Here is a 144179-nt window from a genome sequence, read left to right as displayed (position 1 = left end):
GTAATACGTGCTTGTTCCTGAATAATATAAGCACGTCGGCGTCGATCAGAAATAGAATTTGGGTCTTGTATCATGATTTTGATCTCCATATCTTTCTTTCTGAGCTCCATGTCTTCCGCTTTCATTTCCAAGCGACGACGTGCAATTTCCAGCTGTTGTTGTTGAGCTTCTAACTGTGTTTGCTTTTGATCGTTGCTCTGTTTCAATAACTCTTTTAGTTCGTCATCGCGTTCTCTTTTTAATTTTTCACTAGCTGAAGCCTCTTGGTGCAATTTTCTCTTAAGTTTTGCCTTTTTCACCCCAATTGGCCGAGTTGACGAACCACCAGATGTGTTGTCATCTAAATTAATTGAAAAAGAGGAAATTCCCGGACTTGCTGTTGCAGAGGGAGTATCAGACTGTGATGACTCACTAACATTAGGGGTTGGGTTATCAGACTGGAATGACTCTTTTAAATTAACATTTTGCCTACGTGCATTTGGAGTTCTTCAATCACGGTTTGCTATTATTGCGGGACCGGTACGTTTTTGGCGCAAAGAAATATTGCATGACATAATGACAACCTGCATCATTTTGCATAATATGATAATCGAAGACGAGCGTGATTTAAGTGCTCCAATCGAAGAAGAGACTGCACCGCCTCCAGAAGTTGAAATGGTGGTTGATGAAGATGTTCGGTTTCAACAATTTATGAGTAGATACAGCCAAATCAGAGACAAAGATGCCCATTTTGCCCTACGTAATGCATTAATAGATCATCTGTGGGAGAGATATTCAAATTCTTAAGTCTATATTTATGTTTTTGTTAATCAATTAATAGCTTGTGGTGTGTTTTATTTATTTTTATTAATGTACTGCATTTACTTATGTTGTGGTGTGTTTTTTTTTTATTATGAGATGTAATATTTTAATTTATGTACTCTATTTTCAATTAATATATTATCATATTTGTGCAATTAATGAATTTTTTTTAATTTTCGGATAGATTATTAATAATATCTATGTATTTGGACTAATATGAACAAAATTAATGGTGTTGGTCAAATTTACAATTTATAAAAATAATAATGGGTTAAAACTCAATTATAAAAAAATATAGTGGGAGAGGATATATTTAGAATATTCTTTAAAGAAGATGTAAAATAGAGATGGAGTGTAGATAAAATATACTGTTGACTGATGTAAATATGTAAAATAGAGATGAAAAGTAGAGATGGATTGTGGATGGTCTTAGCAATGTCAAATGTTTAAGTTGACTATTTTTCTAATGGACCCTTAGATATATAGTCATATTTACAGTTTTAATTTGCTATTTAATCAATTTTTAATAAGTTTTCGGTAAATAGCCATGAAAAATGAAACAATGTGCTTAACTAATAATTGTTCAATTTATTGAATGTACGCAGTAGCCAGTCTTGCACGGTTAAAGTATATATTTCTTGCGTTCATAACGCGTTTAGTCTGAGGCATGGATTTCAAGCAAAATCGTGACTTCTAGACGATATCTAATTGTTTCTTCGTCTACATGCTTTCTACCTTTGAAAAGAAACTTGATAAACTAAACATTAAAAAACCAAAATTATTTTTACTAATTATATTAACACACCCATAATACAAGCCCACATGTATCATTAAAAAACTAAAATGATTATTAATACACATGCCCCACTCGCCCTTTTGGGGCGGGCATGGTCTAGACTCACTCATAATACAAGCCCACATGTATCATTAAGCCCAACCCTTATGTGCTGAATTATGCCTTTTGACACAACTCTTATTATAGTCTAGAGATATTCTTGATTTGCTTTGTTAGTTTGATAAAGTATAACTGAAATATATAAATAATCTTAAGTTAAATTTTTTTTTTCTTCCTTTAACTCAACTTTAAAGAAATTGATTAGGTTAGCTTTAAGCTGATTTTAATACTTCTATAATTATATATCAATTCGCATTTCTTCATTGTTGTTTCTTTCGCCACTATTGTTTTTCAAGGGTTCGTCCAATATGCATCGATTTCATTTTTAACTATATAATTAATACACTAGGAATCTAGGATGTTTGGCGTGCGACGTTTCAATGCACGATGTTGCATGCTTAATTAAATTGTTAATTAAGATATGCTCTCCCTATCAATATCATACCAAAAAAAAAAAAAAAAATTAAGCTATCAGTAGTGTGTGTAGACTATTCTTTTATAAAATTTAGAGACGTAGTAACATGTTTTGTAGAAAGAATAGATTGACCGGGTTTTTAGGTCTTAGATTAGAATATTTACGTAACTAAAACTATAATGTCAGATGAAAGAAAAACAGATCAAACGGACTGGAATCAGACCGATCCACTGCAAATGACAGAAAAATAAAATAAAATTGAAAACAAATTCAGACCAATCTTTATGCTGGTCGTGTTCATTCCATTTTATCGGCCATGATAACTGGCCTTATCATATTAAATTTGTATGCCATTTGTCGCATCTAAGGAGAACTTCCCATCCCACATGCCTGAAAAAGAAAAGAAAAAGGAGAACTTGCTCATGTTTTATAATATTTTTTGGTGGTTACATGTTGAAATTCGGAAAGCTACGTTATTGGTGGTGGTGGCTACCCAATCAAAGATAGAATTATTTGGTTATTCTAGGTCGTGAGAGAAGCTTCACACGTGTCCACAAGGTGCTATTATGTATGGATTATGCACACACACGCATATATACACACACACACACACACACACATATATATATTTTATATATTATGTGTGTGTGTGTTTGGGAGAGTAAAGTGTCTCTTCGATAGGCATATTAGCCATTTGATTATATAGAGCAACCTATTGTTCATGAGTAATACATTCAATAATTAGGACATTTGGAGTCTAAGGCCAAGTTCTAGATTTTTTAGTGCAAGGCTGAGTCTTACTCAAAGAGAATTTTTGAACGTCGTTAAACAATAAATTAGAGAACATTTTAGTAGTTATAGACTTTGGTTGAGCGTCGTTCTACTTTAATCTGCAGCTCAGAGTAGTCGTCATATCCACTTACAACCTCTTGTCCGTCATGCGAATCACCGTCTATCACCTCCATTTCCAATTTTTTTTCTCTGGTTGTTTTATGTATCAATAATTCAGATTTAAATATATTTTCAATACCACTACTAGATCTTTGATCAAAACATTTTATCGGTTTTATTATTTAGATATAAACTTTTGATTCATTAACAATTTTGTTCTTATATATGGAGGTGAATCAGTTACCTCACGTCTACCAGAAAGCATTAAGCAACATGCGTAGGCCATATTATTTGTTTGTGGAACGTGTTATCTGAAAAGACTAATAACATACATTTTTTTTTTTTTTTTTTTTTTTTTTTGTATTTATGATGTTCTATTCATCTCTTTTTATGGCGTTTTTACCTTTTTAATATATTTTAATTTAATTTGATTTTTTTAACTTTTATTACTATATTCTGGTTGAAAAGTATTTTTAAGAAAGATATGATTTTATATATCATATAATGCAAAAAAAAATACTAATATAAAATTTCTTACTCCATTTCGATCTCTATCTCTCTCCATTATTCATGAAATCTAGAAGAAATATTTATAAAGAGTATGAAAAAAGCGAGCACAAATAATAACTTTAAAAATGTATAAGTTTTATCCAATATTAAATAATATATCACAAAAAAATCTTTAGCACAACAATTGACGTATTTATACCATGTGTTTTACAATCATAAAAAAAAAATCCTTAACTTTTCAACTTATAATGCCATAATTCTCTTTTGTTTTTTAAATTCTATAACAGAAAAACTTTAGTTTTTGTATTTGTGATTTTAGATGCCCTTACATTCATATTTTTTAGAACGTCATTATTAAATCAAAGTTTTATTGATAATTATGCATGTTTGGCCAAAAAAAAATCTTATAAGGTGTTTGATTATGAATTTTGGGATTATATAACCAGAATATCGCTGGTGTTGTCCAATTTATAAAGTTTATAATATTATTTATGAATCACCGTCAGAAAAAATTGAGATTAGAGATTGTTGACCTGTAAAATTAGTACAACAATATCTCACGAAAATACACTGACTCCGAGTACAAAGCCTCCGAGTACAGAGGTGATTTAGGCAAGACTTTCTCTTTATACAGACGAATCAAATACAAGAGAGCAATGTTTTCTAGAGATTTCAAGTGAAAGAAAGTGTGTAAAAAAGTCCGTGTCTCGTTCTGTGCTGCTGCCTCTATTTATACTCATCTGGTCGTGTCTTTGACGGTTATTTTGAGGAACGTGGGGTGATCAATCCCACGTTCTGGACGGTTATGGGTAACTGCCTTTCGCCTTTCTCTGAGGTGGGCGGTTAATGCTCATCGTGTGGTTCCTGAACCGTCGAGGTGTGCGTTTTAGAGCTTGAAACATGTTTTCTATTAGTTTTGACTAGTCTTTGACCCACGTTCTTCTCTTCTCTTCGAAGTTCTGATCGGTGGGTTTCGTTCTTAACTTATGAACGGTTCGTTCCTTTTCAATGGATGGCCCTTGGGTTTACTTAACCTGAGCTCGGTGCTGGATTCTTATTGCTGCTCGGTAGTCCGACTAGCCAGATCGGAGTCTGACTAATTTATCCCGTAACAGCTGCCCTCCAGTTTCTTAGTTTTTTCTTTAGCAAAAATGGTAAGGAACTATTTCGGTTTGCTTCGTGACCGTGTTCATCTTTGCTTACTCGTCTCGGGATGATCCGAGTAGAATTCTTCATTCTTTTGTTCTTATTCTTTTCTTTTTACAGGACGACGTCGTTTGTCATCTGGCCTTTCTGAACCGTAGCGTCTTTTGCTTCGACGGTCAGATGTGTTTGGCTTCCTGGACAAGCTTAATCCTCACCGTTCATGAAGTCTTTATATAAGGCCTTTCCTCAACTTTTGACTTCATTTCGCTTTTTCTTCTAAATTCTGGTCTCAGAGCGTTCTCGGCTTGATCTGCTTATTCAGATTGTGCTTTTGGCTTTTTCGTTTTTGCTCGGATCTTCCGATCTTCAATCTCGCGGGTAAGGTCTGTTCTTTTTTCATTGTTTTGATACCTTCCTTTTGTTTTGAGACCGTTGTTCGGCGATCGATATCTTCTTTATTTATTGTATTCGGACCCTTCGGACTTTAGGAATCTTAGTTTCTCAACTTCATTAGGGCTATGGGTGGACTTGCGCGTCCTGATCTAAGCTTCGATCCTCGCGTCGTTCGGCGATCGGAACCTGATCCCGATAGTGTTACCTTGTTGGATGGGTCCAAGTTTCCTTTCCTCAGAAGTCCCGTGTGGTATCATGTCCCAGAGATCGGATGGGACCGTCCTGTAATGGCATATGATGAATCATGCGTGCCTCCCAATCCTGAGTCCGAGGGGGTTGATAACGAGAAAAAGGTTTTTGACTCGTCTTCCCTGTCGTGTAGGGACACTATGGTCGTGGAGATATCGTCCTCGTCCGATTCTTCGAGGGAGAGCGGGTCGGAATCTCGTGATACGACGAGCCTTTCTCTTTCGCAAGACCGAGGAGAGGGCTGCTCTCAAGGCATTCCGGGTCCAAGTGGGAGGACCTTTGGGGTTGATCTTCCAGAGGAAGAGGAAGAGGCCCTGGTTTTTGAACGAAAAGAGGGCCAGTTTTCGGCCAAGGTTTGGACTTCTCGGGTTACCGAGAAATATCTACAAGGGTTGAGGGAGGAATTTGAGATAGCTGATGGAATTATCCTCTCGGCACCTTTGGAACACGAGAGAGCCGATCAGCCTCCTGTTGGAAAGATTGCGTTCAATAGGGCCATTTTGAACGTGATCGGAGGGTTGCCAATGCATCCTCTCATTTCCCAGTTCGTTTCCGACCTGGGCTGTTCTCCTACCCAGCTCGTTCCCAACCTGTATAAAATCTTCGTCGGGATGGCCGTGCTGTGGGCGAAAATTTATGATCGCCCTGTCACTTTGCAAGATTTCTCACAATACTACTCGTTTAAGTCGGCCCCAGGGCAGCATGGTTACTATTATGCTCGGGCTAATGACGATCATTCTAAGGTGGTTACTCGCCTGCCGACCAGCCAGAAAAATTGGAAAGATCATTTCTTTTGGGTTGAAGGGAACGCTTCTTATGAAAGGTGCCCCATAAGGGCTCCGTTCTCGGAATTGGGTGTGATTTTGGTCCAGAATTCTTGTTTGATAATCTGAGCCGGGCTTTTGTTCTGGGTTCTTATATGTTTTATGTTTGGTTCCAGGTTCCCTTCCGCAATATTCCGAGGAGGAGCGACCACTTCACTCGGAAATTTTTGATCTTTCAGAGGCTGATCGGTCGACGTTTTTGTTATCGGACCCGGACCTGCTCGACCAATATTATTATTACCCTTATTCAAGTAAGTATTTTACCTGTCCTTTCTCAGCTTACATATGTTCTTTTCTCATTTTCTTTTTCGTTTCTTAACAGAGATCGCCCAGATGGCAAAAAAGAAATCCGCTCCCGAGCTGATCCCTCCCAATCCGAAACGCCTCAAGGCTTCTAAGGCTTCGACGGCTGGCAAGCGGGCGTCCTCGTCGATTTCGAAGGTCTCGGAGCCTTTGAGCTCTTCTCCCGTTAAGGGTCTGGCCGAGCCTTCCTCTGCCTCCGATCATTTGGCTCCGGTCGTTACTTTCTTCCGCGAGCGTTTCCCTGCCGAGAAGGCTCAGGAGGTTCTCAGGCTCGAGCCTTTGGAGAGGCTTAACCAGGCCACTGACTCGGCGATTTCGGTAAGTTTTGACTCGTCTAGTCGGTACCTCTTCCCTTTTGATGACTCATTGTGGCTGATCATTTGATCGTTGCAGAGTTTTGTCAGTATGACCGGTCTTGTCGGACTGCTAGGCTCCGAGCTCACCTCCTTGAGACAAAGGAATGATCGATTCCTCAAGGAGAGAGATGTTGCCAGGGATGAGACAGCCAAGGTTAGGTCTGAGTTAACTCGAAAATTCCGAGAAGACCTTGAGGCTGCTCGTTTAGCGGCGGTGGAAGAATACAAAGCTTCCGACGATTATCGTGATATGCGCGATGATCTCTATACCGCTGGGATGACCGAGGCTGTTCGGCTTCTTGGTCCGAAGAATCCTACTCTGGATGCGACGGATCTCGATCTCGACTCGGAGTCAAGGGCTAGCGAAGAAGGCGACCAGGAGTAGAATTTGTCTTTGTTGTTGTTTTATTTTGATTTTTGCTAACCCGCTTGGGTTTTGAACAAATGATCCGAGGTCCGATTTTTATTGTGTAATTTTCGTTTTTCCCTTTCGGGATGTGAACAAATGATCCTTGGTTGGATCTATATTTTGTGTAAATTTAGTTTCAAAATTTTGGTAAAGTAAAGTATTACTATTACTAGGTATATTTTCTAAAAACTGTTCGTTAGTTATCTAGCCGCCCAGTTTACTTTATCGAAATTTTTGAAAGATAATTTATACATAGCGTGATAAGTAATACATAATGCGATACATAAGTAATTCCGAGCAGAGGAAAGAAAGATGAACAATTACTTGAAATTATAAGCACGTGATTACTCGAAACTCCGAGTAGAAAATTGAAAGATAGAAAATTACTTGAAATCATAAGTACGTGCGACCAAGCCGCTTTTCGAAAATTTAACAAGTAAACATAATTCATGCGACCAAGCCGCTTTTTGAAAATGTAAACGCGATACATGCGACCAAGCCGCTTTTTGAAAGATTAACAAGTAAACAAGTCAAACGTAAAATTGGCGAAGGTGCTCAGCGTTCCAGGGGTTTTTCTCCATATCGCCGCTCAACTGTTGTAGTCGGTAGGCCCCGTTTCCGAAGTCTTCTCGGATGATGTAGGGTCCCTCCCAGTTTGCGTTGAAGGCTCCTTCCTGGTGGATTTTGGTGTGGAGAAAAACTCTTCTGAGGACTTTGTCGCCGACTTTGAATGGTCTTGGTCGGACTCTCCTGTTGAAATACCGAGAAACCTTTTGCTGGTTAGCTAGATTTCTCAATCTGGCGTTTTCTCTTTTTTCTTCTAACAGGTCTAGACTAATTTCAAGCATGTCGTTGTTTACCTTTGTTGAGTAATTTTCTCTTCTCATTGTTGGTATTAAGACGTCGGTCGGTATGGCCGCGTCGGAACCGTATGCGAGGGAGAAAGGTGTTTCGCCAGTTGCGGAGTTCTCGGTGGTCCTGTATGACCAGAGGACTTCTTGAAGCATATCCACCCACTCTGACTTTTGCTCGTCTAACTTTGTTTTCAGGCCGTTTTTTATTGTTTTGTTGACGGCCTCCACCAATCCATTGGATTGTGGTCTGACTGGTGTAGAAAAAACTTTGTTAATGCCATATTTTTCACAAAAGCTTTTGAAGGAATCGCAGTCGAATTGAGTTCCGTGGTCGGATACAATTTTGACTGGTATTCCAAAACGAGTAATGATATTTTTCCATACGAATTTCTCAATTGCATGGGCCGTTATTTTATTTAAGGGTTCGGCTTCAACCCATTTTGAAAAATAGTCGATGGCTACAATCGCATACCTGCATCCTCCTCGGCCTGTTGGCAAAGCTCCGATTAGGTCTATTCCCCATTCTGCGAATGGGATCGGGCATGAGAGGGTGATGAGCGGATTAGGCGGAAGCCTCGGGATGTTTGAGAACTTTTGACACTTGACGCATCTTTGCGTCATGTGCCGTGCATCGGCCTTTAATGTCGGCCAGTAGAGTCCTTGTCGGATGATCTTTTGCGCCAATGCTTCGCATCCGATGTGACTTCCGCATATCCCTTCATGGATTTCTTTGAGAGCGTATTCGGCTTCGTCTTCATCTAGGCACTTGAGTAGAGCTTGGGAAAATCCCCTTTTGTAGAGATTCTGACCTTCGAGGAAATATCGGGCGGCTCTGAACTTCAAACTCCTAGCCTCGTTTTTGTCGTTGGGTAGAGTTCCCTGCTGCAAGTATTTCCTGATCGGAGTTTGCCAAGACTTTCGTTGCTTGATATGAAGCACGTGGGTGGCCTGCTCGATGCTGGGCTGCCCAATTTTGATCACTGGGATTGATTCCGAGTTTGATCCTTGAGTGGCGTGTTTTGCTAATGCGTCGGCCTCTTCGTTCATGGCCCTTGGGACTTGGGTGATCTCGCAAAGTTCGAATTTGCTTGCTAGGTTTCTAGCTTTCTCGGCATATAGCGACATCTTTTCGCCTTTTGCCTGAAATTCATATTTCATTTGATTAACAATTAACTGAGAATCCGAATACACTTTGAGCTTTTTGATTTCTAAATCTTTTGCTATTTGAAGCCCATGTATCATAGCTTCGTATTCAGCTTCATTGTTCGAAGTATTAAAATCGAATTTTAAAGCGAATTTTACCTTGTCTCCTTCTGGACTGGATAACGCAATTCCGACCCCGGACCCTTTTTCGTTGACTGCTCCGTCTACATACATGTCCCAAATCGGGAATTCAACTGGCCTGTATGTGAACTCTGCAATGAAGTCAGCGACTGCCTGCCCTTTAATTGCTGGTCGGGGGCTGAAGTGTATGTCGTACTGTGTCAATTCAATTGACCATTTCATTAACCTTCCGGATACGTCTGGCTTTTGCAGCACCTGGCGTAGTGGAAAATTGGTGAGGACCGTAATCGGATGTGCGAGGAAGTAGTGTTTTAGCTTCCGAGAAGCAGTAATGAGGGCGAAGGCTAGCTTTTCAAGTTCCGGGTATCTTCCTTCCGCCTCATTAAGGCGTCGCGAAGTGTAATAAACCGGGACCTGGTGTTTTCCCTCATTCTTGATCAGCGCTGAACTTACTGCATGTTCCGAGACGGCTAGGTAGATCTCTAAGGGCTCTCCCTCCCGTACTTTTCTCAAAGTCGGAGGCCATGCCAAGTGTTCCTTTAGAGATTCGAAGCTCTCGTCGCACTGCTTGGTCCATTCAAATTCCTTGGAGCCTCTGAGTATATTGAAGAAATGAATACTTCGGTCGGTAGACCGAGAGATAAAGCGACTTAGTGCAGCTATGCATCCCGTCAATTTTTGCACCTCTTTGATGTTTCGTGGTGGTCTCATGTTCCATAGGGCTGTGATCTTCTCTGGATTCACTTCAATGCCTCGTTCATGAACGATGAAACCCAAGAATTTTCCTGCGGAGACACCAAATGTACATTTTAGAGGATTTAATTTCATGCGATATTGCCTTAAAAGTTCGAATGATCTTCTAAGATCATTCGTATGTTCAACTATTTTTCGGCTCTTAACTAACAAGTCATCAATGTATGCTTCCATTGTGATCCCGAGTAATTCGGCGAACATTCGATTTACTAATCTTTGATATGTTGCTCCAGCATTTTTTAACCCGAAAGGCATTACCGTATAACAGTATAGCCCCCGATCAGTTATGAATGCCGTGTGGTCCTGGTCGGGACCATACATAGGGATTTGATTGTAGCCAGAGTAGGCATCCATAAAACTTAGGATTTCATGACCTGCCGTGGCGTCTACTAACTGATCAATTCTCGGCATAGGAAAACTATCCTTTGGGCAAGCCTTGTTCAGATCTGTAAAATCCACACAAGTTCTCCATTTCCCGTTGGGTTTCTTGACCAAGACGGGGTTGGCCACCCACTTAGGATATTTAGTTTCTTTTATTGATCCGTTAGAAATCAGTTTGTCTACTTCTTCCTTCAGAGCAGTATACCTTTCGGAGTTTAAAGCTCTTCTTTTCTGTCTGATAGGTTTTTCTTTAGGATCTATATTTAACCTATGACATGCTATTTGAGGATCTATCCCTGTCATGTCGGACTGCGACCAGGCAAATATATCTAAACTATTAGATAAGAGAGTAATTAAGTTACTTTTGGTACTTGATTCAAGATATTTTCCAATCTTGAGCTTCTTCTCAGGTTGCTTTGGATCTGGGGCGACTTCCTCGACTTCGTCTCCTGGGCCAATTTCTTCTCGGCTCGGGAGGCGTGGGTCAAAATCTGGATCGATCATCATAACCTTGTGAACATCTTTGTCCTGACTCTCTTTGAGATAATTCGCATAGCAGCTCCTTGCGATAGCCTGAGTTCCGACTACTTCACCTATCCCGTGCTCGGTAGGGAACTTCATCTTCAAATATTCCACCGACGCAACGGCCCCGAGGGACTGCAAGGTTGGCCTGCCAATGATCGCATTGAATGAAGATTTTCCGGGGACCACTATCCATGTTGTGTTGATGGTTTTACTCCTCGGGTTTTCTCCCACAGTTATTGGGAGTGAGACTAATCCCTTGGGCTGGATTGAATCTCCCGTGAAGCCATAGAGGTTCTCAGGGGAAGGAGCCAACGTGTCTTGCTTAAGACCCATCTTGTTGAACGTGTCTTCATAGAGTACGTCAACAGCGCTTCCAGTGTCCACCAAAATCCGGTGTACGTTCCTGTTGCCAATTAAGGCCGAAATGACCAATGGATCGTTGTGAGGATACATCACCCACCGAGCATCTTCTGCTGTAAAGGTAATAGGCTCCGAGCTAGACTTGGCTATCTTGTTAGGCCTCTGCTCGGCTGTAAACAAGATCTGCCGGGGTCCTGCGTAGGCTTCCCTTACATAGCTTTTTTGAGCGCTCCTTGAAGTTCCTCCCACATGTGGTCCTCCGACTATGAGTGAGATTTCGGCATATGCCTCACCTCTCTGCTCCTCTTGCTCCCCTTGCTCGGCCTTGAATTTCTTCAACGCTCCTCTTCGGATTAGAGCTTCTATGGCCTCTTTGAGGTTGAAACAGTCGGCAGTACGGTGACCGATGTCCGCGTGGAAAGCGCAATATTTTGTTTTGTCTCTCTTTGAGATATCTTTCTTGATTGGCTTTGGCTTAGGGAAATTTTCCTTGTCCTGTGTAAGACTAAATATCTCCTCTATTGGGGCATTGAGCTTATGATATTTATCGAACTTACTGGAAAAAGGTTTCAGAGGTCCTGCTCCTGACCGGCTCTTCTTCGGTGGGCGGTGGTCCTCAGAATGTCGTTCCCTATGCTCTTCTCGGTAGCTCTTCGGCGGTTTTGCTTTTCTTGCCGCCAGCCTTGCTTCCTCCGCGTTGATATATTTCTGAGCTCTCTTCAAGAAATCGTTGTAGTCCCTTGGACTAGTCTTCTGAAGAGACCACCAGAATTCTGATTCTGTTCGGACGCCGGAAGAGATCCCGAAGAGCTTAAAGTCTTCGTTCAGATCGTCAACCTGAAGTGCTTGTTCCGAGTAGCGATTAATAAAATCTTTTAGAGACTCGTCATGGGCTTGTCTTACCGCCAGCAGTCTTTCTTTGGGAGTTTTCCCTGAACTGGAGCCGACAAACTGTTCCAAGAATTTTCTAGACAGCTGTTTCCAGGATCCTATGGAGTTTGGCTTTAGTTTTCTGTACCATCTTTTGGCTGAGCCAGTTAGAGTGATAGAGAAGGCTCTGCACATAACTTCTGGTCCGGCTCCTTGCAGCAGCATCCAAGAGGAAAAGGTGTCTATATGGTCTCCTGGGTCGGTCTTTCCGTCGTATACTGGGATGCTTGGCATCCTAAACCGATCAGGCAACGGGTGTTCTAACACGCGGGCCGTGAACGGGGAGATAGCTTCTCCGACTTTCGGAACAGACTCCTTCTGACCTAGGGCTACCTCTTCAATCCGACGTTCCAACCTTCTAAGATTTGTTTTGTTGGTGCTTGCACTGTCTTCGGTCTCCGAGCTTTCTAAGCTGTGCCTGAAAGTGCTTGAATGTCCTTTGTCCATGCTGGGCTGGTACCGATCAGGAATCTTTTCCTGACTGTACTGCTCCTTCTCGGACTCAGAAACATCTTCCATCCTCTCATACCGATCTCTGGCATGTTTCCGAGGTTTCTTAACCTGCGGATCTTGTCCGATGGATTCCTTCCCTGATCGGTGCGAGGGCTCTTCATCTGGGATCACTATCGCGCTTCGCAGTGTGACCCTCTTTGCCTGTAACCTTCTCTTCAAATCCCTGTTATTTGCCTCTAAGACCGAGAGGCGCTCTTGCATCTGTCTGAATTGTTCTTCGAGGCTGGGTTCCGGAAGGAGTTCAGCTATTTCTTCCGAGGTGAGAGGCAGGGTGCGGTTATGGTGCTCTATCTCCATCTCCTGGTTAGAGATAGCGTTCATGGGTGCGGACGAACTAGCCATATTCTTCAGCTGGTCCCCCTCCTTCTAGCGCCAACTGTTGACCTGTAAAATTAGTACAACAATATCTCACGAAAATACACTGACTCCGAGTACAAAGCCTCCGAGTACAGAGGTGATTTAGGCAAGACTTTCTCTTTATACAGACGAATCAAATACAAGAGAGCAATGTTTTCTAGAGATTTCAAGTGAAAGAAAGTGTGTAAAAAAGTCCGTGTCTCGTTCTGTGCTGCTGCCTCTATTTATACTCATCTGGTCGTGTCTTTGACGGTTATTTTGAGGAACGTGGGGTGATCAATCCCACGTTCTGGACGGTTATGGGTAACTGCCTTTCGCCTTTCTCTGAGGTGGGCGGTTAATGCTCATCGTGTGGTTCCTGAACCGTCGAGGTGTGCGTTTTAGAGCTTGAAACATGTTTTCTATTAGTTTTGACTAGTCTTTGACCCACGTTCTTCTCTTCTCTTCGAAGTTCTGATCGGTGGGTTTCGTTCTTAACTTATGAACGGTTCGTTCCTTTTCAATGGATGGCCCTTGGGTTTACTTAACCTGAGCTCGGTGCTGGATTCTTATTGCTGCTCGATAGTCCGACTAGCCAGATCGGAGTCTGACTAATTTATCCCGTAACAGAGATAAATATTGTCTATTTTGGATATTTAAAAAATGTGTATAATAATTAGCAAAACTTAGTGTTAGGTGTTTATAATATAAGAGATTTTGAATTACAAGCATAAGAAATGAGTGTTTTTGTGACAGAATATAAACGCACGGGACAGTTACGTTAGAAAGTTAAAAATAGAAAATTTTAAAATGTATTTTAAATATAAGGTATTATTTAGCCATTCGGTAAAAATGAAAGATTCTTTTATGATATATTTCCATATCATAAACCGAAACTATGAAAATGATAAATTTTAAAACGACTTAAATGTGGGAGGCCTTTCATCCTTTCAAAGCCAACTAAGAACGGTTCAGATATAGTCATAATGAATCATCGCCTCATTGTTCAATGCAAAAAAAAAAAAAAAAAAAAAACCCATGGATATGAAGTTGGAATCAAGGTCATTTTACACTATCCAACTAAACATTGGTATTACACTTTTTGACAGCCACTTTGGTTTGGTTTACTATTGAAAGAGAAGTCATGATCATGACATACCCACAATATAAAGGTTCGCCACAAAACATATGTATATATTTATTTTAAAAAACTTTTTTTTCCCTACTTTGCGATGATAATATTCTCGAGAGCGGTTTCTGTTTTTTCATTACTTTATTTATTGGGAGGACACCAATTTAGAATATATTCCAAAATACCTCTTTTTTCCTTGGTGTTATATATTATACCTACCAATATAATTGACTCACAAGAATAATAAAACATATATAACATTGACTCGTTCGCAAGAGACACACCTTGCCACATGTCCCCTTTTGATACGCCGCTTTCTAGTAACCCCACATCGATATATATATTATTTCAAAGTTCTAACTAAGACTGTCAAATAGTAAGTTCAAGAATATTATCATATGACGAGCCATCGATCTAATCTATGCACATATTAAGGAACACGTGTCTTCGCCTGGTGCTAAAGGAATCTTGGCGAGCACAAGGAGGGAAATAAGCCACTGAATTGCAGATCTGATTCAAAGAAAGAAACTGATTATATCTCTTCTCAGTGGTCATTGCATGCGTGTATGGTTTTCATGGTCTATTTCTTTCTGGTATATATTATAAAATCAACGAGTAGAAAAAAATAAAGAAAAAAATAAAAAACAAAAACATAAATATTATATTTGCTGAAGACAGCGATCGCTAGCGGCTCGAGTCGGTGAAGAACGCGATTTTGAGAACAAAATTGCAGTCATACGAAACTTACAAGACTCAAACGAGTATAGTAATTCAATTTTTTAAAATTAGTTTTCACATATGACGAGTTTTATAATAGAAAAAAATGACACATATATTATATATTTTGTATTTGAATAAAATGTCGAGTTTAACCATTGATTCTCAAAAATATCGTGTTTGTGCCTTCTGTTTAATTAAAATGACGAAATCATATCCTAATATAGATGACAGTGCCACGAATCTTCTTTATATTGACTTTTCATTATATGTTAACTCTATTTTATCCTTATTCATTCGCCCCGCCCCTTATATGTAATTTATTTAAGAGAAAATGGCGGCATAAATACCTGATGTTTGCGGGTTGTTGCACTTATATACCTATTGTCTAAAAGTCGCGGGATAAATACTTAATGTTGACTTTTTGTATCTCCGTCACTACCAAGCCGTTAACTTTGGATGTCAATGCCACATGTCAAAATCTGGTAATTTTGATAATTAAAAAATACATAATTAATCTATATTATTATTTTAATATATTAAAAAATTCAAAAAATCTATTCTCAAAACACACAAACAGATTAATTTTTTACTCAAGCGAAAGACATTACTAAAATAAAGTTTTTTTTTAAAATATTATTTTGGTTTTTAGTTCGGAATGATTAGCATTAATTGACTGTCAAATATCTTTAACATAATTTTAAATTTTTCAAATTTTGTAATTAACTATACATATATTGACTTAAATTTGTGCTCAAATCTCTGGATCCGTCACTGCTCATGGACCAATAGAAATTTTTTGAAAATAATGTATTTTAAAGAAAATTAGATTAATTCTAAAATATTTAGTAATGTCTTTCGTTTGAGTAAAAAATTAATCAGTTTGTGTGTGTAGAGAGAGAATGGATTTTTATTTTTATTTTTTTATACATTAAAATAATAATATAGATTAGTTATTTATTTTTTAATTATCTAAATTACCAGATTTTGACATGTGGAATTGACATCCAAAGTTAACAGTTTGGTAGTGACGGAGATACAAAATGTCAACATTGAGTATTTATCCCGCGACTTTTAGACAATAGGTATATAAGTGCAACAACCCGCAAACATCAGGTATTTATGCCGCCATTTTCTCATTATTTAAAAAAGAAAGAAATGAAGAACAATATCTGAATCGTGACGAACACATACATAGAAAATGGGTAAAATTCGATAGTTAATAGTCATCATAATCATTGTTTCGAGTGTGAGATCAAGAACTTAGATGAACACAGACAGATTCGAATTTTTGAAAACCGAAGATGAAACTTGATATTTCACTGAAACATATGCTGCATGTGTATCATTTTTTCTTTATAATAGCCCGGCTAACCTGGGTCCGCTGCAACTGCATGGATGTTACATGTATAGTCATAAAAATCTAATCTCGTTGTTGCTTTATAGCAGACAAGCAGTATGTCCAGCGCGTTACAGCGGAATAATTATTATATTTTAATTTGGGGGAAAAAAATATCTGGAGATATATCCAGAAATATTTAAGTTTGAAAAAATTAACGTAAAGTGGTTTAGAGACACTTTTTTCTTTATGATTAAAAAAAAACCACTGTATATTGAACAATGATTTTGTGTCTAAAGATCAAACCTTTAATAATAATAATAATAATAATAATACTGAGCTTTTTCATACATCAATCTTGGCGTATTATATACATCAAATTTATGAGATTTAACATTTTTTTTTCTTCCGGCATTATTTGTAGCTAGAGGTGAACGCATATTATTACATTATAATAAAATTTGCAAATCAGCAGTCAAAACTTTCTTTTACCGCCATTATTATTATTATTACTATTAATTGCTGCTAATCCTGGCCTAACGGTAGCGGGACGGGACGGAATCCCCGCTACCGTTAGGCACAGTAACGGGAGCGGTAGTCCCGTTATCGCTGACGGACGGGACTCCCGTCCCGTTACTTTGGCTAACGGGATCCGGTGATCCCGTTAGTCCTGCTTTTTTTTTTTTTTTTTTTTTTTTTTTTTTAATCTCGGCCGTTGGATCTTTGGCCCAAAAAAAAGAGCCGTTTTTTTTTACCGTTTAAATATAGCCGTTTAAAGAGTTTCGGCCGAATTTTTTATTTTATTTTTTTACCCACTTATTTCTAAAATCTATAAATACCCCCCCATTTCATTCATTTTCTTCACACCTTTCCTTCAAACTCTCTCAAACTCTCTCAAATTCTCTCAATCTCAATCTCAAATTCTCTCACACTCTCTCGATTTTAATCTCAAATTCTCTCTAACGCTTTCATTTTTTCATGGCCTCCTCATCCCGAAGGGGAAGAGCTTCCCGAGGTCAACAAATGCACCGTTTTGAAGAAAATTGGTTGCACTTATCTCAAAACGCCCCCGACCCAAACACCCAATACTCATTCGATCCAAATTATGTTGCTCCTACTTTCAACCATTCGGAATTCACCGAAATTCCAAACACCCAAGTGCCATACTACCCTCAAATGGATCCCGAGCAAACCTATCAAGCTCAAATTCCGCCATCCGAAGTGGCTTTTCAAGAATTTCAAGTATTCGAGCAACATTATCGTGAATCCCAAAATCCAAATGAAGAAGAAGATGACGATGAAACCCAAAATCCAAATGAAGAAGAGGAGGAGGAGGAGGAAGAAGAAGAAGACCTACCACCACCACCACCACCACCACCACCTCAACCTCGAAGTCAAGTTCCACGACTTCGACAACGTGAACAACAAGAGGAGACCCGACAACGACGACAACGACAACAACAACAACAACAACGTGAAGCACCTCAACAACAACAACAACTACCTCAACAACAACAACCACCACGACGTCGTGCTAGGTCCGTTGTGTGGACCTTCTTTGAAGAGGTGATTGCGAACGGCGAAAAAGCCGGAAAATGTCACAGTTGTGGCAAAATCTTCAGCGCTCACAACACAAGAGTCGGGACGTCGCTATTGTGGAGTCATCACAGGCACTGCCAGGGGACTCAATCTGGAGCCTCGTCAAGCCAGGTAAGTCACATCGATCCTGTAAGCTTTAGGCGTGAGTTAGTAGAATATTTTGTTTCCACCGATCAATCTTTTAGTCATATCGAATCTCAAGGCTTCGTTAGATTCATTAGTTCTATAATTCCAAATGTTCAAATAATGTCTAGGAAAGCCTTGAGATCCGATATCCTAAAATGGTTTTTAGGAGAAAAGGAACAAATGAAAGACACCATATCATCTGGTAGATATAGCGTTGCCTTAACCTCGGATATATGGACTGGTCAATCTAAGATGGATTTCATGAGCGTTGTAGTGCACAATATAGACGACGATTGGAACCTAAACAAACGTATCATTGCCTTTAGGAGGATAGAAGGTTCTCACACTAGTGAAAACATCTTAGACATCATAGTTAGTGTTATAGGTGAGTGGGGTTTGACCAATAGGGTTATATCTGTAACCTTAGATAATGCCACAAGCAACAACGCCATGATTAGGGAGTTAAAGGAGAAACTTAACGTTGACGATACCCTTTTGCATCAACGTTGTGCTACCCATATCATAAACCTCATAGTTCAAGCCGGAGCCGCTAGTTATGACCCTTCGATCAACAAGATTAGGAATTACATTAGTTGGATAAATAGTTCAACCTCTAGAGTAGATGAGCTTAAGAGACGCCTTAGACTAAACGGTCTTCAAGAACGCACCTTTCACCTAGATAACAAAATTAGGTGGAATTCTACCTTTCTCATGTTGACCAACTTCTTATCCGAGCATTACGTCAATGTTATTGTTTCTTACATTAACAGCGAACATGGGGAAAACGCTATATCCGAATATGATATTAGGATGGCTGAATCATTTGTTTCTTTTCTCGACATTTTTTTACAAAGAAACTTGTTATCTCTCTGCTGTTTACACTCCTACTTCTTTTCTCGGTCTTCATACTATGACCGCAATTGCTGTGCATCTTGATAAATATAAAAACGAAACAATTTTTCAAGATTCTATTCAAGCAATGACAGCCAAGTTTTTAAAATATTGGGGGGCTGGAAAGGTTCCATTATTATACGGTTTTGGAGCCATTCTAGACGTCCGATGTAAAATTGGTGGTTTAAAAAAATTTCTGAAGTACATTAGAAACCATTTCGTGGACCAAGATTATGTTGCACTTGATCTCCCGGTCTTGTCATCTATGGCACAAGACATCCTCACCATCCCTGTTTCAACCGTGTCATCTGAGGCGGCTTTTAGTAGCGCGGGCCGCATCATCGACGATAGAAGATGTAGCTTGAAACCGGAGATGGTCGAAACATTGACGTACGGTAAGGATTGGATTCAACATAGAAATCGAGCACAAGAAACATTCATGTGCTTCGATATTCTTGACGATTTTGAAGTTGATTTCGCAAATGTAAACATAAATGGTTAGATTAACTTGTATAACTAAGGGATATCCCGGCCCTTGTCCGGGATAAATTTTCAAATAATTAACGAGGAAAGGGGTGCTCTTTTTCCTCGCCGTCGCACCTTTTTAGGGGTCGGTGATGTTTTTTAGGAGGCCCATTTATAATTTCACATTTTTTTTTATTAATTTTTCTACCCATTTACTTCACAATCTTTTCAATTAAGTCTTTGTATATAATTATTTAACTTCATTTAAATCTTCATTTCTACCCACTTAATTTAAATTCCTTACAATTACATCCTTCTATTTAATTATTTAAATTCTTTTAAAAAGTTATTTTTTTATATTTTTTTTATGCCTAACGGGGTCCCGGATTCCCGTTAGGCCGAATCCCGCTCCCGTCCCACTACATAACGGGACGGGACTCTCGTTTGGCCAATTAACGGGAGGGGACAGATAACGGTAGCGGGAGACGCGGGAGATCCGCTAGACCAGGTTTAATTGCTGCACATACAATCGATAGGAAAACTCAGACCACTGTTTAGGAAACTTTCTTTTGCACCGCCGTTCAACATTGTGCATAATCATCATATTCATCACACAATGGTCGAGAAATATCTGTCCGAACTGGCCGTATATAACAGATGATAGTATTAATTTCCACTTCTTCGGAGATTGAATAGCATAATAAGATGAATGAGAACACATAAACAAATGCCGAGTCAATTTCGTTTGAAATAAAGTTTTTATCCAGCAAATATTAAGCGAATGATTCCATCTTTCCACATGGGCAACATTTATTACCGCTTACTTAGATAAAGGGGGCGTATAAACAAATAAAAATAGAAGGATGGTTTAGCTAAATAGCATATTAAATAGTGAAAGTTTGCTTAAAATTAGAAGAATAGACAAAATGTGCAGTAATCGGATTTTAAAAATAAAACTATTCTTAAAATTAATATTTTGAAAATAATAAATTATTTGTAATAATGATCAAAAGTTTTAATTTTTGTGTCAAAAAATATTTGACAACGTAACTTTCAATTTTTTTGTTGAAAATATAAAACTTTAACTATTTAGCTAATCAATTAGAATCAAATAACTATTTTATACCATTTTTCCATAAAAATATGAAAGCCACCAATTATACAAGGAAGGCATTTTTCTTTATCCACGTAATAATTGATGCTGATGTAACTCAAAATCTTGAGAGGGAATATCAGTCCTTGTGTTGCTAAACAGTGGAACACTAGGTTAAAAAAAAACAGTGGAATACTTTCCTTTTTCCACTAGGACAAATATAGTCATCCGGTTCGACGATTGTCGCACCAAATACCTCAAAAGTCGCACCTAAAAGTCCGTCGCTAAAGATATTAGGTGCGACATGTCGCACCTAATATGTATACCTTTAGGTGCGACACTTTTAGGCCCAAGCGGATCATTTCATATCAGGCGACTTTGTCGCACCTAATAGGTTATTTTAATTAAAAAAATGAGAGAGAGAGAGAGAGAGAGAGAGAGAGAGAGAGAGAGATGTAGGCGGCGAGGCGGGGGAGGCTGGTCACGGCCCGCGGGGCGGTGGACTGGCTGAGAGAGAGAGAGAGAGAGAGAGAGAGAGAGAGAGTTTGTGAAATTTGAGAGACGGTGAGACGGAGAGAGAGAGAGGGGGGGACGTACCGGAGCGGGCTGGTCCAGGCGGCGGGGCGGGGGAGACTAGTCACGGCCGGCGGGGCGCGGGGCGGGGGGCTGACTGAGAGAGAGAGAGAGAGCGCGGGGCGGGGCTGGCTGAGAGAGATAGAGCGAATGAGTGAAAGAGAAGAAGAGGCTCGGGGTTAAAACCCCTAAAACTATTGGGTGCGACATTGTCGCACCTAATAATCATATTGGGTGCGACATTGTCGCACCTAATAATCATATTGGGTGCGACTAAGTCGCACCCAATATGAAATCCCAAATCCGAAAAATTTCGGAGGGATTCGGCGGGGAAGTTTAAATTTGAAACCCATTGGGTGCGACATTTGTCGCACCTAAAGGTATTAGGTGCGACAAATTCATATTAGGTGCGACATTCTCGCACCGAAGAACACTAAACATTAGCGAAATTTTTAGTCATCCGGATGAGTATCCGGTGCGACATGTCACACCTAATATGGGCTTAGGTGCGACTATTAGGTGCGACATGTCGTACCTAATACCCTTTCGCACCCAATATGTTAATTTGTAGTAGTGTTCGTGTATCAAATTAGTTTATAAATTTTAATATATTACGTCATCAATTAACGTCAGTTTCCTTATATATTTATTTCTCTTTCTTCTGAAGTTCCCAGAGATATGGTTGTAGCAAAAAAAAAAAAAAAAAAAAAAGAAAGTGTTTTCATTGATCTGTTTTTATTTATTTATTTTAACAGTGTGTTCTCATTGATCATGTCAATGAGTCAACAATCCACACCACCAGCACTTGGGTTCTCCGCTATGATAGTTATTATTATTTTTTTTTATTTGCAAGAATTCTAGAAAGAAACAATTATAATTATTTTTAGTGATCAATAGAACTAAATGTTAGATATATTACAATAATAATATTTATAGAGCGGAAAATAAAAAAGTATGCACGGAAATAATATAAACAAAAAAGAAATACAAATTAATATTTTATTGTAGAAACCGGTGAGAAAAGAACGACAAATAAAAATAATAAACATAACCTTAAACCAGAAAAAAGAAGACGTTGAGGACCGACGGTTTCTTTAAAGCTTATATCGCTCTCCCATGAGTGTTGTAGTTGCTGAACGATAAGCATCTCGAGATACAACAATATTAAGAAGAATTTTATACCAACGATACTTCTTCGGTGAATCAAACCCGTGACGAAAATTATCACCGACTACAAGAAAAATTGACAAAGCAATTTCGGGAGAGAAAGTTGAGAGAGGAGATGCGTTTTCGAGTTGTGTTCGAATGAGAGCACCATGACACTTTTTATAGCCACAGTCTTAGAGTGGTTACACAGTTTGAACCACAACAAAAACGGTCCAGCCATAATAACCATTAAATTCATTAATGCATTTTAATTCGCTGATAACAGTCACTTAAACTTTCATGAACGTTTTTTATTTGCATGCCAAAAAACCGCTGTATTTAAATGCTTACATCATTCAAAAAATTAATTCCCGACATAACAAAAGAGTTATTTGAGGAATTAAAGTTTTCAGAAGTGAATTTTGTAATAAAAAGATAAGTATTATCACAAACAAGCCCAAGCTCGACTAGGCACAACCACAGCGACGCCGCGCGCATGTGTGTGGTTAATTTCGGCATCCCTAAACCTTTGCCACTCTACAAAATTAGGTCACCATTGAGAACCCAAAACCTTTTGAACAAATTAGTTATATAAGGTCCTACATTTGTTCATTCCCACTAGGACTCTTGCATTTCACTTCCTACACACAATTAATGTGTTTCTTTAAGCATACTTTAAGCATCAATTTCTCATCATTATAGCTCTAATTTTGACAAACTAATAATCGATATTATAACCCTTTCCGAAAGAAATAATAATACGCTTTAATTAAATAATTCCGTTGAGTGGATCCCATTTAAATATTTTCTTAAAATCACCCGTCCACAAGATAATAAATATTCTTTAGTATCAAAATATAATTTCATTCCAACACTAGATATTCATGATAGTCATTCAAAATTAATTGTAGACAAAATTTCATAATAGCCCTTGTTTTAGTGAAATAGACAAAATTCGACACTATAAATAAAGTAATTGACACTTTTGTATGAGATATTTACCATTTATATAAATTGATAAACATGACTAAAATATTTATATACACATGACACGTATATATTTAATTGAAACTTTTACTATCTTGCTTCTTTTAGTCAAACCTTTGGTTTGCATTTGAACAGCCTAAAAAATAATTTTTTTTTTAAATCAATGCGTAGATTTCCTAAAGTAATAAATGAATATAATCATACACATTTGTTTGTGAGAAAAGAATCGTACATTTATTTTTTTTCCATTACCTTTTCGCACTACTACAAATTTGATTTTCTGATGCACATCACTATCAGGTGCGACTAGTCGCACCTAATTATCGCATCTAAATGAGTCGCACCTGATTAGCACCAGAAGTCCAAAAAAATTCGCTGAAATTATCAGGTGGGACTAGTCGCACCTGATTGTTTTAAATTTTAAACAGACCAATTCTCCTCCTTCTTTTTTCATCCAGTTATGACGTGGCTTCCAAAATTAATTTTTTTTTTAATATTATCGGGTGCGACTAGTCGCACCCGATAACTTATCAAGTGCGACTAGTCGCACCTAAAAGATCCATCGGATGCGACAAAGTCGCACCTGTAATTTAGGTTTTTGTATAAATCGGAATCTTCTGCACTTCGTCTTCCCCACTTCGCAGACATTTAAAAAAAAAAAAGCTCTCTCTCTCTCTCTCTCTCTCTCTTGCTCTGCCTCACTGAGCCACTACCTCCGTGCGCTTCTCCACCGGATTTTCTCCGCCGTCCCCTACTGCGACCACCACCGGTATTTCTCTCTCTCTCTCTCACTGAAATTGAATCTCGGTTTTTAAACTCCGAATGTCTCTCTCTCTATCTCTCTGCCTCACAGACACGTCCCGAGCCCCTCCGAACCTCGCCTGGCGCTCAGCCCCTTGGCCTCGAGCCCCTCCGACCACAGCTCCGGCGCTGCCCCTCCGAACCTCTGCCGAGCCTTGTTCCCGCTCACTCTCCGGCTCACTCTCACTCTCCGGCTCTCTCTCTGCCTCACTCTCACTCTCTCCTTCAGGTCATCGTTAGCTCTTCCGGCCGAGCTTCCGACCGCCGCTCAGCCTCGACAGCCTCGGCGTCTCTGCCCCGACAGCCCTGCTGCCTCGACGCGTGCTCAGCCTCGGCGTCGCTGCAATCCCAGTAAGCTATCTCTCACCGCCTCTCTCTCTCTCTCTCTCTCTTATTTTCCCTTTGACTGAACCGAGAACCGAGAGCAGGGCTGCTGTTGTCCCGAGCTGTACTGTATCCCGCCTTAATATATTATTTTGGATTAAATTTAGGTGCGACTTTTGGTGCGCGAAGTCGCACCTAAATGTCGCACCTGATAGTAATGACTTTCAGGTGCGGAAAGTCGCACCTAAAATCATCAGGTGCGGACTTTCAGATGCGACTTTGTCGCATCTAAAGTCGCACATAATGCTATATTTTGTACTAGAGTCGTTTTAATAAAGATAGTGACATTTCTGTCTACCAGAATAAATTTTGTTTTAGTAAAGGCACTATCGGCCAGGATTACATGATATATTAGCAGTGCAAAGCGCAGGTGACACTATCGGCCAAGATTACATAGTATGTGGCACTATTGGCCAATATTACATACTTATTAGAATAAATCCTAGGGGGCATGCATTTTTGCATCCCATGGGGGCTTGAACCCATGACCTCTCCGTCGATGTGTGTGTGAGATTACCGATAGATCAAGCTAGATACGGTAATATAATACTATTAATTAGTATTAATACTACAGAATAATATAGATGCGCAGAATAAGATATATTATATGCACAATAATTCAAAAATAAAAAAAGAAAGATTTTTTTGCACATACTTTTATCAAGTATATCAAATAAGAAGATTAATCCGATTATTTCCCTAACTATTAACCCCTTATATAGTTTTCTGTCCCAAATTAAAAATCGAGAAATTTCGCGTGACTACTAAAGCATCGCCACGTCAGAATCCTTCTCTCTATTATGAAACAGCTTTTTATATTTTCTATTCTCACAAATATGTTTAGTGGATGGACTAGTTCACTGACCTGGTGACAATAAATAGACCATTTGTAGGTTTTTTTTTAAAATGCACCATTCATAAATCCTTCAACAATATTTGCCTCAAACTAGAAGTCACTTAGTGATATTTGCCTCTCAAACATGGCCAATATTTTCATGCCAAAACATGTGGTCTTTGCTTTCGCTTTGCCTCTCCTATTTCACGCCCTTCAGTCCTTTGCGCTTGTTTCCGGGTCAAGGCATTGGAAATGGTCAAGCAATGGTGATTCGAGACCGTTGGGGAACGTTGACCACCTCGTCACAGGCTTGCCAGGTCAGCCTAGGGTTGACTTCCGACACTACGCCGGTCACGTCACGGTGGACCAGACCAACGGAAGAGCTCTCTTTTACTGGTTTTATGAGGCCGCTCATAGCCCAACCGAAAAGCCCTTGGTCTTGTGGCTCAATGGAGGTAATTAATTAATTAATACAATTTTGGAGTTTCTAATTATACTGAATATTGATGCCTTACCCAAAATTTATTTGACTATTTTCACTTTTTCTATGTGTGTAAATATTCGAAACCCAGAAGAACAATATATATGATCGGTAATATTATGATCAAAAGCATATATTCCTGTTATTAGGTTCTGACGCAACCTTTTGCTCTTGTAGTGGGGACGGAAATTTAAGACCTTCCACTTAAAATTAATCATTCTTCGTTAGGCCAATAGTTCACAATGTTTTGGTCATAAAAATAATTAATTATCCATATAAAATCTCAATCTAAAGGAGAAAGAAAAGCGAACGAGGACTATAATTGTTTCTTCTTCTTTTCAATGTTAACATCGTTCAAATGTTGCCTTATCCTTGGACACACTACATAATAAAAACACTAAATGAATGGAAAGTTTATACCAAAGAGCATATTAAGAGCACGATGGAATATTTTAATCTCTTAGTGGATATTTCTGCATGTGTAGACATGTTTTCCAACTCAGCCAATGAATATACAGAGATTTGTTAATTATAATGGAGCTTTTGCATAAATTTGCTCTCTGCTAAGGTGACAAGATGGTATATATGTTTCAGGTCCTGGGTGCTCTTCTGTGGGTTATGGAGCGACCCAAGAGATTGGTCCTTTCATAGTGGACACTGATGGCCATGGCCTTAAATTTAATCCTTTTTCATGGAATACAGGTAAATTTTCAATTAATTAATTCCCCAGGGTGGTCCATTAACGTACCTAATACTAATATTAGTTTAATCAACGGTGACGCAGAGGCCAACATGCTATTCCTGGAATCTCCTGTTGGGGTTGGCTTTTCATACTCAAACACCACTACCGATTATGACAAACTGGGTGATACCTTTACAGGTCGGTTATATATATACCATATATAATATATATATATATATATTAACAGTATGTAGATATCTTTCTGTTTGATCAGCAAACGACGCCTATAGTTTCTTGCACAACTGGTTCCTCAAGTTTCCCTCCTACAGAAACAGATCTTTTTACATTGCCGGAGAGAGCTACGCAGGTAAATACACACATACATAAAAATATTACATATAAGTCTAACACCCCCCCCAAAAAAAAAAATTATCATTAATCATCATTATGGATACTTAACAGGAAAGTACGTACCTGAGTTGGCTGAGCTCATCAATGACAAAAACACAGACCCTTCTCTCCACATCGACCTCAAGGGCATCCTGGTAATTGATTACACGTCCCAGTCCCAAGGCTGAAACAGTGAACTAATTTATTTATTTATAAATTTTATTTGATCATACGTACAGCTGGGAAACCCTGAGACGTCCGACGCGGAGGATTGGAGAGGGTTGGTTGACTACGCGTGGAGCCACGCGGTGGTGTCGGACGAGACTCACAAGGCGGTGAGAGACAACTGCGACTTCAACAGCAATGCCACGTGGGACAACCACCGGTGCAGCGACGCCGTGGACGAGGTTCTCAACAACTACAAGGAGATCGATATCTACAGCCTCTATACCTCCCTCTGTAGCTCCAACTCCGCTTCTTCTTCTGATGATGACAGTACTACTTCCTTGCAGTTCATGACCAAACGCTCTTCCACCATGGTATGTGATAATCTATACTGTACATGCATGTATCCATAAAGTCGAGTTATAATGAGTGTATGTATGTATGTATAGATGCCTAGGATAATGGGTGGGTATTACGATCCTTGCCTTGATGACTACGCAAAAGCTTTTTACAACAGACTAGACGTTCAGAAGGCTCTCCACGTCAGCGACGGTTCCAATCTCAGAAACTGGACTATCTGCAAGTACGTGTGTTTGCTTTGTGTTTCTATATATCAAGCTTCTTTTTTTTAGCATTTTCGTCCCTTGGTGATTTTGTAACATTTTGGTCTTTTCGTAATATTTATTTTACCAATATCTGAAGAACTTACAAATGTTCACTAACTAAACTAAGATTGTAATTTTAAAAGTATAATCCAAATAGTCGTCTAAAGATTTAAATTTGTGTAACGTTTATAATTATTTAGTATATATTTTTAAGAGCAAAATGTAATTAAATAAGCTTAAAAAATAACATATGTTTTGTTTTCAAATATGTTTTAAGTTAAATAATTATTTATTTTTCAAAATGACCAAAATATGCTACAAAATCAATAGATTATGGACCAAAATGCTGAAAAACAAACTGTAGACCAAAATACCACAAGCATAAAAATAAAGGGACTATTTGTATAAAAAAAGAACTTATATAATTCCATCATCTCCTTCAGTATTATTCAATCACTTTATTTGTCTGTTCTTCTTGCTAGCTTTAAAATATTCAACGGTTGGTCCGAATCAAAGCCATCTGTTCTTCCAATATATAAGAAGCTTATTGGAGCAGGGCTCAAAATATGGGTGTACAGGTACAACATTATATAAGAGTGTTAAATAAAATAAAATACTATATTATATACACCATCGGTTCAATTGCGATATGACCATTTTATAAATTGTGGGTGTGTGGAATATCAGTGGGGACACAGATGGAAGAGTTCCTGTATTGTCAACGAGATACAGTTTGAGTTCTCTTGGGCTTCCCATCACCAAATCATGGAGGCCTTGGTATCACCAGAAGGAGGTGATAACTATTGAAAGCTCACTTAATTAGTGCTATTTTCATTATATGGCTCTATAATTTCCAAAGATTTTAACTTGGTTGATATATATGCGGTGATAGGTGAGTGGTTGGTTTCAAGAGTATGAAGGGTTGACTTTTGCGACATTTAGGGGAGCTGGGCATGCAGTGCCTATCTTCAAGCCCAACAATTCTCTCGCTTTCTTCGCGTCGTTTCTCAATGGAGATTCTCCACAGTCAACACGGTCGTGATGATCATCAATCGATCACTATACTACTACTACTACTGTGCATCCTCATATGTATACACGACATGATATAGTGGGGTTTTGAATTAGATTTTGCTCCTATTATAAATCCAATATGTAAAACGGCCTTCTTAAGAAGTACTGTAGCGAATAAATATAAGAAGAAGAAGAAGAAGCTAAAACAAAAACAAAATATGATAGTAGTGTTTGAGCCACTACCAAATATATATAAAGAGTTTCCTTTTGTTTGTCTGGCTGTCCCAAAACGCCACCTTTCTGTTACAAATTTATAGTTGCAAAGCACTTATATATACTAATTTCATAATGTTTAGCATGTCATAAAACGTTAGTGTGTTGGTAATCCAAACACAATGACTCAAATACTTGGAGATGTCTGTTTTCCGACATATGTTGCTATAACTGTAGAGATCGTAATTCTCCACTAAATAACACATGTTGAATAAAAACAACACCAAAAGGAAAATAATTGCCATCTTACTATCTCATGTCCCCAAATAAGTTACTCTCACTAAATATTTGTAATAAAATCTAAAAGCTAAAATAAGAATGGTGAATTTTCCCTTACAAATTTGCAAGTCTTACATTACTCCTTTTACCACAAGAACACCCTTATCCTAATTGTTGGTCACCGATTCCATTTAGTTTGTCGACAATACTTTTTAGGGCTCTATATCTAACTAGTGACTAACAAATTTAAATTTTGCTAAATAACCAAAATTTTGTTAATTTTGCAAAATAACCATTAATAGAAAACGAGGATAAAATATTCAAAATATCCTTTATTAAATATTTCAGAATAAAAAATAAAAAATGTGTCATTAAATGAGTTTATTATAGTCACGTTTATTAATCATTCAATTTTTAATTATCTCTCTCTCCTCTTTAATGTGGAGCTCGAATGCTAATTTACAGACATTAACAAATATAAACATAAATATATCGAAATTAACATTAATTAAATGAACACGATTGCATATTATAATAATTAACTATTATTAATATATATTAACGAAAATTTACATTAATTAATTATACAAGATTTGGTGCGCGAACTCGACGGCGTTCTTCCCTTTCTTCTCCTCGATCAAGCCCAGATCTTTAGAGAGAGAGAACAAGTTTGATTGATACATAACAGATTTGTGGTTTATATACCCCAACACGAGAATGATGAACATCGATATTCAATCATTCTTCCTTTCCACTGAAACACAAAGAGGACCTTGAAAAGAACACAAAACACTACTACAAACTGTTAAAGAAAAAGCATAATCCAAGGAAACAAAGAGGGAGAGAGATCGTACACAAACCTCCTAATTAAGAAAATAAAGCCAGAGGAAAAGAAAATATATAAAGATATATAAGAGGAAACATTGACATGTGCGCATTAAAAATTCCTTTTTTTTTAGAAAAAAAATTCCTTTTTTTTAACATGTATCAATTGCAAAAGCTTCCTTAACTTTGAGATTTCACAAGGTCTATATTGATTGATTAATTGAATCACACAGACTCTTTGATTCCAAAGGAATCAAACAGAGAAGGAAACATTAATAGAGAGAGAGAGAGAGAGAGAGAGAGAGAGAGAGAGCAACGGACTAGAAAGAAAAGTAGTCATTGAGAGAAAATTAAGGAATTCAAAATCATATAAAATCACACCTAAATATTATTTCAAAATCTTAATTATAAAATATTTTCTGAATTAAATACACGTGAAGGTTATAACGGGTATTGAAATTTTGTTGAAATTGCCACGTAAGCGAAATTGGCTTGTGTTAAAATTCTTCAAACATTGCCTATTATGCAATCTTAACGTTTTAAATGACTTAGTTCTTATAATTTTCTAATTGTGTATATTGTTGTAAGTGCTTGAGTCACGCCACACATTAAACACTTGGGTTGAGTGAAAGTGCGAAGATCTCAAATTCAAAAAAGTCTGAATTAAAATTTACAGGCAGTATTAAGAAAAAACACCCTAAATAAATAATAGTTACGGTAAAACATACATTTGCTATTGACTACTTGTCGATTAGTGAATTTAAGCTGGCCACAACTCTCGACGCTTAGATGATATATTGATATTGCACCAAACTTTGTTAATAATTTCTTTATCTTTATTTCACGCATTATTTGTTTGTTGATCTCATTTCTCGGAGTATCTTGTCATGCAAATTGCTAAAAATATTATGTGATAACTTGTTTGAGTAAACAGAATTTTAATATATATTCATTCGATGGATCTATATTACACATTCTATAATTTTAAAGATTCATAAAAATATATATATATATATATATATATATATATATATATATATATTGCACCAAACTTTGTTAATAATTTCTTTATCTTTATTTCACGCATTATTTGTTTGTTGATCTCATTTCTCGGAGTATCTTGTCATGCAAATTGCTAAAAATATTATGTGATAACTTGTTTGTGTAAACAGAATTTTAATATATATTCATTCGATTGATCTATATTACACATTCTATAATTTTAAAGATTCATAAAAAAAAATATATATATATATATATATATACATATATAAATATATAATTGAAAGTCCCTATAAAATCTCATTCTGAAAAAGAAATAATCATTTCACACACTTACAAACTTTAATAACTATAAATATGCAACTTAAATGAAGGATAGTTTCAAGCAATCTAGATTGAAGACCGATTTTCTATCTTCGGATCTCCGAGGACTCAGACCTAGACGTCCTTGAATAGACAAACTAACGCTCTTGATGACGAAGCTTTTGAAGGGCTTTTCAAAATTACGACGATGCAATTTTATTGTCGAGCGCTTTTTGGTGGACACTATCAGAGGAAAAGAATGTACCAGATCCGCTGTGATACTTTGACGAGGAGGCTTCTTTGAGACGATTCCGGAATATTCTATAGGGACATAGATTGCTTTGGCAATGTCTTCAAGCATCTCGGTATTTGAATCGTACCGGTTTGATGTGTTGAAGAACATCTGAAACACTCTCAAACCGGAAAGGTGAAAAAGCCGGCAATCTTTCGGTAAATCTGAAAGGCCGTCCATGAAAACATGTTCGAGAAACTCTCCGCTCTTTTTCTTTAGTATCTCTCTCACAAACACGACTGCATCTTCAATGTTGGCCTCTGGATTATTTTCCAAGTAGAGTGACACTGAGTTTATCTTGCCTTCATCTATTTCCTTCTACACCACATGAGGGAAAAAGAAAGGAGAGAGTTAGAAAAAAAATAAACACAGTAAAAAACTTTGTTCAAGATGAATAAATGTAAAAGGGATACACACAGACGAAGCCAGAAACTTAGTTCAAGGGAAGGAGTTAGGGCTAAATATAAATTGGGGGGAGGTGGTATAAATTTGTAACATTGTAGATTGATAACTATTTTAATTATCCAATGAAACTATTATTGACGTTTAAGCTATAATTATTTTTAAAAGTTGTTATTGAGGTAATTCTTTTTTTAAAATAAGTAGGAGATTTGAGGTTATAATATGTAATTATTTTTTACAATAAGTTATGAAGGGGAAATTATTTTTAAAATAAGTCAGGGGCTGAGTTCACCTGGCTTCGTCCATATTAAGTCATCTAAATGACGTGTTCCTTTCCTTACTTTCTATTATTGGCTTTCCTTTCTCTTGTTAAGTGCTCTGCGTAGCACTAGATCATTTACTGTTTCATTGGTTAACTATATAAACTCTGTAATCTGTAATCGTTGCTTGGTTGAGTTAATCAATTCATCTCCTTCAATCAATCTCTCTCTCAGATCTTGATAGTCCATGGATAGTTATACACAGCTTTTTCATCTTATTTTCCAGGGACGAATGATTAGACTTTTATTTTTATTTTTTATGGGGGGATTAGATTACCTGGTAACTTTGAATGTCATTAAGAAGGCGAGTAATGATCATGAGTAGCTTTGTCAAGTTCTCATATCCGCAGAGTAATTGCGAAAGATGTAGTGTTTGGTTCAAGAAACACAGCGCCGGAAGCACTATAGTGTGGACGGCGATCGATATCATCCCGACTCTCATATATTCCTCCATCGACGGTCTTCTCTCACTTCTTCCCCACTCGGTCTCCGTTAGCCATGATACAAATGTTTCATGCCACTATATATATATATAAACATCGCCAAATAGGAATAATGAATTACTATCTAATGATCAAGTAGAGAAGAAATATATGTATATATACTTGTGTAATTATTCGACTCACTATAGCTCTTAAGTAACTCGCTATCTCAATTCCTTTGCGTTCATTGGAGAGCCTCTCAGCCATTTCACTCACAAGGTTATCAAGGGCATCAAATATAACCTTACTGTGACCGGTCAAGCCCTTTCTGTCCCATCTGGAGAACAATCATGCATTAAGCCAAATTAGATACTCATTGGCATTCAAAGTGGTAATAATGAAATGACAAATATACATATATATTTATATTATATACCTCTTGATAGCATTAGTAAGGCTTCGCAACTCATCCAGATCAGACCCTTTCATATCGAAAAAATCGTCCGCGACTGTGATTATGATGGCGCTCTTAGCAACAAAGATTCGAATATCGGAATCGTAAGGTAGTGAAGATGAACTAGCAGCCACTGCAAAGTAGCAGTAAGTTGTTTTCTCTCTTCCGAATCCTATATTGCTCAGTCCTTGCTCTTTAGACCACCTAATTAATTTATTTCCAAGGAATCAATGTGTTACACATTGTTTTTTTTTTATTATTATTATTATGATTTTCAATATTTCTCACTTATGTACCTTTTCAACTCGTCCAACTCATTCTCGTAGATACTCTGCTTGAGTTGATAGTTTTTGGCCGCAAGATCGAGTAGTTTGTCATTATGAGGTTTTGACAGCCTGTTTACTATTTTGTGAGCAAATCGTGTTCAATATTATACAAAAACAATTTGCCGTCCGGTCAGTATATATATTTTTTATTTACCTTTGAAATGAAGTCTTTCCTGTCCAGAGAATGTTGGATTTGTTTTCTTCGATCCAAAGCCTGTGTTCCAAATGTTCCAAACGAGCCGTCCATGGAAGATCCAGCTCGTGCTCAATCTATAAGGTCAAATTAATTCATGCTTTTTTAGGTAAGATATAATAATTAAAATCCGCGTTAGTTTTTTTAAAATAAAATATTTGTAATAAATTCTTTATTCGTAATTGAAAATGTGAAACTGGAAACTTCCTTTTGAATGATTTCAGTCACACATCCCATGGGGCCGGAGGTATAAAGACTTTTTCTCCACACGAGTCAACATAAAAACGAGTACATTAATTATATAACTGTCCCACACGAACAAAGTATAGAACTTTGACCGGAACATTCGTGGTAGAATTTATTTGATTTACATTATTATTTTTCTAATGACGAGGTTGTATTTATGGGAGAATGAAATTTATGTGTTCAAATTTATATTGTTCATATAAATTGTTTAACATTAAAAATAAATAAACTCTTTGTTCATCTTTATATAATAATCTTATGATATATTTTACTTATTAAGCAGCTCGATGAAAATATATTTTTTGAATAAATGAAAATATAATTTCTATTATATCAATGTGTATGTATGTATGTATTTTAATTACAAGTATACACTTGTCATTTTATGTCATCTAAATGAACTTATACTAACAACAACTCATTATAGAGGCAATTTTATCGAAACCTTATATCATGCTCTACAACAATATCAAAGTAGAACCATAGGTTTCATCGAAACTCTTTTTCGACCATCTAATATGATCTTGATTGAGAGTTATAAGTATATTTGCGTATTTTGAACTTCCAAAGAATAAAATAATAAGTATACAAGAATCATATAATCACATCAACTTCTTAGTCAAAATTCAGTGAGTCCGGCAAGGACTGTGTTGCGGAAACATTTTGATTGTATACGGCAGGTTTTTTAAAATCAACCTTATTATATTGCTTCCCTTTTGGCCTTTTAAAAAAAAAAAACAATTTTTTTAGACTTTTTTTCTACAATATAATAAGCCAAAAAGACTCGTACGTACAATCACATTAACTCCAGTCAAAATGCGGCAAGGAAAATGCTAACTCAGACTAATACGGCGGAAAATATAAAGATGCTTTTGGATTAATTTTAATTTATTTATATTTATCTGTATCAGAATCCCTTAATCTAAAATAGCTCGAATATACTAAAAAAAAAAAAAAAGAGTAGTGAAAAATACCAATCTGCGGAAAGGATTTGGACCACGGGCTTCACGTGAAATATATTTTTCCATTAATTTTCTTGAAAAATCTTTTGCCTCTTGAAGCTCTGTCTCCTTTAAAAACATCACATCCGTTGCTCTATGAACATTTAATAAAACTGCCACGAAGGAGTCATAGTCGCTTTCAATAACCTGTCTAACATCATCATCGTACAAAAACATGCATAATTTCCCTGCACAAAAATAAAATTAGATAAAAATAACGGCTACCTTTTAACGTTAAAAATAAAAATCCCTGGGCTATGTGGTCCATGCATGTGTGATGTATTTTCTGACGTAATAAATTACAACGTAGAAGAAAATTTCATTTGACTAAGTAAATTAAAAGCCTTACATGGCGACACATCATAGCTACTCATCCTTAGCATCCGAAAAGCTAAACTCTCTTTCATTAAATTTTGCTGTATCGACGAAGCTGATTTCCCATTAATAGCCCTGTAATTCCTGGATAGATTTCGACACACGATATCATGTATAGATTTTGTCGTCGACGTTCTAGTGATAATAAGATCATCGACAAATTATGAACATACTTGTGAACTTGATCGAGAATCTCTTTAGTCTCCCGCGCAAAATACTCGGACAATCCCAGCCTTTGAACGTGGTTGACAACACAAAGCTTGATGAGCTCTTCGTCTATAGGATAACTCGAAGGAACTGCATTTGTTATAATAATATATTACCAAGCAAAACATAGTACTTCGTAAGTGTTTCGCTGAAACATTAACTTGAAAGAATATGAGTCGTGTTATAGCTAACCTCCTTTGTTGGAGAATCTATGAGCTAGAGACTCCAAGTAACGCAAGCACTTTAAATTTCCGGTGGACATAAATGCAAACGCTGTAGCAGATGGAGATCGGAATAACGAGCCATCGTGACCGTCCAAATGAGCAATGATAATATCTCTATCCACAGTGTACCATGACGGTAAGGCTTCAATGCAAGAGATTATATGTTGGTTCTTGCTATCTAGTCCCCTACACATTAATCACAAAATAAGTACCATAATTTGTTTACGTATATATTTAAAATAGAACTAGTACGTACGTTTTAAGAATCTGTTTTCGGCGGTAGAATAAATGTGACAAGTCTAGCTCGATCTTCATGTCGCTAAATCGACGGAGCACAATTTCGACCATTCCAGGGAAAATGATGGCGAAAGAAATGGAACTGTGCTCTTCTGCTTCTTTTACAAGCTTATCCGCTTCTTTAGAATTTATGTACTCCAATCCTGCAACAATAAATTATATAAACATAGCAAAGAATATTATCGCGAGTGTTGTCAAATGTCCAACATAATGCACCTCTATATATAAATTATACATATTATATATATATATATATATATATACACCTTTGTTTATCATTTTAGTCCCCACTTTCCAGGTCTTGAGCGCAAGAATGCAAGCGAGAGTGGAGATAAGACACTCTTGTCCGTGATCAGAGTCTCCCCAAAACCCTAGCTCGTTCTGGTTGTTGAGAACCCAATCCAAGCAATCACTGAACATGGGTTTGAGTGGCTCGTGGGAATCGGGTATCATGGCGAGCCATGCCGTGTCATAAGGAGAAGGGGCTAAGAGAGAGTAGCTATCGATATACGGTGAAAAGACCGCCTCTTTAGTATTAATTGATCTCAGTAGAGCGTTAATCTCGGACAATTGCGCTTTCAATTCCATAGTACTTCTGAAGATTTGAGAGTAAGAATTACAAGTATTGGATTGCTAAAATATTGACAACGTTATTTTCGTTGTGAAGTTTGAGTACATATAACCCGGGAAATGTGGCTCTATTTATAGTAGTTTGAGAATTTAACAACCAGGTATTTGGCTCTACTATAGTAGGTGACATAGGGTTCGTGAGACTAAAAGGTATTTTAATTAGGATCGATCAGGTAAACAATCACATTAACAGTTTGACATTGCTAAATAGTCAATATTTCCTAAAAATTAGGTAAATAGTTATTTTCATATATTTACAGACGTAAATGTTAGATAGATAGACACTTTCATTTATTAGGTCACGTTATTTTTTTAGTTATTTACTTAAAATTTACAAAACGTTGACTATATAATAATTACAAACGTTTTAATTGACTATTTACCTAATTTTTGTTTTAATTATTATCAGGATGTATAGTAAAAGTACCCTCGCGACAATGATATGACAAAATAGTCATTAAAACTAATACTAGTAAAAAAGTTAATTTTCAAGAGTTGTTAAATAATAATTATTTTATAATTACAAATATATACTGGATATTATTGTCTAGGACAAAGAGAGATGCCCTTACGATTTTCTAGAATTTTGAATCGTTTCCAATGTCGTTTTGAACAGCTAAAAACTGTCCTACCAAAATAAATGACATGGACGGTACTACACAATAACACAAACATGATCATGTCTGCTACAAATTAAAGGTGTTCTTACTTTGAAAAGTAATAATATCATAAAGACCCAACGGCCTTCCTCGCAATCTTAACGCACCTTCTCATAATTCTTTAAAAAAAAAAAAAATAAAGAACCCAAAATATTACTCTCTGTCTGATTTTTTATTTTTCCTTTTGAAAGCTACTCTGTTTGTTTTGTTACTTGCCAATAATTCCTTGCTTATATATATTAAATAAAAAATAACCATTCGAAAATAGCCATAATTCCAAACTTCTTTTTTTATACATTCAATAAAAATATTGGCATTTAATACAAGTAATATACCACTCTAAAGCAATTTACGATAAAAAGATTATTTTCACCAACTACTTTATTTTTGTAAACTTTATTTGTTTCATCAACTTTTTACAAATTTATGTTATATATATATATATATATATATATATATATATATATTACAAATTCTTTAGTTTAAGTTAATTTTTACATCGAAATAATAAGGTACTATAACAACTAAACTATATTAGTAATCAAAGAGTTTTTGTAGCCCATTTACAAGTCAAGTGAGTCACTTGCTATATCTCTAGAAATTCAAACGCACAAGTATTGAAAGAAGAAAGTAAAAAACCAGACACTCCTTTAAAGTTCGAAGGCGCTTCCAATCCGAATGAGCCACTTTTTCCTGCTGAGCTCTGCCTCCTGAGCGCATTTTGCCTCAGAGTTGTGCGTGAAAGCCGATAGGAACTTTCCAATAACTTTTTGAGCAACTGTGTGCACACACAACAACATGATCTAGAGAGACTAGCTAGCTTGCCTCCACATTTATCCATCCCAAATTCTCAGACTATACAGATGTTTGATCTCCACAACATCAAACTCCTTTGACATTTCCAATGCTCTAAAAAAATTCTATGCAACTGATTCTCCACCTTGCTTAGGAACTACTCAACTTCCATACTCTCCTTGCAATTAAATTCACAATTTCGGCGATTCCAAATCTATTATGCGATTATTGGACTGAAAGCTACAAACTCCAAGCTTGACTCCAGCTAAAGACCGATCGAGGTCCTTACCACTTTCAAACCATCAGCAAGTTAGCTCTCTATAATTCAATCGCATGGGACTTTGTTCAATCTGATCCCAAAAACGAGACGCAAACTAGACTTCTCTAAAAATGGAGTTTTGACTTGTCGAAAAATAGCTTCCACCGGGCATGAAGTTTTGACTTGCAAAACAATATCGGTACAAGTCACTTCCTCGCCAAAATTCTCCATACCAATTTCACAACACGCACTTTAGACTATGAATTTTCATGACCGTGACTCCCCTCTAATCAAATCTGTCTCTATTCGTCTTACGTAGAGAAATGAATTTTCATTATAATCTTATCCGCAACGTAGGGCTTGAAAACCTGTCCAATCAGGCTCTCATCCTACACATGAGCTCTCGGAAATAATAATATCATGACATTACTTAATAAATTGCAGAGGAGATCCGCTCTAGCTAAATAGCGAATTGAAACTAATAAAACTGTAAAATAGCAAGAATTTGTCTAAAATTAATCAAATAACTAAAATTTACAAAAATGTATGAAACCAGGTGTCAATAAATCTTTTGAGAGTGGTTAATTATTGCTTGTATACCAAGGGTTAATATTTTTATTAACGGTGTCAAAAAAATTTGGACACTTAACTTTGGTTATTTTACTAATCCGTTAATTTCGAATATTGATTTTTGTATAATTTTATATATATCCTATGAGAAAGTACTGCATGAATATCCAATAAGAAAGTACAACACAATTTCGAAATAGATCGTGCTTAATTATCGATAGAAATAAAACAGGACATTCATATACTAAGTTTCCGGATAGAAGATCACAACAATACATACTACTAATGATTTCAAAAATGACTTCTGATTATCCTTTCTAATGCCGGTGGATACATTAATCTTGTATATACTCTAGACCAATGTGATTGTCACTTGTTACGACATAGATATCACTGTCATTTGATCATACTGAAAATAGAAAAAACGAGGCTAGCTAATATTAGTCAAGAACTTGGTTTCTTGTTTGGTTATCTATATAATGTGTAAACTACGGCTATAATGTTGTTGTACTTTTTTAAGATAAAGTCCTATCGTTCCCATTAGAAATAAAACTTGATATTAATTGCATGCACTATATAAAAGACTGCTGAAGCATGAAATTTCTCTCATGCTTAATTCATTGAATTAACCTGCCTTCTTTCCCTAGAATCGCATCATCCTTGTCATTCTAAGAACCAAACGTATATAATAGTTTGAATATTTGTTTAGTGGCCATTAATGGCCATGTTACAATCTTTGAATAAAGATTTGGGCTTAAACCTTGTACTTGTATGACTCCTAAAATAATCAGACAATAATATAGGCGCACAACACAAGTACGGCTTAATAAGTATGGCGTGTAAATACTGGTACGTTGAAGTGTCAGAAACAAATACATATTAACGTGAGAACTGCGTTTATACGTGTTAAGATATCTGCAAACGACATAAAGACTGACATTTGTGATAAACGACAGCCAATATGCTTGTAGCTGTCCTGATGAGGTGGCACAATCAAGCACAGTGTCATTGGGTGTCAACAAACACACATACAGCTCATTACCAATTCATTCTTTAGTGTTGTATTTTGTAAATATCTGATTGGCTATTGTAAAACTTTAATGTGTAACTCTTACTATATAAAAGGGAACGAACGTTAATGAATAAAATTGTAGCTGCTAAAATTACTTTTCTATCTCTCTTATATTTCTTGGTTTGAATGAACGTTAATTGAACCAATACGTATATATTAGTTTGAATTTATTTAGTGGCTATTAATGGCCATGTTACGATCATTGAATAAAGATTTTATTAAACCATGCACTTGTATGACTCCTAAAATAATCAGACAATTATAAAGGAGCCCAACACAAGTACGGCTTAATAAGTATGGCGTGTAAATACCGGTACGTTGAAGTGTCAGAAACAATCGTTTGTTACAAAAACTAATTAATTCACAGCCGTGGTTTGATTTGTGATCAAAGCAGAGCATGTGATACACACCCCATGTGATACAGCCGGGAGTGCTTAATAAATAGGAAAATGTCGAGATCATACTCTCTATCTGTTTAACTAAAATGATGAAATTATACCATGAAATGGATAACAGTGTCACCAATCTCTCTTTAATTGATATTAACTCTTATACAAGAAAAACCGAATCAAATTCAAAACAGTATCTTAACTTCCAAATTTCCAATTTTGAAATAAAAATAGCCTTACATTGAAATTAAATAATAAAATTCATATCTCCCAAGAAATAACTTCATTCTGTGTTCAAATTACAACTCTGGATCATGGGTTCTCTGTTCGAATCTGTAATTTTGATTACTATCAACTGTCGATTTTTATCATTTTACTTCTTTTTGCGTTCTTCACGATTAAGAGACTGTTGTTTTTTTTTTAGTTTTTAAATAAATTACATATATGACACGAATGAATAAAGATAAATAGTGTTTACATATAATTATTATAGTCAACGTCAATGAAAAGTCAATAAATTTTTTTTTTGTGGTACTGTTGTCTATTTCAAGGCATAATTTCGTCATTTTAATTAAACAGAAGGTATGATCTTGACATTTTTGAAAATATTTCACTAAAACACAAAGTATATATGTGTCATTTTTCCTCATAAATATAGATATGAACAAGAATTTTCTATCGAGTTATAATCAACACACCTCATCGCTGACATATACACTGCTCTTTAATTGGAAGAATACAAAAAAAAAAAAAAAAAAAAAAAAAAAAAAACCATTCGATGGGTGTCGAGTCAGACTCAGCCTACCGTGTGAATAGTGTTTGAAGTCTTAATTTTACAGATTCCAGTCAACTCCTTGAGAAAAGGAAAAAAGGAAAAAAAGAAAAATTTGATTTTGAGAGGAAAAAAAAATTAGTCATTTACAAATTCAATTTTATTTCTAAATATTTTCGTAGAGAGCGGTGGTTCTTATCTACATTATTATGCACGCGCAAATTCTATTGGAGATTAATTGTGATTGTAATTTTGTCTAAAATGATTGATTTGATTGCAAATTCTATATAAACTTCATTTAAAAACAAAATAAAGAATATAGATTTGAATGTACAAATTGACTTTGAAAAACAAACCCAAATCCAAAGAGCATGAATTTTTGTCTTCATTGTGATTTTCATACAAAAATTCCACACATTGACAAAGAACTAAGTTTGATAAACAGAGATACAGTTTATACAGAGACTTTCCGGAATCAAGGAATTATTGGTTTACAATTTTTGTTGGAAAAATATTGTTATTAGAGCATGAATTTCAAAAAAGCAAAAGCATGACCGGAAATGTACTAAAACTGGGCTAGAACTTCCACAAAATCCTTTAAAAAGACCCATGACGCTTGAATGACCTCAGTTGTATTATGTGGGGTTTTTTTTTTGTGCTACCGGTAGCTTTTTTATTTGTTACTTTATTTTAAAAATAGCGTGCTTACATTTTTTTTACGATAATAATATTTTGGGATCTATTTAACTGGTTGTATTGTTCACAATTTAATTTAAAAAGAAAATAATTGTTCACCGTTTGAAAAATGTTATTTAAGAAAAGATTTTAATCGCCATTTAGAATGTTGCACTTAAATAATATTATTTTTGTAAATTTCCCATAGAATATGGATGTTTAACAAGAGAAGCTACATCTGAGCCTAAAAAAGGCTATCTTTTCAAATTAAGTATGTTACAACCTCGGACTATCTACTTTGATTTTTCAATACTACAAAAAATGTAATTTTTTATTGCTCACATTTTATTAGTTTTCTTTCTTCATTTTTATATCATAGCCACCACCACCACATTCATTATAAATATAGAGATATTATTCTTGAGGCGGAGCTCATCGGAGTCAACGTGGCGACAAGTTTGGTGGCCATTCTAAGATGGAGTAAGTATTTTTAAGGATGAGATTTTGGACTGACCCAATATCAAATACTGGTAATAATATTGGCAAAAGAACGTTTTCCTGTGCTTCCTGACATGTTAAGCTCCACTTATTCTTGTACAGTCAAAAGGGGTCGACTCTGTAAAAGATGAAAATTTTTGCATTTAATCCTTGTAAGATCGTCAATAATGTACCAAGGGTTTCTTTAGGTATTTTTAAGGATGAGATTTTGGACTCCCTCAAGATGTCCAATGTTCCCTCGACGTACACTTATGTTCTTCTGTTTCTATTTTCTTAGGTTTCTTCTTATATTTCAAGTTTTTTTGTGTGTGTTTGGAATCCCGGTGAGGCAAGCTTTGCAACACATTCCCTTTGTGCATGGAATGTTAGCTCCGGTTGGAATGACCTTTTGGATGTAGCGGATATGCTCCTCCCTATGTGCAAGGAATTTGCTCCTTATGTGTTTGAATGAATAGTTTTCTCAAATATATAATTAATAAAAAAAATCTCTAATGTTTGTGAACTTTTAACAACTAGTGTACCATCTTAATACAATTTTTTAAGTGATTAAGCCACCAAAAGTTTGTGAATTGCTAAATAGCCATTTTTTATTTATTTATTAATTATAGGTAGATAGCCATTCAAATGATGTGTCATCATGTGAACAATTTGAGCATTCCATATATATTCCTTTGTATATTTGATAAGTGCGATTCATTCACACATATCAATGCTTTTCGAGTAAGAATCGAGACTTGTGCTTAAGACTTTTGATGTTATTTTTGTAGTTTCTTTTGCAGGGCCGGCCCAAACTCACCGGGGGCTCTAGGCGATTCAATATTTTGGGCCCTATAATACTAATAAAAATTTAAATTTTCAAGGTAAAAAATGTAAATTTTTTAAAAAAATGGGCCAAAAGTGTAAATTTTTAGTATAAAAAATGTTAAGCAACTCAAAAACTGTTTTTTAGTTTTTGAGTTGAAAAAATTGAAAACAAAAATTGAAAACATGTTTGGTAAAGTGTTTTCGGAAAAAAATTTCAAAAATTTTTGAAGTTGTTTTGGAAAAAAGTAAAGAAAACTGAAAACAAATAAAAGCTGTTTTTGAAAAAAAAATTATTCTCTTCTCTCATCTTTCTCCTCATCTTCTCTTTTCATTCTTTCAAAAACAAAAATGAAAACTATACCAACCACTTTTTTCAGTTTTTTCACTTTCTCAAAAACAAAAATGAAAACTGTACCAAACAACTTTTTGAAAACAACTACAAAACAGTTTTTCAATACAACTACAAAAATTAGAAAACAGAAAACAAAAAACTTTTTGAGTTAGCTACCAAACACAACCTTAAATTTTCTTAAAAATAGGCAAAAAGTGTAAATTTTTGGGGGCCCATCCATATATGATTCCCTAGGCCTGGGCTAGGCCCGCCTTAGCCCAAGGCCGGCAGTGTTCTTTTGATTTTATAGGTTATTAAGGAGATACAAGTGTTATGAGGGTAATTGAGTCATTTCATGGTGATCCCAAGACTTCTCGGACAAGTTAGAGCAAAACAAGAAACTGAAAAAATCTCTTCTTCATGATTTGGAGATTCATAATTGATGATTTTAGATGAGTTCTTTCCAGAGCTGAATATATCTTTCTCTGAGCTTTCCAACTCATGTTCGTTTGCCAAAATCGGAGTTCGAAGCAAGAAGTTATGACCAATTCAAGTTTGTTGCGCGTTTTGGACAGAGGCTCAATGCACCACTGTACTGCATCTTCAATGTCAACAGCAGGCGCACAGCGCCTAAAAGTGGCGCAACGTGCCTGTTCACAAAATTACATCGTTTTGTATGCCTTTTATGTAATTTTTACGCATAAATCACATCCAAGGGTCTAGAATGTTCCGAAAATAATCCTATACTTGGGACTATTTCTCATTTGGGTTTAGACTTGATTTTGGAAGGTTTGGAGAGAGCTAAGAGGGGGTTTGAAGATTTTTGGAAAAGAAGAATGAGAGAGCTTGTGACTACTCTCTCCAACTTATTTCTCATCACCATATTCTCTTTAGTTTTGTCCCTCTATCCCTACCTCTTTTTCATTACTTGTACTTTAACTCTATTGTGTTTCATTTCCACTTTAGCCTGAATATTGTTTAGCTCTTTTGAGATAACTCTTTTTGATCTTGATATAGTCTTGAGACTATATACAGATTATTGGAATTTGAATATTGTTTGTGGATTATTGAATGATTATGTATCTCTTTGTGTTTATGCTTGTGCTCATTTCAATATTGCTTTGTTTAATCATATTCATGAGTAGATAAACACATATGAGGGGTGCAATGTATTTGGGTGAATTGATTCGATTAGTAGATTATTCTAGGTTTGTGCTTAAATGTGGTTTGGTTTGTGGTAGACTTAGGGTAATTAGTATAATTAATTGGGTTAGCTAACTAGGTAGTGAATCTCTAGACCCGTTTATATATCGAGAGGTGATAATCGAGTGTGCTCAACCTGATATCTCATCCACCTACCTGGATCTATAGAAAGACTAGGGAGTTTGTGTAGTTGTTTGAATTCCTGTAGTACATGCAATTATTTGTTTTAATACGATTCAAGCCGAGAGGTATAAATTCATCAAATAATTAAGCCCGTTTCTACTTGAGAGAGATTAATGGATATTCAAGAGGGAATTAGACTAGGTTTACCCAAACAATAGCCGTTACTAGAATCCTTAGAACCGACCGAATCGAAGAATCCAATGAAGTTGCGCCCATTTGCTATCCTTAACATTTGTCAAGTCTTTGTTTAATTACTTTTGTTCATTTTTGCATTTAAATTAATTTCAAATAAAAAGACCATCAAAACCTCTTTCTTTTTCATTTTCATAAGTCATTTAGATTTTTCTAGTTAGTTTGTATCGAAAAACAGACGAATTTCTCGTAGGATTGATATCTGTGTCTTGTGCACATTTACTACTTGATGAAACGTGCACTTGCATCGTATGAGTTTTTTCTTTGAAAGAAGAATCTCCATCCGTGTTAAATAAATATAAGTATTTACGTAAATGTGATCATGTTAATAAAAAAAAAGATGAATATTTACTTATAATTAACGAAATATTAAATATATAGCAATTTTTTTTGTAGAATAACATGAGCTTCCATTAAAAATCGAGTAGAATACCCATGGATATCTTAATATAAAATACACGACAAAACTAAGTTGAATAGAATCTGACACTAAGTACATATAATCACTCATCTTGTGACACATAAAACTTTGAGCACTCATAAGACTTTTTCAAAATGCCCTTAATGGTTGGTGGAAATATCCACTCAACCGAGGTCCGACGATCTTTAAGAAGATAAATCTTCAGCCTGTATAAACAAAATCTAACAGAAATCTCAAATCGAGATGGTGGGCGACAACTAATTCGTCCCCAATAAAAACCACAAATCAACAACAAATTAAAAAGTTTGCACATATGAGAACCATTATTAACAACAAAACCCAGAGAAATCATTGACATCTGATTATTCATGGGAATGCTACAAACACATACAAGCACCTTCCTGTGCTCATCTTCCGGCCCGAAAGCCCCGGCGAGACCGGAAACCCCACCAAGGATCCCTGCAGCTAATCGGACCATCACGCACGCGCCAAACAACAACCGAGCGCCGTCTTCGTCACGAAGCCGAGCCGGCCTATGTCGAGAAGAACGGTCGTTCAATCACAGCAGTGGCACCGCCAAGAACCAGAGAATAACAAGGGGGAGAAGGCCTGCGACGCCGCGAGGTGACAACCCAACCACGGCCAGAATAAGGGGAAACGTCAAGATCCGGAGAGTTGTGGATGCAAAGTCAAAGAGAAGTAAAATTAAATAAAAGAGAAAAGGTTAGAGAAACCAGAAGGCTCCCTCCAGGTCTGAGCTCACCGCAGCGGCGGCGGCCGTAAGAACGCTAGGGTTTACTGAGACTTTTTTATTCTCCGCTAGAAAGAGAACAAGAGTGTGTTTTGCGTTGTTTGTTTCACATTTCATTTCTAATAAATATATAGCAATTTAATTATTATTAGAAGGTTATATATTTAGCGAACTCATCGTTTTCAAGGTGATAGTTAGGTCTGGCTTAGTGGCTTTGGTTCGTTCACATTCAAACGAAACTTAGGGCGTACATAGAGGTGTATACCAAATTATTTCAGGTGCATGCATTCCCCATTTTTTTTAATTATAATTTTTTCATTCACTTGTATTTACTACTAAATCCTAAAATCCCTTCTTAAATCGTAAAACAAAATATTTTGATCAAAAGGGAAACAGTTGATTATTATTTTTGCTTGTATAAATTGTAAGCGTTCACTTAAAGGTAAATATTTAATTACACCTGTGCATTATAAAAGATTTAGAAGTAATATAATGACGGCGGGGAATAATCGTACATCACTGCTTGAAAATATTGCCCCAACTGACCCTGTATTATTTCCTTTATCCTTTTATACGAGTTCTAATATTTTTTATATATTATTTGATGCTCCAATATATTTTTAAATATTAAAATTGTGGTTTAGACTGGTCTATATCAGTTTGGAAAATTGTACACTATTAAGTAATATTAAATTCACTCAATTGGCTTAAAGTATTTTTATAAGAAAAATCACCCTCAACATGTACATTTAGTTCCTCTAACCAAAATTATCGCATAGCTTTCCACGTGAGGAATTATTTACCAAAAAAGTGATTTTTCTCCTCACACTTGAAATCTCCCAAAAACATGTATCCGAAACAGGATATGTGAAGAATATATCAATATCATACACGCAATATACATAGCGATCAAAATGATAATCTCTGAAATCGATTCTCTTAAGGAAAAGATATCATACATATATATAGTTACGTGTTGTATGTGTCTACGCTTCACGAAAAATAAAAATCTTCAATTTATTTTATTATTAAAAAAAATATCCAATTCTACGTACTAACATACACGAATGTCAACGATATCAATATTATTACACATATATAATACTAAAAATCACAAATACAAATATCTCTCTTTAAAAAAAAAAAAATCAATAGGAAAGGGTCTAGGTATATCGTAAGAACCAGTCACCTATATCTATACGTGTACAATTACTTCTAAAAGATCATCAACAAAACAAAATAGAATAAATAAGTCAAGTTTCAAATAATATTACAACAAACAAAAAAATAGCAAACGATAGTCAAATTACTATGAATCCCAATTGATGCCACTATTACTTGGAAGCTGAAATTGAGATGACCCAAGAAGCACTGAGTTCGTGTGAAACGACGTCGCATTTCCCGTGGTACTCTGTGGGATGTGACTTAGCATGGACACAAACGACGTGTCGTTTATTCCGGTACTGTCACTTCTACCGTTGGGATCTCCGTGGAACCGTTTCCCTCCAGTGGAGCCCACAACCTGCCCTACCGCCTCGTCGCTCCAAAACGCAGACAAATGTTGTCGTTTCAAAGATCCCTGCTGTTGATGATGAATATCTTCGCTATTCCCAGACGACAATATTCCGTCGAGAAAGCTGTCGTCGTTTTCCAACAGCGCAGCGTAATTAGCCGGCCTCTTGACGGGCAGTTTCGGAAAATTATTAATCATGTCGTGATGATCGGCAATACTACTATTACTACTACTACCAAGCATGTGGTTATTATTATTGTTACTATTATTATTACTATGGTAAGCTTCCATATTTGAATCTTCCTTGTCACTCTCCATCATCATCCTAACAGCTTGCGAGTTGTTCTTTTTGTAAATCCGACACAACACCCAATCATCCAACTACACATCAAGGCAATAAATAAATTTATATATATCTTCAATTAATTAAAAAAAAATATTCCAGTAAATACGTACCCGTAGCGAGGGCTTTTTGTTGGACGATGAGTTATAATGAGGAAGCTTTGACGAAGAAGACGAGTTATAATTATTATTATTAGTACTATTATGAGGTGGCTCAACGAGACGGTACTCGTGCATGATCCAATTGGACTTGACTCCCCTGGGAGGCTTTCCACCGTAAAAGACAAGGGCTTTTTTTACTCCAACCTTGTGGGTCCCATTAGAGGTCATGATGGGCTTGTCGGTCCCGGTGGCTTTCCAGTACCCGGACGTGGCGGCCCGGTTCGGCCTCGCTCCGTTCGGGTACTTTCGCTCCCTCGGGCTGAAGAAATACCACTCTTGCTCTCCAAAGCTAGCCTTACCTATAATGATGTGTACATATATATATAAATAAATCATCGCAACACAATTCAGACTTTTCACTTGCTCATGCATGTAGGCTAATAATTATCATACGTACTTGGGAGCTCCCATGGGTCGAACTTGTAGAGATCGATCTCGGCGATGATGGTGACCGGAAGAGGGACGGAATTGGCTTTCCTTTTGAGATAGTGAACGACGAGCTCTTCGTCGGTCGGGTGAAACCGAAACCCCGGCGGTAGATTCGGCTGCGTCGCCTGAGAAGCCGACGATGAATCCGTGCTCTCCATTAAAAATTCAATCAGAGAGAGAGATAGAGAGAGAGAGAGACTAAGATTCTTAAGAAATTATGACAAAAGAAAGAAAGGAAAGACAAGAAATATATTAATTAAGAAAGGTGGTGCAAAAATGTTGGCACGCTATATATGTTGGAGTGGGGTTTGGCTTATTTGGAGCGGCCAACGAGGAATCGACACGTGGTGTGGAGGACCGTATTGGTTGATGACGTGGAGGGAGGCGGAGAAAGTGTGTGGGGACAGGCCGGTATTTGTTGGTGGGGCCGGGGTTTGGGGGGTTTTGTGTGTGTGTGCGAGGGTTTGTCTTAATTGGAGCTGCCTCTACGCTTTCGATGTCATGCGTTTCTTATGGAAACAAAACCAACAATACGTCCCCTAAAGGATTTTCGAATTCACGCACACTACAAAAAAAAAAAAAAAAAAAAAAAAAAAAAAAAAACTTGGCACGTGTGAATGCTCTACGATTTATAGGTATTTCTTTTTGTGTGTGTGTGTGTGATGTTTTTTGTTTTGGTTTCTTTTGTTATATGGATTGACGTGATCACTTGGCCAAGTCATCTGTATGAGGACATCGAATATATCATTTAGTATCATGTACAAGGGAATAAATATTTAATGTTTTGTGTATGGAAATAATAACGCTTGATTTTCGTAATAAACGGTTTTATTGTAATACCAAATGGTTAAAAGCACGCCATTTGCCTTAAATGTCGTTGGTTGCAAAATTAATATCGTGTATATACTCCATATATAGTTAGGCCTATGTACACTATACGCTTGTAATTGTAAATTACTTGTGACATGAGTATGTGATTTATGTTTATGCTTTTGGCATTCAGTCTTTGGTAAAAAAAATAACTACCGTCGAGTTAATCTTCATAAGCTGGTTTTTTTTTAAGTATTGTAGAAAAATAGTTAAACTACACATTTATATAAAATTTAACGAAATATTTTAATAAGATATTAACATATGATAGAAAAAGAATGTCATGAAATCATGTTTAAATAGAACAATAATATTTGGTCCGAAGCTAAATCCAACAACGTTATAAAATGAAAGTATGTCGAGAAATAAACATGTGTTTGTAGTCGGTGACGGAGTCAGAAATTCTAGTCAGGGGACAAATTTGAAGAAAAATATTCAAAGGGACAAATTTTATATAAAAAAAATATTATATAAATTTAGGCAAAAAAAAAAAGCTAACAAATTTTGAGTAAAAATTATAATTTCTAAAGGTTCAAGGGGGTCATTTTCCCCTCCTCCTCTCCTTTCTATAATTGATTAGCAAATATAATTATATAAGCCTAGACCAATTGACCTCGAAAACCTAAATAAAATATAGCTATTCATTCCTCGTAGACATGGCTAAACAACACACACAAATCTAAGCATTATATAATCACAAATCGTCATAGGATAGTAAAATCTCGATATGTGCCGGGTATGCACTGTAAAAAGCATGTATGCTTGAATAAAACTCAAATGAGAAATGTTTGGAGAGAGAGAGAGAAGAAATTGCACGATTTAATCTGGGTGACCTAGATTAGAAGCGACATTAGGAAACGACTAGTCGCTTCTAATTCTTAAGTCAGTCAGACTAAATGTCATCGTTTTGTAAAATAAAAAATAAAAAAAGTTGGCGGAGAAAACAACGAGGCAAAATTTCAGATGTTTAGAAGCGGCTTGTCGCTTCTAAATTTAACATATCACAAAATGTCGTCGTTTTTGTTAACATCTGAAAATTTTGGCCGAGAAAACAAGAAAATTAAATTTTGAGAGATTAGAAGTGATATGTCGCTTTTAATTGACAGGAAAAATTTAGAAGCAATTTGTCGTTTTTAATCTTAAAAGTTAAAAGTATGATTTTTTCAATGCAAAATATTTGTAGTTCCCTGGAATAGTTTTAAAGCAACTAATGTCGCTTCTAATTGATAAATATAATTTTTAAAAGTCATTTTTGTGGTAGTGGTAGTCAAACTTATTTGTTGATTTCGGCCAAATCTTTTGGCATTAATGGGTATTAGCTTGTTTGACAGCCCTGATAATTTGAGTTTTATTACATATTAGCTTTTTAGCATTATTATTATTCTTATTATAGTAAGGAAACTTTAGTCTTTTCATTTTCTTTAGGTTGTATTAGGTTATATACTACCGTAGTCTTGTTATTCATCATTATATGTTATTATTCAGATTTTTTTTTGTTTGGAATTCATAAATCTTTAAATTTGTCTTTGGGGGTTGTCTTACTTTTGTGGGCCCGGCTCATAATTTTTTTTTATATATTTATAGTTGTTTCGAGTTGGAGACTGGAGTGACATTTTTCCGTAATTAAAAAACAACGTAAATACATGGACTATACAAATGACTGTGCAGCTTATTTACAGATTATCTTTTGACACTCCACAACTGGGATCAGATTAGGTGACCAATTAATGTAAGTTTAGTAGGAATAAAGTATTAGAATTTGGTTGACTTTTGTGTAATATGTCTCCCTATAGTTTCTTGGTATATCCTGGTTAGGAAGGGGCAATAGAAATGCTATTATAGAATTATCTCGGTCTATTTTTTTTTTTTAATTTCAAACCCTACAATGATTAAACATGATAAAAAGAGAGACAAAGAAAGGAAAGGAACATAGCTAGCTGTGTCATGTTAGTGTTCACACAAAGAGAGGCCAACAATACGACAGAAGGCTCATAAATATTATTGGTCAGTAATTCTTTTGAAAATGGAAAAAGACAAGAAAAGATATGATCAATATCCATTAAGGAAAGCGATACACGTTCGTGGATTTATTTACATAGACACGTCAATTGTAAAAGTGTGAAACCAGAGTACTTATCCTATGACCTTTCATGGTATCCAAAAAGCAAATGGCATACTCACAAAACTACAAAACTGATTATCTCTCAGTCACTTCGGCTATGTCATAAGAGTAGGATAAGAGGAGACAAAATAATGTGAAAAACCACCAAATAGAGTAGACAAATGATGACAATGTTTAGGATTAAATTTTTATGACAATATGGTGATTCAAAAGTTTAGGAAATTATGTGGTGCTTAAATACTGATATGATATTATAGAAATAAGCCTTTAGCGTAAGGCTTCAGTCATATCAATTGATTTAAACATACAAATCATATTTTAACCACATATATAAATTATACACATAAATGAATATTTTATCGTGTATATCATTTATATACATGGTCAATATATATGCATTTCAGACATTAATTATATTTGAAAACATAAAATCATGGTTATTTGGCTAAAAAATTATGAGATCAACTATTTTCAAATAAGATTATTAGTCTAGCTAGAAGAACTAATTTTCGTCTTTTTACTTTTGAATGACAATATTTAGACACATAAAAAATTTCGCTACACAAAATAGCGTAGATACTTATGCCTTCCTGATAGTAGCCACATATATGCTATACTATAAACGAAAATTAGTATTTGATATACATATATGCACCTAAACAACTAACTAGTATAAATATTTTATTTACACATATGTTACTTTCAAATATTTTTAAGTTTATTCTATTTTGTTAATTTTAGACGAATTTTTTACATATTTTGCAATTCTATTAATTTTTAACGATTATCTAGTCTAGCAGAAAGTCATCCTTATGTGAAATATATGTAGGTTCTCGATTATTTTGTATGAAGATAATTACGCTAAAATTGTCTATATTAGTCATTAAACTAAGGTATTAATGCATAGAGTTCGTCCCACAGATCTGGATAGGGGTAGATTATAGTCCAAATTAATTGGAGTAAACTCTGAGGAAAAACTCAAATATAAGATATATTGTAAAATAAATGGCATTTTAGGAAGATGTCATTTTCTTATATTTTTTTCTGCCATTACCTGCTCATATTCAAACATTGGTTGCAGAAATTACAGTTTCTTATGATCAACGCATAGAAATATCAAGGTATAAAAATGGTATTAATCAATGCGGAGCAAGAATATACATTTTACAACCATGTGGAGCTACATGCGCAGTCAACCGGGAACGCAAATTCCTTGATACAAATGAATGCTGCAAAAATAAACAAGGCATCAAATTTATTTATTTATTTTTTTGGAAGAAAAGTCATCATTTATATTTGTACATAGATAGTCATTAGAAAAGCATTGTAAAATAACTACGTATATAATATTAACAAAAAATTTAAAATTAAATAAATTTCGAAAATATCAAGTGTACTAATTAATTCATGTCGGTCGCATAGAATTCATAGATACAGTAAATATTTTACTTAAACATATTTTCATTTTATTTTGGGAGAAACGAATACTGAACATATAGAAAAAAAAAATAGAAATATGAAAAAACAAATTGAAAGAACAAAAAATCACATTTATTTGAAAATAAATTACTCATATAAAAGTTTAAAATATCAAATAAAAGACCAATTTAAATTAATCACACAGTTCTACGGTAATCTTTAACTATTTTACCTAAAATCTTAAGAATAATTCGTTGCAACTAACCAATATCTTAACTTTTTATAACATTTTAGCCAAAATTTTATTTTATTAAGAAAATAGTCTATCAGGCCAAACTAAATTAAATTAACAGCTAATTTAATTTACTTAAGTCTGATGAGGTATTTTGTTAATAAAATTAAATTTTGATTATTTAAAAAAAAAAAAATTGTTCTGTTAAGCTACTGCTTAAAAAATCTTTTAAAGCCTTGTATATTTTACTTAAAAACTACAAACTTGGACTATATTTTAATCAATTTGCTCACTAGCAAGAACTATTTTCTTCTAATTTTTCTTGCATTTATATGTTTCAAATTGATATTTAATATATATAATGATTGTCATACCGCCCATAAGTCTCTGACGACAACTGGGAGAGAAGCTTTGAGTCCGATTTCTGTCCATAGAGCAGATATTTTGGCCCATGACTCACCACGGTTCCACAACACCACCACCAATCTTTTCCCTGATAACGGCCCAGCCCATACCTGCATTATATTACATCACCAAAAACCACCTCTACATTATTTTCACATATAACCACTCAAAAGGATTTTTTATGAATATAACTCTAAATTAATTTTATTACAAAAATAATATTTTACTGTGAACAGTTACTTTCCTTTATAAATAAAATTGTAAATGAAGTTAACATTAACTAAATTTATTAAAAAAAAAAATTGTAATAATTAATAAAAATAATTATTCACAACCTGGAAAACTATTCTCGTGATATAAACTTTTGATAGGTTGTTTCGATGATAGGTTTTATTTAAAAAAAAAAAGATAAGAGTTACCCAGTGACAATTTCCACGTTAGTAGTAGGCCTTGGGTGTGTCATATATAATAATAAAATAAAATGGTCCGAAAATTGGGAAAACATTCCGATCTTGTTTAAAATCAAACTCGCGTTCGAATTTGACCAATCGAGGCATCTAATAACAAGAGTATGTATATGTATGTAAGTTTGTCATGAAAAAATTAAAAAAATAATGGATTTACAAAACAGTCAAAATTTTTCTAAAATTAGTAAAATATCCTAAATATGCAAGAATTAGGTTTCAATAATTTTTAACTACGTAATTCATTTTTTTTATAAATAATTACTTATGTAAATCGGAATTATTTAATGACAGTATGACATAATTTTGAAACATAATTATGGTTATTTTACTAAAAAATTCGAAAATTGAACTATTTTGCTATAAATTTTAAAATTTTGACAATTGTACCAAAAATGTAATATTTTGACATTTTTTTTGCTAATTAATTTGTATCTAATGACTATTTTGTGTAATTTTTGCATATTTTAACAAACTGAGATAGAACATACTTCAAGGCCAGCTTTGGATCTAATTTTCCTGGCTTGAACTCCGAGTGGGTCCTGATTAACACCAATCACCTCCTTGTTTCCTATGATCCCAAGGGTTTCCTTGCTCATAGAGCTGACGTCACACCCAATCAGCAGAGGAGCCTGTAGAAAGAAAGTGAATACTAATATTTGAATAACCATATAGTTACAGTGACAAAACTATATTTATCTCTATATCTTATCTTATATTGGAAGACCAATATATGATCATTCACAAAACACAATGCTTACTTTCATGGCAGCCCAAATACTGAAGTGGGATCGGTACTCATCTAAGCTCATCCCTCCATTTCCCACTTCCAACATGTCCGGATCTATATTATATATTTAGAACCATCACTAATTAATCTTAGTCCCAAACATTTTTTTTTATGTATTTATATTTGTAAATAAAATGCATAGGTGTAGATCTATATGTTACCGTTCCACCTTCCGGGCCCAGCATATCTGCCCCAGACATTGTTTTGATCTGCGAGAGATGTGATACTAAAATGGACACAGATTATTTCATGATTATTTAACAGAGTTTATGACATGAAAATTTAATAAATTACTTGAAGAGAGCAAAAAATAAAGAAAATAAGTAAACCTTTCCCAGTTGTCTTTAATGTCGCCTGTAGTTCGCCAAGCATTGCCGTAATTGCCGGCCCATGTCGCCGGATTCTCTTGTCCCCTGTTACAATATATACTCATTATTATATAAATATATATGTGTATATATATATATAGATGCATATTAGTATGTATAATATGTGTTGATTTTAATTACCATTCACAGATTGAGTAAACTATTGGTCTGCCGGCCTTGTGCAATGCGTAACTCATCCTAGCGTATCTGTAGATTTACATGGACAGAGTAAAAGAGTCGGTGAATGCTAATATTAATCATTAATTATAATAGAAGAATGTGAGGTTAATTAATAGTAAAGCCTATAACCTGCCCTCTGGCTTTGAACCATCATTGTAACAGTTATCATACTTCAAATAATCCACTCCCTGAAACCAATTTTCCCATCATCAAAACTTACATAGACAAAGTTTTGAAGGTGAACCGGAACAATATTGTCTTATCATTAATAGCACCTTATAGGTAAAAAAAAATGTACCTTTTTTAAAGAGAAAAATACGTTTTTTTGTTTTCCGCAATTATTAAAAAAATGAAAATAAAAATTCTATCTAAAGGTTTTTGTTAATGTTCTTCAAGTTGTAAATAATGATTTCTTGGAGTTTTTATACTTTGTATGAATCAAATTAAGAACTACATTAAAATTCAGATGTAGCAAAAATGTGATAACGAACCCATTTGGCAAAAGTTGAGGCATCTTGATCTTCGTGCCCAAGTGACCCCGGCATTGTATTGCTACATGTCATATATCTGTATAATTAATTAATTAATTGCAGTCAGTGTCACAATCCCTTTTGAATTAATTTTTATTTGTTTATTCTGAATTTATATCTGAAAAAAAAAGCATTGACAAGGATTTCAGAGTACCCAGCATCAGAGTAAATGCCAAGTTTCAAGCCTCTTTGATGAACATAATCAGCCAGGGCCTTAATTCCTGAAGGAAAAGTTGACGGTTTTGCCCTTAGATTACCCATCGCATCTCTCTCTTTTTCACCCCAGCAATCATCTGATTGCTCGTTGATGGAAATTTATTTTAAAAAAGAAGTTAGTATTTAGAGTGCTGCCACAAATATTCATTATTCTTCATTATGATATTCCTATTAAGAAATGCAATACCTATATTTACGTATTTGTATCCAAGTGCGGCCAAACCCGTTGAGATTAGAGCATTCGCTGTAAAAAAAAAAAAAAAAAAAAAAAAAAAAAAAAAAAAAAAGTATTTATAGTTGGATATAACCGTAAGATCACGTCTCTTAACGGAGAATTCCGAAGTGGAGGTGATCCAACAGTAATACTAAATAAAGAGATAAATTGTATTATATTAAATATGGTGTAATATTATAATTTATTTAGAGTTAAAATTACACTAAATAATTAAATATTATTTTAATTTAATTAAAACAAATTACATAATTAATATATATTCCAGTTAATCTAAATTTAATTAATATGTTTTAATTAACATCTAATTTAAAAAAATAATTTATTTTCTTCTGTGTAACTTAAATAATTAATTAATACTGTAATTATTTTTATTAATTGTTGAGTTTAAATATTCAATGATAAAAAATTTAGAAGTTAATAGTATTATAAAATTGATAAGATATTAAAAAAATTAGAAGAATTTTTAAATAATCAACGCTTTGTAAATTTTTGATAAATAATCATATTCACAATTTTTTTTAAAGACAGTTTTGCTGCGAGTGATGATTGAACTCACGATCTCCACTTCAGAAGTGGTGTGGAATTATCAAGTAAGCTATGCTAGAAATCACACCATATTCACAATATTGTTCATATGCAATAGTGTATATATTGTGAATATGGTTTATTTATAAAAAATTTACTAAAGATAAAGTAAATGACAAACTAAAAAGTAAATAAGGCTATATATCTAATGGACTAAAAATTAAATATATTGTCCTATGTTTTGATCCTCAATAATAATAATAATAATAATAATAATTAATAATATTGTCATGATCATTTTTTTTTTGAGGAATATTGTCATGATCATTAAATATTGACAATAACAATCAGTCAAGATTTTAAGTTAATAACAATAGAAATAAGTTAATATTTAGTATTATTGAGATCTTGACTGACTGATAATTAATAACAATAAGTCAATAATAATTAATAATATTGACTGATTGTGATCGTGTTTCCCCTGCATATATTCTCCTATGTTTGGATCCAATTGAAATAAAAATACCAATAAAATAAATAATCCGAAATTTGTCGTAACTAGTCATTTTATTGGTTCATTTTGAATTTTTAGTCAAAATTTTATTTTATTATAAAAAATAAAATGCATCAGTCCGTAATAAATTAAATTAACTCTTTAGTTAATTTAATTTATTGCGGACTGATGGATTATTTTTTCAATAAAATGAAATTTTTGCTAATTTTCAAAAAGAGAATAAACTACTAAGTTAATTGTCCCATAAATAAATAGCTATATAAACGTAAATAGCTCCATTATTTAAAGCGATTTTAGTTCATTTAATTTATTACTGGATTTTTTTTAATAAAATATTTTTTTTAACTTTTTAAAAGGACGATAAATTATTAAGTTAACGAATTGCCCCATAAATAAATAGCTATATAAACGTAAATAGCTCCATTATTTAAAGCGAGTTACGCACTATTCCAATAAGGAATACTATTCTTCTATACTATTACGGCCATAATAATAGAAATAATAATACTTTGGACCGCTTCCAACAACCGACAGTCGGCCTAATTTAATTTAAAATAAATAGCTTGGACTAGTTCTCTTCTCAGCGAAACCGAGGAAAACATAAAGTAAAGTTCCCTCAAAAAAAAAAAACATAAAGTAGAGTTTAGTACTCTACTTTTACTATCCTACAGGCTGAGTCAAGTGAAACCCAGTCCAATATTCGATAACCTTTATGTATACTATACATCCCCTGAATCGGTAAACACTATGAATAACAGGGAATGCTCAGAAAAGATTCAAAGTCAATCATTGAAGGTTAAGTCTAAGCAACAATTAACTATTTAATTTGTAATTTTTTATTTGCCTTCCCCGAAAGAACAAGAAAGACAAGAAGAAGACTGTTGAACAGAATTGATTCTACAGTGTTGAATTTGAAACTCAACTTTTATAAGATTTAATAAAAATCATAGATTTCTTGACATTTCACAGGTAGAGAGATTGTGTACCTGTGGTCTTTACGGTTCTCTCGTCTACATTGCATTGAAAGTGATTCCAACTATTCCAACTGCAAAATAAACATTCAAAAGAAGATAAAATTCAGATTAAATATTAGATTTCATACACACATGGATTGAAAAGTCATAATATTATAACGAGTTTATGAATATATATATATATATATATATATATATATATATATATATATATATATATATATATATATATATATATATACCCCATTGGAGGTGTTCGAGCAACGCCATTGGCAATGAGAAAGTTGGAATAATTATTATAATAGTAAGTCTGATTAGCGAAGTTGTTATTGTTAATCATGCCATATGTGACACTGAATAAAATAGCCACCAAAGAAGTGACACACAGAGAGTTTTCTGTGTATCCCATTCTGTCTTTGTGATTTACAGAGAATGGTCTTTGAATCTGGTGAAGCGAAAAAAATTGGAGACTAAAAGGAACTGAAACAAAGTGCTTTTAAAAAATAAAAATAAACTTTTAAATAAATATTTAAAGTATATACACGTAGATTGGAGTTGGACCCCCTGTCGGCTCAACCTTGGCTATTGGTTGGTAGACAAGATCTAAGCAATCAATTTTGCCGTAAATACTCCAAAGATATTGTCTTTTTCTTTTTAATTACGTAAAAATAATAGTTAAAGCTTAAAATCACAATCATGCATATCTATAATACATGTATTTCCGCTAACAATATTGGATATCTTCAACTAGTAGCCCAATTAGAAATAAATTGAAAATTTAACGCAAGAAAGGCAGTAAATGAATTTTAATTAATCTTTAATGTCGTGTGAGGCTACCATTACACCAAAGTAGATATCACTGATACCGCTAAACAATAAATTCAGTGGCAATAGATGCGTTTTATTATTATTTAAAAATGAAGATTTTCGTAACAAAAGGAAAATTCCAACAGCAAAGGTTCAACCCAACAAAGAGACCCTTCAAGCAGGTCTAACTAAGAACATGAGAAAAAGCCGTATTGGCAAAAGAGTCTCTAACCGTATCAATAGACGCATGATAGAAACAGTAGATAATGACAAATATATCATGAAAATAATGTTTTTAATGACAACATTTGTCATAAAGTGGAATAAAGCATTTTTTATGGATAACGGGAAAAAAAGGCTTTTTAATTAGTCATATATATATTTTTTTAATAATAATCCCTAAAAACTAAAGAGAGTTATAATAATGTAAAAATTATGAGTTTGAAATTCGTGGAGCATATTTCAGCAACTCGAGCACAATTGAGCTGGATCGCAAGTTGCCTCCAAATATCATATTTTTCGCTTGTACCAAATCGCCAAATAGAAGGTGCAGAAGATCCCAATCGAGGGGAGAGAGAGAGTTGAGATAAGTTTGCAAATTGACTTCCTTTAACCTTATCAAAATCGAGGGGGGCGAGCGAGCGGACATACTATATCCACCAGGGAAGGGGTGAAAGATGAGGACACGGACCATAGGTTCTTCGGCGTTTCCGAAATAGGGAAATAACTTGAATGCATCGTTGTTGAAGGTTAGTCTAAGTTGGGAGTGTCTCTTGAAAAGCTCTCCAAACAAAACTCAAATTTTGTTTGGATCATGTGGTTCCAAACACATTTTCACTACATAGCTTTGTGGGATTCCTCAACTCTATATACTCTTGAAGAATTGGAGAGCTCGACATGGAATGACTACTTGACATAGAAGTACCCGTTGGAGGTCAAGTGCAACACCCGTATGTCATTTTTCACAATCTCACTAAGGGCTTACGTTCTTTTAGAAAATAGTGGTTTTATTCTCACTATACGTCAAAATGTTTCATTTTGGCGTTATAATTAAAAAAACATCATTATTTTATACGTTTGTTATAAAATAAAAAATAATCATTGTGTTTATGTTTGAAGATTGATCACTCGAGACCATAAATTTTTTTTATATGAACTTTGACTTGAACAAACCAAGGACGATCAAAAAGTGATTTTTTCATGTTTGAAATAATTGAAGAATGGTAAACAACGAGGACTTTGAATATTTACGTAAATATCTATATTTACATAATACACAAAGGAGTATATATGGAATGATCATATTGTCCACATGATGACACATCATCCGAATTAATTATTATTTACCTATAATAAACAAAAAAATTGGTTATTTAGCAATTTACAAATTTCTAATGGCCTAGTTACTTAGAAATTTGTAAAATATATCATATACTCACCTAAAGACATTCAATATTAATTTATTTCTTAAAAAAAACATAATTTGGGTATTTAGTTGTTGCACTTGCAAACTTTTGTTTCTAGAAATTCCGAGTTGATTGAGGTGGTACAAGCTTCCAATACTAGATTTTAGAGCCTTGAATTTGAAATAAATGGAACCAAAGGCCAAGCTTTGAATGGCTTGGTTTAAATACTTTATCCATATATTCTACATGTTCAACATTTCCATGCTTACTAGGAAGCTACTCTCTAATGAAATAGCTTGGTATATATTGTTCACCATGATGATCATGTCCAAGTATCATAATCCCATTGTGGTCTTATGCTTTTGAGATATAACCTCGGGATGTTTTATTTGTTCGTCTAAAGTTATTTGGGGGGCTTAAATACCTCCATTTTGGGACTTCGAGGTATAATGGATTTACATATATGGAATCTGAAAGAGATTTGGTATATAGTCGCCTAAGTTCTAACTCTATATATAACTAAATGGTGTGCACGCGCTCATGATGTGTGCATGATTGAATCTTACAATTGAGAGTGAATGCTACTTTAGCATGGTATAACGGTAAAATATACCTCACTTGAGATTATTGAATTTTGAGGAACTATGATAGTGAAAAATGACTTATCAATGAACACTCGATAATTAATTACCTAGATTAATATGTCAATATGTATTCATCCTTTCCGCAATTCCACTATAATAGATCAGTAATATAACCCTTGATAGACTGGTAAACTAGCAACATAGCCATTTTGAAATATGGTTTTTGGAATCTAACCAACGTTTGGTAAATTTTGCAATTTAGTCATTTACTGAAATTTACGGATATAAAATACCTAATTTACCATTTTTCTTATACTTAATTGATCAAAACACTAGCCCACGTTTGACCGGTTTGAATTGTATACAACTAATTAATTTCAGATTTTTTCGCAATTTAATTGAATATTTAGCTAATTTAATAGGAGATTCGGTGATGTAATTAAAAGATAAAATTTAATGCAATAAATGCACAAAAAATTTACTATAATTAACAGAAATTAACAAATCAGCAGAGATTAACAAAAATTTACAAACATTTACACTGTATTTGCTTACACGGCTATAATTTCAGCAATTTAATTTTAGCTTTTTGAATTCATAATATGAGATTCGGTGATGTAATTAAAAGGGAAAGGAAATATTTATTTGATTGAATAAGTCAAACAAGATAATGAATACACGTAATTATGATAAAATCTCGTTCAAAATTAGAAAATAAATTTGGAAAACAAAAATACGGTATTAAATGCGTATTAAAGGAAATGAAAGAAATCGGCTCTACCTGCACATAAGTAAATTTACCATAATTAACAGAAATTAACAAAGCAACGGAGATTAACAAAAATTTACAAACATTTACACTGTATTTGCTTACACGGCTATAATGTTCATTAAAGAAAAATATGCTCAATAACCAACTTTGCCAAGTATAGAATTTTTTTTAAAATTCGAAATATAAACCGAATATAACAAATTCGGCTACAAAACCAAGTTTCAAAACGTGGGCTAATATTTTTGAAACAAAACCAAGGCTAATATAGTAAATACCATCTTACATAAATATGACACGTCATCAAATTTGGCTAGATTCGAAAATTAAACGAAACGTTGACTAGATTACAATTGCAACGTTTGATGTGGTTTAGATCGACTAATTTTTCTTAATAATTTGCATAAATGCTTTTTTTCCTGTAATCTTCAAATCCAAACAGTATGCCAAATACACCTCAGAATGAAAAAATATATAAAAAAATGCGCTGCTCACATCAAATTGATAAACTTATTTTTCAACATTGGCTTATGGCAATTGGCACAACACAATGAAGATGATCACATGTTTAGCTACACGAAAATAATCGAACTTACAAGTCACTCAGTAGCACCTTTCATTGTCCGATGTAAACTCAATCTTATCAATTATAATACCTCATATACGAAATCACATCTATTTATACCATTGTACTTTTTTTAGCAACCTATACCATTGTACTTGATTATGTCTCAAAAAGATTTGATCAGATATATGTTGACATTAGTGTAAATTCTGATGCACTCATTAATTTTTGGACATACAACTCTTTCTACATATCATATATAATTGTATGTGTGTGAGAGAGAGAGATAACACACAGACGCACAACATTAGTTATTTTATTTACATGAATATTACATATATAAAAACATTTCAGTCAAAAGATTGTTAAAGTTCCTACGTATATACTCGAGCGACATATACTCTAACTATACTAGTTATATTTATATATATATATATATATATACTTTTCAACGTGTCAATGTAAAATAATAAAATACATAATTACATCATTCAATATTCAATATCAATTATCAGACTTTCACAAACAATTTAATATTCAAGAGCATTTCAGTCAAAAGATTGTTTACGTATATACGAAGCGGCATATACTCTAACTATACCGTTTTTTAAATATATTTCAACGTGTCACAATGAAATAATAATATAACATGATCAATTCATTTATTTCCAGCCCCAACCGAACACTGATTTGGATGAATTTAAGCAACCTGTTTTTATCGAGAAAGTGTATTATTTAAGTTCCTATTGGTAGGCAAAATTTCTTAGTAACTTGGCACTTGAGAGATGGGCGGCTTGAGTCTTGCAAATTTTGCAAGATACGATAAGAACAATAAAATATTGATCCTGCAGAGCTATATTCAAGTCATTCAATTTTCCGTTATTTAGGCCGACTATTATGAACCAATTTAATATGGCGCTGGTAATTTTCCATGAAATCCCATTGATATAAAGACAATTAACAATATTTAAATTTTTTTGATGGGGGCATATAAGAAACAAAAAAACACTAGTCTTACTCTAAAATATCTAAAGGGTATATTCATATTCTCTCTGAAATTTCTTAGAAAATTTATTCGTCTGATTGTATAGTATAAGGACTATATTGGTAAAGAACCGGAATATCGGCGGTACAAAATTATAAGAGAAAAAATTACTAAACGAACACCAAAATTTAACTAGCCGCTTTCGGTGGCAAGACATGTACTTTCCAACCAAAAAGCAGAAAAAAAGGTAAATCACATTAAATCTTAAGATAAAAGTCGTATAAAAGATTGATATAGCTTGGCAATACTTACAAAACAGATCTACTCGAAATTTTTCGTTGACCTAGTCTCAGGTTAATAAGCGAATGGTCGTTTTATTTATTTATTTGAAGTCCACATTAATATCACTAAATATTTGAAGCTAAAAATATTCATGAGTCTTGAGTCCTGAATCCTGAGTCTTGACGTAGTCCAAATTCTATTTTTTCTATGACTACAGGTGTGTGTGTATATATATGTATATATATATATATATATCAATATGATTATTGATATATATATATATACATATATATATATATCAATATGATTATTGATATATATATATATATATATATACATATATATATATCAATAATCACTTTGACTTCTTTTTTTGATATGGAATTTGATTATTTTTTAGACTGGACGTATCTCAGCTGACCTCATTTTTATTGAGCAAATATACTACCAATAAAAGTACATATATTGAGAGAACGACATTATTCGCTAATTATTGAGTAATTTTCATGATTGTGACGGGCCGCCATTAATTTATATGACGAGGTGGACATGTATTATATATTGATCACATTAAGTGAAAATTTCGTATGAACTACATGGAATTTCGATAGCAGTTACAATGTGCATGTTTATAAGTTTTATACTAAAACAAACCTTTATAATATTGCCTAAATGTCGGTTATTCCAATATACATAAATATGTGTGTATTATATATGATATATGTATCACAATTGTCTTGTACGAAAAAAGGAAATTGTAATAAAATGATTACATTAGATTCTGGATTCCGTTGAATGCGAACTCGCTGAACTAGGCTTTTAAGTTACACCAGTTTTTTAATATATCATGATTTTGCTAACAAATAATGTTTCGTTCGACGAAAGCTGTAGATCACAACTTAGGGCTATTTTCATTTTGGTATACATATTGGAAAAATGTGATCACCTAAAGAAATTGTTTCGTATCAGGGGAGTAACATTCTGGAAATTAATAGGAATAGAAATCAATCAATAAAATATTAATCTAACGATTTACAAAAATAAATCAAATACATGTATATGTGTGCCATTATTTACCCACATAATAATACAGAAGCGCATGTTTCTTAGAAACCCTAATGAAGTTGCAAATATGTTTAATAGCTAGTATGTGTCAGAGTATGCGTGCATGTGAATTTCTATCTTCTAGAAAAGAATGTAATTAAATAAACAAATTAAATAATTATTTTCACAGTAAGTAATTCTCTTTGATCCTATATCTATGTTCTTGCAGCTGTAGGATAATTTTTATCGATAAATAAAATGCGTTTGCTTGGAGGGTCATTTCTGAAGATGGTACGATTTAAAGCTCTCGATTTTAATCTTCTTCTTGTTCTCTTCTTCCTCTTCGATCACTTCGACCAAATTCTCTATGACATGATTAGAAGAACTTTGCAAGAATTCAGACCAGTCCCTGCAATATACAAACAATTATACTGTCAGCCAATAGCCAAATATATGAGATTACGATAACGTGTAAGTCAAGCAAAAGAAAAACCCTAAATATACATACCCGTTAGCACAGTCAAATGTAACTCCGACCGTCAGCTTGGCCTCTTCAAGGGCGGCTCTATACCGCTCGAGCTCCGACTCCGAGCAACTTCCATTGACGAGGCTCGACGTAACCCTAAGCTCCGAGGGCTTGACGTCGCAGAAGATGGGAATAACCCTCTTCTTGGACTCCATCAATAGGGCTAGCTCGTGGAGGCAGAACTTGGACTCGCAGTAGCTCGGCGAGAAAACCGCCACTCCGACACGGCAGCTCCGGATTCCGGCGTCGATCTTCTCGTACAGGCTGTCGCCGGGCTTCATGCTCTTGCTGTCGAGGAAGGCCCGGAGCCCGAGGCCCGTTAGGTGATAGTAGAGAAGCCCGGCCACGGTCTTCTTCGTGTCGATGGACCGGTGGTTTATGAAGACGTCGCAGCTAAGGCTACGTGGATTACATGCAATAATATTATTGATCATGACATGAGATTTGTTGCCGGTGTTGTTTTTATGGGTACGGGCAAAGGGTTTAGCTAAGGCTGAAAAGACACGTGACTGCATGGTTGGCTCTTTATGTGCGTGATTGTGATCTTTACTTTTAATGTCTTGAAAATATTTGCTGCGCTTGCCTTTTTGTTGGGGGTACTAGTTTGTTGCTTTGTTTTGCATATGATTATGGTAAGATGAGTGATTGTGAAGCTACAAACCGATAATATTTATAGCTCGACCATCGAGGAAGAGATTAGATTTTTTTCCATTTGGGTGGAGTTTTAAAATGGTTGATCGAACATAGCGAAATTCTTCAAGATTTTCGTGATTTGGACTTGAGAAAATTACCGTGTAAGTGCCTAGAATTGTCTGACTCTCAAGCTAGAAAACCACGAAAAACCTTCAAACACGTTTGCCCTTTTTGTTGTTGTGTTGGTATGTACGATTTAATTCTATTTTAATTAAACTAGAAAACAAATATTTTGGGGTGTTTTCTGACACGGTCGTGACAAGTACTTGGCATACAAGATTTAATATTATTCATATCGCTTTTGTCTTTTTCCCTTCTGCATGGTTGTATAAACGGGAAATTTTTTGCTTTGGTTGGTTTCCATGCAAAATTGTTTTATTATATTTAAAAGGAAAGTCCCGCGTCTCCATTATCCTACTAATAAGACGACAGAAAGTGCATTTATATGTAGGACGCCATATAATTTATAAATTATTAATTCGATATAATTACGGCCACTTTATATTTCTGTCCCCAAAAGTTGATTGCATACGTCACACCAAATCATTTTAAAAGTGTGTGTAGATTCATTCACATATGAAGTTATGTTAAATAAAAATAATTTCTTTACAGCTTTATAAAAAATAAAGATAATTTAACAAAAATAGTCAACTTAAATATTAAATATTGAGGATTGCTAAATAGTCAAAATTTTGTAAATATTAAGTAAATAATCATCAGATTTTAATTACACGGCCAAGTTTACTAAATTGTTCCAATTTCATTCTCACCCAATCAGAGTTGCTAATAATATTTAAATATAAAAAACCAAGTAAATCGGGAATTGAATGCGTGAATTGAGGGTATTAAAAATCAATTGATAACCGCAACCCAAAAAACGAAAGTTCATCTTTCTTCCCCGACGAGGGAATCCGCTTATTTTCCCAACCATTGTCGTTCAAAAAACTTACCTGCAACATAAGAACGACAATAAATATACGTAAATAAAAGGGTAATTTAACGTAAACCTGTGCGAAAATGGCAGAAATATTATGATTACAGTTTGTAAATCATTTTGATTACATTTTGTAATTACACCACCTGAAAATGGATAATGATTTTCCAGCCATTGTCATTCAAAACACTTAACTGCAACATAACAACGACAGTAAATATACGTAAATAAAAGGGTAATTTAACGTAAACCTGTGCGAAAACGGCAGAAATATTATGATTACAGTTTGTAAATCATTTTGATTGTATTATGTATTTACACTACCTGATAATGGATAATGATTTTCCAGTCATTGTCGTTCAAAAAGCTTAACTGCAAGATAACTGAGACAATAAATGTACGTAAATAAAAAAGTAATTTAACGTAAACCTGTGCAAAAAACGGCAGAGATATTCAAAAAAATAAAGAACCCCACCTGATTCAATCAAAGAAAACCCAACCATCGTGTGAATCGGTGCAATTTCCAAAAGTTTGAATGAAAAAAAAATGAGCGCTTGGAATAAAATAAGAATAAACAACTATTAAAGAAATATAACTAATAAGGAAACAATATATATTTCAGTTGCTAAAAATAAGGATATGAAATTAACCACCAAATTTTTTTCACATTGAATTTCATGATATTTAAAAATATTTAAAATTCAAATATTTTCGGATTTAAATGCTAAAAGGGCACGCTCTGGAATTAAAAAAAATCTGATTGGTTCACGTCATCCAAGTGGATATTTACTTATTTTTACAAAACCTTGACTATTTAACAATTATCAACGTTAAATTGACTATTTTGCTAATATGATCCGAAGATCGTCCTCATATCAAAATTAGTGTGGAATGATTCGATCCAGTACGAAAAATATACTAGTATGACTAATGTATAGTCTTCGTATAGCTCTTGAGATCAGATAAATAATCAACGAAAAAAAAAATAGACAAAAAATTTTACTCGACCAAATAATGTTCTATGTAGTCATGTTTAGAGAGTAGTTCCAGTGACAATAATAAATTCGATCGAAACTATAAAACTTACAAATACTCGATACTTCTTTTCTCTCTCAGGTTATTTTTGTTATTCTTTCTCTCCTTCGTTCTCCCACCCACTCTTTCTACGCTTAAAATAAACAAAATCCAAATTATGTGTTTTATCACAACACACAAAAGCTATTCAAGTACAAATTAATACCCTCCCTTTTATTTCTTTATTAATGCCCTCGCTTTTCAATATCGCAAACTAATACTCTAATTACATTTTAAATTTTTACAAACTAATATCCTATTTTTTTCATTATGCAAATTTATACCCCCATTTTTAAATTTCAATTAATCAAATTCAATATGTGAGAATTAATATTATTTATATATTAATTAAGATTAAATCAAAACAATAACTTGTATTAGGATAGACAAGTTTTCGACAAATAATAAAAAAAAAATTGCTTGCACGTAGAAAATGTTGTGCACTTCATGAAATTAGGATGGTGATCATTAATATCATTTACTTTTAAAATAGTATTAATTTCCATAAAGTAAATTAGAATAAGTTATAAATTGTCATATTTTTATAAAGTAGGAGTGTAAATTTGCACAAATAAAAAATGAGGGCATTATTTTGCGTAAATTAGAAATGTGATGATATTATTTTGCACAATTAAAAGTGAGAGTATTATTTTGTGGGTGAAAAAAAAACGAAATGTGAAGGTATTAGTATGTAGTTTAAGTTTACTCTTAACACGACGCTCGCATATAGTTTAAAAGTTTCAATAAAATGGTATCAAATTATTATGTCTTATTGATAAAAAAAAAAAAAAAAAAAAAAAAAAAAAAAATTATTACGTCTTATACTTGACCAAATATAAATGTAATTAAACATAAAAAATGAATTAATCATATATTTCCTCCCTAAACTATTCCACTTAATACTTATCCCCAAGAATTTGTTTTTTCTATTTTTATTTTGCCCTTAAAACTTTTACTTTTGCCATTTTTTTTATCCTTCCGTCTGATGTGTCGTAAAAAATTATTAACACGTGGATGGGTGAATAAAAGGGTACTTTCGTAACCTTGTACAAGCAGGGATCAGAAAAATAAAAATTTCTGAAAACAAAACAAATTATATATAACAAAAAAACAAATGAAATATGTTTAAATTCTATATTTGAGCTCTAGTAGTAGTAGCGTTAACGACAACAACAATGGTGAAGAATCCCGACCCGATTACCCCGGTGGGTTTCGCTGAGGTCTTCAGATTTTCCGACTGCTGTCTTCTCCGCCGGAGATCGATCCCACTTCTCCTCTGTCCAACCAATCATCAACGAGCAATATAGTTTTCTTCTTGAACTTTTTTCTAACACCTGGATGTGGAAAAATCGACATGTAGAACTATATAAATAAATAAAAAATCGTGCAAGAAACATATCCATCTAATTCTTTGAAATAACTACTTATTTCAAAATAATTATTTAAGGTAACTACGAGTCCCATGAAGAAGATGCACCAGATTGTGGCTCCGTGATGACGTGTTCGTGACCTGCTCTTGCAGGCCGTGGAAACCGCGAACCTGCGCGCCATTTCGTCGGTTGGAGATCAAATCCAAAACAAGCAATCGAATGAAGCACAAGGTTTAGAAAAAAAAAAAAAAAAAAAATTACCCGAAGATGGCGAGTCCGTCGAGTACGCCATTCTTTTGCTCGTCATCTCGCTGCCGGAGAGCAATTTTTTTAGTCGAGCGAGCAAGAGCGTTTTGAAGGTCTTGACGAAGAAGTTGATTCAGGTCGGTGCGAATCTCAGAATCCGGTTAGAGATCAACGTCTTGAGAATGTAGATCTCTGAACTTGTGGCCACCAGAAGTGGCAGCCAGAAATTGAAGTTAGGGAGGATTTGAAAAATAAATATATAAGGGTTTGCAAATTTGAAAAAAATCATATAAATTTGGACTAAAATTAAAAAAAAAATTAGGGTCAAATTTGTAAATTTGAAAAGTTCAGGGGGGGGGGGGGGGGGGGGGGGGGGGGGGGGGGGGGGCATTTCTTCCATATTGTGATCTTTTTAATGGAGTGAATTTACGAATATGAATTTCTCTTCCATATTGTGAAGAGTTTATTGATTATATTTTTAATTTGTACTTTAATGTCCAATACATTTAACTGTTATTGTGTATGTATGCTACATGATATAAAGGATGCTATATTAAAAAAAAATTATTTTATAAAGAAAAAAGTTATCTAGCTAAATAACCAAATTAAAATATAGAATGAGTAAAATAGGCAACTACTTTTGGTTAATAATAGTTATATAGACATAAATCATAATAAACGAGTATTCAAAGACATAAATACATTCAACTTAATTCCTCCTCAACCCAGTAATAAGGAAAAAAAAAAATTGAATAAATAAATGAATAAAAACCATAAAAAAAAAAAAAAAAACTAAAATTATGAAAAAACCGGTACAAATTAAAGGACCCTTAGAAATCTCAAAATTGAATAAACCTATAAATCTCAATAAGCCCCAAAAAAAATCGTAATTCGTAAGTAAACCCAAAATTTTACATCGTAAATTCAGAAAAATACATTAGTGAATGAAGACCCGTGATAAAAAAGAAGAAGTTTATACCCGAAAACATGTTTATAAGAGTACATATGGTTTATAATGTTAAATTGATATTAGGGCCGGTTAGGTATCTAGCCCAAATTGGCTACCTCTTTTAAAATTCTAGTCCAACTATTACTTAAATTAGATAACTAGCTCAATCCACTACCAAACAATATTATATTCCTATCTTATCTCTCATCAAATACACACCAAAATTTTCGCATCTGACTCCAAATCCTTCAATCTTCCGATATTGCCTCCGAACTCTCCGTCGATTTCGAATCCTTCAGTCCTCCGATTTTGCGTCCGACCTTCTTTTCCGCCACCAATTTTCTGATTTCGCCACTTCCTAAGCCGACGAAGCGTCTCCGTTCTCAGACTTGGAAAAAATGGTAAGTAAATATGATTTCCAATTCGATTAACTCATAGAACACCATAATCGAAACCCTACCCCGCATCTCCGATCAATTCTCTGTTAGATTAACTATAAAATATGGTAAATAATATTTCCAATTCGATTAACCCAACCGAAACTCTGAAACTTTAATGGTAAATAATATTTACATTCGGGTCATTCGATAGTAAATATTATTTACCATTCGAAAAAGAAAAATACTTGTCTCCGATTTGGCGAACAATTCCATGATTTAGATCTGATGATGAATAAATGCAAAAAATTTGGAATTACAAACAAATAAGAACGAAGTTTTAAGAAACCAAAGAACCTAAACACCTACACTAGACAAACATTAACTAAGAAGGATTAAATGACTAACTTAGACAAACAGATAATATAAGAACAATAGAAGAACATCTACGAAATCGACGATCCTAAACATCTATTCCAAATGAGTTATCCTATTTGCAGGATAATTTTAATGGTAAATAATATTTACAGTTGGGCCATTCGATAGTAAATATTATTTACCATTCGAATAAACAAAATACGTGTCTCCGATTTGGCGAACAATTCCATGATTCAAATCTGATGATGAATAACTGGAAAAAATATGGAATTAACAAACACATAAGAACGAAGTTTTATAAAACCAATGACAATTTTGGAAGTATGAGAAATATGAGCTATTTCCTTAAATAAATAGATAGTTAGGCTATAATTTGATAGTCCTCTCTATAAGTAGGCTAGTTGTTTATAAATCTCAATATTATTGGAAGTTTTATTCTTTTACTACGTGTGTCTCATGTGTAGTCATGATTATACTATAGCATAGACGAAGCTAAAAATCTTTTTGAGGTGAGGCTAAAATAAGTTTCTTTATATGATATACATTTATAAAAAGCAATATTTATTTCAATCCATGATAACTAATAATTAAATATATAAAAATAAGCTTTAAATAGTTTTAAATGAATTATAATTTAAAAAATTAGGGGTTTGGATCACTAAATAACCTTTAATTATATTTATTTCAAATAAATTTCAGGAAATACTTTTAAAAAATATATATTTGATAAACAAATAAAATCTAAACATAAACATATTCAATCTTACAGTCGTGATGAATTGAAAATGCAAAAATCTAGGAAAATAAAATGATCAAACGTAATCTCTCGATTGAATTCATATCCTCCACAACTCCTGATTATATAGCGACACGACATAATGGAGACAATTTAAAAGAAATGACAAAACTGTCTTCAACAAAAACTACTATGAAATGCGTGATAAATATGGATGACAATTTTACCCAAGTACCTACGTACCCGCAAGACCCTACTCGTCATGGGTAGAGTCTTACACAAATAAATGGATAATGAGGTAAAATACGAGTATTACCTATTAAAAATTATATGAGTATGAGTATGAAATGATTTTTAAGTACTCTATCCAGGACCATACTCATACTTTATCCGTTTGAAATTATTATTATATTTACGGATTTTAAGCAAATTTTAGTGTATATATTTATTAATTTAAATATTTTTTAGATTTATTTATTTTTTATTTATAAATTTAATAGTAAATGGGCAAAAAGAAAAATACTCATAGATTACTACGTACGCTCTAGGGTATAGATTGCTACTTAGATGCATTACCATCCCTAGTGATGAATGATTATTATTTCTTCTTTAAATGGCTATTTTGTAATTCAATAGTTTGATGTGCCATATTAGGTGTTATTTTAATATTATTGTTGAGTCAACAAAGTTTCACATCTATGCTCTTTTTAGGTAGTTGTTCCTTCCATCAACCTTTTATTATCAATAATATCTGATTCGATTACTTAATATATATATTTTTTTATAGATTTTTAAGAGTAAAAGGTTTTCTACTTTTCTTGTGCGCGTCAATAATATGTAACGAAGATTTTATAACCTGGAAACACCAATTAACGGGCATAAAGTACGAGACATTGACTGGGGAATCACACAATAATGCGAAAACCGGCGCGCTTGACTTAGTTTTCTCATTCTCTCGTATGAGACAGTATATTCAATCAACGTAAGAACGGTAGAAGCATGAGCATAAGAGTTCATATCTTCCACTTTTTGTTGTACCATTAAAAAGACTCTATACACATGCATGAATACGCTCTTCTTATTAAACCCTTGATGCTCAAGTAAATTAGCGTTTAAGAAACTAGCGACACTGGTAGAGATTAATTTCCAAATTTAATTAAATATCAGCTACATAATTGATTGTGAGATTTTCCTTTATTTTTTACAAACAATATGTTCCGTCCGTTGTCGTGAAATAATTAATATATCTTAGTATAGATGAAGAAATATATAGAGACACGTGTAAAAATATTTAAATTTGAAAAAAAAATATTTAACATTTTTTTGAGACATTTATATCTTTCTGATAAAAATAAAAAATAAAAAAATCGGTACCAATGAACACTACTTGTGTTTAGTGTTCATTTTTTTTTTTTTTTAAGTTTTCTAAAAATTTTAAAAAAAGACTGTCCATTGTACATTATTTTACGAGTAGATGAGGTTTTTCTCGAAAATATATAATATAGTATTATAATTAAGTTATCCAAAACTAATACATATGAGTAGAGTTATGCTTAATGATTCAAACGACATATGGCTTAGATTATATATTTATTTATTAGTACTGTTATTATTTTGTGTGCATGTTTTTATTTTAAAGTCAGAAAAAAGATAGATCAATATATTTAGAGAAATTTCATTTTGTGGACTTCAAATTTATAGAAATATCAAGAGTAGATCCACTAATTAAAAAAATATTTAAAATTAGATTTTTGACCCAGTTTCGAACAAAAATGCTTCTCAAATCAAATAAAAACCATTTTCACTTCTCTCTCTCTCTCTCTCTCTCTCTCTCTCATCACATTCGAAACTCTTCTCTTTTTCTCTCACACCAAAATCCCGACCAAATCCGACAAGCTCCGACCGATTCCGAGTGCTTCTGACGAAGTCTGACGCTCTTCATCCGGCGTTCAACATTCTTAAAGCTTGAAACTCAGTGTTCAACATTCCAGCGCTCAAAATGACGAAAATGGTAAGACTTCAACTCTATTTTTATGTTTTTATTGTTGTATGATAGTTTTAATGGTGATTAGAGTGATAGAATCCGATAATTTGATGATTTATTGAGGTTTGGATCGGTTTTACAAAAGCTAGGGTTTAGAAATTGGGACTTTTTCCGATAAAATCCGATAAGGTCTGATTATTTCCGATGAAACTCATAGCAAAATCCGATTTTTTCTGAAGGGTTAAGATGAATTGCTTAGGATTTTTGAAATATATTTCGATGGGATCCGATGAAAATCTCATTTTCAACGGTTTCGGACAGGATCCGATGATTTTTGATGGGCTCCGATGATTTTAGATGATTTTCGATGCTTTTAGATGTGTTCCGATGCTTTTGTGTGTTTTTGCTTAAAATTATTGTTTTTCTGATTTTAGGACAAATTGACGTTGTTATTCGACAAGAGCTTATTGGGACAAATCACATATGGTGAGACGAGTTTCATAATACCATATCTTGTCTTCACTTCATCTCCAACTTTATGCGTCGAATACTCAACCATAGAGCTAATAGTATACTTATTTTTAAAGACGTGCCCAATGACGCATGGTGCAGCTCCTTGATGACCCTTTGTTCGAACCACACGCGCGCAAGATTATTTACTCTCGTAAGACGTAATCTGCCACATATCAGACAACTACACAACACCCATCAACTTTCACATGCACATATCATTTTTTCATATAAATACATCATCTCCTTTTCAAAGAAGAGTTCTCTCTGAATTCGAAATTGGTTTTTAGATAGTATATATGGATATCTTTCTTCAATTGCTCATTGCTCTCAAACTCATTTCCAATATATATATATATATATATATTCTGAGCTACATGTTACATTCTATGGTTAAAATTTTAATAACGTAACATATTTCATTTGCGAATTTAAGTACATCTCATTGATATTGACTTGTTTCTTCCTTGACATCAGCTGTGAACTTGGTCGCTTTCCATAATGAACAAGGCACACACTTCATTGGTGACTCTAATATAGGAGGTTTACGTGACGGTTGCCAGTGTCCCAAAGGTACTGCAAAATTATCCACAAAATTTTCATATTCTTCAGGATTTGCGAATTCTTTAAATTTTTCACATTTGTCACTGTTGTGTCCATCATCTTGTTCTGTTCATCACCTCTGTCACTGTTTACTTCATCTCTGTCACTATTGTGGTAATCATCTATATCGCGCCTATACAGTTCTTCTTCATCACCCTTGTACACGTTATATTTGTCACTCTTACACAAGTCATCTTTGCCACCATCGTGTCCATTGTTGATGATAGGAACATTTTGTCGGTCATGATAATAAGATTATTCTCTCTCATGCGTGGTTCAAAGCAAGTCAATTATTCAATCATCACATTTTTCCATTTAGCTACTCCACAATATACACTTGACGCTATGATTTCTTTCGATACCAAGCTTACATAAATGAAAAATCTCTTACGATTTTTGTTCTTCATATAATACGACACGTCAGCATCGTACTTCAAAATAGCATGACCATTGGAATCGTACCCATTGTGTATGGGACTTCAAGTTTTAAGTCGAACATGAATCTGTATACATCGATCGTCTTGTACACCTTATTCACTAACTAAGTGTAGGTTATGTCTTTCGAAACATCAACAAGTGTAACTGCATTACTGAACACCCATAAGTGTAATTCTTTCTCCCACGTGCCGGTAAACAAGATAAAAACTTAAAAAACATCGGAGACTGAAAAAACACACAAAAAAGAGAAATTACCTCATTTGCCACAAATTTCATAACATTTTCTCACTTTTCACCAAAAGACTGATTTGGCCCAAAATGCCACCATCTATGTCAACAATGTTGACATCTATTTTTGCCCTTCACTATTAGATGTCAACATTGTTGACTTAGATGGTGGCATTTTGGGTCAAATTAGTCTTTTGGTGGAAAGTGTGAAAATGTTATAAAATTGGTGGCAAATTAGGCAATTTCTCCAAAAAAAATCACTAAAATCACAAAAGCATCGTAAACTGTCGTGATCGGAACTCGTCGAAAATGGTTGGATTCCATTCAAAAGCATCGGATTTCATCCGTACCTATCAGAAATTTTCATAACTTTTTTCTTATTTCAATATTATTTTCATAAAAAAATTTAGTTAAATTTCATCCTAAACTATCGGATTTCATCTGAAATAACGTGAAATTCCAAAAAAAATTACCTTGATCTACCAACTTATTTGATTTTCCTCAAAATATATCACTAAATTTATTAAAGATGGTTAAATAAGTTAACTTACCCATTTTTTGTTTTTTTTTTTATCGAATTTCACTAAATGGAGAGACAAAATGATGAGATAATGGGAGATTTGAGAAGAGAATAACAGAGAATGAGAAAAATAAAGATTTTCGTGGGCTTTTGTCCGAAGTCAAAAATACAATTTTGAGTATTTTCGAACTAGTTGGTCTAACCTTGATTTTTTTTTCAGTTTTAAAGTATAAAAATAAAAAATTTCAATATTTATATGGACAAATCAGAACGAATATACTTACGTCCACTAACAGATATTCCCATGCATATGGCACACCAATAACAGATCGAGACTCATTGTACTTTTGCTTGTGAACAAGAAATAGTAAAGGTCCTTTTAATCCAGTCCCGGGTACACTTCTGTTGGTTGAATGTGTGAGTGTTTCAATCAATTCACAGAAACTACGTACATTGAATTCAAATACATGGTTGAAATTTCAGTTTGAACTGACTTGAATGTACGATTTGAACATTAATTGTTATGTTACAAGCTATCGAACTTTCAACATCTATGCTATATATTTTATTAATCATGTTTTTCTTATGATTATATGGACATTGATTGTCGAAACATTTATGCCTTGTTAAATGGGGAAAAAAATGTATGTCTATTTAAGTGGGAAACACAAAATATTTTAATTAATATGTTTCATATCTTTTCTGTTTTTGTATTTAAAAAGAAAGTTTAAATTTCACATAAAAAATTTAACGAAGAGTTAATGGCGATAAAATTACCTAATATACCTTTTTTTTCATTGGCAAAAATACATAATATTACGTTTTAGTTGTACCATAATTATCTAGGCCGTTAAAATTAATTAATCGTTAAGTATATAATTTATAATACAAAAAATAAAGTCAAAAGAAAAAACATTTATCTCCTCATTAATAAAAAAAAAGATTATTTTTCTTAACACTAATTAAATATTAATTACACCATTTTGTAAAACATATATTTTTTTAGCATTTTTCTTAAAACTATTTAGCTATTAACTATATTATTATATAATACCAAAAATATATATTTATTACTAATTTTTCATATTAAATTTATGTATACCAAGGAGGAAAAAGAAATTATATTAAACTGTTTGTATTATAAATTTATATAATTATTATTTAATTCACTACTACAAAACTAGGATTCCTACAACGCTTGTTAAGCGTTGTAGAATCCTGCGTTGTAGAACCTTCTACAACGCTTAAATATCCGTTCTAAAATCCAAGAGCTTTCTACAACGCTTAAATATCCGTTGTAGAATCCAAGATTCTACAACAGACATCTAAACGTTGTAGAACCTCCTACAACGGTAGACATCCATTCTGCAATTTTCAAATAATTAAAAAACACTTGCCGTGGCGAAGATTATACGTCGCCGCGGCGACGTCATATCTTAGCCACGGCGAAAGGTTTCTACAACGTCATATATTTAAATTTTTAAATATAAATCAATATCTATGCGTTGTAGAAAGGGTAGGAATTTTTTTTAAAAAACTCGCTGCAAGGACGAAAAAATCTCGCCGCGGCGAGAGTAAGATTTCTAATTTGCCTGTTCTCGGTATCTTTTCTCGCCGCGGCTCGAATTACTTGTCGCAGCGAGAAAAATAAGTCGCCGCGGTGAGAATCATTTTTTAAAACCAAAATCTGTTTTTACACGGTACTGAAACCCGTTGTAAAAAACTGGCACCTGAAAATAAACTTCAATCCAAAAAATAATATCTACATCTTCAAAACATTCAAAAGAAAAATAAAACCAATCCAAAATTCAATAAAAAAAAACTAACTAATCATCACAATTAATAAATGTTTGTACAGAAGTTAACCATTCTTCCCAAACTCTCTCTAAATCCTCATTTGTATAGGATTTCTTATTTTCTAATTTTCCTACACCTCCTACGACTATATCGCGCATATAAGAAATCACAAAATACCCGCATTCTGTGTTTCCGGTTTGTCTCGGAGCGTCCCAAGCCTTGATGTACGTTGATTGCCCGTTACTATGGGCGTTTTGGTGCTCGAGCTTGAAATCCACGAGAACCCTATATAACACGGAGATTATAAGAGAAAAAACCACTAGAACGATTTATAATAAAAATAATTTAAGAAATCAAAATATTACCTTTTTATCAATCGAGTTAAATCGATTGGGATTTTATTTCTCAATGGGTCGAAGAACATAGCGTTATCTCTCCAAAGGTCGAGGACAACGAGCATCCAATGATTATCTTCGTTATACGGCATCAAAACTAGTTCACCAGATTTGCCTTGTCGTACCACGTTTCCAACATCCTTGACTCGTTTTGACAAATAAGCGTCCTCGTCGTTGACAAATAAGCGAGAACAAGGCGACAACGAGATTTTGGGGCGGCGAGGACGTGGCGAGGGCTTTTGGATAGATAAAATCTGGATAGAATCGGCCGAAATGGTTGTCTCGCTTGTGGGTTTTTGAAAAAAATGAGAAAAAAAACTGAAAACTGCCTTTTATAGTGAAAACCTAAAACGCCCCACCGCGGCGAGAATATGTCTTCACTGCTGCGAGCTACTCCTACAACGGTTATAATATCTATTGTAGGAGCATCTCGCCGCGGCGCGAATCCTTCATCGCCGCGGCGAGTCAGTTTCTTAAAAAACTGCTTGGCCAAGGTATCTGTCTCGCTACGGCGGAGAATATTTCTAGCCGCGGCGAAAAGTAAACTTCCCCGCGGCGAATGGCTTCTACAACGCTTATATTAAGCGTTGTAGAAGGTCTCGCTGCGGCGAGATAGAAATCTAGCCGCGGCGAGGTCCATCCTTCTATAACGCTTAGACTATGAGTTGTAGAAATTTCTCGCCGTGGCATAAAACACGTGGCGTCGTGGCGAGGATTCCACAACGGATAGTCTAAGCGTTGTGGGAAATCTGAAATATATTTAATTCTATAACGCTTAACCACAAGCGTTGTAGAAACACAAAGTTTCTACAACGCTTAGCCATAAGCGTTGTAGAAACACCCATATTCTACAACGCTTAGCCATAAGCATTGTAGAATCCTTAGTTTATACAACACTTATTTTAAGCATTGTAGAAAGTGGGTTGTATAATCCAACATTTGTAGTAGTGATTATTTTTGACAATTTTTATTTTATTTTATTAAATCTAATGATGCCACGTGTTTTCCATCCAACTTAACGGCTTAGGTACCTAAACGTAACTAAAATGTAACATAAAGTATTTTTGCCGCAAAAATAGATATATAAGTGTGATTTCGGAAAAATATTTATGTATTTTTGCCACCAATAACCTTTTAATGAAATAATCTCAAGAGAGAAAAAAACATTGTGTAACTTCCAAATTGACAATGTCTCGTATACAATCAACAATTTTTTGCGACCAATTTTTTTTCTTATGATAAGTTAGTATCTCTAACTTGGCAAGACTATGAGCAACCTCGTTCACCGGCTGAGAGCAATATTTGAGCTCAAAATTACGTAATTGACTAAAGCACTCTTAGATATGATGAAAAAAAACCAAAAGACGACCCGCAGGGTGGTGGTGGATAAATTTGTTGACGATCCCTTGACATTCGGACTCCAACAAGACGTGAGAGAAGCCCAATTGACAAAAAAAGGAAAATCTTGTAGTGAATCGCCCACGCTTCGGCGTCATCAAGTCGAAAACTATTGCATAAAGGTACCATGGTACCGAGACAATGAGTCTAGCTGCCCCGTCTCTCACGTTTAGATTTCTCACATTTTTACATCTTCGTAGACAGTCAAGCAGTTAATTGTTAGGAATATTGGCCACTAAAAATAATAATATAAACATGAATTATTACTGAATATGCTAGGAAGTTTACTTTATTAGCATTACTTATTGGTGAGTTATTTTCTAGTTAGAATCAATAGCAACTATCATCCACAGCCACCGTATTAAACTGAAGATTTAATATCCCGCTAGTTTTGTTACTTTCATATATTGGATTAATTTTTATTTATGGACAACGTCAAGTGTCAAAATAATAATCCAAGCTTTTTGGTTTATAGCCATTTTTTTTTACTATTTTAGATATTATAAATCTTATCTTTCCTTATGATTTATTTAATTATTTTTGAACACATGGTTGTGTCAATAATTATTTCCTTCTGTGTTATTGAATGCTTTATGATATTGTGATATGCATGAATGTCTTGACATATGAAGGAATTGAGTGTCCATTCATAGGTTATCAAAAGACAAAATTTATATTTTCTAAATAATAAACACAATGTTCACTCACCAAAGGTACGTACGAAAGAATCTTTCGTTAGGGAGTAAAATAAATGGAGCTCATGTACTGATTATATCAATGGACGCTCATATAAATGGAGTAAAATAAAATTCTAGTAACAAGAAGAGTGCAGTCTCGGCTCATCTTGTGGAGTGATGCCGAGATTGACAAATCGAATGAATAAGAGAAAATAGAGATTTCGTCTATTTTGTTTGGATTCGTAGTAGCTTCAGTTACTAGATCTATAGTCCCCAATGTGGATCTGATAAGATGGATAGAGATGCTCGTAATAATTAGATAATTGATTACACTCTCACTACTACAACTTGGTTGCAATCGCTTTCGCATTCGTAATAAAGTATTATACTAATCAATTATTAATTGTTTAAATAACTTCGGAATATCTTTTAGATTTAAATGTGCTTGTAAAAGAGCAATTTAAATCAGCCCACAAGGCCCACTAGGGTTTGTGCTAGGCGTGTACATCGTGGTACATGGGCCTTGGATTTGTTTGATCAAAGTCCAATTGTATTGGGGTTTTTCTCAAATAGGAAATAAATATTATATATTAAATATGATCCGATTTGGTGAGTATTTTATGTAGTAGTTATTTATAAAAGTATCATGGAGATGTTCTGTGCTTTTCATTTTATGGAATAGTATATCATAATACAAATAATATATTAATTATGTTATTTATTGAGAGTATCATGGAGATATTCTCTTCTATCCTATTTATATAATAATATATCTTATTATGGTAAATAAATAATATAATAATGATGTTATTTATTGAGAATATCATGAATATATTTCATATTTTTCAGTTACCCGATTAATACATTCTAAAGTGAGAAGTAAATAAATATCAGATATGAACTGTTTTTATTTATTTATTAAAGTATCTTAAAGATATCTGATTTGTTCTATTCATAGAATTAAACTCTCACATTATTTAGAATATGATCAAAGAGAATCAAACAAGTGCATATTCTATTTTGGATAAGCTAGAAAGTTATAAATATGAGATTAGGGGAATTGGAAAAATGGCCCATGCGACTGCAAGTCATTCTAGAATTTCGCCCATCAAAGCTTTATACCATCGTGGAATTTTGACAGCCCCTTTCCCCAGGTCTTGAACATTTTTCCTCTCTCCCGAAGTTAGAAAATTCGTTCATACCACTTCCTAAAGAAAGAAAGAATTATTCTGGCTGCTTGTTTGAGTAATTAGTGAATAAAGAGTTGGCCCACACATTGGTCTATGTCCTTCCGAAGATTACATCTTGGAAAATTACGGTATCGATCAACCGACGAGTAATCGAGGAATCCGAGAGCTTGGAGATTTGAAGATCCAAGAGCAAGGAGTCGCCGCAGATTCTGAGAGCTTGGAGATCCGAAGATCCAAAGAGCAAGGAATCGCAGAGGAGTCCGAGAGCTCGAAGATCCAAAGAGCAATGAGCTGCCAGGAATCCGAGAAGCAAGGAGAACCAAAAGCTAGGAGCATGGAGGATCTGTATCTGAGCCGAAAGGTATGCAACTAAGTCATCTTATGGTTTGTGTTGATTGTGTTTGTCCCAATATTAGATCTGTAAATATTGAATAATTTTTTATTATCCTGGTAATTATTATATACGTTAAAGATTAGCGATTGTTCGCGTTTTCTTATCTAATAGTTTTTGGAAGCATAGCTCACGCTCGTGTTTCGGACGAGAAGCGAAGCAAACTAGATGGCAAGAGCGAGAAGTAAATCTTCATCGGCTATGACACCGACTCCAAAGGGATACAAGCTCTACAATCCAGATACGGGGAAGTCAAATATCAGCCAAAATTTCATCTTCGACGAAGAAGGAGAATGGAATTGGAGATCCATTAATGAAAATTTTAACTTCTTTCCAAAAATTTGAAGAAGATGATGTGGAGTAGTCAGAGCAACCAAGAAAATAAGATGCGGCTACCCCACCGACTTCACCAAATCCGAGTTCTTAAGAAGGCGAAAGTTCAAGTGAAAGGAGTACTCCACACTTTAGAAGCTTACAAGAGTTATACGAGGTAACAGAAAATCAAGACAACCTTACTCTCTTTTGTCTATTTACGGACTGTGAGCCTATGAACTTTCAAGAAGTTTTAGAAAAGAAGACTGGAGAAACGCCATGGATGAAGAGATCAAGGCGATGAAGAAGAATGATACCTGGGAGTTAGCTTTACTTCCAAAAGAGTTCAAGGAGGTGCAATTGGACTACGTGAAGACAAATAACCAAGTAGCTGATATCTTCACGAAGCTCTCAAGTGAGAAGACTTTGTCAAATTAAGAACTTTACTTGTTGTAATAAAATCAAGTTTAAGAGGGAGTGTTGAACAATTAAACTTGATTTGAGCTATAGTATATAGGCCTAAATCTTTGTAGTTGTAGTTTAGGCCTTTAGTATTTTGGGTCTATTGTAGTTGTCATATTATCTATAATATTCATGATATGTCTAGGGTTCTTAGAGAGAATAAATTCTAGAATAATCTCGTAATTTCTAAGATAGTCATTAATTAGTAGAATTCTCTAGAAAATGTTGTATTTAGAGATTTCTATAGACTAATATAAATAGAGATGTAATCCTACTTTTCAATCAAACCAAATCAAAAGTTCTCATTTACAAAGAAATTCTCTATCTCTCTACTTTATACCTAAGCCTCCAAATTTCCAAACATTTTCCCTAAACACTCAAAATATATAAACACTTTCTTCATCTACCCAAAACTTCATTTCAACAAACTCTTGATCCCACGAACTATTACTTGAAAATCTTACAAAATTGCTTCAATTAAGTGACTAAATTCATATGCAGTTTCTGATACAACTTCTTAGTTTTTGGGAAACGTAAATTGAGAAATCTTGGTACATGACTTCTGAGCCCGCTATCTACATTACTAATACTTTAGCGTGTCAATGTGGTCTCTAGGGTCAGGCTTCACGTATGTCATGATATCAAAATCATTAAATTATGCTTGCATTGTCATCGGTCTCAAATCCATGTCCTCGTGGTTCTCGATCTTACCTTCTTGGATAGAAATCTCTCTCATGTCAAGATTTCTTTTGTTTTTTTCTTCTAAATAAGGTGAACTAATAGGTATCTTCATCGTACGAGATGATCATTGTGCTCCGCAGGGTCACTCTTTGGGCCTTAAGATTCTTCTATAGCTCATTCTTCTTCTTCTTCTTCTTCTTCTTATTCTTCTTCTTCTCTAATTGTAGTCGTTCTTGCATTTATCTAAATTTCTCTAGTAGGCTGGGGTTGGGGCTTTACTAACTCTTCAGGAGTTAAGGGGAAACTCCCTCTCTAATCCTTTATGCCTCATTCTAGGGTGTTTCTAATAAGGTTTCCATCAAATATTAAAGTTATCCCCTCTTTCTAAAGCCAAAATAATACCTATCAGAAGAAGCTGAATACAATGAAGATTTAGTTACAACAAGAGCAAAGTAAACAAAATATCGATGAGGCGTTGATGATATAAATAGCGGCATGGAACAAAGATGCAAGTATTATTGTTGAGTGCGTAGTACTCTATTGAGATTCTTTGTTACCCGAACTTGCCTTTTTATATAGTCAGATTTGATTGTCATGGATCCGACCCATAAATATTTGATTCTCAGTCTTAATTTATCCGCTAGCTCTGCTAAAGGTTTAGTTCTTGTTGATACGTTATTTGTTGGCTTTATTTTTTAGTGCAAGTTGTGTGGAAAGATGTCGGTCGTTATGCTTCTACTTCTGGTGTGACATATTTCCTCCTGTGTGCAGACGTTTTTTCAGGCAAGTTTCCAGTATTGACAGTTTGCTTTGCTGGTGACTTGATTATGAGATATTGCCTCGCTGCTGTCTTTATTGCAAGATATTTGCCTCGCTGGTGACTTGATTATGTGATATTCGTTTGAGGCTGGGTAAGGAAACCCTATTTTTACTTCCAGGCTTGTGAAGCTGCTATAAAAGCCATGCGCTCCTCCTTAGCAGTCTCGACGCTTTTTGATAAAACACTTAGAGGTCTTAGACGTGCAAAACCGGCGGACTAGGAGGCTTTGTGTTCTGTTAATAGCGGTGTATTCTCTTAAACACTATTCCACAAAGATTGAGTGTCTGTGACAGTTGGATTTTGTGTTCGCGTGATTGAAGATTCACGAACAGCTGAAGACTGAAAGTCATCCGAGCCAGACGGTTGCTCGAAGGGTGGAATTGAGACGGAGCTCAAATTCAGGGGAGTCCCTGACTAGGTATTCACTGATGGTAATAGTCTTTAGGTTTTATTGATTTGAAGATTGTAATCATATATAAACCTTGTGTGTACTATTGACTACAAGATAGTGAAATCCTTTCCACTGGCAGAGTGCCCCCAGACGTAGGTGTGTTTCACCGAACTGGGTAACCATATCGTGTGTACTTTGTTTATTGCACTGTTCGTTGTTTATCCATAATCTGTGTTCAAGCAAGTTGTCGGACACATTCTGTGCGACATCTTGTCTTTACGACTAATCAGAATTTCAGTTATGTTGATAGCTTTCGGACTTTACCTAATGGTCATATATGTTTCTCAATTTCTCAAGTTCCTCAAGGATCTTTCCCCCACCTCAACCTTTTGTACTTTTCTTATCCCTGTAATATTCTTTATACATCAAAATTTTAACTATTTTTTCTATTTTTTATTTATTAGTTTTAATCTTTTGTTTATTAATTTTTATGGTAAATTAAGTTATAATTGGATCTTATATTTCTCTAAAAACACAAAATTTTGAATAATATATTTTTGAAATTTCTCTTAAATTTTATTTGAGGCGCTTAGTTGCCCTAATTTTTTTACGGATTTACCTTTAAATAAGATTTATGCCTCTGCCTTTAAGTGCGGGCCCCCCATATTTCCTCTTTACATGTCTGCCAAAACATCAATTCTCATTAATGCGACTGCTAGGTAGCGTTTAGTTTTCAAGAAATTAATGGACAGAAGGTAGATAAGGAAGATAAACTCTACGAGTTACAACGACAAGGAAGCCGAGGAAGATTGTCTCACAAGTCACAACTCACAAGCGAAAATGTGTAAGAGTGTGAACAAAAATGCACGTGTGAATGAATTACTTCCCCAAAAAGTAAACGTTTATTTAAAGCAGTTTTGTACGGCTTATGTAAAATTCTGAGCAATTATCTATAGTTTTGTGTGTGCGGCTTATATAAAATTCTAAGCAATTATCTATAGCAGTTTTGTGTGTGCGGCTTACATAAAATTCTAAGCAATTATCTATTTGCAACATTGCTTTCTAAGTAATTATCTATTTACAACATTGCATTTTTTTTTAACAACGTACCCATACCAATGGTTATCTGGTTTCTTTCTCTTATGAAAGTAAAGTGCAACTTTTGTATAACTTCTATGTAAGTATTAAATATTTATATATAGCTATATAATACGAAATCTGTGAATCACAAAGCGAGAGAGAATTGTAGAGAGTGTGTTTGTGAGAAGGTGAGATCATTCTCATTTTTTTTTATTGAAAAACAACGAAAAGGAATTAACAGTATTTATACTGTTAATTCACTTGAGTACAATGAGGACAAAAGCCTGCGTGGCTTTATTGCAAACGACAGAAGTAAAAGAAACGACAAAATGATAAAAAAAACGACTATGTACACTATAAGACGTAAAAGAATCAAAACGATCAGTCGTAATACTATAAAAGCAAAGACAGCAACCGAACATTCAAAATAAAAAAAAAACTATGGTAATATTTCAAACTAAAATTATAAGAGGGCTGGAAATTAAATTTAAATTAAATTTGAAATAAGTTTTAGAATCATTTTTATTTTTTAACTAATTAAAAATGGATAATGAGTTTTTAAATTTGTTTCCAAAATACAAGAGGCACCCTTATTTTTTAGTTTCTTATATTTTTATTTGAATTTTGTTTACTAGTTCACCGTTACATTTAAATATGACTATGTTGTTTACAATTTCATTTAAAAATAAGGGTAAAATCGTTTGAAAATAAAAAATAAAAAGATATTTGTGGAAAGTTTTAAACTTTATGATAAGTAGGAAATTAGCATCTTAAAATGATATCCGTTGATTAAATTACCACTAATTAGGCACTTGAGTGGTTAAATTATAATATAAAAAAACACTATGTATTTCAAATCCTATTAATTATAGTACTTTTTTTTCTAACTCTAAACGGTTAATTTCTTTACAAATGAAACAAATATACAATAACAAAGTCAACTAAAGCTCTAAACAGTATATAAATTTAAAAAAAAAAAAAAATCTTAAGTAAACAACAAGAAAAACAATTGTATATATTAGAACTTGAGAGAGTGAGATATGAGAGAGAAAGGGAAAGAGAGGGAAAATGTAGATATTATTTCTTGATCCGAATGAAATAATAGTACAATGATCAGAGTTTATATACAGTGATACTCCAAGCCTTGATCAACTCATAAACGGGATAAATAAACCACTCTCCAGCTCAGCACAAGTGACAAATAGCAACATTAAGAGTGGCAACGTAGACTATTCCAATAGCCTCCCTTAAACTTAGCCTTTCGGACGTACTGAACAGTGATTTTCCGGTAAGGGAAATTGGAACTGAATATCGGCTTGGTGAGAACATAAGCCAATTGATCAAAGCCGAGAAGGAACAGGTTGACTTTAATGGCTCATTGAGTAACTTTCTCGGTCGTAAAGTTATAGGTACATCTCCACATGTTTAGTGCGAGCGTGCGATACTAGGTTTGCAAAGAGGATGACAGCGTTGGAGTTTGAGCAATGCTAAACTCATGGAGTAGCTACAAACGACCGTGATTTCACTAACAACGAATTGCATGAACTCAGCTTTCCAAGAGATATGCGTGAAAGTATACAATTGTCATATGTAGATATATAAGTCTACGAGGGGTGAAATCGTTTCGGTTCGATTTTGGACCAATTTGAAAATTGAAACCGAATTTTCGATTTTGAAAATTTTGGACCAATGACCGAACCGAATTAGTCCAAAACCGAAAATCGGTTAACCGAAGATTCGGTTAACCAGTTTTGTAAAACCGATAACCAGTTTTATAACTGTTTTAAAACTGGTTAACCAAATCTGAAACCGGTTAATCAAAAAAATCGACCAGATTTTGAATTTCATTTTTCTACCTGTTTTTCAGTTTAAATCTCTTCAAAATCAAAAAATTCAGTTATTCGGTTTAAATCGGTTATCCGATTTTAAAACTGGTTATCCGGTTGTTATCCGTTTTATAAAAAAAAATCGGTTAAATAACCGATAACCGAATTTTTTGATACTCAAAACCGATAACCGATCCAGTTTCATAAACCGGATTGATTAACTGAACCGAATTTTCGGTTTGATGACATGGCACCGAATTTCGGTTCCGGATCGGTTCGGTTATCGGTTTAACCAATTTTCAATCAATTTTTGTACACCCCTAAAGTCTATAGTTACTAGTAAAAGTGTCCAAAAACATAATTGCTATTATTTTTGTCCAAATTATCGAGATAGTCGGGGCCGGCCCAAGCCCTAATTCGTCTCAGGCCCAATTTAAAATCTATGTTTTGACACATAAATTAAATTTTATTATTCATGATATAAATATTTTTTTACTAAAAAAATTGTTATTTCGATTAAGAGTTGTATTTTTTGAATTACAAATTATTTAGTGATTATAGTTTGGGGTTTTTGAGGTCCAATTTAGATCTTTTTCAAGTCATGATCTAGACTCGACCTTCAGCCCTGAAGGTTGAGAACTTGATCTTGGGTTGAGCCTAAAATCTTATTCGCTCCGATAAAAGAGTTTGGATGGGGTCGGATCCGGTGCTCTTTTGGACTTGAAGAAAAAAGACAAAAGTCCGATCTAGTTTGGCCCAGTAAATAGCACTAGTAGTCTAAAGAATTAAAATAGACTTGATTTCAGCCCCATTACTAGGATTGATGTAGATTCAAGGCCTCTCACAAATGATTAGATTGATTGTTGAATTATTGTTAGAATTAGGTTGATAAGCTTTTGGCAGCGGCAATATAATATACTTCTTTAGGGGGGATATTAATAAGAGGCAAAAGTAATCGACAAAAAAAGAATTAGGTATATGTAGCTTATTTATATTTCTTATATTAAAATTTTAGCGGAATATTTCTTACATAAAAAAATAACCCAAACTCAAAAAAGAGGCATAAATAACCCAGACTCAAAAAAGACACATTCGCTATACTATATATATATAGAGACATAAACATGAATTTGACTATTTTTTTAATATTTAAATAGTTGGGTGGAAGGTAAAAGTTGCAACAGTTTTCCCATAAATAAAACTACATGGCAGGATTATATAATTTATATATACCACTTAAAAGGTTTATAGCACACAAATATTCAGAGCTCGGAGTCTTGAGGTTGCGGAGTGGCAGAAAAGCTCTTCTTGACCTTGTCGGTGGTCTTTTGGGCGGTTTGACTGGCGATTTTGGCGGCGGATTTGGCAGAGTCTTCAACGGCGTCTTTAGTCTTCTCCAAGCTTGTGGTCACAGCCTCACCCACTCTTCCACTTGCGGTGCTTGAAGGACCACCATGCATGCTTACAGGCTCATTTTCTTCACTGCCTCTGAAACTACATTCAAATATTTGTCACACCACTTAATTAGATCATGTTTAAGCAAAATTTACCGGTGGTGAGATTCTCGTACTTTTAATATACCACATTCTTTTGGTGCCTTGACGAGACGACATGCTTAAATGGAAATTAAATTCAATATTCGATTTTTTTTTTACCTAGAGATTCAGTTTTTTTTGTTCCAATAATTGAATTTTGCTTTGAAAAAAATATACTATAGTGGCCCTCAAAAAAGCCCAACTTCTCCCGGTCTGGACCCTAATTAAACCGGGTTCAAAAGTTATGCCCAACATATTTTTATTTTTGGGTCAAGAGGCTATATAGCCCAATAAAACTTAAACTTTTGCAAAATACTCATAGTTTGCTAACTACAAGCAAACTAGTCTCTTGATTAATCTAGACTGGATTAAATTTAATCCCAACGAACTATAAAACCAGAATGTAAGCTTTATGAAAGCTGAATTAAAATTAATCGATGCAGGATTAAATTTAATGAAAATTTATACTCTCAATTGGTTATTTTGCTATACCTAATAAAATTATGATTATTTTGCAAAAATCTTAATTTGAATTGGTTATTTCATACCATTTTTCATTTTTTTTTTCTTTTTTAACCATTCCTATAATAACTAGTGTGCTATGTTCATTCCGAAAGACTACAACAAATTTTTAAGTGGTGATGACCGTTCTTCAAGAAAAGAAGAAATAATACATAATAGAAACAAACACAAACAAAAAAAGAAGAGAGAGATTACAAATCACATAACTACAGTATCTTATAAGTTCGTCACTAATCAATATGTAGACAAATTGGAGATATTACATCGAGTATCAAGTTAGCGGTATTGTATAGAAAGTCGAAGAGAATACTTACTCAAGATTAGGAGGGGATAAGTGGCCACGTGCTTGGTTCACAAGGGCTTTGAGTTTGTCCCAATTTTTGCCGGAAGTTTTGGGAGTGTTTGAAGAAGAAGGCGACGAGACAAAAAGCAAACTCGTAAGCCTCTCTACCAAACTTGATTTCTCAATATTGCCCTCCTCTGCCAAACTTGGTTTCTCAATCTTGCCCTCCTCTGCCGAACTTGGTTTCTCAATCTTGCCCTCCTCTTTTTCTTCGGCACTGATAATACTCTCCGAAGCAAACGTAAAGGCGATCAACATGCAAAGAACTAGTCCGCCCGAAAAAATTCTCTGTTTCTTGTCCATTTTTGTTTGTATTCGTTGTGGAATTAGTGATCTCGAAAGAGTAAAAATAAGGGGGGAATCGATGGAACAGGAAAAAGATATTTCTGTAATGGAATCGATAGGAAGAGAAAAGAAGTTTTGTTTTGTTAGGAAACTGACGAAGAGAAGCAAAGTCACGATTTGTGGATCGAGGTAGTTTTTATGGAGACAGGTGTGCCGTTGCTGTTGAAGATGCGACACGTGGATGAATAACTGGTTTCTGAAACACCCGACACGAAAGAATGAATAAAGAAAATAAAACAAGTTAATTAATTATTTCACTTTGCAGCAGACTGCTTTGTCGTATGTGCCGACTGCCGACAAAGATAAGAACTGAAATTTATAAGTTTTTGCCTTAAATATCAAAGAAGCATATAAAAGTTGAAATACGCTAAAAGAAGAGAACACCTGTTGTCGGATAAACAAATCGTGTGCTTAACTGTCACTTTCATAGAGTATCGTGTCGTGTGTGTATAAATATCACAAGGTTCACCGTAGGTTTTTTTCTCAATCTATAGAGCCACGCCAGCACATCGTTTTTCTGCGTTTTTTTATACGTTTTTAGCTTTTTTAAATTATCAATCTCTCTCTCTCTCTCCCCACTCGATATATTAACTTCAGTCCATTTCAACTTTCAAGCATAATTTATTTGGGGATACAAAAAAAATCATTTTTATTTTATTTTCTTTTCTTACTCACTCAATATGAATGTAAAAATAAAATAGAAATTTTATTATTTAGACTTAGTCATTATGAAAAATTATATAATTAATGATTAAACTTATCAACTTGTAAAAATGTACTTAATTTTGGATGAATTACCCCTCCAAAATTTCAGTCTTTCAATCATGTCTAGTAAAATTAGACTTATAGTATATTTTTAAACGAAAATACAATTTTTTTCAAAAATAAAAAATAAATTCATTTTGAACTATCATATTGAATTTCATTAGATTTAATCGAATTTCATCTGCTGGAAATATGACAAATGGGATTTCTATTGTATTTTATTTTTTAATCATAGTGCAAAATAGGGAATGACATCACACTTATGACTTGTACTTCACGAAATAAACCTTACAAAATCGTGTACACATCATCTACTACTAGTTATGAATAACCTTTGAGCTGCATCTGAAGGAATTTATTAAGGCTCCTCCACATCAATGTACAAGATCAAAAGGCCTCTCCAAGAGTTTATTTGAAGGAGTAAAATATAATCTTTATTGTTTACCTAATGAACGTATGTAACAAGGTTTATGTTTATTAAGATGAAAGTAGTAAAGAGTAGTCTTCAAATGTTTCAACTTCTTAAAAGAAAATGACCATGTCTGTTATGCCATATTTGAGACTTTATTGATGTAAGATTGCACATTGTTATGATCGTAGTCAATCTACACATATAGATCTCATTTATTTCACCATTGTCAATCGTTCTCAATCTTGGCGTGTCCTGAATCAAGAAACTAGTGTCTATAAATATGACTTGAAATTGGAACAATTAGTCAAAACACCGACAGACAAAAAATTTAAATTTGAAACTAGGGACAAACAAATTACATCTTTTGAGCGTCAAGTCAAGGTTAACTTCAACATCTCCACATAAAACTCTCCTGTTGAAGATCAGCACATATATGCATGGATGCACCTAATAATCTAGTCCTTCTCAACAGTCAATACCAGTAACATAATTCATCAAGACAACAAGCACCTATATCATAAGAGCTGAGTTGACTTCTGTAGCGGAATTTCCATGACTTGTTGATGAGACAAAAGTCAGGTATGAGAGAGGCCATTGTGGAGAATGAATTGAGTCTGAGGACCTTGAGACTCACTCCTCCTCCAGAACATTCACTTGTCCCCAACATTTTGAAGTGAGTGTAGAGAGGCCTTTCTTTCTTGACACCTTTTCTCAGAGTTCCATCTTTATAAGCCGCCATAGCAAGTGATGAGGACAAAGCAGAGGGAAATTGGGTGAGACGAAAAGAATGTTCGAGACCGAGGTGGTAAGGCTTATGGAGAGGAGGGCTTTTTTAGATTTCAGCACAATAAGTAAAACGCAAATCTAAAGAACTTCATTAATTGAGAGTAATTTACAGTATAATATCTGTAATGAATGCAGCAAAATGAATACCAATAGGAGGCCCACATATTTAAAATAAAATTAATAATAATAATCTACATTAAGAATTATGAATCAGTCTTCATCGCCACCTGCGTCGTCCAAGTCCATGTCACCATCTCCGAAGTTGTTTTCGTCTTCTTGTGGCTGCTCAGCATCGGCAGCGTTGTAGGGCACCACATTTCCGTCCACTTCGGCCTCGTGATCTGCCTCTGCCACCGTCGACTCGTCCTTCACTTTCATCAATTTTAGGTTCTCCTCGCGGAAAAATGAAGTGTACGGCTTCGAGACCTGACGCGACCACGAATTCGGGGTTTTTAGGGTCACATCTAGATCTATAATGACACAAAGAGCATCGATAGAATGGAAGAAAAAAATTATTTGGATTGTGTGGCAATATTGGTTTACCTTGAACATACAATCTCTCTTCTCGGCACTTTGCACTAGGTTATTCCAATGTTTGTCGCCCCTTTTCAGCGTTGACGCGGATCCGACCACCTAAATTCAAGTCTCGCAATTTAGTTTGAGTTGTTCAAAAATAAAGATTAAAATAATACTAGATCATACCAAGACAGAAGACTTTGCTCTCGTTATCCCGACGTTCATTCTCCTATAATCGGATACAAATCCTATGCCTTTGGTCGCACTTGCCCTAACACAACAAAATATGGCCACATCCTTTTCTCGCCCCTGCGCAAAGGATAATCAGCGTCATTAACATAAGTATGCTCGGCTAAGTGTCAAAATTCAAAATTTAAGGGGGCTAAATGTCAAATTCAAAATTTAGGGGGTGCTGAATGTCAAAATAAATCTCCGTAAGGTAAAAATCAATACAAATTTGAAGACAGAGAGAGAGAGAGAGAGAGGAAAAAAAAAACTTAAAATTAGTTAAAAAAAAATAGTATTTTGTCCTAAAATTTCAGTATTTTTTAAATTATAGAGATATTTGTAGGGATCAATTTTAAATTTATTGGATAAATTACGAAAATAAAGACTATTAAAGTAATCAAGGGCTTAACTTTTATTTTATTCTATAAATAAATAAAAATAAAAAAAGGGTTATTTGCTAAAAAAAATTGAAAATTAGGTTGGCCACTGCTCAACAGACTTTGTCTTATCTGAATGCTATCATTCTATTGGGGACAAAAATACAATAGAAAAGAATGAGACAGTTTACCTGGCAACCGTCAACGGTGGTGATATCCACCACTTTCTCCGAGTCGACCCCAAATGTATTCTTGAAACGCTCTTTGAAAAGACTTACTTGTGCGCTATACGGAGATATAATCGCAAAGTTCTGACTTGACTTGAGCTCTGGATACGTACTCACCAACTTTTGGTACAAGAGGAAAACAAATTCCACTTCGTCAACATTGACCCACGATCCACTTCCCGTTGGTTGGGATTCTTTCCCTTCGTGCAGATCAAAGAAGGAAAACGGCCCGAAACAGCGATAATCGTGCCATGAGCGTCTCGTCTGATCCCTAATATTAGGGCCATCCTCCAACGACTCTCCGTAAAACTCGCCAGAAGGAAAGCTTCTTATCTGCATCAACATATCACGGTTCAGTAAGATATAGTTTAAAGCTAGTCTGTGAACCAAGAAAGGCATGTGGAATCGGTTATAGCACATGCTTGTAATGAAAACTGAATTTGAAGGGAGAAAAAGTGGTGACTAGTGATGATTTTGAAGGGTTTGTTTTGTTGTCGAATGATATTTAAATGGTTGAACGTAGAGTCACATTGACGGGTTTGTTAAGTTCCATTAGCCATAATTACAATTTCATCGAGTTTCCAAATAAATGATGTGTCATCTTCACCTCTGGGTGCATTCGGTATTGGGTCTTCAGCATGGTCACTGGATAACCAGCCCTCTGAAATCTCTCAAACATGCTACGTCCATACCTGAAATAAATAAATAAAACAAGATTTAAGCCGATGTTCACAAGAGGTTTCCAATGAATAACGTTGACTTAAATATAAGCGAATTTAGTTTTACCCAAATTTCTCAGCACTAGGAGAAATTACAGTAGCAGGGAGTTGAACTGGGTCCCCAACCTATGAAGTTACACATATAAGTAAATCAATGAAAACATAAGATAAGAAAATTTTAGTGTGAAGCAAAATGCAACGAAATGAAAAAAATACCAACTACTATTACAAAAGCATGTCCAGTAACATCAGAATTTTACCAGAAATACTTGTTTGCACCCATTGCCCAATGGAACAAGGATCGCTGGCTCTACCTGGCCAAAATACATAACGAATATCAGATAGATTGCTTAGTAAGGATAGAAGGTACAAAAGATTAATATCGAGAAACATACATGAATAAACACAATTAAAAGCATTCTGATATAAATGATTTTTTTCTGGGGACTCTAAAATGGTTGAAAATTAATAATTACATCATAGATAACCCGATCCCGAGTGCAAAAATAATAATAATAATAAAGAAACTAGCTGACCGACTTACGGCTTGGGCAGCTTCGTCTATTATAACAACATCAAACCCACGATTCCATTTACTGAAAAGTGCTGAGCCACTGAAACTAAGCGTAGAGAAGACCTGTAATTGTAGAGTATTAGGAAGAAAGTCATGACCAGGTAATGTTGAAGCTACTAACTGAAGTAAATTTGCATACAATCACAGCCTCCTCCAAAATCGCAGCACGAACACTGTCTCGGTCCTTTCCCACTGCTCTCTCTTTATCAACTTCCATGCTTTCATTCTTTTGCTTTACCTGAAACACAAATCATTTTACAATCAGTTCTCTTCTACAACCCCAAAAAACCTTAACCAGATTCAGGAAAATCATCAAATTACTCGAGTAAATCCGAATTATTCCATTATACTTTTTTCTTGGAGATACATATTTTGTAATGGAAAGTGAACAGTGTAATTTTAAGGTCCCTTAAAAATGTAATAACTAATGGCTTACTCACCAAACCCTTTCAAAAGAATAGATGGTTGGTTGAGGTGAGAGGATGTGATGTTCTAATACATTTTTTTTTCTTTTGTTCCCATAAGAAAATAGGATATAAAGGTCGGTACTGGCAATTTTACACTTACCAGGTTGTCCATTGAGACAGCTCGGACAGAATGATGTGCCTTAAGACCAATACGTACAATTTTCGGACTATAGACACGATCATTTTCATCACGAATACCTGAGGAACCATAAATGGATCAGACATTTACGAAAAATGATAAATGAAAGTTGCAAGCCGATTCAGTGGACCAGATATAGGAGTTTGTAAATTCAATAAACTCATCAAAAATAAAATTTGGGTCAAATGAGATTGTCTAATGCTCGTGACAATTTCAAACAGATGCTCTCAGAAAGAAAAATTCAAGGACACGATAAGATTCAACAACAATAATCCACTGCACATAAAGGCATGGGTAAGAGATATACCGTTGTTTAAAACTCGCAACACAATCTCATCTAGTGCAGAGTTTGAAGGAGCACAAACAAGTACACGTACACGATACTTACGGCTGGAATTGACTACTTCAGGTTTCTGCAGAGAATAAGAATAAATAATATAACTTGGTCGAAAAACAAGAAGGCGAAGAAATGAAAATAAACTAAAAAATAAAACAAATAAATAAATGGTAAAAAAAGGAAGAACTTACCAATTCATTTCCCGTGGTTGGGTAAAAACCATCATTACCATCAACAGGCATAATATCATCCCTAGGATTACTATTAGTAAGCCATGGAGATGCTTGTTGCCAATGATTATTCCTTCAAAACGTAACAAACCCATAAGTGAATAGTAAGAGGACAGCATGAAAAACATACTTTATCCTACGGCGGGCAGGAAGGTATAAGAAATGATTTAAAATAAAACCGAAATAATAATTATAAAAAAAACAAAAAGAACAGGAAAGACTACAAGGAATAAATGTGAATCACAAAATGAAGAAATGACAATAAATCAAGATATAGCAGATAAAAGAAATGGAAATGGGAAATACAGCAACTAAACAAAAGTATCGTAACAATAACAGTTAATGAATTGTGACACTATCTTTTTTTTTTCCAACACTAAGCAGTAAGATAGCACATACTTTTTCTTTTAACAAGGAAACTAAAAGGCTAATAAATAACTAAACACATCACAAGAATACAAATTAACCCTGGATTAAGATTGCCAAAGGGGATATACTGAACTTCCTCAGAATTCAAAAACAGCCATAGAAGCACATACGTTTCTTGAACGGATAACCTTGAATCACGCTTTACGTTGAGCAATCCTCGCCTACATGAGAAGGATGGTCAATGGCTAAAAAGAACATCAGCAAATAAAATAAATCAAAAGTGACTGCTACAAAAATTAATATATAGATAATTGTTTGTTTCTCACCTAGAAAGTAGTCTTGTTGGTGTTGCATGCAAAATTGCACTGAGAATACCGAGGATGGTTTGTGTCTTTCCAGTTCCTGGAGGACCCTAAACATAAGCACTGGTTCAGCATCTACATATTATATACCATTAGCAACAAAAAAAAAAAAAAAAAAAAAAAAAAAAAAAAAAAAAAGAAGAAGAAGAAGCGAGAAATATATGTTTATCTTTGTAACCTTTTTTGTAGGAGGAAAAAAAGATTTTTAGTAAGCTTTTGTTGGAACTATTAGATACTGTGCAATAAAAAAGATGTTTTACAGATCACACTACACTATGAATAAGTCGCTCGAATATTAATCTATTGATACAATTGAAATGAACTGAGAAGCGGTTTTGTAGAAATAGTATTAATTATTGATAACAAATCTCAAAGAAGACATCATGCAAACCTGTATCAGTACAAAAGGCTTGCGTGACAACCCAGCCTGCATTAAGGGGAAAAAAAATATTAAGTCCTCTACTAGAGACCATTCAAATATAGACTCACGAGAAGAGAAAATAACAAGGGGAAGATAATTTGTGGGCCACAAAGCCTATCATGCCTTGAAAATTTGTTTGGAAATCTTTCTAGATACAAGTACAAACATAATCATAAAGATTTAAGACTACCACCGCTGTACAGAAAAGTCACACTAAACGTTGATTACCTGGATAGCGTCACATTGAGATTTATTAAGATTTTCTTTTATGTATTCTTCCAGAGGTCTAGAAATTTTCCAGGCCTGATTTTCCAAATCGGATGTTTGCTCAGTTGCTGTTATTATTAAGTCTCTAAACGGAAGAGATCTAATAGAATGAAGCGCCAAAAATTCACGAGTAATTGTTGATAAACTGCAAATCTGCAGAAGACACTGAGTCAACGATCGAATACTAGAATGTAAAGAACTTATAACAGCCAACATGGTTGGTTCTCTAAGTAACAGAGTCCCACGAGATATAACATTAACAATTCAATTCTAGATTCGTATATCCACAGTGTGTCCACAGACATCAATTCGATTTCATACAAAATCTTGTAGCAGAATACACGTCGAAAAAGGGAAAGGCAGCTTTGTTTGTCAAAGCATAAAATGTTCGAATTCAATTTACACGCTATAATTACCTTGAGACTGTAAAAGAGTCTCTCTGCTTCTTTCACAGAGGTGATCAAGGACCGGATGCTAGAAAGCCTCGGCGAAGGCTCGACGATATCAGTTTTCCCGTTCGTGAACTCTCCGGCGAGATATAGCCTAAGAACAATCCGTGTGTGTTGGCAGCTCTCTACTAACGCAAATGCATAAGTTGTAGGGAGTCTCGCACCATCTTGAATCTGTGATATATAACGGCATGTTCAGAGCAACGTTATTTTATGGTTCACCTCTCTTTTATTCAAATAATCTCGTGAAACACAATTAGTTTTTTTACTTTTATCCCTCTAAAATATGAAATCAAACATGCGTTGTTTGTCCACGTGAATTTCAAACAGAGAAGCTCCTAGATTCTAATCATTTCCACCTACTTGGAGTTTCATGAATAGCATTACTTTCTAACTGGGGTATAATTAGTAACTAATTGAATATGTAGCAATAGGGAGATTCTAATGTACTGAAATAGATGATGTTCGTATGTATTCTAACCATTTTTATGCCAAGAATGGTCATTTATCAAAATACATTTATCTTCCACACTTAAAGAAGTCTATAAAAATCGTTAATCCGGAGATTCCACTCAACAATTACAATTACCTTGACTTTCGAAAGAAGCAAGAGATCGTTCTGCGATATGAACTCCTCTTGCTCGGCCGTATTAACCACAATTGTGTGAAATCCGTTGATCTCATTGCATTCCACGACCACTCTGGTCTCCCATTCCGCCACTGCAACAAAATGAAACCTTGGCACTAAATTCTACAACACAGAAACTTCCGACATAACAGACGAGCGATTACCATAAGAATCGTCCTTCTTCGTCTGGGAAATCTGAGCCTTGACTTCTTCGAGTAAAAGGGGCTCAAAGGTTGAGATATAATCATCGGCATTTTCGTACTTGTCCTTCACCTTCTTCAGCCCCAAATCGCCTCCTTCAGCGATCTCGTCCTTCTGTTTCTTCTGCAATCACTCAGAAATCCTGTTTACAGACACAATCACAGAAAAAGCCTATTCGAATATAGCAGACAGACTTACATTGGCGTGTTTGAGTATAAGAAAGTAGTCCCAGCTGAGAACAAGCTTGTAGAAGCGAGCGACAGAGGCCTCTTCTTCTAGAGGCTTCTCTGCGACTCCGACCGCCATGGATGAGAAAACTCTCTTTTGCTCGTTTTCCGGGGTTTACGCTGGGAAAAAGAAAGGATTCTGAAGCCACCAGAGAGCTCACTGGTATGTGAACTGAATTCTCAAGGACCGTGGTCAAAAGAAAGAAAGGAACTGAGACATGACCGGACTGGCCTGGGCTCGCGCCGCAGCGGAAGCGATGGAGACAGAGAGAGAAACCTGAGTCCGAGAGAGAGTGAGAGCGACCGTGCGGCAATGGAAGACGACGGCGGACCGGCGGCGGAAACCGGTGGGCTTCGTCGTGTCTGCAATGTTTTTTTTTTTTTTTTTCCTGTTTGAAACCGCGAAGAATAGACTGAGAGATGGGAAGAGACAACTAATTGTGGCAGGGTTTTAACTTGTATTATTTTTAGGGCTGTGTATCAAATTAAACAATTTTATAAAACATAAATATTATAAAAATTTATAAGCAAGCAATGTCAAACTTATTATTTGTTAAATAATCGACGTTTTGTTAATTATAATTAGTTAATCACTAATTCTATTAATTGTAATTAAATTAATAATTTTTCCAAATAATTCAATTAATAAGCAGTAATTATTTGGACAAAGTTGTTAAACTATTATTAGATAAATATTAACTATTATGCAAAGTAAAAATTTCTATATAACTATAGAACCCAATATTATACCATTTAACTAATGTTTGGCTAAATTTTATAATTTAATTTATATTTAGTTACTTTTATATAGTCATTCATCAAAATACCAATAATATTTTATGTGTTCAACCAAAATGCACGATTTATTTTCTCAATTTTCAAAAATATCAAACATCTCATTTCAGTTTAATATAAATCATAAGTACTTCCCCTAAAAATTTGTTATATTGCAAATACCACCCTTTTCGTTTATTTTTTATAAAAATAAAATTTGAATTCCCCAAAATATCCTTAATAAAATAAATATTTATTTACTATTTTATAAGAAAGGAAATCAAAAGCTCTCATTAAACAAAAAAAAATCCTTAACTTTTTATAAATAAATATTTTGATTTAATATTTTTATATAAAAAAATAAAGAGTTATTTCATTAAGGGCATTTTGAAAAGTTTAGTTTTTTACAAATAAACGAAAAATGGTAGTATTTGAGATATTATATATAAAAAGAGAGGTACGTGTCATTTATATTAAATTGAGTGGAGATATATGATATTTTCTGAAAGCTGAGGGGACGAATCTCGCATTTCAATTAAATACAGAGGATAATATTGATATTTTTCCTTAATTCATATAGAAAATTCCAAAAATCTATATTACCTTCATGGCTATAAATCATACAATTGTAATTATATTTAGTAGTCACGTTTTAACAAATCTAAATAAAACAAATATAAACGATTATAGTAAATAAAAATATTGAATAAACCGAAATTTATAAATCAATTTTTTTTTTTTTACATATCCCACGTTTCTAGCTTTCTAATTTGTTTATGAGATTTGTAACTAATTAGGTCGTTTTAAACATGTGATTTTGGATCTAACCTATGTTTAACAATTTTTAGGGATATCTAATAATTTCTTTATTTTAGATATGCTTAGCATCATAGAAGGTGTGATGTTGCAATTTTAATTTATTTTCTTTATCCTGTAATAAACATTTTTATAGATTTTAATTGTTAATAAAATGAGATGTTACTACTTGATTGTTGGTTGGTGTTGTGTTTGTTGCTATTAGTGAGACTCGTGTTATTAACAAGATAAGGACCACAAGATAATCAAATTAATATCAGAAACATACTTCTGGCTCATTGATCTTCGATGCAGTGACAAGCTTTATTTTTATTATCTTTTTCGTATTCATGTTACATATACTAGACAAAAATAATCACAAGTATTATATCCATAATGATCTTTTTTTGTTGTATGTTGATGAATTCGAATGCTTAATTTGTAGTTATTAACCAATTCTTAGCTACCATGTAATTTATAAGCTTCAATAAAGCTACCCAACAAATAAATACAAAATAAGATTTAATATATATGTACCACTTAAAATTAAGATACAAAAATTGAAATAAGTATTACTTAGCTACAATATTATAAAAAAATAAAAATTTATTTACTTTTCTCTCATTGATACAAAATAGACTCCGTTAAATTAATTTTTGTTTATGTTAATTGGCTAATTTTATAGTTTGGTAAAACTGTTTCCAAGATTCCTACATCATGTTCTTAACCTTTAGAAATACATGTGATGTTTGGCTGATCGCAATAGATTCGGCAGTTATTTTAGCGCAAGTCTAATTTAAAGTTTGATTCGTTTATGATTATCTCTCCACCAAATCATAACAAGGCAATCATGTAAGGAAACCCTAGCAAGGCAATGAATGCTAGGTTTTGACTCCTATAAAAGAGAAAGTTCGCCCACAATATTTTGGTTACACACTTGGAACTTTGTGAGAGTATTGAGCAAAAACATTATTGTTCTTGAGTGTGATTTTTTTTTTCTTCGTCACGGTTTCTTGCGAGGGACATAATAAGGTTTGTATTCATGGTATTGTAGATCACGTACAATTATAAGTGTAGATCAACCATTTGAGGAAGAGTGAGTTGAGTAGAAGTGAGAGAACTCGTAAGTATTTTGTGTTGTTAATGATATTAAAGAGTATTTAATATCATTTAATTGGCTGATTTGTGATAAATATTTGAGTGGGGTCCATTCATCGAAAATAAAAAGTTTGACCAGAGTCTTATTCCTCTTTGCGAGAGGTATAAGATCGGTTATTTAAAATCGGAGCTAAGATGAATGAAAAATTGATGCTCAAAATGTTTTAAAAGCATCATAAATTGTGAAAGAAAGATAAATGTGTTGTGAACGAGTGCGCAATACAATAGTCTTGCATTCATCGTCTTTTGCATGATTTCTTCCCATATTGCCAAATACATCTTGGTGACGTACCTATACATAGTTATTTTGTTAGTAAAAAATAACATGCAATTTCTGAAATTATTTTTATGCATATGCTTTTTATGCATAAGAACCATAAAATATCCAAATCAACCACAATCGAACTACAGATTACCATAAATGACACTTTATTGTAATACTCCAATAGATTACCAGAAATGACAATTTATTGTAATACTCCAATCGCTAACTGATAGTCATGAGCTATCCTCATCAACGATTTGAGAAGCAAAAAAACCGAGTTCATGTGTTACTATTTTCTGAAACGAAACCTAAATTATATTGGACCAAACATGTTAACCGAACAACGACTTTTCAAATTATTAACAATTAACAGTAAGCAAAAGGTCGTAAAAAATACTTGGGATCAATCTGGTTTCAACTGAGAGCGACTTTGCAAATATGCAAGTTTTTTTTTCGTGCGAAGAACCTTTTTTCGATTGAGAAAATGAATTGGCGTGAGTGTTACATGGTTGTATAACATGGTTGCATGTTTTGATGGATTTTTTCCCTCGTTTTTAGCGTCGATAATCAAAGAGTATTAATGACTTATTTTAAAAAAAAATGAAATTCTAATATTCGGTCAAATAATATGCTGTAATTGGTTTTTGGGCAATATAGTCTTGTTTATTTTGGTTAAGTGTTTTGGTGGCCAATTAATTATATTTTCTCAAACGTCAGCTATATACCAAAAATCATGTTTCAATATGACCATATAACTAGAGCGACCTTAAATATTCTTTGTATTACTCAACTTCTCTATTATAAGTTATTTGCAAGTTTGTTGTATATTTAAGTGTTTATTATAAAACTAAACCTCTACAGCACTCTTTCTATTTGGACGAAAAAAAAACGTTTCCCGTATCAGACTTTGTCATGAATGATATGCACGCCATGATATTTTCTACACAAGTATACTCTATTCAATTTTATTATTTTCAACATTGCAATTTTTTTGCATGTTAATATTTTAAATATAGGTGATAGCTAATTTGATCTAATAGTAATCTCACACATAACTCGTCTGAAAGATTTTGAGTTCAGGTCTCATAAGCTGCAGAAATGCATGCCCCTTAAAATTTATCATAAATTATATAATATGATCAATAATACCACATGCGCTTCTACTGCAATTATATCATATAACTTTGATCAATAATGTCAAAAAAAAAAAAAAAAACTTAATTATAGACATATTGCTTATTGGACTACCTTCTTGCCCAAGCCAAAACCCCGTGGACTTTTTTTTTATTTTATTTTATTTGTGATCATCTTTCGTTAGCATTGTTTCTCTCTCTCTCTCTTTTTTTCTTTTTTTTTTACAAGATTTCGTTCTGGGAAATAAAAATTGTTACAGGAAACTGTTTCTGTTCATCGCCTTTCTTCAATAACAAGTGATTGGTACAAATTAACTTGATATTTCATGCTCTTTTAAATCACGCAGGTGTTTTTATTTCCCTTGTTACCAATCCAATTATTAGATGCAGTTTCCTATTTTACTATTATTCCCTCTTTATGGCTTTTATTTCCTCTTAATTATTTCTTATTATGTTTACTAATTTGGCATTCCATTGTACTGGATATAGACTACTACAATTCTTTCTCAATACGATTATTCATTTGCATTACCAATAACACGGTTATAATTTTTTTTTTCTTTTTCTTTTTTGTGTGTGTGAATTATATGGTAAATAGGTTGCAAAACGAAAACTGTGGTATCGGAAAAGTGTTGCTGATCGAAGTTTTAATGGCGACCATGGAACTTCGAAAGAAGATCTTTGCCTTCAGAGATTTTCTTGACTTACCCGCTTCTGATGCCTCTGCTTCCTTAAACCAGGTTTCAATTAATCCACTTAAGCGAGGTATTTTTATTTATTTATTTTACAAATATGAGAAGTAATGTATAACATGCAGATAGCTTTGGGGCTGATTCGAGATCTCAAGAGCGTTTACCCTGAGATTATAGCTCACAAGCCATTATCAGAATTGAGTGATTCGTCTTTTGAACAGGTCTTAATGTGTATGAACCGAAATAAATTAGCTTTGAAACTATTCTTTTTTAAATGAATTAATATATTACGTTCTATAATTATAAGCAGACATTGTGCAAATCTTTGAAATCTACTGGAGACTCTTGGATGAAAAATGGCGACCCGGTAATGAAAAAATTCAAACACGATTTAGAGCTCGGTATGCAATTTCGCTTCTTATTTTGTGGCTTATTAGTATCCATAATTACTGAACTTTATGTGTTTGGTAAATTGACTAATTTTTTTTTATACGGGTATTTACAGAATTTTTGAAAATTATGCACCCATGGTCCTTTGGCCTAATTTGTATCAATTTTTTTGACAGAGCTTCAAAAATGCGACATGTGACTTTATTTATTTATTTGTTTGGTACATGAGTAGATTTTATATCAAAATATAGTCGATTTTCACGTTGTATTTGCACTGCAGCCCTACTGATCTCTGTATCGTTCTCTCAACTAATTTCTCAATGGATTAAAGTCCACATACCTATGAAACCACATATTGTCACAATATTGAGATAATTTTTCTTTTTCTATATAAAAAAAAAACACATTATGATTACTTTGTGACAATATTGTCACAAAACACTCAATTTTGTGACAACATTTGTCACAAAATAATCAGTGTTTTTGTGACTTCAATGTCACAAAGTAACTACAGATGTGTATTTCTTTCTATATATATATAAAAAAAAAAGGAAATTTGTCAAAATTTACTCACAGATATCCATCTCTCAAAATATTAGGTTTGGTGGTCACCCATTTAAATTAGTCGAAATTATCCGAGCCGCCTTATTTTAAAGTCTTTTTTTTTTCGAAAACACCTTGTTTACCATTTTAATCTTTTATTATCATACAGCCGAAACTTCTGGGCCTTTGCTCGACGTCGTAATCGAGATGGCGAGAGATAAGTTTGAGACGACGGACGAGCAAATGAACGATTGCGTATCGAAAACTGACCCATTCGGAGAAATCCAAAGCGAGTATTCACCGACAACGCCTACTTCGGTCTTGTCGGAATTTTGCCGGAGCGACTGTTTCACGGAGAATAAAGAGAGCGTGGAATTGCGTTACGCGCCACCTCTTCTTCTGACACTGAGAATTGAGGCTGTGAGGAAACTGAACCAGAACCACCTCGGACTCCAATTTTCGGACACTGCTTTGAAAACAGAGAAGAAGACAGAGCTAATCAGCCCTGATGAAAAAGTGAGAGTTGACAAAGAGCTTAAAGATGAGATTGCCTCAAAGGATACTCAAAATGAAGACCAATTTGCCCTCAATTCACAAGTCGAGGGCTCTGATTCCTCTGCTTCAAGAGCAGAGCAAAAAACAAGGGAAATAGCTCATGGGAAAATAGAAGACTTAGAGAAGGTGGATTTGATTTCTCAGCCACCACAAAAAAGTCAACCCCACAAAAAAGTCCCGGCGAAGTCGATACCGGTGTTGAAAAAAGCGCTGGCACCGCCACCTCCTCCGCCAGGTGGCTTGCAGCCCAAGAAAGTCAACACCAAGTTGAAGAGGTCAGCCCAATTGGGGAGTCTTTACAGAAAACTCAAGAGCAAATTGGAAGGAACTTCTCTTCTCGATGGCAAACCCTCCGATGAGAGAAAGGGAAAATCGGGGACAGATTCAAATTCTGGAGGGAAGCTAGGATTTGCTGATACTTTGGCAGAGATGACAAAAAAGTAAGCAGAATTTTATTTTATTATTATGAAAAACAGTTTGTCCTAGCTAATTAGTTCTTTGGAATATTTTGTACTCAGTTCACCATACTTCCAAAAAATCAAAGAAGATGTTCGAAAGTATTCGAGTTCAATAGCGGAGATGGAAATCGCTATCAGTTCTTTCCGAGCAAAGGATATGAGTGAGCTCTTGAAATTTCAAAATGGTGTGGAATCGGTTCTCGAGCAATTAACCGATGAGCAAAAGGTGATTTTTTCCAGTGCTAAAAAACCAGTTTAGAAAATAATGCACTAGTCATTTGAGTGTCGTACTTGCACGGAGAATTTCACAAATATCTTATTTTAAGATCATGATTTATGAAACTGTAAACGACTAAGAAAATGTTAAATGATACAGAAGATCAAGTAAAATAAATTCTAAACAACAAGAAACAATAAGTTCTTTTTAGATATATGCCATTGAGTTTGGCACATGCTTTGCGTCACTGACGAGGACAATTCCGAGCCTTTCAGGTCTTGTCGAAATTCGAAAACTTTCCTACAAAGAAGTTAGAAGCTCTGAGAGCCGCGACCGGGCTGTTCACGAAATTGGATAAAATCCTCAACCAGCTTCGGAACTGGAAGATCGAGTCTCCAATCGATCAAGGCCTCGACAAGGTCGAACGCTACTTTGACAAGGTATTAAAACATTCCTTATACTCAAAATGTACACTCACTATCGACGAGTTCTTGAAATTGATGCAAAAAAAATATCATATAGGTGAAAAAAGACATGGGATCAATTGAACAAACTAAAGACGAAGAATCGAAGAAATTTCGCAGCCACAACATCGATTTCGACTTCAACATCCTCGTCCTGGTTAAGGAGGCAATGGTGGATGTTTCTTCGAGCTGCATGGAAATGGCGTTACGAGTAATGTCGAATATTTTAGAATAAGAATCATTGTATGAAATATGAATTTATTTTTATTTAATATAATTGGCAGGATAAAAGAGAGTCAATGTCAAAGGGGAAGAGATATAATGAGGGAAGTGGAAAGATGCTTTGGAGGGTATTTCAGCTTGCGTATCAAGTCTACACGTTCGCCGGAGGACATGACGATCGGGCAGATAATCTGACCAAAGAACTGGCTCATGAAATAGACTAGGATTTCAACCATATTTGATCATTTCAAATACGTGTAATTTTTTTTTTCCAACTATATTTACGAGAAAAAGATATGTACAAAGTTATTACCAAAATCCACTAAAAATAAAATTTGACAATTCTATTACAAAATAAATTGTACAAAAATTCTAATAGCTTTCGTACTTTCTGTGTAACGATTTTGAAATTTTGTGATAGATCAGTCATGAAATAAGAAAACGGTTATGAAAATATATTTTTTATAAATAAATAAAAAAATTGTCAAATTTTTATATTTTGATTCATTTATATAATCTAATGTGAGTTTAGTAATATTGTGTCAATTTTTTTTTTTTTTTTAATCAAGTTCCAGGATTTTCTTCTTGAAAATCTTTAATTTTTTATTTTGTTCAGTTAAAATTATTTCGTCAGAGTCCCCACCATTAATTCGTCGAAAGTATTTATTAGTGTATTTGACTATATATTGATATAATATATATTTGAAAGCTTACAAATGTTTTTTTCACCATTGTGAACTCTCAAGTGGAAACATAGACTATTCTAGTTTGATGGATTCTAGACTAAACTTAAATAACGTTAGTCCCCACGTAAAACAAAAAATCCACAAATATAATAAGATGATAATTTATTGAATATCTAAATTTCTAAATATTTTATATATTCCTCATTATTTATTTTGATTTTCAAATAATTTTCGTTCTTTGAAATGAAACTATAAACAACTAAGAAAAATTAAATGAAACTGTAAACAACAACAACAACAAAAAAAAATCAAATAAAATTAGAAACGAAAAAAAAAAACAAAACAAAAAACCTGCAAAATGATATATTCTTAGAACAAGAAAGAGAAATAAATTATTTTCAATTTATTTATATGAGGTAGCTCAATAACTTTCATCAAAATATATTCTAGAAAAAATAGTACGTTTATAATTAAAATTTCATACATAATAAATATATATATTTTATTATGAACATGTTCAATAAAAACAAGGGAGTTGGACATACGTATACCTATTGTTAAAGCAATTTTTTTTATATCAACACAAGACGCGTGTCGAGGTACGAGCTTGAGACGTGTCTCAATCTTGGGTTACGAGCGTCGAATCTTCTATAATTTCGAATATTTATACTTAATTTTTTTTTTTATGTTTACAATTTCATTTAATTTTTTTTGTTTACAACGTCGGTCAAAATATTAAACATGTAAAATATTAAAAATTGTCGGAAAATTATGTGATATATTTGAAAATATGAGGCACACTCCTGGATTTACTACCTTGAAATTAATAGATGAGGAATATCCCCACTTTTTTTCTTTTCCTTAGAATTCAGCTTGGGTTTATTTGCCCTGACTTGCCCACCCCACCTAAATTGCTGAACCAACAATATCAACCTAATCACGCAATTAAGGGGAAATTACTAGAATAACACTAACTGTAACATTTTTTTTTTCAAAAATAGAATTTTATGAAATGATCTACAATTATTTTCGTTATGAATAAAATTATAATCAGTAAATAAAGTTAAATAGAGCTAAACAGTAAGTATATTTAATTTGTTTAAAAAATTATAAACATTAGGTCAAGTAAACATTAAAAAAATTATTGTTTATGACTTTAAAAAATATTTTTATGATAAAAAAATTTTAAACATGTTATTTTCGAGATAAAGTGTATCAAACAGCTAATATAAACAATCCCCACCTCATTGAATCAGCTGAAGAATGAATTCCAAATCGATGGGTAGTAATACTAGAGATAAGGTCGAATTGTTTGAAGATGCGGGATAATTAAAGGAAAAATATCATATGTATTTCATGTGTTTTATTGAAATGACGAATTTATTCTTACAGTTTTTAGAAATATAAAAAGTATTCATTAATATTCTTATCACTATCAATTATATACCTTAAAGTGGATTTACCTATCAAAATCCTCCCTTTTTATAATATATTATTTATTTTTAGATTTCATTTTTTGAAAAGGCCAAAATTTTCTCATAATAATAATATTAATTAAAAATAAAAATAGGATATCAAATAAATAAATCAAACCGTGCAATTCATTTTCTTTCAATCTGTGGATTGGTTTTTTTTATTTTATATCCTATTTTTATTTTTTTTATCAACATTTAAAATTAGGGTGTATTTTTGCCTTTATAAAAAATTAAATCTGCACCTCTAAAAAAAATTAAATCTGAAAAAAATAAATAAAACATTACAAAAAGGGAGGATTTTGATAGATAAATTCACTTTAAGGTATATAATTTATATTAATAGACATGTTAAATGATATTTTTGATATTTCTAAAAATTATAGGAATAAACGCGTCATTTCGACAAAACACAGGGGGATACATATGATATTTTTCTATAACTAAATTAGTACGTGTAGAAAACATTATCGGTTATTATCCTGTAAATACGTGTATTTTTAGTAGTTTAGGATAATTACTCAATTATAATAAATATTATCGGGTAGTTAGGTAGTTATATTATTTAGCTAAATATTAGCAGTTTATTAGCAGCTTGTTACTGTGTAAACTTTCTTTGTACGGGTATTTAATCCCCGAGCCTGGATGAATGAAACTATCGAAGTTCTTCCTAAAACTTACATGGTATCAGAGCCTGTAATCTATGGAGAATTCGACTAGCCAAACAAACACAAAATCTCTCTCATCTATCTCGCAAATCAACAGCATGGACTCATCCAATTCTTCTGTCCATTCATCTATGCTCATCACTGGGCATAGATTGACTGGACGAAATTATATGGAATGGGCCCAGTCTGTGAAACTTGCAACCGATGGGAGAGGGAAACTTGGATATTTGACAGGTGAAATCAAAAGACCGAAGGAAGGAGATGATGGCTTCAATACCTGGAGATCCGAGAACTCGCTGGTCACAGCGTGGTTGCTCAACTAGATGGAAGTCTCAATCTCCAAGCCCCACATGTTCATGAAGACGGCAAAGGAGGTGTGGGACTCAGTCAGAGAGACGTACTCTGATCGTGAGAATGCATCGCAGATCTTCGAAGTGAAGACCAAGCTGTGGCAATCCAAACAGGGAGGCCGAGACGTAACAACCTACTACAACGAGATGGTGGCACACTGGCAAGAGCTGAATCAGTACCACGACGATGTGTGGGAGAGTACAACACTAGTACAAAAAAGACCTTTGGGTGCGACTTTTTTCGCACCCAAAAGTCAATTTTCGCACCCAAAGATATCTTTAGGTGCGACTTTGGGTGCGACTTTTCCGCACCCGAAAGTCCGCACCTAAAAGTCTTGGGTGCGAAAAGTCGCACCCAAAAGTCTTGACTTTCGGGTGCGACATTTAGGTGCGACTTTCCGCACCTAAAGTCGCACCTAAAAAGTCACAAAAAAAAAAAAAAAAAAATGGCGACCAAATCCCTTGGCCAAATAACCAAATCCCTCGGCCGAAACACAACCCAATCCAAATATCCAGAATTCCTCAATTCATAAAACACATCCAAAACTTCATACGGCCAAGTCCACATATAACTCAAAATTCGTCCGAAAAATCTAACAAAATTCAAACCATGCCTTTCAACCCAAACATTAAACAATTTCATAATCACATCACAAAATCAAACTCAACACACGGCCAGCGTCAAAAACACACGGCCAACACCAGAAACACACGGCCAACGTCAACTAATTTCCACAAAAGCCCCAAATTCAAGTTCCAAACCCTAGAAAATTTGGGGCTGAGGTCGAGGGTTCTCGAGAGGCCGCTCGCCGCGGGAGCAGAGGCCGGGAGGGAGGTTGCCGGTGAAGGCGTTGGAGCTGAGGTCGAGGGTGCGAAGGGCGGTACCTGCGAAGAGGAAGAAAAAAAAAGAGGAGTCGGAGTTTGTGACTGGTCGGAAATTAAAGAGGAAGAAAAAAAAAGAGGGAGAGGAAACTCACCTTAGGACGCTCGATGGTGGTGGTCGGAGAGAGAGGCTCGGTGGACTGGTGGTGGTGGTAGGAGAGAACTCGGAGAGAGAGAGAGAGAGAGAGAGAGAGAGAGAGAGAGAGAGAGAGAGAGAGAGAGAGAGAGAGAGAGAGAGGCTGAGAGTGTGAGAGAATGAATGAAAATCACAGTGAAAATTTATTTTATATCCTGACCTAGAATTTGGGTGCGACTTTATCGCACCCAATGACACTTTTGGGTGCGATTTGTCGCACCCAATGATATTTGTCAATACCTTTGGGTGCGACAAAGTCGCACCTAATAGTATTTCAAAAAAAGATGGGGAAAATTTGACAGCGATAAAATTTAAGACATTAGTACTATTGGGTGCGGAAAGTCGCACCCAATAGTACTTTTGGGTGCGAAAAGTCGCACCTAATAGTATTTCACAAAAAAAGAGGGGAAAGTTGACCGCTCAAATGTTTTAAGACTATAGGTACGACTAAGTCGCACCTAATAGTTTTGATGAAGCATTGGGTGCGACTAAGTCGCACCCAAAAGTTTTTACGGACTTTTGGGTGCGAAAAGTCGCACCTAAAGTTTAAAAAAATCAGCGAAATTTTTTATACGCTGGTTTAGTTTTGGGTGTGACAAGAATAACCGGAAAGACTCATTTGGTGTGAATTTTGGGTGCGAAAAGTCGCACCCGAATGTCTTCCGCATCGGAAAATAATATTTGTAGTAGTAACTGACTGCGCTCGACAGAAGAAACGCGAGGAGAATGACCGTGTTTACATGTTTTTAGGAGGTGTGAATCGTGATCTCGATGAAGTCAAAGGAAGAATCCTCGGTAGACGTCCGCTGCCATCAATCCGAGAAGTCTTCTCAGAGATCAGAATTGAAGAGAATAGAAGAAAGGTCATGCACCGTGGTGAAGAACAAGTACCAGCTGATTCAGCTCAAGAGACGTCAGCCTTGCTTGTGAGAGGGAACGAGGAGAAAAAGAAACCATGGTGCGACCACTGCAAGAAATTGTGGCACACCCGGGAGACCTGCTGGAAGATCCATGGAAAGCCACCGGGGTACAAGACAAAGGCAGAGCGAGCTCTTCAAGCCTCTACATCCGAAACCTCTCAAGAGCAGCGAGTCAATTCCGCACAGCTGCCATTCACCAAGGACCAGATAGAGCAGCTCCTAAAAATTCTCAAAACCACACAAACACCTAGCCAAAATGTCCCTACATGTTCCTTTGCACAAGATGGTAAAAATATTCCTACTTCTCTTCTAAGTTCTAAAACAAATAACACTGGGATCATAGACTCTGGTGCTTTTGATCATATGACGGGAAATTCGAGTCTTTTTTGTTCATATAGACCTTGTGCTGGAAATAGAAAGGTTAAGTTTGCTGATGGAAATTTTTCAGCAATAGCAGGAATAGGGGAAATAAAATTATCAGATTCCTTACCCTTGTCTCAAGTCCTTCATGTCCCAAATTTGTCCTTTAATCTTGTCTCAGTCAGTAAAATCACTAAAGACCTAAATCGTAGTGTTGAATTTCACTCTTTGATGTGTCTTTTTCAGGAACTGGTTACGGGGAGGAGGATTGACAATGCTAAGGAGCGTGATGGTCTCTATTTCTTAGAAGGATCGGACTCGAATAAAATAGGTCAAAAACCTTCTTGTTTTCAGATTATTTCCCTTCCGAATAATAATGAAGTGTATAAAATGCATTCTAGACTAGGTCATCCTAGCTTTTTCTATTTAAAAAGATTGTACCCATCTCTTTTCATTAATAAAGATCCGTCTTCCTTCTATTGTGATATATGTGCCTTGGCAAAACACCATAAAAGTCACTATCCTACACGTGCATATACTCTTACCTCTCCATTTACACTAATACATAGTGATATCTGGGGAGCGTCTAGAGTATCTACATTAACTGGAAAAAGATGGCTCATGACAATAATAGATGATCATACACGGGTTAGTTGGGTTTTCTTGTTGAAAGAAAAAGTGAAGTTGAAACCGTTTTTAAAATGTTTTTTAACATGGTACAAACCTAATATAATGTGAAAATTAAAATGGTTAGAAGTGATAACGGCCGAGAGTATTTTTCACATACTTTAAACAAATTTTTTGTTGAACAAGGGGTAATTCATCAAAGTTCATGTGTTGACACGCCTTCTCAAAATGGCATAGCGGAACGAAAAAATAGGCATCTTTTGGAAGTAACACGAGCACTTATGTTTTCAGCCAAACTTCCTAAATACCTTTGGGGAGATACACTCCTTCATGCCACATATTTAATAAACCGTATGCCTTCAAGAGTATTAAATTTTAAAACCCCTATCAATGTTTTCCAGCAAAACTTTCCAAACTCTCGGTCCATTCAATCAATTCCATTAAAAAAATTTGGCTGCATTGTGTTCATAAAAAACCCGGACAGATCAGCAAGCAAATTAGACCCTAAAGGTCAAAAGTGCATTTTCTTAGGTGTTTCATCAACTCAAAAAGGATATAAATGCTATAATCCTAAAAAAAAAAATGTTTATCACAATGGATACAATATTCTTTGAAAATGAATCTTTTTTTGATGATCATGTTGAGGGGGAGAATATAAATAGAAATTCTAAGTGTTTAGAGTTTTTGCATGAGAATGAGCAGTCTTTTATGCATGAAAATGAGCCAAACCCTGTGACAAATAATAATCTGGAGTCCGATGATGTTTCTATATCAAACTCTAGACTAGGATTTGAACAAGAAAAAGGTAATAAAGGAAAGGAAACTTGTGAACAATTAGAAGCTCTAGAACAACCTGATCTTAATGTTGAGATTAATACACCTTCAAGATTACCCAGGGAAGGAAATACTCGGAAAATACTAAGTCCTTTTGACAAATTTTATAAGAGAAAGATTCCGGACCGAGAAATAGAGGAAGTCAACGTCTCCCCGGCAAGCCATGAATCCGAACCACAACCAAGTGATGAACAAGGTACTGTTTTCAATGATTATGAATTACCTATAGCTCTTAGAAAAGAAAAAAGATCTTGTGCTAAATATCCCATATCCGCCTATGTCTCTAATAACCGGTTATCACTCTCATTCTCACTATTCCAACCAATATCCAGTATGCTCTATCTAAACCTGAATGGAAGGCAGCAGTTATGGAAGAGATGAGAGTACTTGAGAGGAATCAGACTTGGAGAATTGAAGAGCTGCCCCGTGGAAAACCTACAGTCGGCTGCATATGGGTTTTCACGCCAAAATTCAATTCAGATGGGAGCCTTGAGTGATACAAGGCAAGGTTGGTCACGAAGGGCTACACACAGACATACGGCATCGACTACACGGAGACGTTTGCCCCAGTAGCAAAGCTGAACACCATCCGGATCCTGTTGTCAGTGGCTGCAAAGTGCGAGTGGCCGCTCAACCAATTCGATGTGAAAAACGCCTTTCTCAATGGAAAGCTGGACGAGGAAGTCTACATGAGCCCTCCTCCGGGTTTTGAAGGCAGATTTGGCTCGAAGATTTGCAAGTTGGAGAAAGCGTTATATGGACTCAAACAGTCTCCACGAGCCTGGTTCGAAAGGTTTACTCTGTTTGTAAAACGAGAAGGCTATAACCAGGCTCAATCCGATCATACCCTTTTTACAAAACACTCGAAGGAAGGAAAGATTGCAATTCTCATTGTTTATGTAGACGATATTATTCTCACAGGAAATGATCAAAGGGAGATAGAGGTGTTGAAGAAGAAAATGGGGAAGGAATTCGAGGTGAAAGACTTGGGCGAGATGAGATACTTCCTAGGAATGGAGATTGCGAGGTCAAGACTAGGAATATCTGTGTCACAACGAAATTACATCCTTGATCTTCTCATGGACACCGGAATGAGCGCTTGCAAACCCGTAGACACTCCCATTGATCCTAATTTGAAGCTGGGAAACATAAAAGAAGGGGTCCCGGTTGACAAAGCTCAATATCAGCGTCTTGTAGGTAGACTTATCTATTTGTCACATACTAGACCTGATATCGCATTTGCAGTAACCTACAGAATTCTGCGCTATCTGAAGAGCATCTTGAAGCAACCTACAGAATTTTGCGCTATCTGAAGAGCTGCCCCGGAAAAGGCTTATTATTCAAGAAAGGAAGCTGCAGAACAGTGGAAGCCTTCCCTGACTCCGACTATGCTGGCTCGGACGTGGATCGCAGGTCTACTTCGGGGTATTGCACTTATGTGTGGGGTAATCTGGTCACGTGGAGAAGTAAAAAACAGGGCGTGGTGGCTAGAAGTAGTACGGAGGCTGAATATCGATCAATGGCCAATGGTGTGTGCGAATTGTTGTGGATTAAAAGAGTCCTCGGAGAATTGAAATTAGAGATAAATCTGCCCATGAAACTATTCTGCGACAACAAAGCAGCGATAAGCATCGCACATAACCTTGTTCAACATGACAGGACTAAACACATTGAGGTTGATCGGCACTTCATCAAAGAAAACCTTGAAGCTAGAATCATTTGTATTCCTTTCGTTACAACGAAGGAACAAACTGCAGATATCTTAACAAAGGGGCTGTTTCGACAAGTGTTTGAGAAGATGATAGACAAGTTGGGCATGTACAATATACACGCACCAACTTGAGAGGGAGTGTAGAAAACATTATCGGTTATTATCGTGTAAATACGTGTATTTTTAGTAATTTAGGATAATTACTCAATTATAATAGATATTATCGGGTAGTTAGGTAGTTCTATTATTTAGCTAAATATTAGCAATTTGTTAGCAGCTTGTTACCGTGTAAACTTTCTTTGTATGGGTATTTATTAATCCCCGAGCCTGGATGAATGAAACTATCGAAGTTCTTCCTAAAACTTACAGTAGGTATCCATAGAGTTTGAAACGGCTGTTAAAATATTAGTAAAGTAATTATACAATAATGTCATACGTGTATCTAATGAAGTACGGAAGGGAATAAATTAAAGTAGCAAATGGCATCTCTTTATATATATATATATATATATATATATATATATATATATATATATATTCTTGGAAAATGTATTGGAGAATCATGATTTAGATTATTAGTTAATCCCTTGATCAGATCAGAACGAATTTAATATTGCAACTTGAGCAATTACTAGTGGATGTTCAAGGTAACCAATGTTAGAAGTCAAATTAAAGCGACCTAACTTTGCCGTCCTAACAGTCATATTAAAATAAGTTTGTACTACCAATAATAATTAATTAAGCATGTTGCATAAGCAATGCATGTGCGTGCTGTTGGATTTTACACCCTAAGATAAGATTTGCGAAAATATAAATTATGAATAACCGGGAAGCTTTGCTTGCTTTATGATATATTTATTGTTGACTAAGCTGTATTTTTATATATTTGTTCGTGACAAAAGAGGATACGGATATTCGTTTGGTCTTCATCGATCTTTATATGCCATGATATAAGGAGTCTCGATCTGAAGCTTTCTATTATTATATAAGTTTTAGGGGGTATCTTTCATTTGGATAAATTACATGTATCCAAATATGGGTTAAGGGATTGTGTGTGACATCTCGATAAAGTGTATGAATCTAAAATGTAGAAAGTTAAAAGAAGTATATATTCAATTTGGTTAATTAAGAAGAAAAAAGCGCATCTTAACCCTCTATAGACAACCATATTACATAATTAAACTGAAAATTAAAATTATAAAGACTAATCTCAAGAAGACATGCCTACATTCGTGCTAACAACACTGTTTCAATAGTGCGTAAATTCGTTAGATTGCATGAAGTAACTTTGAATCGAAATTTAGCACTCCATTAAAATTTTTGACATTTTGTTGTCTTATTGAAACATGTTGAATAAAATATTGAAAATATTTTTTTGTGTATTATGGAACAGTTGATCAATATTTTAGTAAGCTAGATTAAGATTATGAAACTTGAGTATGTCAATAGCTTATTAGGTAAGCTAATAATAATAACAAACCATGGTGAATCGAAACTTTAATCTATTGAAATTTGTATACTAAGAGATTTTAAGAATATTTTTTACGGAGTTGAAAATTGAAGGAAACCAAAAGTCACAATAATACAAAAGAGAGAGAGAGAGAGAGAGAGAGAGAGAGAGAGAGAGAGAGAGAGAGAGAGAGAGAGTTTTTGAGGGGAAAAAAAATAAACCCTTAGAACATGTTGTCAACCTTAACCACAACACAACAATTAATTTTACTCGAAGATTGGATAATACACCTCATTAGCGTTCCAAGATGGGTCTTCGAATACATATACAGTGGCTTCAAACAACCCAATTATAGAACAAAGAAAACAAACAATGGAATTGTTTTTTTAACGTCAATACTTTTTATCAACAATTTGGAAAGAAACTTGAACACAATTTGTCATAAAATAATTTGGACGACTCTTTCGGAGTACTTTAATATTTCATATACATAATATTATATCATCAATTACAAATTGGTGAATAATTTTTGTTAACCGCATTTTTTGGTTGACATTTAGAAGCTTCCAAGGTTCGATTTATGATCAGACCCTATAACCACACGTAGATTAGGTGTGGTGAACCTCTTCTCTTCTCGTCGTTTTTTCCTCGTCAATGAATCTCTTTTGTGCTTATCGCGTTCGTCATGCTCGCCATTCTCGTCGTGTTCTTCGGATCTTCGAGTCTCCGAATTTCGAATCTTCTGGTTCTTCGCGTTTCTCGTCGAGCCTTCAAATCCCCGCACCTTCACCTAGCACGCGAGAAATGTGAGTCTTGAGAGACGCGGAAGGTTTTCCCTCAAGACGTGCTCTGCCGCTCAACATTAGTCGTATTGTATTGTGTTCGTCTCAATGTTTTTCTAGAGAGAGTCTTGGTGTATTTTTGTAGAGTTTTGACAAGCTGAGATAACTTACAGGGAGAGTGAATGGAATGAGGGGTATTTATAGCATTTCTCTTTGAAGGTTGAGTGGGTTTTTTAGGTCATTGGGCTTTGGAGGTCATTTTTTACTGAGGTTGTGGAAGTTCGCCGATAGTATGTCCGCCGATAGTATGCATACATATAGTTTCATTGTATAATCTCATATTTGTATTAGTGCCGATAATATGTACGTTGATAGTCTCGGCTGTGAAGTTCACCTATAGTTTCACGCCGATAGTTTCGTGTCTGTAGTCTCACCTATTAAGCTCGGCGAGCGAGTTTCATCATGCATAATGTTCTTTTTTTCCTAAGGTTTCATCACAAGATTAATTTTGCCTAAGATCTAGCGCCGATAGTTTTGTGCTCCGATAGTCTTGGACGCCGATACTTCAAAGATTTTTGTCTTCGCCGATAGTCTTGCTTCGCCAAAGATTTTGGGATGCTGATCATAGTTCAAGGATTCTTCCCTTCGCTGATGGTACGGCCGCCGATAATTCAAGAATTCTTCTCGTTGTCGAAAACTTTGGGACGTCGATACTTAGATCTTGAACTTCGCCAATAATTTAGTTTTTTTTTACTTCATTATTTTATGTTGCTTATAGATTTAGCGTGAGATTTGTCAAATATTATCGATTTTGCTTTTAGAGTGTCATTTTTCATATTGTGAAAATAACATCATTACAATCTTTAAGCTTATCGATAGAGCAATTTTGCGGAGATTTTAATCATTTCCATCTTGCATGCCACTTCACATGAAAAAGGCCTTCGGTCATCGAGATTTTTTGCAAGTTATTTCCAAACAGTGAAATCCTGAGTTAAAGAAGCTGATTTTCGCAATTTGAATTTATAAATTTTGCCGTGTTTAGAAAATTGTACACACACGCGCATGTATGTATATGATAATTAATTTTGGCAAATTTTCTCAAGTAATAATGATAATTTTGACGTCACCTCAATTTCGTTGATATTTGTTTGTTATGTACCAACTCCTTTCTATCAGTTAAGATAATCGAAATATTATCCTTATTTTATAATAAACATTATCCAGAATATATATCATAAGCAGGGAAATGGACGTGGATAGTTGCCCCCATATGGCATTATATGTATATGTACTACATAGTCATAGAGATGGGATTGTATCGGTATTGACAAAATAGTTGGCAATTCTTTTTTTTTTATTATTCATATATAATATAGGTAGTTGCCTGACTTGCCTCCATGTGGCGTCATACTTATTATATTTACGATAGAGACATACGACAAAAATAGTAGGCAAAATCACTTGGTTTTCAATACCCACCTATTAGATATAAATATGCTCTTTCTGGCGTTTCTATTTCATCAATTTCTTATATGTAGCGCCACGTCGCTACGTACTGATCTTTTTATTTTATATAGTAGTTTTACACGACCAATTATGTATATATATATATATATATTGATTTTGTTAGAGCGTACCTTTAATCTTTATATTATACAATTAAACTCACATGTACGTATGCATGTTCATTTTGTTATGGTAATACTACATCCCGGATAGCAATGGCAACAAGAAAGTTAAAAAAATCAAAACTAACTCAAACAAGATACAATTTTATTTTAAAATAAATATTACTAAATGTTTGTATAAAAAAAAGAAAAAAAATATAACCTGGATGGCTTTTAAACAACACTGCATCATAAATGAAAAAAAAAAAAAACTATGGTCAATTGTTTTGAGGTACTTAAATAAAAATATTCATTTAAAGGTCCCCTATTTATTTCTTCTTCTATACTTTAGATCCGTGCAGATATCTACTTCTGACCAGAGAACGTAACCATGTTTTTTTTTTTTTTTTCTTTCCTTTTTTCTTTTCTTTTCAATCCACCTTATTCGCGGTTGATTTAGTATTAGGAAATACAATTCAACTACCTAACTTTATTCAAATGAAGCTTATATAAAGGTTTTGAGTCTACTCTACTGACAAATAATAATGTAATTAAAGAATAAAAATTGGTTTTTAATTAGTGTGCATTTTAGGCCAAAACTTTAAAGTTCCATCCAAACCTTGCAGTTTCCATTTTAGTTTTTCGATTTATCGACAAAGAGAGTGTGCATTTTTCCAGTATCATGCTTGAATATATCTTGTGATGTTAGAGGAATTTGGTCTGAAAAAAGGGATAAATAATTTCTCAAAACTTTAAAAAATTCTATTCAGAACTCTACATCTAAAGGTATCATGCTCTAGTTTTGGTGTTAAGAAGCCTATATTTTTCAAAACTATTGTTCAGATGATAACCACAGGTTAGTTCCTTTTTAGGAAGGTGGGGACGTAAATCATATACAAATATCAAAATGCAAATTATTCTACGTTCTTGAATTTAGTTTCGTGACCTGTTGACATCGTATTATATTTTTTTTTATGTATTTATTGAACGGATAACACAAATACGACTTTTGTGAAACCAAAGCATGAAAATGTGCTAAGTTTAGCGAGAACAAAATATATGGAGAAAAAAGGATGAGAAATATCGGTTAGGGCTTAGATCTAACCAAGTGGACTCTTATAATAACAATATCCATTTCAATCTAGCACGTGATGATGATACCTAATTTTTTCAATTTTCTCCACGTCAACTTTTGTAATATTTAAAGCCAACGTGTATAATTGACTCGCGAAAATAGATATAGGAAAGCTCTATTATTATTTTTATTTTTTTGGTAATTAATTAGAGGTATTCTCCGATCCATACTTCATTATAAAATACGAGCCCATTTCTCCAACCAAAAACTTGCACCAAAACCATGACTTCTCTTTCCACCGCATCACCACCGAACACCGGCGGCCTCGCCGCCTCATCTTCCGGCCACCGCGGCGGCTCAACTCTGTCGACATTACTCCTCACGAAATCCCGAACCGTCGCCGCGGCCCCGTGGCGGCGTCGATCCATCAAGATCTCATGCAACGCCGAAGGAGGAGGCCACAGGCTGGACCGCCGGGACCTCCTCCTCGGGCTCGGCGGGATGTACGGCGCCGCGGGGCTGACAGGTGGCGGCGGCGCATTGGCCGACCCCATCTTGCCGCCGGACCTGTCCAACTGCGGGGCCGCGGACCTCCCCTCCGGCGTGGAGCAGCTGAACTGCTGCCCGCCGACCGCCGGGACGGTGGTGGACTTCGTGCTGCCGGGCCCCGGCGGGCCCGTCCGGCGCAGGCCCGCGGCCCACCTGGCGGACCGCGCCTACGTGGCGAAGTTCAACGAGGCCATGCGGCTCATGAAGGCCTTGCCGGCCAGCGACCCGCGGAGCTTCGCGAACCAGGCCAACGTCCACTGCGCGTACTGCGACGGCGCGTACGAGCAGATCGGGTTTCCCAATCTCGACATTCAGGTCCACAACTCCTGGCTCTTCTTCCCGTTCCACCGCTGGTACCTCTACTTCTACGAGAGGATCCTCGGGAAGCTCGTGGGCGACCCGAGCTTCGCGATGCCCTTCTGGAACTGGGACACCCCGGGAGGGATGAGGATGCCGACCATGTACGCCGACACACGCTCGGCTCTATATGACCCGCGCAGGAACCGCCGCCATGTGCCTCCGAGGATCATGGACTTGGACTACAATGGCCGCGACGACAACATCACCGAGCGAGCCCAGACGGACGCGAATCTCGCCATCATGTTCCGGCAGATGGTTTCCAATGGGCGGAGCGCGAGCCTGTTCATGGGCTCGGCGTACCGGGCTGGGGACGAGCCCAACCCGGGCCCCGGCTCGCTCGAGAACATGCCACACGGCTCGGTGCACATCTGGACCGGGGACAATACCCAGCCGAATTTGGAGGACATGGGAAACTTCTACTCGGCGGGGCGGGACCCGCTTTTCTACGCCCACCACTCCAACGTCGACCGGCTGTGGAGCGTCTGGAAGACGCTCCCCGGCGGGACCCGGCGGGACTTCACCGACCCGGACTTCCTCGACTCGGCCTTCCTCTTCTACGACGAGGAGGCTCGTCTCGTCCGAGTCAAGGTCCGGGACTGCCTCGACGCAACCAGGCTCGGGTACGACTACCAGGCCGTGGATATTCCCTGGGCCAACTCTCGCCCCACGCCCCGACGCTCCGTCGCCGACCGAGTCAGGAACGCGGTCGGGCGCGCCACCACGGCGAGGGCCGACGATGGGTTCCCGGAGGTGAAGTTTCCGGTGAAGCTGGACAAGCCGGTTAGGGCTATGGTGAGGCGGCCGAATAAGAAGAAGCGGAGCAAGAAGGAGAAGGACAGCGAGGAAGAGGTGTTGGTGATAAAAGGGATCGAGTTCGATCACGACAAGGCGGTGAAGTTCGACGTCTTCATCAACGACGAGGACGACGCTCCGACCGCCGCGGACAAGAGCGAGTTCGCCGGGAGCTTTGTCAACGTGCCTCACAAGCACAAGGGCGAGGCTAAGAAGATGAACACCATCCTCAGGCTTGGTCTCACTGATCTTCTCGAGGACTTGGACGCCGAGGGAGACGAGTTCATCGTCGTCACTCTGGAGCCCAAGATCGGTGCCGGTTTCGTCACCATTCATGGACTCGAGATCGAGCTCGAGTCCTGAAAAACGACGACATTTTTTTTATTTGTCGTTTTGATCGTTTGGTGGGACGAACTTTTTTAGTGCTTTTTTTTTTTTTTTTTTTTTTTTTTTTTTTTCTGTCTGTTGTTTTCTAAGAGGTTGCATGGATGTTTACTTTTCTTGACGAAATTCAATAAAGAAATCCCACTAGTTTGAAAAGAATAAAAAAAGAAAAACTACTTTTGGTTTCGTTATTGTTCATTAATGGAATATACCTATATATTCATTTCCTTATTAATTAATAGAATGCATGTTAACTTTCTTAAGTAATTCTCTAAAACAAAAAAGATTTCTTAATACATTTATATCAAGAACATTGTAAACTATGATCAATGAGAGTTTACACCAAGAAAAAGAAATATGAAAAGAAAATTCTTTTGTTGACCCAATTGCATATAGATATATGTTGTTTTTATATACAGCATATATATATATATATATATATATTATATAATCGTACGTAATCACGTATCTAGCTAGAATTAAGACAAAGAATATGTCATTTCCCGTATAGCGCGGACAACGAATTGTCAATATTTAATAGTAATTCAAAGAGGAAAAAGAAAGCCCGCTTAACCTAATATATTCAACACCTAATATATTAAAAATACTTAAAACGCAGATCTGCAGAAGGGTACTCGCTGATAAAATCTATAAAAAAAATATATCGAGTTTGCATAATTTAATATATTCAAAGGGGAAACAACCCATTGAGCGTGTGTGACTGTGTGTGTGTGTGTGTGTGTGTGTGAGTGTGACTGTGTGTGTTAGAGAGTGTGTGTGACTGTGTGTGTGTGTGTGTGTGTGTGTGAGAGAGAGAGAAGGATTCGTGTAATTCCAGGACCTTATAATGATTCTCAAAGGTTTATATAGAATAGATAGACGAAGGCAGTACGTAGTACCACTGACACTAGTCCAGTACACTAACTTCGTACACTGAAGCTATATGCAGTACAAGTACTGTATTATATATATATATATCAATAATGATTATATAATCATTATTGATGTTTAATGATTTTTTTTTTTGTAATTTGTCCTTTAATGTTCAAATGTAATCAATTCTACTGATATGTATGAATGAAAAATGGATTCATTAGTAAAAGAGTGTTGCTATTTATCACGATTCACGATTTCTCACGATCCACCCAATGAGTGACACGTGGATGAAGTTTTTTTGGTGTTTATTGTTTTTTGGGTAGTCGTGCGAATCGTAAATCGTGTTAAAAATCATTAATAATCAACTTAAACGTTTGATATTGCTAAATAACCAACGTTTGATAAATATTAGGTAAATAACCAATTTTATATATTTACAAACGTAAATTTTTAGTAAATAATCACTGTTATATATTAAGTCACGTCATCATTTATGACTATTTACCTAAGATTTATCAAACGTTGGTTATTTAGCAATATCAAATGTTTAAATCGGTTATTTTTCTAATTTTTTGATGAAAAATAGTATTAAAAAAAAGTTGAGGCTAGGAATAGCTATAAATATGTACAGAGTTGTGTCGTTTAGAGTTAGGCATACTGTAAAGTTGTCGTTTCTTTATTTTTTATTTTTAGATGTTTATTTTTTTAGCCATCAGCTGTCGTATTAGCCTCCTCCATACGCATTAGCTATTTATCTTTGTAAATCAGTTGATTCAGTTAGTTCAATCAGCACAGAGCATTTTTCCCGCTCATTTTCATTCCTAATTCTCAATTTTCTCAAATCTGTCGATCCTCAATACCATAATGTTACTCGTGCCCATCTAAATAAGTACTTGTTACCCAAATTCATTTACCCGATTTTTAAGCGAGCTGGATAACAAGAAGAAAATAACTATACCCGCAACGTTTGAATTATATATTTTAATAAAATTAATTAAAGTGAAAATTACATTTAATAGTGTGTTTTTGTGAATTTTTTTACAAAAAAGACGGGTAAACATTTTACATTACAAAAACAATGGATTTTAAATGTGAATGCTCATTTTTGCCCTCACTTTGTTTATTTCCCAATTGGTCTTTTTTTCTCAGATCATGGCTTCTTTTGTCGCGTTAGTTGTCGTTGTCCAATAATAAACTTAATGTATACAGTATACGTTTACATACAATATAAATATATAATTTAATAAGTAGCATATATATATATATATAAATCTCTATCATATATTTTATTTAATCACATATTAGTTATTGTATACAATATACCGAGTATGTGATATTGTATACAATATACTGATAAAGTGATTATCGTATACTTTTAGCGTCGAAGAAGAGCATTGGAGTTGCGACGACGGTGGAGATATTATATACAATATACTGATAATGTGATTATTGTATATTGTTAGCGTCGGAGAAGAAAGTCGGAGCCATAGCGACATTGGAGATATTATATATAATATAATGATAATGCGATTATTGTATACAATCAGCGTCGGAGAAGAGCGCCATTAGGTGATATTGTATACAATATACTAATAATGTGATTATTGTATACTGTTAGCGTCGGGGAAGAGTGACGGCAGAGTTACGGCGACAGTTGAGATATTCTATACAATATTCTGATAATATAATCATTGTATATTGTTAGCGTTGAAGTCACGACTATGGCGAAAGATTGTATACAATATACTGATAATGTGATTATTGTATACTGTTAGCATCATAGTGGAGCGTCGGAGCCACGCGACAAAGGAGATGGCCTCCCACGGGCGTTTGAGCTCCGATGTGGCGGCGCAGAGCTTGACTCACTGTCGCGTCTCGTAGATCTGGTTTGTATACGATATATTGATATAGCACATGTAGAATTAGTCGGGGCGTTGGAATCGATCGACGAGGATGGAGAGGAGTGTCAGAGCCACGGCGACGGCCTCCCATGGGCGTTCGAGCTTCGAGATGATGGGGCGGAACTCGCGCATTTTTGCATCTTGTAGATCTGGTTTGTATATAGTGCGCATTGAATAAGGGCATGTAAAATCCATCATTTTCATAGTATTTTTAAAAATTAGTTGTCTTTGTAAAATAGCAACCAAAATCCATTGTTTCTGTAATTGCCTCGTAATTAAACATATGGGCATTGGTAAGATATCAAGTATTACTTGATCCTCGCCAATAAGCTTAGAAATGTATGAATTCTAATGTCAATCTAGTTCTGTACATACTTACATTGCTCTCTCACATTATCCGTATGTAAGACTAATGTTAACAATACGAGTATCAGTTGATCGGAACGAGAATGATAATTTATTTATCTGTACCCAGGCTGTTTAAACCATAACTGATGTTACATGCTTACCCGATTAGAGAATAATTATCCAACCAGTTTATATCGGGTAAGTGACCGGTAAATGAGTAATGGCTAAAATTGTAAATCCTACTGAAAGAGTAGAAATGTAAGGGAAGGATAATATAAAATCGGTAGCCTCTCTATTAGGGGTCTTAGACAAAAAAATAAAAAGACTGACATTCAAGTCATGCAAAAGAATTACATTCAAAGGATTTTAAAAATAAAATTCTACATGTGTTTTCTTATCAAATCTCAATTATTCTTATATATAGAAGTTTATCTATTTAAATTTTCGTTTTCTGAATACAATTCAACAATTTTATTTAGAAAATTTTCAATACAAAATCAACAAAATATCAGTATATTAACTTAAACAAAAAAATATAGGAAATAATTTAAAAAAAGGCTTGATTTTGATCATGATTTTCACATTCGTAGACCGGGTTATCTGTTCTTTAGACTCGGCTCCTATCTATTTATTTAGTTTTTCATGTTCGGAAGCTGTTGATTTAATCTTCCAGGACTCTCCATGAGATTGAGGATTCTTGGGTGCCTTTTAGGGATTTGTGTGTGTTTTGTCCGACGAACTGCTCCACGAAGTTTCACCTTATCTCGTCCATGCGTTGATTGAGTTTAGATCAAGTTTGTGGTGCCACTTTTTAGTAGTACATGTCAAATGTAATGGACAATGCTTGACACATGACTCATAAGCTTAGGAGCTCGTAGTCTAATTACATGAGGAAGTACTAACTACTAAGATTTCATGTTTGGAGTGTTAGCCATATTGTTAATGAAATAAGCAGGAAAATAATAATAGACAAACTGCATACAAATATTACAATAAATAAACAAAAAAAAACTAATATAATAAGCATGTAGACATAAAGTACGATTAAATAAATAAATCGCCCGATATCACCAAAAAAATCGGTAGAGGAAAGAAAAAGGGGGAACATTGAAGCTCGTTAGACGATTTTATTAAAGCGTTATTCATGAGATTTGATTTACTCTTCCAAAGACTCTTCATGAGATTTGAGGATTCCTAGCAGCCTTCTTGGGCTTTTCGTGTGCTTGACCAACAAATTGGTCCATGAAGTTTCACCTTATTCTCCCTCCATGAGTTGATTGAGTTCAAATTGAGCTTGTGGTACCACTTTTTAGTAGTACTTACGAATGTAATGAACAATACTTGACAAGTGACTCATGAGCTACGCTTAGGAACTCTAGTCTTGAGGCCCTATTTTTTTTAGTGACCCAACCAAAATTTTGAAACTATTCGGAATCGCGATAGCTTGTAAATATTCATCCAGATCTAACTAGGATTTCATGTTCGGAGTACTATTGATTTAATTTTCCAAGGTCTCTTGATGAGATTTAAGGAGTCACGAGACTTTTTGGGGCTTTGCGTGTGCTTGATCCAACAAATTACTTCATGAAGTTTCAACTTGTGTTTGTTCTGTTGCTTTTCTGTAGCCAATACATTGGAGACTGCTCGATACTTGACTCTGGGCGTCGATCATCTGATATATATCACTCATTTTTTAGCTGCTAATTTGGTTTAATAGTTTAAAGTTGGTACATGTATAACTTCTGAAAAATAATGAAGATATTAACCAAAGAGTTGATCTAGTGGCAATTACGATTTTTGAGACTTTGATAGTCATTGGCTTGATTTCCCTCATAAACGCAATATTTGAGCTAGTTAGATAGTCCTGGCCAATAATGCTAAGACTTCGTAGATCAGTCGGATCTGACTTGGACATCATACTTAATAAAGGGCATTGTAACGAAATAGTCAAAATGAAATTATGAAATTTGTTTTTAGCCTATGTTTCACAACTTTTAAGTAAATAATCAACATGATTATGTAACAATAATTAAGGTCTTATTTACCCTTATTTATTAATAAATTCGTCATTTTCTCTCTCCTATTTTTTTCATACACTTTTTTTACATAAAAACTTCAAAAAACCATATCTATCTCATATGAACTCGAAATTGAGTGATTCCAAATCCTACGGATTCATGACGCCGAGATCTTCAAAAATAGATCCATTGTGTTTGATGAAAAATAATTTTTAATACCATAGATGTAAAAAAATCTACCTTAAATATGGAAATAACGGAAATTTTTTGAAATTATAAAAAAAATGGAAATGTAAATATGATGCATTAAATATAATTTTTCATCAAACACATTGGGTCTATTTTTGAAGATCTCGACGCCACGAATTTGTAGGATTTGAAATCACTCAATTTCGAGTTCGTATGAGAAAGATACGAATTTTTGAAGTTTTGATGCAAAAAAAATTATTTGAAAAAAAATAGGAGAGAGAAAGTGACGAATTTATTAATAAATTAAGGCAACTCAGACATTAATTATTGTCGCATAAACCATTTGGCTATATCCCTAAAAATTGTCAAACATAGACTAAATCCAAAATCACATTTTTAAAGTGGCCTAATCACTTACAAATCTCGTTAATAAAAGACAAATTATAGTGACTTATTCTATTTAATTTTATATTTTATTTTAGTTTTACGACATGACAAAATTACCACTATATTTGCTACTTCAGACTTAAATTTGAGATGCGTTTTTGAATGAATGCAGTTATTCTTAGTATAAAAAGTAAGCAGATATTTGTGAGCGACACATTCATTCGACGAAATTCTAACTACTCTTTTGGAGTTTGATATATGCGTTTGAATCGACCAGGTTAAAAGATTTTACGAACTAATCCCACAATTGTAGTTAATAAGCAAATCAAAACATCTCTGAAATAAAACCAAATACACAAAAAGTAATATGTTGACAGTGGGATTTGAACCCACGCCCTTTCGGACCAGAACCTTAATCTGGCGCCTTAGACCAACTCGGCCATATCAACTTGTTGGTTATTATCGTCACACTAAATTTTTTAAACCAAACTTGAAATTATCCACATCAAATGACAAAACATATATCGGATTTAATTGTCATCCATAGAATTGATAGCAATCATGAAATAACAACGTGTAGCTTTTTGCTATATTTATATATACACCGAATAAAGAGAGATAATTTTCAGAACTCCGTGAAGAGAAAAACCAAAACCGCCTATAAAATTCAATAATTTTTTTTATAAAGTTCTATAACTTTTGTTTGTATAACATCATAAATCCTATAAATAAATAAAATATTTTATTACCAATAACAATAACTTGTTTTCTAGTTCAATATTTACAAATGATCAATATTTGAATTTCTTTGTCCGTCCCTACTTCAAAAAAAAGGATAAACATCACTGGATCGCCGAGAGAATGAGCCGGACAACGACCGCTGATTTATATAAGTATTCTACAAATAGATAGGCTGATATAAAAAGATAGGCTGTTTAATTATAAAAAAAAAGTGGTAAGCAAGTTTTTACTAATTAATCACTTCGATAGTTTGTTTTTTTATGGTAGTAATTTGAGTTAGATATGCATGTCAAAATGGACGGGTTTAACCAGATCATTCTTGTGGTAGCTAGTTTGGTCTAGCGGTAATCTCACACACACCTCGACGGAGAGGTCATGAGTTCAAGCTCCTATGGGATGCAGAAATGCATGCCCCCTAGGATTTATTCTAAAAATTATGTAATCTTGGCCAATAGTGCCACCTGCGCTTTGCACTGCTAATATATCATGTAATCCTGACCGATAGTGGCCTTACTAAAAAAAAAAACCCCAGATCATTCTTAGTCCTTATCGGGATAGTAGTTATTAATTATTTATTAATTCGTCATTCAAATTAAAATAGCTCAAAATCATCTTTATCGAGATAATTTATGTTTTAGCTCAAATTATATAATTTTTTTCATGTTTATCCGTCTCAAAAACAATTTCTCATGAATGCTTGATATCTTGATTTTTTAATTCTATATTTTCATCATATATGTCCCCGAGATCGAATTCCGGCTCCACCACTAAGAGAGCACCATAAACTTTCGGGCTTAGACATTTTTTGCATTTCTCTCTAGATTTTTTTAATTATTTTTAACAATTTTTTTTAATCTATAATGTAGACTTCATCAATATTTTATAGAAGAATTTGTAACTAATTAATTCTTTATTTTCTGTTCAGATTTTAGTCAAAATTTTATTTTATTAAAAAAGTAGTCTATAAAGTCGAAGTAAATTAAATTAACTAAAACAATTAATTTAATTTACTTTAACAATATAAATTAAATTAATTAAAACAGTTGTGTTTATTGTATCAATTTTATGTTTATGCTGTTATTATAACATACTGACACGTTTTAAAATAATTTCCTTGAATCTTGGTATTGTTCATTAGTTTATCCGCAATTCCGTTTGTTGATCACATTAATTTATATTTACGTCACCATTTTTTTTTAGGGTCAAGCGGCTATATAACCAAATAGAACTTTAGCTTTTGCAAAATAGCCATAGTTTGTCAACTATATGCAAACTAGCCAAAGTAAGATTAATCTAGGCTGGATTAAATTTAATCCCAACGAACTATAAAGACAGAATGTAAGTTTTATGAAGGCTGGATTAAAATTAATCGAGGCAGGATTAAAAGTCGTAGTACTCTCAATTGGCTATTTTGCTATACCTAATGAAACTATGGCTATTTTGCAAAAGTCATAGTTTGAATTGGCTATTTCATACCATTTTTCCTTTTTTTTTATATGAATATCAAGCGTTGAGAACTTAAGGGGTGTATTACGTTATTTTTTGGGAGAGAGAATCATATACATATCTCATTTCAAGATGTTATATTCATATCTAAAAAAATTAAACCTTCCACAAATAGCTTTCATTTTTCATTTTCAGATAATTCTGCCTTTATTTCGAACGAACTAAAAAAGAATTCGTTAAAATTTTAAACAAGAAAAATAGTCAAATGAAAGTCTAAACAACAAGAAAAATACTATGTAATAGAATATTTACGGAATAAGTTAGATGAATGAATTATATGAGACATTTAATTTTGAAAAGACAATACAAGAAGTCATTTTCATATTTTAGGTGCTACACAGTGGGCTATTTTTGGGTGCTATAATTGTGAGTAAGTGACTGGAAATTAAAAACCAATACTGAATTCGGGTGCCATAAGGTTGATTTTGTAGTTATATTATTCGACTATTTTATACTAATTATTGAAGTTTTGACTAATGTGAAAAATATACTCTTTTACTAATGTGAAAAAGATACTCTTTTTCTCGGTTCGTGGAGTTTGGATGCGGAATTGTTTATTCTTTGTGGAGTCAGATGCAAAAACTAAGGGGCTGTTTGGTAACGTTTTTATTTTTTGTTTTTAAAAATAAAAAAGTGACCTTAAGAAAAAAAAAAAACGTGTTTGATAAAGTCATTTTTGTTTTTTGTTTTTAAAAATAGGGGAGAGAATAAAACAAAAACGGGAAAATAAAAAAAAAACTTGTTTTCAAAATTTTTAAAAACAAAAACTCTCAATTCTCGCCAATCTATCTTCTCAGTCGCAACCCAACAATGGTGTTCGTGACGACCCTAGACCACAAAACCCTAGCCCTTAACCTAAATCCCTCAACCACCACTCTCAGTGACCTCAAGCTCGCGATCCACAAAATCTCCGGCACGCCGCTCCGCCTCCAACGACTGTCCCTCGCCGCCGGCGACTCGGCCATCCTCTCCGACCTCGGCGTCGGACGCAACTCCACCGTCTCCCTGAGACTCCCTGTCCTCGGAGGAATGCAAGCCCCGGTGGTCCCCAAGCCCCGCCTCGAGCTCCTGAACTCAAAACCGCCGGCGAATTACGTCGCCGGACTCGGCCGTGGCGCCACCGGATTCACCACCCGCTCCGATATTGGTCCCGCTCGCGCCGCGCCGGATCGCTCCGCCTCGACCCCAGGCCGGGCCCTGGGAAAGCCCAGCGAGGAGGAAGAAGAGGACGAGAAGGGTTACGACGAGAATAAGAAGTTCGACGAGTTCGAGGGAAACGACGTGGGACTGTTGGCCTCGGCGGAGTACGACGAGGACGATAAAGAAGCCGACGCTGTTTGGGAGAAGATCGACAAGAGGATGGACTGTCGCCGGAAGGAGCGGAGAGAGGCGAGGCTGAAGGAGGAGATCGAGAAGTACAGAGCGTCGAGCCCGAAGATCACCGAGCAGTTTTTTATTAAAATAAATTAAAAAAATAAAAATGTGATTACCAAACATATTTTTGTTTTTTCGTTTTAAAAACAAAAAACAAAAACGCAATTACCAAACATGTTTTTATTTTTTAAAAATTAGAAAACAAAACAAAACAGAACCTGTATTTTGAAAAACAAAAAACAAAAATGTTACCAAACAGCCCCTAAGTTTCTAATTTTGGAGAGACACCATTTTATCTAATTTGAATCTTTGTCTTATGTATCTAGTTTATTGTCTATTTTCAGGAGTAAAGTTGTTGCTGCTTATAAGTTGGTCAATTGGACAACTCATATAGTTAACAACTTAGCCTATTTTCTTAGACAATTAACTCTTTAGTTGGAGAAAATATCTCCTTCTAATAGAGTCTGTAATCGTAGTGACCCATTTTTATAATACAGATTCTATTTTACGAAGAAAAAAAAAAGATGACCATATATATAAAAAAAATCATTAATATTTTATTAAGAATAAAATTACACATTTGTTAAAAATATAATTTTTTTAGTATGCTACGCTGTGAAATTATTTGAAAACCTTTATAATTCATATATATATATATTAAATAGTCTATAACTATGAAACATGTAATTTCTCATGTAAATTGAGTTCATTAGGAAAATAGCCAATTTAAATATGAGATTTGTAAGTAAATAGACCACTTTAAACATGTGATTTTGGATCTAGCCTATGTTTGATAATTTTTAAGTATATAGCCAAATGACTTATGTGGCAATAATTAAGGTCTGATTCGCCCTTATTTATAAACAAATTCGTCACTTTTTCTCTCTTATTTTTTTTTCAAATAATTTTTTTTGCATCAAAACTTCAAAAATTCGTATCTTTCTCATACGAACTCGAAATTGAGTGATTTCAGATCCTACAAATTCGTGGCGTCGAGATCTTCAAAAATAGACCCATTGTGTTTGATGAAAAATTATGTTTAATGCATCATAGTTACGTTTCCATTTATTTTTTTGATAATTTAAAAAATTTCCAGTTATTTCCATATTTAAGGTAGTAACGTGATTTTTCTACATTTATGGTATTAAACATGATTTTTCATCAAACACAATGGATCTATTTTTGAAGATCTCGGCGTCAAGAATCCGTAGGATTTGGAATCACTCAATTTCGAGTTCATATGAGATAGATATGGTTTTTTGAAGTTTTTATGTAAAAAAAGTGTAGGAAAAAAGTAGGAGAGAGAAAATTATGAATTTGTTAATAAATAAGGGCAAATTAGACCTTAATTATTGCCACGTAAACCTGTTGGCTATTTCTCTAAAAATTGTGAAACATAGGCTAAAAACAAATTTCATAGTTTCATTTTGGCTATTTTGCTACATTGTCCATTAAATATTGGGTAATTAAGCTAAGTAGCCTCCTGAAAATAGCCAATATATTTTTAGTCAATGTTCTGTAAATAAGTGGTAAATAGCCAGGAGGATTTATTTACAACAAAAATTGGCCGAGACTACCCTTCCATTTTCCCGCCCACTATCTTCAGGGTCATTAATACGTGATCAGCTGTAATATTTGGATATTAATGCACGCGAAAATCGAGGAGTAATTAAAACCATCAGCTGCGTTCACATTAACACGCAACCGCTCAAAAATATTGTTTTTTAAAAAAAAAGATGCCCGAAAATCGCAGAGAAGAAACTGCTCAAATTTGAACCGGAAAAAAGATTCAACACCTTTATTTACAATCGAAATCGAAACCCAGAGAAGAAATACAGCGACGACGAAGAAGAACGAACACGGGTTAGTAAATAAATAAAAAATACGATTTGTATCGGTCTTGTTTTACTGCTCTTCAGGAAAAAAAGAAGAGAGAGATTTGGCCGCCATCAATGCCGAGCCCGAGCACTCCCCTCCTCTCTCTCTCATCGTCATCGTCTCCTTCATCTCCTTCTCCTATCTTCTTTTTCATTCCTTGCGCGCCATCAATGGCCGAGACCGAGCACCACTCACGCGTGTTCCAGCCGAGAAAAAGAGGATAGCCACGAGCCGCCGAGGATGCCGGACCGAGAGGAGACACCGGGAAATGACGCGTAGAGCACCAGAGAGTTGATGGCACAGCCATAAATCGTCCTCCTCTCCGCGATCTGCGTCCAAGGTCCCGATCTGCGACACCGCGAAGAACAGTTTTTTTTTTTTCCTGGTTGTTGTTCATAGAAAACATATTTACAGTATATCCGTGTAAATAAGAAGCATATTTACAGTATATTCATTGTAAATACACAACATATTAACAGTATATTCATTGTAAATAAGAAGCATATTTACAGTATATTTGAACTGAAAAAAAATTCTGGAAATATTTTGAGCACGAAAATTCTGGAAATTATGAATATATGGAAGACAAAATAATATTAATAAATGAAGAATATATTTACAGAGTTTAACCACGAAAATAGATACTAATTACCTAAAGTCAACGCTAAAAACTTCCAAAAACATAACAATAAATGGGTTATTAATTTTCAAAATCTGCAGGAAATTTCAAATTTCAAATTTGAAAACTTCCCTATTCGGTTTCTGCGAATTAAATAAGGGCAAAAGTGTAAACCTAATTTAATTAATAAGCTGCCACGTAAGCAATATGACTATTTACAGCATATTAACGAAAGGTTGGCCAATTTTAAATTGCTACACTTTCCGTGGCTTAAGCAGCCAATTATTTGTTAAATATTTGATATTGCTAAATAGCAAACGTTTGGTAAATATTAGGTAAATAGTCAATTTTATATATTTACAAACGTATATCTTAAGTAAATGGCCACTGCCATATATTAAGTCACGTCATCATTTAATGACTATTTACTTAAAATTTACAAAACGTTGACTATTTAGCAATATCAAACGTTTAAATTAGCTATTTTCCTAATTTTTTTGTTATAAATATGCTAAAATGAAAGGAAAAAACTACGCGAGAATGCAACTATTCGACAAGTTTAGAGATCAATAATGTCAAAAAGATAATTTTATTAAAATAAATATTTCCATAGATTCATGCTTTCCGTTTGAGTACTAATTATTCTCTTTGGCTCACTCGATTAAGAAAGATCCGTTTAAGGATTTTAATCAGATAAAAGTACATTCTTTTTGTTTGACTATGTTGGTACATTTATTGGCGAATTAATGTTGGAAAAATAATATAGAATCGTGGAATATATTATCTGATAGCGTTGGGCTTTGTTACAATTTTTGGTCACAAGTGTCGCAGTTTGTGTTGTAACAGTCCTGTGTAACAGTCTCGGTCCATTGACTTTTGGGCTTCGCTACTCCGACTTGAAGAAGGATTCCAGCGTGGATTAATGAGATAATGGACTGGTGTTCCCAATCCGACTTCAAGATTTGTGTTGACCTAGTTTTCTCATATAAATAGGTCATCACCTCACCTTCTACACTCACGCCTTTTGAGAGATTTATTTGAGTGTTTAGCTGAGCTTAGAACGGCATGTGTTCAAGCTTTTAAGGTGTCTTTTACCTCTGCTTTGTTGCATATATACGGGTGATTGTATTAGAAGCTAGAGGTTAGGTTTTTCAATTGTTTTTGTTGGGAAACACGTTTAGAAGTCTCGGGAGAGATATTCTGTGGGAATCGAGGGGATCTCGAGCTTAGGGGGAGCCTAAGTTGCTGTTGAAGAGGATAGACGTAGGTTGGGTAGCTAGCGAGGGAGGCGTTGAGTGTAAATCCTTATTGTACCACGTTATCATAGTAAATTGCTTTCCACCGGGCAAAGGCCCTCTAGACGTAGGCACGAATTGCCGAACTGGGTTACCAACTCTGGTGTCTATTTATTATTCCGCACTCATATCGTTAATCTTTTGTTTATCTAAATTTCAGCAACTGTCGCACTTTCTGTTACAACAAATTCTGCAACAACTGGGCAGATTCAGTAATTTCAATTGGTATCAGAGCGGTTCACTCAGTCCTGTTGAGTGTGATCCGTAGTGTTACTAATCTGTTTATTTAGAGATGGAGTTCATGAGAGAATGTGCATCTATTGGCCGTCCGCCCCTCCTCGACGGTGGAAACTACTCGTATTGGAAAGCTCGGATGAAGGCCTTCTTAAAAGCACTAGACGAGAAAGCTTGGAGAGCCGTCCTCACTGGCTGGAAGCACCCCACCACCACCGATGGTGCCGGAGAGACTGTTTTGAAACCTGCAGTTGATTGGTCTGTGAATGGAGATAAACTAGCAAGCGGTAACTCTAAAGCTCTTAATGCGATCATGGCTGCCGTTGACCCCAACACATTCAAGCTGATTTCTACATGTGAAGTGGCCAAAGATGCATGGAATATCCTTCAAGTCACTCATGAAGGAACTGATATTGTACGAATGTCTCGTCTCCAGCTTTTGACTACTAAATTTGAGAACTTAAGAATGACAGAAGATGAAACGATTAGTGAATTCAATTCTAGACTTTGTGACTTGTCTAATGAATCGTTTGCCCTTGGTGAAAAAATGTCTAAGGAAAAACTTGTCAGAAAAGTTCTACGGTCACTTCCGAAGCGGTTCATGTACAAAGTCACTGCCATTGAAGAGGCTAAAGACATATCTACAATGAAGCTGGAAGAGTTAATGGGTTCCCTCAGAACCTTTGAGATGAATGATGAGCAACACAATCCCGAGCCGAAGACTCATGGAATTGCATTGAAAGCTGACCTCGACAACAACCACGGCATTACTGAAGATGAAGACTTGACTAAGACTATCTCTCTTCTGGTTAAGAACTTTGACAAATTTATGAAGAGGATGAACAACAACACTCGCAGAAGTGTTTCAGAAACTGTCTCTGACAGTTCCCAAAACAGATCCAACGCCAAAGAAATTTTCACAGATCTGAATGTAAAAGTGTAAAGGATAAACTTTTGAATGTCGCCGTTTGTAATTTACGGTTAATAAATGAGCTTTCGTGTGTTACAAGTAAGTTCTTGAATGAATTATGGACGTTGAAGTTTATCGAGTTAATTTAAATTATCTTAAGGTGATGGAAAATCTCGAAATAAATAAAGGATTTATCGAGTTCGTCTCGAATAATAAATTATTTTCCGAGGAAGTATGCCGGAATTTAATTTAAGAAATAAATTCTCAAGGATGAGAATTATTTCCGAGAAACCTTAAATATATTTAAATTAATCAAGAACGAACGAGGAAAGTCTCGGTTTGAATTAATTAATTAAAAGTTCGAGCGAGTACGGGTTTTAGTGACAAAATTTTGCGACAAGGACGTGATTGTAACGTTTTTGGAGCTATTTGAGAATAAAAACGTGAGAGTGGGGTTGATTTTAGAAGATGGAGGAAAAGTGAATTTAATAAATAAATAATTTATTTTCTTGCTTCTCCAATGTTCTTTCCCCTTCTCTTTTCTTCTTCACGTGCAAAGAAGAAACTTATCTTCCTCTTCCTCACTATCGCGCGACCTGCAAGAAAGAAGGAACAAAGAAAAAAAAAAATTTCAATCGCCGCCGCTCACCACCAGCCGCGCCACTCAGCCACCACCACCTCGTCCTTCCTTCTTTCTTCCTCGTCTTCCTCTCCTTCGTCGCTCTGCCTCTCGCGCAACTCACAGCCACCGCGCGCGCGCCTCGCCGAGGAGAAGAGTCGCCGCCGCCGAGTCGCCGTGGCCGCTGACCGAGGAAGGACACCGGAAATCAAGTGAGAACGTGCCGAGGAGATCGATTTCATAGCAAGCAAGCTCAGTCACAGATCGGATAGAATCGAGCGAGAGCCGGCAGAACTGAACGCGTCGAAGCCGAAGTATAGTGAATTCAGAAAAAGTTTTTAAAGCTCGATCTCACTCTTTCTCGATGCTTCGGAACGTGTTAACGCTTCAGGACGCGTAGTCTCGGGAAGCGTGTAAAGCAAGGAACTCCGGAAGTCAACAGATTTTCAGACGATCTTTTCCGGGTAAGTGTGGAGACTTAAGTCAACTACATACCAAGGGAATAACCCTGTTTAAGTGCATTATTGTTTGTTAGTAAACAAGAATAGGAAAAGCTTTAAAATCGAATAATCTCAAAGATTAAGGCTTCGGCCGCTTTTCCTGAAAACTTAGCGTGAGTTCGCTCAATAAGTTCAAACATGAGATTTGTGAAACCCAGCCTCTGATATGTGATATAATTTCCTTAGGCTGTGATGACCCGTTAGAACGGGGGAGACAGGAGAGCCGTGTTTAACTCTCGAATTCAAATAGAGGGTAGAAGTACCGGGAGTCATATCCCGAGTCTTCAACCTAAAACACTAAGGAGCATAAAAGGGAAATGAAATTTCTTTCAGGATTTATCCTGAGTCGCTCTCCTGTAAGTAGCGTATGTGTGTACTCTGAGTGCAGCAGAGTACCCGAACCTTAAAGAATTGTTGCGTCGATGGTACCAAAACGAAATGAACCCTGACGGGCTATGAGGACCTGGGGGATGGCGCTGAGTACTCATTTATCGGGAAGTCGACCAAGAGTCGCACCCGATCTTAATGCCAGGTTACGAGGACCTGAAGGACGCACCTTGACGGGCTATGAGGGCCTGGGGGTTGCGCCGACGCCGAATGAAGTTGGTACCATTAGTGGATCCCAGACAGACGTTAAAACTCTTAGGCCGCCGGACGACTGCTGCTCGAAGTCTAAGGCTAGTCTCTTGTCGTTCTGAAGGTTATAGCGGGGGATGTGTGTAACCTTAAAGACGACAAGTTCTAGTTAAAGTGTATACACAAGAGTCATGCTCTAGACTTGTTAGATTTGCATCCATGCATTATTATGTGCTTGTTTGCACGTCACATGTTATCACATGACATTAGTCGCTTTATTTTCTAAGTTAGACTCCCACTTACTGAGTCAATCGACTCATAGTTTTATGACCCTTGGTAATGTAGAGAAGGGCAAGACGGGGATGTGAATAACAGAACTGAAGACGAAGACCGGACGTGTATCTCTTGACCTTTGGGCTAGTGGAGACTCACCCGGGATCAACCTCTTCTATAGTAATAACTATATTTTGTTGAACCCCTTCCGTAAACTACGCTCCTAAAACTATCTCTTGTAATTATACGTAAACCCAGGAGCGGTTATGTAAATATTTAGAGTCGTAGTGAGACTCAAAGTTTGAATTGAGAAAAACGAAAAATTTACCCAGGTTTTTATATAACGACTCATAATACTTATTTATTATCGTATTATGTTCAATATAAGTATTGCGATTATTATGTTAATTCTATTGATATGAGATATATTATTATATTGATGTTGTGACTTGTGACGTAACCCACGGTCGCGGCTCGTGAACCGGCAACGAGAGGTCGCGGGTCGTGACAGGTTTTGTGGTATCAGAGCCCAGGTTTAACCTTTCCTGTAGACTTGAGATACACGTTTCCGGTACGGATTGTGGGATCATGATGAGCTTATCGTTGCCTTCTTTGTTGATAGAACGCGGATAGTTGTAAGCAGCGACATGATTTTCCTTTTTGGAACCCGTTTGACTAAGCCTCGGGAAATGCTAGTCTCTTTCTGGGAGTCTATAGATTTGTGTAGATAGCGATAGTTGCCATGTGACGTGTAAATAGTAAAGGCATGAATGCAGGTTGTATATATCTTTTTGACTTGATGTAGATATGAGAAATGTTTATGAGATCTCGTTTTGAGTTAAGATCGTGTGTTGATATGTTTTCTTTTCTCGCATTCTCGATGTTGTGACTTGGATTTTAGCCATGCCCTCTTCCATGTGTAGAATTGAGCAGGCATGGGGCCTAGACGAGAGCCGTCTAATGCCGAGAATGTTACAACGGCGGATCTCACAGAGATGAGACGTGCGCTGGAGAGACAAGCTGCTGACGCGACCCATAGACATGAGATGAATCGGAGGTTCGCGTAGCACCTAGATGAGCAGAACCGCACGATCGCAGAACTCTTAACGAGGCTGGACGCGCCGCCTCAACAGCACCCAGCGCCTCCAGTTCCAGGAGAACGACTAGAGAATCCACCGCCAGTGCTTGTGGATCCTCCCGAGGAGCTAAACTTCCAGATTCCTGATGTCGTTCCTCCTGTGAGCGAGCCGGTATATGAGAGGTTTCGAAAGCAGAAGCCTCCGACGTTTAACGGTCATGGGGATCCAGCTGCAGTGGAGAATTGGGTGAAGAAAATGCAGCAGATCTTCAACTACATGCAGCTGTCTGATGCCGAGAGAGTGGCTTGCGCTGTGAATCAACTGGAGGATGAGGCTAGGGGCTGGTGGGAAGTGATGGCGTCGTCGGAGGATGTCCACTCAATGACGTGGGTCCATTTCCTCAATCTGTTTCACGGGAAGTATCTGAGTGAAGCTAACCTGTCGAACAAGGTACGCGAGTTCATGAGCCTACGACAAGGTTCAATGTCGGTATCAGGATATACGACAAAGTTCGACACGTTAGCCAGGTTCGCTCCTTCCCTAGTCCCTACTGATCAGGCTAGAAAGATGAAATACATGCACGGGTTCAATGTGGATATCGTGAGCCAAGTGGATAGCAGAGATGATGGACCTCGCTCTTACGCTAAGGCTGTGCAGAGAGCTTTGCGGATTGCCGGTTGGTGCGAGGGTGATCAGACTCCTGCACCGAAACCAACTGCTGCAACACATTCTGAAGCTGCTGGCCCAAAGCAGAGCGAATCGAGAAAAAGATTCAGATCCCCATCAAGATGGGAGAGTCGGCCACAGCGAGGAGACGGAATGAGGTCCCAGCAAGGCTTGAGTTATCGACCTCAGGGAAGTTCTGGAAACCGATCACAGTCGCTAAACCAGAGCAGAGGACGTGAAGATAGCGGACGTTCAGGGCCGCCTAGTAAAAAGCCTAGGACCTCTGGAAGCAATCAGTCACTGGTGTGCCGAAGGTGTGGCAGATCGCACGAGGGAGAGTGTTATGCTCGTGCGCTGGTGTGTTTCAGATGCGGGAAAGAGGGTCATCTGTCTCGGGTATGTGAGAATCCAGAAGTGAAGACCCATGCACCCAAAGAGCAGCCGAAAGCCAATGCCAGAGTCTTCTCCATCCGTGAAGAAGAAGTACGAGCAGGGTCGCCCACCGCTGTCACATGTCAGATTTTCGTGGATTCCTTCTCTACATATGCATTGATAGATTCAGGAGCCACACATTCATTCATCGCATCTAGGAAGTCTGATCAGTTAGGTGAGCATCAGAAGGAATTCTCGTACCCGTTCGTTAAGGCTACGCCTTCTAGAGAAAAGTACCAGTCGTTATGCTGGTATAGAGACGTGCCTATCCGAGTTCATGATCGGATAATGAAAGCAGACTTGATAGAATTGGAAATGGTGGAATATGACGTAATCCTTGGAATGGATTGGTTAAGTACCCACCATGCAATCATATATTGCCGAAAGAAGTCGGTTCTATTCCAGAACCCAGGACTTGGACCGCTGTAGTTCCAAGGTTCCTCTCGGAAATTGAGTTTTCCGATCGTATCGGCGCTAAAGGCTGTGAAGATGATGCATCAGGGATACGATGGTTACCTTGCAAGCGTGGTAGACGTCACGAAGATAGTCAAGCCACAGCCGCATAAGACTCCAGTTGCTAGAGATTTCCTTGATATTTTTTTTTTCCTGAAGATCTTCCAGGTCTACCTCCTGATCGAGAAGTTGAGTTCAACATAGAGCTCATTCCAAGAACAGCTCCGATATCGAAAGCTCCATATCGTATGGCTCCAGCGGAATTGAAAGAACTTAAAACGCAGCTGCAAGAGTTGCTTGAAAAAGGGTTCATACGACCAAGCCATTCGCCTTGGGGAGCGCTAGTCTTGTTTGTTAAGAAGGCAGATGGTTTTCTACGGCTCTATATTGATTACCGTGGGTTGAACCAGGTGACGATCAAGAATAAGTATCCGTTGCCACGGATTGACGATCTTTTTGATCAACTGTCAGGAGCGACAGTGTTTTCGAAGATTGACTTGCGTTCGGGATACCATCATCTGAAGGTTCGAGATGAAGACATCCCGAAAACTGCATTTCGTACTCGATATGGTCATTACGAGTTCTTAGTTATGTCGATTGAATTGACTAACGCACCAGCAGCGTTCATGAACCTGATGAACCGAGTATTTGATGACTTTTTGGATAAGTTCGTGATCGTGTTAATCGATGACATCCTAATCTACTCTCAGGAGTGACGATGTTCTCAAAGATTAACTTGCGTTTGGGATACCAACAGTTGAAGGATTACGAGACCTGGTATCCTACCCATGATCTAGAGCTTACTGCAATAGTGTTTACGCTCGAGATATGGTGACATTACCTGTACGGAGTCCATTGCGACATCTATACAGACCATAAGACGTTGAAGTATCTTTTCACTCGGAAGGAGTTGAACATGCGCCAAGGACGTTGGATGGAACTCCTGAACGACTACGACTTCGATCTGCACTATCACCCTGGTAAGGTCAGTAAAGTAGCAGATGTTCTTAGTCGTAAGTCTGTAGCGTCCTTAGCAAGTCTTGTAGAAACGTCTCTCCATCTGAAGGATGAGGTGTAGCAACTCGAGCTTCAGCTAATCACAAACAGGTTAGCCGCTCTTAGCTTACGTCCACTACTGCTTGAGCAGATCAAGGATGGTCAATACACAGAAGAATATCTTCTTGGGAAGATGTTTGAGGCTCAAAACGGTAAAGAGGGTGGACTTTAAGTTGGACGAGAACGAGGTTCTAAGGTGCAACGGATGAGTTTGTGTGTTGTCCAACGAAGAAATCAAGAAGCAGTCGATGAAAGAAGCTCACGGGACACCGTATTCTGTATATCCAGGTGTGACAATGATGTATCAAGACTTGAGAAAGGTGTATTGGTGGCCAGGAATGATGATAGACGTAGCTGAGTTCGTCCAAAAGTGCCTAACTTGTCAACAAGTTAAGGCAGAGCATCAGAAGCTACCTGGAATGCTGCAACCACTTGAGATTCCACAGTGGAAGTGGGAGCAGATAACAATGGATTTTGTGTCACGATTGCCAAAAACCACAGCTGGACACGACTCAGTCTGGGTCATTGTTGACAGATTGACCACATCAGCTCATTTCCTGCCCATCAAAACCACTCACACCGTGGATAAGCTCGCTGAACTCTACATAAAGGAGAATGTACGTCTCCATGGGGTTCCTAGCTCGATTGTTTCTGACCGTGATGCTCGCTTCACATCCAGGTTCTGGAAGAGATTGCAAGAGAACCTGGGAACTCGCCTGAAGTTTAGTACTGCTTTTCACCACCAAACCGATGGTCAAAGCGAACAAACGATCCAAGTATTGGAGAACATGCTTCGAGCTTGTGTTTTAGAATTCCAAGGGTCGTGGAGTCGTTACCTTCCGCTAGTTGAGTTCTCGTACAACAATAGTTATCAGGCGACAATTGATATGGCGTCGTATGAAGCTTTGTATGGGCGAAAGTGTCGCTTTCCAGTTCATTGAGATGAAGCTGGTGAGAACAAATTTGTCGGACCTGAGATGCTAGAGCAGACCACAAAAGCGGTTAAGAAGATCCAAGCTCGAATGAAGACGTCACAAAGTCGTCTGAAAAACTACGCTGACAGGCGTAGAAGGCCTCTTGAGTTTAGAAGTAGGAGAGAATGTTTTTCTGATAATATCACCCTTGCGAGGAGTTAGGAGGTTTGGAAAGAAAGGAAAGCTCAGTCCAAGGTATGTTGGACCTTTTGAGATCATTGAGCGTGTAGGCAAGACAGTTTATCGCTTGGCGTTGTCGCCGTCTATGTCCAAATTTTATAATGTATTCCACGTGTCCATGTTACAGAAGTATGTGTTTGACCCTTCGCATGTTCTACAAGAGCAAGAGGTTGAGATCTCTCCTGAAGTCAGATATGAAGAGCCAGCTGTAGCGATTCTTGATCGCAAGGATAAAGTTTTAAGGAATAAGACCATTCCTTTGGTCAAGGTTTTCTGGAAGAGGCATGCTGTGGAAGAAGCTACATGGGAGCTCGAGAGTGAGATGCAAAAGAAGTACCCTACTCTGTTTTAAGTTTCGAGGACGAAACTCTTTTAAGGGGGTAGGGATTGTAAAGGATAAACTTTTGAATCTCGCCGTTTGTAATTTACGGTTAATAAATGAGCTTTCGTGTGTTACAAGTAAGTTCTTGAATGAATTATGG

General features: G+C 35.1%; 11 protein-coding genes and 1 non-coding gene across 12 annotated transcripts; 5 read left to right on the top strand and 7 right to left on the bottom strand.

Moving 5' to 3' along the window:
• The first annotated feature begins 25265 nt into the window (after window positions 1-25265).
• On the top strand, window positions 25266-28753 carry LOC149386021 (serine carboxypeptidase-like 31). Its single transcript, XM_089627030.1, has 10 exons — window positions 25266-25671; window positions 26292-26399; window positions 26482-26577; window positions 26654-26746; window positions 26842-26924; window positions 27009-27308; window positions 27384-27517; window positions 28022-28117; window positions 28227-28332; window positions 28432-28753. Exons 1-10 carry the CDS (start codon window positions 25362-25364, stop codon window positions 28579-28581), a joined length of 1476 nt encoding a protein of 491 aa, XP_089483156.1. The 5' UTR covers window positions 25266-25361; the 3' UTR covers window positions 28582-28753.
• A 2394-nt stretch (window positions 28754-31147) lies between these two features.
• On the bottom strand, window positions 31148-36522 carry TPS04 (terpene synthase 04). Its single transcript, XM_089625978.1, has 12 exons — window positions 36201-36522; window positions 35894-36077; window positions 35606-35823; window positions 35380-35503; window positions 35181-35290; window positions 34805-35019; window positions 33546-33661; window positions 33362-33460; window positions 33048-33269; window positions 32816-32948; window positions 32467-32709; window positions 31148-31785 (listed from the first exon to the last, which is right to left on the bottom strand). The coding sequence occupies exons 1-12, from the start codon at window positions 36520-36522 to the stop codon at window positions 31237-31239; spliced, it is 2535 nt and encodes an 844-aa protein (XP_089482104.1). The 3' UTR covers window positions 31148-31236.
• A 10837-nt stretch (window positions 36523-47359) lies between these two features.
• LOC149386019 (NAC transcription factor ONAC010-like) lies at window positions 47360-48836 on the bottom strand. The gene is made up of 3 exons (XM_089627452.1): window positions 48553-48836; window positions 48108-48454; window positions 47360-48032 (listed from the first exon to the last, which is right to left on the bottom strand). The coding sequence occupies exons 1-3, from the start codon at window positions 48740-48742 to the stop codon at window positions 47448-47450; spliced, it is 1122 nt and encodes a 373-aa protein (XP_089483578.1). The 5' UTR covers window positions 48743-48836; the 3' UTR covers window positions 47360-47447.
• A 3729-nt stretch (window positions 48837-52565) lies between these two features.
• LOC149386018 (alpha-galactosidase-like) lies at window positions 52566-58916 on the bottom strand. Its single transcript, XM_089627451.1, has 13 exons — window positions 58671-58916; window positions 58441-58499; window positions 56368-56424; window positions 56119-56257; window positions 55926-56001; window positions 55564-55622; window positions 55396-55461; window positions 55216-55299; window positions 55048-55112; window positions 54858-54940; window positions 54588-54728; window positions 53602-53742; window positions 52566-52805 (listed from the first exon to the last, which is right to left on the bottom strand). The coding sequence occupies exons 1-13, from the start codon at window positions 58835-58837 to the stop codon at window positions 52716-52718; spliced, it is 1227 nt and encodes a 408-aa protein (XP_089483577.1). The 5' UTR covers window positions 58838-58916; the 3' UTR covers window positions 52566-52715.
• A 6230-nt stretch (window positions 58917-65146) lies between these two features.
• On the bottom strand, window positions 65147-65911 carry LOC149386017 (Toll-Interleukin-Resistance (TIR) domain family protein). The gene is made up of 2 exons (XM_089626454.1): window positions 65379-65911; window positions 65147-65279 (listed from the first exon to the last, which is right to left on the bottom strand). Exons 1-2 carry the CDS (start codon window positions 65909-65911, stop codon window positions 65147-65149), a joined length of 666 nt encoding a protein of 221 aa, XP_089482580.1.
• Window positions 65912-88826: 22915 nt separating this feature from the next.
• On the bottom strand, window positions 88827-91044 carry LOC149386016 (uncharacterized). The gene is made up of 3 exons (XM_089624869.1): window positions 90986-91044; window positions 90228-90797; window positions 88827-89350 (listed from the first exon to the last, which is right to left on the bottom strand). Exons 1-3 carry the CDS (start codon window positions 91027-91029, stop codon window positions 89119-89121), a joined length of 846 nt encoding a protein of 281 aa, XP_089480995.1. The 5' UTR covers window positions 91030-91044; the 3' UTR covers window positions 88827-89118.
• Window positions 91045-92630: 1586 nt separating this feature from the next.
• On the bottom strand, window positions 92631-99721 carry MAA3 (P-loop containing nucleoside triphosphate hydrolases superfamily protein). The gene is made up of 20 exons (XM_089626609.1): window positions 99274-99721; window positions 99039-99198; window positions 98836-98966; window positions 98214-98420; window positions 97759-97950; window positions 97501-97536; window positions 97074-97159; window positions 96918-96968; window positions 96340-96451; window positions 96119-96224; window positions 95773-95870; window positions 95345-95443; window positions 95176-95268; window positions 94892-94945; window positions 94699-94757; window positions 94520-94604; window positions 93877-94245; window positions 93267-93389; window positions 93108-93197; window positions 92631-92990 (listed from the first exon to the last, which is right to left on the bottom strand). Exons 1-20 carry the CDS (start codon window positions 99379-99381, stop codon window positions 92775-92777), a joined length of 2475 nt encoding a protein of 824 aa, XP_089482735.1. The 5' UTR covers window positions 99382-99721; the 3' UTR covers window positions 92631-92774.
• LOC149386014 (uncharacterized) lies at window positions 99616-107352 on the top strand. Its single transcript, XM_089626453.1, has 10 exons — window positions 99616-99672; window positions 103688-103731; window positions 104026-104167; window positions 104245-104340; window positions 104430-104520; window positions 105222-106047; window positions 106126-106291; window positions 106558-106722; window positions 106805-106957; window positions 107031-107352. The coding sequence occupies exons 1-10, from the start codon at window positions 99616-99618 to the stop codon at window positions 107190-107192; spliced, it is 1902 nt and encodes a 633-aa protein (XP_089482579.1). The 3' UTR covers window positions 107193-107352.
• A 2765-nt stretch (window positions 107353-110117) lies between these two features.
• Window positions 110118-112749, top strand: LOC149386013 (uncharacterized). Its single transcript, XM_089626452.1, has 3 exons — window positions 110118-110343; window positions 111913-112189; window positions 112689-112749. Exons 1-3 carry the CDS (start codon window positions 110118-110120, stop codon window positions 112747-112749), a joined length of 564 nt encoding a protein of 187 aa, XP_089482578.1.
• An 8037-nt stretch (window positions 112750-120786) lies between these two features.
• Window positions 120787-122811, top strand: LOC149386012 (polyphenol oxidase, chloroplastic-like). The gene has a single exon (XM_089625869.1). It carries the CDS (start codon window positions 120811-120813, stop codon window positions 122590-122592), a length of 1782 nt encoding a protein of 593 aa, XP_089481995.1. The 5' UTR covers window positions 120787-120810; the 3' UTR covers window positions 122593-122811.
• A 5889-nt stretch (window positions 122812-128700) lies between these two features.
• Window positions 128701-128781, bottom strand: TRNAL-AAG (transfer RNA leucine (anticodon AAG)). Its single transcript has one exon. It is a non-coding gene; the product is annotated as a tRNA-Leu (tRNA).
• An 11011-nt stretch (window positions 128782-139792) lies between these two features.
• LOC149386010 (uncharacterized) lies at window positions 139793-142322 on the top strand. Its single transcript, XM_089626451.1, has 5 exons — window positions 139793-139859; window positions 139956-141364; window positions 141464-141545; window positions 141647-142131; window positions 142245-142322. Exons 1-5 carry the CDS (start codon window positions 139793-139795, stop codon window positions 142320-142322), a joined length of 2121 nt encoding a protein of 706 aa, XP_089482577.1.
• The last annotated feature ends 1857 nt before the right edge of the window (window positions 142323-144179 follow it).

Source organism: Urtica dioica, chromosome 9 (genome assembly GCF_054948205.1).
Source record: "Urtica dioica subsp. dioica isolate 48M chromosome 9, U.dioica_male_clone48M_v1_H2, whole genome shotgun sequence".
NCBI lineage: Eukaryota > Viridiplantae > Streptophyta > Magnoliopsida > Rosales > Urticaceae > Urtica > Urtica dioica.
This window is presented reverse-complemented; position numbering and strand designations above follow the sequence as displayed.

Bases quoted from the DNA above. Each gene is read 5' to 3' on its own strand.
- LOC149386021 (XM_089627030.1), top strand. From the start codon at position 25,362: ATGGCCAATATTTTCATGCCAAAACATGTGGTCTTTGCTTTCGCTTTG. The intron at 26,400-26,481 runs GTAAATTTTCAA...ACGGTGACGCAG, and splicing joins TCCTTTTTCATGGAATACAG to AGGCCAACATGCTATTCCTG. The intron at 26,578-26,653 runs GTCGGTTATATA...CTGTTTGATCAG, and splicing joins ACTGGGTGATACCTTTACAG to CAAACGACGCCTATAGTTTC.
- TPS04 (XM_089625978.1), bottom strand. From the start codon at position 36,522: ATGGAATTGAAAGCGCAATTGTCCGAGATTAACGCTCTACTGAGATCA. The intron at 35,504-35,605 runs GTTAGCTATAAC...TAACAAATGCAG, and splicing joins TAGATTCTCCAACAAAGGAG to TTCCTTCGAGTTATCCTATA. The intron at 33,270-33,361 runs GTACATAAGTGA...TAAATTAATTAG, and splicing joins GAGTTGGACGAGTTGAAAAG to GTGGTCTAAAGAGCAAGGAC.
- LOC149386019 (XM_089627452.1), bottom strand. From the start codon at position 48,742: ATGGAGAGCACGGATTCATCGTCGGCTTCTCAGGCGACGCAGCCGAAT. The intron at 48,455-48,552 runs GTACGTATGATA...ACATCATTATAG, and splicing joins CGACCCATGGGAGCTCCCAA to GTAAGGCTAGCTTTGGAGAG. The intron at 48,033-48,107 runs GTACGTATTTAC...CTTGATGTGTAG, and splicing joins ACAAAAAGCCCTCGCTACGG to TTGGATGATTGGGTGTTGTG.
- LOC149386018 (XM_089627451.1), bottom strand. From the start codon at position 58,837: ATGGGATACACAGAAAACTCTCTGTGTGTCACTTCTTTGGTGGCTATT. The intron at 55,462-55,563 runs GTTATAGGCTTT...GTAAATCTACAG, and splicing joins GGTTCAAAGCCAGAGGGCAG to ATACGCTAGGATGAGTTACG. The intron at 54,729-54,857 runs GTAAGCATTGTG...TTCTTTCTACAG, and splicing joins GTATTTGGGCTGCCATGAAA to GCTCCTCTGCTGATTGGGTG.
- LOC149386017 (XM_089626454.1), bottom strand. From the start codon at position 65,911: ATGCAGTCACGTGTCTTTTCAGCCTTAGCTAAACCCTTTGCCCGTACC. The intron at 65,280-65,378 runs GTATGTATATTT...TGTATATTGCAG, and splicing joins ACATTTGACTGTGCTAACGG to GGACTGGTCTGAATTCTTGC.
- LOC149386016 (XM_089624869.1), bottom strand. From the start codon at position 91,029: ATGAAAGTGACAGTTAAGCACACGATTTGTTTATCCGACAACAG. The intron at 90,798-90,985 runs GTGTTCTCTTCT...CGGGTGTTTCAG, and splicing joins ATTTGTTTATCCGACAACAG to AAACCAGTTATTCATCCACG. The intron at 89,351-90,227 runs GTAAGTATTCTC...ATTTGAATGTAG, and splicing joins TTATCCCCTCCTAATCTTGA to TTTCAGAGGCAGTGAAGAAA.
- MAA3 (XM_089626609.1), bottom strand. From the start codon at position 99,381: ATGGCGGTCGGAGTCGCAGAGAAGCCTCTAGAAGAAGAGGCCTCTGTC. The intron at 96,452-96,917 runs GTATGTGCTTCT...TACGTTTTGAAG, and splicing joins AGGTTATCCGTTCAAGAAAC to GAATAATCATTGGCAACAAG. The intron at 95,871-96,118 runs GTATATCTCTTA...ATGGTTCCTCAG, and splicing joins GTTGCGAGTTTTAAACAACG to GTATTCGTGATGAAAATGAT.
- LOC149386014 (XM_089626453.1), top strand. From the start codon at position 99,616: ATGGAAGACGACGGCGGACCGGCGGCGGAAACCGGTGGGCTTCGTCGT. The intron at 103,732-104,025 runs GTACAAATTAAC...TATGGTAAATAG, and splicing joins TCTTCAATAACAAGTGATTG to GTTGCAAAACGAAAACTGTG. The intron at 104,341-104,429 runs GTCTTAATGTGT...AATTATAAGCAG, and splicing joins GTGATTCGTCTTTTGAACAG to ACATTGTGCAAATCTTTGAA.
- LOC149386013 (XM_089626452.1), top strand. From the start codon at position 110,118: ATGGAAGTCTCAATCTCCAAGCCCCACATGTTCATGAAGACGGCAAAG. The intron at 110,344-111,912 runs GTACAACACTAG...ACATGTTTTTAG, and splicing joins CCACGACGATGTGTGGGAGA to GAGGTGTGAATCGTGATCTC. The intron at 112,190-112,688 runs GTACAAGACAAA...TGTCTTTTTCAG, and splicing joins ATCCATGGAAAGCCACCGGG to GAACTGGTTACGGGGAGGAG.
- LOC149386012 (XM_089625869.1), top strand. From the start codon at position 120,811: ATGACTTCTCTTTCCACCGCATCACCACCGAACACCGGCGGCCTCGCC.
- LOC149386010 (XM_089626451.1), top strand. From the start codon at position 139,793: ATGGGGCCTAGACGAGAGCCGTCTAATGCCGAGAATGTTACAACGGCG. The intron at 139,860-139,955 runs GTGCGCTGGAGA...GCACGATCGCAG, and splicing joins GGATCTCACAGAGATGAGAC to AACTCTTAACGAGGCTGGAC. The intron at 141,365-141,463 runs GTAATCCTTGGA...GGACCGCTGTAG, and splicing joins TGGAAATGGTGGAATATGAC to TTCCAAGGTTCCTCTCGGAA.